Genomic DNA, 130673 nt, shown 5'->3' with positions numbered 1-130673 from the left:
ATATAACCGTTTTGTGGAAAATAAGCAAAACTTCAAAATATTAACTTATTTTACATCCGATTTTGACAAAAGTTTCAACGTTATACTTTTTTATTTTTCTCTTATCGATTCAAATAAACATTTTCTGGGATTGACTGTACCTTTGAGCATAACTCACACTCGATTCTCAACTGTGAAAAAAATAACACTCCCTAGATATGATCGAGTTCCACAGCAATTCTGTCAAAAATTGCTATAAGATTTGAAAATTATTATGTGGTTTCTTGGATAAAGATGATTATCAGTTATCATGTCTTTTGTTTGAGAGTTTATGATTGAAATGAAATGAGATTGAAATGAATACTTAGGCATTTTGGTGGATAGGATGTAAATTTTAAAAAAAAGGAAGCTGGCCAAGAGATAACTTAGGGTAATAGAGTTTGGATAAAAGATATCTGGATAAGCATGTTTATATCAATTAAGAGCACCTTTATACAAAGCTTAGCAGTCAATCACAGAGCAAATTTAGTTTCATTTCTTGGAATTTAAAAAAAAATCGGACATTAGACTGCTTGAGTCTTGAAATAAGTTAATCTGAATTTGCATTTTTTTGTCTTGATTTCATTCATTTTTCGATGTGGGATATCTGAAATTACCCTTCCTGAATACTTTTCTTTCTTTTTTTTCTTCTTGTTTTCAAGACAAAGATGTATATTGATATCATCATCACTTAAATATTTCATCAATAATTGTATGATTTGTCATAAACTTTGACATTTTGTATTGCAAACAGAAAGAGCTTTCAAACTGTTCATCTCTCGATGGATTGACAATAAATCCTATCAGAGAAGTCAATTTAATGTTTAGGCATGTGGCGACTGACAATTTTCCTTGCTCTTTTTATAGGCTAAGAATCCCAGGTTAATGACTGTAACTGGTAATACTCTGGTAAGGTAATGACAACTTTCGTTGTGTACAGCTTTCATAAAATGGTCACCTTCTGACTTTTTTTGTTGTTTTTATGTCACTTTGTAGTTTTCATGATTATTTTACAGGAATGGATATGGTTTATCCTATAAGAGTATAGGATATGAAGTGAAGTGTACACATTCACATAGCCACTCCTAGAAAAAAATAATCAGTGATTTTTCTCCCTTATTTTTTTTTGTCTTCAAACCACATGAAATTTATTGTACTTGTACTAAGACTAGTTCGTAATGTGTATTTCACTTTTCTTTGATCAAGAGTCATCATTTTTTGTGAACCTTTGGTCAGTTGGATAAGTTTGTAATTTAATGTCATTCCGTTCATTTTATTTCTGTAATAAATGCATCATATTTTCTTCCTACATTCAACAGCTTTCTGTATCTGGTCTCTGTTTACCTGCTTCCTGCTAGAAAGTCTTTAGTACTACACTAATTACCAATAAATGAGTTAGTTGAGTGTTATTACCTTCAGTCACCATCATTGATATGTCAAGTCCAGCCCTCCCAACAAAAAGTTAAGTTTAATTAATAGAAAAAAATAATTATAAAAGTGAAATTTACAAATCTTTTTAAGATCGGGGGTGTTTCACAAAGATTTAAGTATGAATTGGGAAGGAAAATGGCGGCGCGTTTCGTGCGGATGTGATTTCCGTAGCGAGCAATTTCAGACAGGAATTATAACCGGTGACGAATCAAAGTGACATTAAAATTGTTGATTTTTAGCGATCTTTTTCTTCTGTGACACTCTGCTATACATCTATTTATTTACTGGAGCTATTTTTACGTACAATCATGGAATCTGCTTTACCTCTTTCGAAGAAGTTTAAGTTAAACGACGAGCATGTGGACGTAGCGAAACCTCTTCGTGACTCCCCCGGGATTGCCGGGGACACTGCAGTCAACATCTCCTCAGCCAAGAGGGGCATTCTGCCATGCAGCTCGCCAACGCCCGCACCGCCCGGTGAGTTATCAACGAGTGAGCAGGCACCACAGTGGTTTATTAAGTTTTTCTCAGACTTTGAGGATAGACAGGATGCACGCAAAGAGTCTATTCTCGATAGAAAGTTAGGAGATCTTACCTCAAAGGTCACCGAACACACACCTTGTGCTCCAGCTGAGGAAGAATAAGGCAGTCTCATTCAAGCGGCTGAAAGACGAAGGCAAAAAGCCATTCTTTGTTTTTCCTGATAAACTCTGCTACAGGGATGCGGACGGGAAGTTGATCAACGTATAACTGAACATTAAACACTACACACACTATAAGATTCCAGTTGTATTATCCAGTTTTTGTCACATTTGTTATGAAGAACTTCAACGCTGATATGAATTATTTACATGTAAACATGTATTGTGGGCAGTTTTGGCCTTACAATTTTTTGGTACTGTAGGCCTAATACTATTTCGCTTAAAAATATTTTTGTTTGTTGGTCATTTTTACAGTAAATTTTTTGGTTAGGTTTATCTGTTTGGATTGGTCTAGAAATTTTTCTTCCTTTTGTGAAGTGAATGTTTGAAATGATTTAGATTCTATCAGATGGTCATCTGTTATACAGTATTGATTCGAAAGCTTCAGAGGTATTTTTTATGCTTGCATATGTATATACTATTGCGGTTCGAATGTCACAGTATGCATTGCTGTTCAAATGTTACAGAATACAGTATACAGTTGGTAAGTCAGGTATTTTTTAAAAGAAAATCTATTTCCTGTTTGGGATTGCTATATCCCCTGTTGTTTGCATTTTTGGTTTTGGCTGTGATGTGATTTGAGGCCATCTCCTTCGATTTAGTGCAACCCATTTTTTTTTTTTTTTTTTTTGGTACTCTAATTATCTTTATTCATGTTAATTTTTCCAATTTATTTTATGTTGTGGCAGAATGTTTTTTTTCATTAGGAGTAGTGTGCTCAATGCAGTTTTCTTGTCAATTTGTTTTCACAGTGGAGTTCAACATACATGTACATGTAGTATTCAAATATCTTGGCTTTTAGTATTTGTGTTTAATCCAGATCCTACACCATGGCTTTAAAGTTGCATACTTTTAATTGTCGTGGATTGCAAGATATTCATAAAAGAAAGAAGATTTTCCACTATTTGAAAAGTTTGGGTTCAGATATTATCTTCCTACAAGAAACACATTCAGATAAAAAAGATGATATGTTATGGAAAACTCAGTGGGGTGAACTGGCTTTTTTTTTCAAGTTTTAATTCTGCCAGTAGAGGAGTAGCAATCCTTATTCGAAAAACTGTCTCTGTTCAGGTTCATTCTGTATTCAGTGACCCTGATGGGAGATTTATTGTATTAAAGGCATGTTTAAATGAATTACAATTGACTTTAGTTAACATATATGCACCAAATAAGGATGACCCAGACTTCTTGTTAAAAGTTTTTGCTGAAATAGATAAATTAAGCAGTCCCTTCCTAATTATAGGTGGAGACTTCAACTTAGTAACTAGTCCACTTGACTACCAGGGTACAAGACCACAGCATTCAAACAAAAATTCTAGTGAAATGCTGTCTATTTTAATGGAAGATATTGGACTAATTGATGTGTGGAGACACTTTCATCCTAACTTACGACAGTATACTCGTCACCAAAAATCCCCGAGGGCTTTATCCAGACTTGATTTTATTTTAGTTTCTAGTAACTTTATAGACAATTGTGTCAGTTCTAAAATAATTCCTGGAATACAATCTGATCATTCTATGGTACAAATTTTATTTAATGACAATCAACCCAAAAGGGGCAGAGGTTTTTGGAAAATGAATTGTCACTACCTTCATCACGATGATGATTTTGTTAAATTAATCAAGGATACAATCAATGATTTCAAAGAAAATAAAAAATTCTGACTGTAATCCAAACATATTGTGGGACTCCCTGAAGTGTGTTATTACAGGTGTTAGTATGGAATATTCATCTAGGAAGAAGAAAGAAAGAAATAATGAAAAAAATAAGTTACTGCTTGACATTGATAAGATTAGACTTCAAATTTCCAATAATGTTCCATCTCCCAATGATGATTTTCTTTTGACAAAGTTAGAAGAACTTGAAGAAAAATTGAATAAAATTTATGATTTTGAGACAAAAGGGTTAATTACACGTTCCAGGGCTAGATGGGTAGAGGAAGGAGAGAAAAGCACAAAATATTTCTGTAATCTAGAGAACAGGGGCTGGCATAAGAAAAATATTTCTAGGCTTAAAGACTCTAATGGTAGCCTAGTAACTGACCCAGTTGGGATTTTAGGAGAAATCCAAAATTTTTATAGTAAGCTATACTCTTTTCAGGATGATGCTAGAGGATTAATTGATGAAAAGGAAATTAATGATTCTCTCTTTGATAAAATCAATATTCCACTATTATCTGAAGACCAGAAATCATTTTTAGACACCCCTCTTACAATACAAGAACTGTATAATGTCATTAAGTCCATGAGTATGAATAAAACCCCTGGTTTTGATGGTATACCTGTTGAGTTTTACATGGTATTTTGGCCTGACATAAGCGATTTACTTCTAAAATCTCTGAATTTCTCTTTACAAAATGGTATTTTGTCCCCTTCACAAAGGAATGGAATAATCACTCTCCTCCCTAAAAAAGATAAGGACCCTCTCCTCATAAATAATTATCGACCTATTACGCTATTGACAACTGACTATAAAATTGTGGCGAAATGCTTTGCAAACCGTCTTAAGCATTGTTTACAAGATCTTATCCACATCGATCAGTCAGGTTTTCTGAAAGGTAGGAATATTGGTGACAACATTCGATTAATTTTAGACATAATTGAGTACCGGGTACACTGAAACAAATACCGGTAGTATTCCTGGATCTATACTGTTACTAGATATTGAGAAAGCTTTTGATAGTGTCTCCCACAATTTTCTATTTCTAACCCTAGAAAAGTTCAATTTTAGCAAAGATTTTATAGACTCAATGACATTATATGCTGGTCGCCAGTCATATGTTTTGAATAATGGCTTCCTTACAGAACGCATCCCTATGGAAAGAGGAATTTTTCAGGGGTGTCCTATCTCTCCATATTTATTTTTACTTGTTATAGAGATCATGTCCCTTTCCGTTCGACAAAATAATTTGATTAAGGGTATCCTGGTAAAAAATCAAGAAGTCAAGATCTCCCTGTTTGCTGATGACTCTGTTTGTTTTTTGGATGGCACAGACAGTTCGTTTTCTCAACTTTTTGAAACCTTATGTAAATTTGGTAAATTTTCAGGGTGTAAAATAAATTTTAGCAAAACTGAAGCTGTTTGGATAGGTTCAAAAAAGGGAAATCAAGTTTTCCCTTATGCAGATCGTGGTATTTCGTGGAAGAACTCTCAATTTAAGTGTCTTGGAATTACTTTTTGTCTGAATGTTTCCTTAATTTATGATCTGAACTACAAGGAGAAATTGAAAAAATTGGAGCAAACTTTAGACTGCTGGAGAATGAGAAACCTTTCATTAATTGGCAGAGTTTGTGTTATCAAAACCCTCGTGTTACCACAATTAATATATCTATTTTCGGTTCTCTCTATTAAATTACCCTGTTCCTTTTTTAAAACATTGAATAAATTGTTTTTTAAGTTTATTTGGAATGGAGGTAAAGATAGAATACAGAGAAAGATAATGTGTAATGATTATATTCAAGGAGGTTTCAAGATGGTTGACCCCCTTCCCTTTGCAACTGCTCAAAAACTTGTTTGGGTGAAATTATTACTAGATGATGATTTTGATGCTCCATGGAAACATATTGAAGTGTCGTGTTTGGAAAAGTTTAACCAAAATGTTCAATTTCTGTGGGAAACTCATGCTCCTGAGAGTGTATTAAATTCCTTGGGTAATATTCAACTAGCTGAATCTTTAAGAAGTTGGTACATTTTTAGAGAAGAAGCTACTATTGAATTTTATGACAAAAAGTTTTCTGAATTAGGCGCTTGTCAAATTCTGTGGTATAATAGATCAATTCGGTCTAAATCTAAATCTCATTTATTCTATCCATGTTGGTATAGTAAAAATGTTTTGACAGTATCTGATTTATTTGATCCACCTCTACCTGGCCATAAATTATTTGAAGAACTTATATTAGATTTTGATATCCCTGCTACAGACAGGAGGAAATTTAATTTTTTAATTAAAAATATACCAGAAGAGTGGATGAAGAATTTTGATCCTGATATGGTTGGTGTCCATGAAACAATTGTCCATAAGCTAGTAAACACTAAAAAAGTCCCCAGAAATACTTACAAATTATTGCTTGGTTCTCACACTCCAAACAAAAGATATGCTTTTTGGAATGAAAATTTACCTGTACCAGTTGGTATTGACTGGGGAAAGGTCCACAATACTAATTTCTTGTGCACTATTGATACCAAATTAAGGTCATTTTACTTCAAGATTTTCCACAAAGCAATTGCATTAAACGATTTTCTTTATAAGATTATTAAACGAAAAGATTCACCTAATTGCTCCCTATGTAATAAAAAGGAGGAAACAATGGTCCACCTTTTTTGTGAATGTGAAATGGTTACCCCAGTTTGGCAGAACCTTCTTGCTATAATTTCTCAGAAAAACAAATCTGTCATTATTGTAACCAACTTTGAAAAACTATTTGGAATCTGTAATGACAAATTCATTTCATATTTATTTTTGTTATTGAAATACCACATTTTCATTTGCAAATTCAAGAACCATCTTCCCAATTCATCAGCTTTCAGGTCCCTTGTTAAAAAACAGAAAGAAGTTGAATTTTACTTGGCAAAGAAGAAAAACAAACTAACTGCTCACTTTAAGAAATGGCGCTTTGAGATTTAATTTTTCCCTTGCAATCCCCTGTGTAAACCTAAAATTAATACGTATTCTGCTTAAAAGTGTCTTTATTTCAGTTTTTGTGTAAAATGCCACATCTAATGTTTGCCTATTCCCATGATACTGATAGTGCTGCATGTATATGTTCATTTACAATGTGATACTTGTATGTACTGCTATTATGTAAACTCTCGTTTACCTCAAGGGCGAACTCCGAGCGTTTGCGCGTGACCTCCTGACCTACAATTCCCACCATTGTTTTCGGTCGGTGAACATTTTTTAGAATGTACACATGTATTTGTAGACTTCGCATATTGAATGGGCTGGACTGAACGGGGTCGAGTGGTGGAGCGATTTTTTGGTTTACTGTATGTTGTTGGTGCGGTGTACTTGGAAGTGATGAAAAATTGTAATGCCTGGGGGGGGGGGGCGGTGAGGGTTGAAAGGAGAAAGTGCGAGAGAGAGAGACAGTTGGGGGGGTGCCTGGGTGTTGGCGGTGGAAGGCAATTTGTATTTTTACATGAATCGCCCTGCCGTTCGACTTTGTTTATTCCGGCCATAGCTGCGCGTTGTTTACCTGTTTTTTGTAGGTCTTCGATGTCAGTGAAATAGTGACTTTCTGGAGGTTTGTAAACTAAGGTCTGTACACTGGCCATCCTTTTCTGTCTCGGAACTTCGCTTTTGATCAATGCACCATTTTGCTATTATTCTGCCTTGATTTTGTTTTCTAATCATGTAAAAATTGTTTGTATATATTGTGATCCTCGATGATTTTCCAATAAAAATATAATTAAAAAAAAAAAAGATTTAAGTATGAATTGAGAGTCGGACTTAAATGCTGATTTGTACATGTGAAACACGCAATCTTATTGATCATTACGCAGAGGTGCGCGTCCGCTTAGTATGATCTGGCAATGCGGTGATGTCTTCTATTAGTCATGCAGCTAGGCATTTAAGTGCTACTCTTAAGTCATACTTTAATCTTTGTGAAACACCCCCAGATGTGAAATAAGAACTTGACACATCAAATTTCCATCCGATTTTGATATTTTCAGTACTCTATGGTTGTCTGATTATTCCTATTCATTAAAATAATCTTTTTTTGTGTGTGGATTTGGCCTTTAACATTTAGCATCATTGTCCATTCTTCATCAACTTATCAGTAGTATCAACATCACTTAGCAGATACAGTACAGTGCATAAATAGACCGTCCAAGTAAAAGAAAATTTTCAGAACAGATCAAGCATGTGTTATTTACTTCTAAGTCATAATTTGCCTAACAAATTTATGTCTTTTTCAAGAGATTCACCTTGGGTAGAATTCATCTTAAGTTTTTGTCTTATTTTGTCCAGTGGTCTGAAATGCGGATTAAATAGTCTAACATGTTTTCACTACGAGAAGCCAAATGTGATGCAAATCTCAATAACTAGATTGATTTATCATTACAAATGCGACAAATTACTTCAGCGTTATCATGGGGGAGTCCCGGTAAATGCAAGAAACAGTGTGCTGTAAACAAACATTTGACACTTCATTTAAGCTTCTCCTAATATCAACCCAGATTTAGATCATAGTTGGTTTGAATTAAACAAGACTTCATGTTACAGGGGACTCTGCCCAAGTTGAATCTCTTGTGACCAAAGACATCTGTTAAGCTTGAGCCAAATTCAACTTCGATGCTACACATGTTTTGCATACTCTAGACTGAAATAATGCTTTGAGGTAGACATGCTCAAGGGTAACAGATTATTTGAGCTAGATGGAGGGCAGATTTAGGCAATCTACACTTGTGTGATTGTCCCTTGGTGAAAAAAAAATCCATGATAATGGTACAACGGATGATTAAAATCTAGGTAGTTGCTGACGGCAAGTTTGCTACTATGGTGACCGTTGTCGGGCAGAGTACTGAGTGAGAAACCTTTTAAATGACTGATCAAAACTGTCAATTCTGCATTGGTGAACCAAAAACAGTCCTGAAATAAAAATATGTTGATAAGAGTAAGACCCGTCTTTAATCATTTTCCATTATGTTTTTACCTGTATAAATGAATTTAGTCACCTCATTGCCTCATTAGTTCCAGTTGATAAAACTTATACAAAGCTAATTATAATAAATACAGATAATAAAGAGAGAGACTGAGAAAGCGGCAAAGAGTGGGGAAAGAATCAAGAGGCATTTGGGATGACTGCTTAAAATTGACTGATACAAGTTTCTAAGGGTCAAGTACATGTATATGACAAGGAAAAAAGATCAGTAGATATCTCAAAAATTTATTTCAGATGCTATAATTTTACAAACATAAAAATATATATATCAACTCATCACAATTGTATCACACAGCTTTGAAATCTGGGCTCCACTTCATTAAAAAAGTTGCTGTGATAGCAAGTCTGGCTGGAATGTCAACTTCATGACAACAGTGAAAATTATGCTTTATGATTGGCTCTTCCAATGAAAGGTGATATTCCAACAAGAGTTGCTATCATAGCAGCTTTTTATGAAATGAGGCCCAGACCTACTATTCTAAAGATTGCTGATTAGTTTTTATTATGCATACAACCACTTAAATGACCATTTTACAGATTTTGAATTTTTGGATTTTGTTCACACTCCACTTGAGACTGACCGCTACCAGAACTGACATTTCTGCTAAAGATGAGTTGTTCTGCAGTTTTTTTGACAATATTCTTCAAAACTGTGAGTTCTTGAAAATACAAATTATGTCTCTTTCATTGGCTAATGCATTGAGTATCCAGATAATCATTAGCCACAGCTCAAGAGTGCTTCACCATCAGCCAATGATAAGTCTGCAATCTCCACGCTTGGGGCTGTTTACTTCGCCATCCTGGTACTCGGTGTCCAAATTGACAAACTAGTAATACCAAGCACCAACAGATGACAACTGTACATATTGCGTCTCATCTGAATTCATCAAGGCCCCGTCTTCCAAAGAGTCGCAATTGATCCGATGTGTTTCTCTTTGTTTTCAAAGGACATTGTGCAAATTTCCTGTAGAAAAAATTATGACCAGGGGCCCGTTTCATAAAGGACTTGCAACTGTTGTAACTTTGCCATTATGGCAACTACCATGGAAACCTTGATTCTGATTGGCTGCTGAGCCCTGTTACCATGGTAGTTGCCATAATGACAAAGTTACAATAGTTGCAAGTCCTTTATGAAACGGGGCCCTGGTGGATTTCCATAGAGTTACGATTAATTGGATCAATCGTAACTCATTGTAAGGCGGGCCCTGATTTCCGCCAAAGTGAACCCCTGACTTTCATCACTGGCAGGAGTTCACTGGTCCTAGGTGAGCCTTCAGGGGCAGATCCAATGAAGAGTTATAGGACCAGACAATGCTAACATTGCCTCTCTTAATTAGTCAATAATCTTTCATTTCCGCCAGAGTAGACCCCTGATTTTCATCACCGGCGGGTGCTTACTAGTCCGTACTGAACCTGTGGGGATAGAGTCCAAGTTAAGGTGTTCCAGGACCAGTTTCACTAGTCTATCTTGCTGGTCCTGTGATGGTTTCTCATGCCATGTCTTGAGAAAGAAGCTCCTAAGGCTATCTGGGAGGTTCTCCAGGACTCGCTGGAAGGACTCAAACGGTCTGTTCTGCTCCACGATGTTGAGGAACCAGTGGGAGAAGGCCTGCCATCTCATGGGCTCCTGAAATCAGAAAAGGTCACATAAACATTCAACACATCTCAATCTGCTGTCTTCCCATTTTTATACGCCAGTCCTATACAGGACATATTATGGTGTCACGATCGTTGTCCGTTGGTCCGTTCTCCTTGTGAACACAATGACTTCAGTTTGACTTAACCTAAGCTCATATAATTTGGTGTATAAGATACTAGCATGGATCCCAGGAACCCTATTGATTTTGAGGTCAATAGGTCAAGGTGACAGAGACATGTTTTTTCTTACCCTTCTGCAGTCCTTGTAAACTTGATAACCTAGTTTACCTTAACCTAGGCTCATATAATTTGGTTTGTATGATACTAGCTAGTAGGATCCAAGGAAGCCTATTGATATTTAGATCAAAAGGTCAAGTCACCACTTTTTGCTTTTCTTACATGACTAATAACTCAATTTTCACCGTTACAGGTGGGCGTATTATGTGCTCGCCCTAGTGATACTCTTGTTATTTCATCAGCTGAAGTTAAAATGTGATCTTTATCATAGATTTAATTCTTGTTAATAGGCATCATCATGAAAAGCTTATTGGTTGTCAAATATGTGATTAAGTTCTTAGGAAATTTATCACCACTTTGTTGAAAAAATTGGGAAAAGCTGGGGAATCTCATAAGCACACAAACACTTACAGGTCATAGGTCATGCATAAATGGCTATGTGATACTCTGGAATGCTTGATATATTTTCTGATGTCAATACAAAGAGGTAACAGAATGGAGATGCAAGATAAAAATATGGGTAAGGAATGACATCTTTAATGACCCTTATCCTGTGTGACCTAGGTTATTTTGAGGGAAGTACAATTATGCAATGGCAGTGTTTTTCTCTCATTGCATCTCAAGGCAATAATGTTTGCCTGAAACACACTGATTCAAATTCAAGTTGCTAAGAAATCATGCTGGGAGCGGGCCTTTGCTCATGCAGGACCTAGCCTGTGGAATTCTCTCCCACACAGTTTGAAAACCCAGACTTCAGTGACCACCTTCAAGGGAAACCTGAAAACATACCTGTATAAAAGTGTTTTTTGATAGACATTGACTTATTGTTCAGACATGTATTACATGTATATGTAAATAGTTTTTGTTGTTCTGCTCTGAAGCGCCTTGAGCATCTAATCAAGGTGGAAAGTGCACTATATAAATCTTATGCATTATTATCATTATTATTATAGCTCAATCGCTGAAAATTATCATGACAGGCAATATACCATCGACCGAATATTGTTTATTCACTAGAGTTAAACATTGACAATAACAATATAATTTTCATATCTTGCAGCCCTAGCTTTCACATTCCCATGGGTAGGGAAAAAATGAAATTGTATTATCTCACCATAATCTTTGTTAGGTAGATATTATCTCCAGCATCCCCATAGAAGAAATTGATAGAGATAGTCATTTCTAGAGAAGTCACTTGATGCCACCAGAAAGCAGGAATAAATAACCTGAGAAAAGGAAAAAAAAAAGATTGTACTTGACAAAATAAGTAAAAAAAAATACACAATTTTCCCAATGTTTTTTCTTTTTATTTCATAGGCGATTTTCTGACTTTTGACAGCTTGATAACTTCGGAAATGTAATTGGACTATAATGAATGTTGATTGTAGCAAGACCTAATATCATTTCACACATGGAGAAAATGTGAAACTGCAAGAATATATGATCGTTGTAAAGCTCAGATTTCATGTATTCACAAAGTTCAGTTAATAGAAATGTATCAGATCTTATCAATGAAGATATAATCACAATTAACCTTGATTTTACAGACTTTCTCATGAAATCAATGTTTCTTGCAACTGCTTTTATTTTTGTACCATCATGCCAAAACATCTATTCTCACAAAGCCATTGTCAATGGTTTGTAAATGTCTGCTTCCATATAATATGCTATTTGTCATATCGTACCATGTCTGTAAAGTGCTTAGAGACGTCGTTCCGATGTATTAAGCGCTATATAAATGCGGAATATCATTTTTATTTACATGAATATATTCATGTAAAATATTCAACTGGGCGTTGCGGCGTGCGCCTGTAATCCAAGCTGTGGGAAAGTTACAATTTGATGCAGAGGTCCGAGGTTCGAACCCTGGTGACGTCTTTCGGATGGTGACGTGAAAGGTCGGTCCCAGACGTAAATAATCATATCTGATTGATACACGTCTGACAAAACTAAAATACACACATTGGTGATGATTCATAATGGTGCTGCTCATACTTCAAAAATTTACTTATCATGGCAATTGAAGTCGTGCATAACTTACAAACAGCTTCATAAAACCCCACCTGATATGGTAAAATTTGAAATGTACAAAATATTTGAAATCACACATATTAAACAATTATTGGAAATGAGGAGACTACTTACATTTCTCCAGCATTCAGAGTACACTGGTGACACTGCACCCCTTTAAACTTGGGAAAAGCTTTTAGGTCCGGTGTATCGCAGTTGACCTGTGCCTGAATAGTACGACCTCTTGACCCCAGCGGGTTAGGGTACAAAGGTTGAATGTCACACCCATATAGCTTGACCCTCTTAGAACCATTCAAGATGACAAGAAGACCATCATCTGGATCAAAGTGACAAAATTCTGTAATGAATAAAAAGGCAAAATCAAACAGTAATGAAATTTCAGTAAATTAACAAGAGTGCATTTGCCTGTAATGTACCAAAGCTGCAGACTGACACCTAGTTTGCAGGCAGAGACTCTGTAACTTTTATCATCAAGTGTGTCTTGACTAAAGACTAGCACATCAAAAAATTTCTGTTTTAATTTTGGGCCTGAAATCCCCAAGTCATTGTAAATGGAGTGAAGGTTTGCACAGCAGAGTAATGGGCACCAGCTTATGGAGCAGCATATTCTATGAAATGTTAAGAAAGTTAAAGAGAATCAACTGTTGTGGGAATGGCGAAAATACTGATTAGTTTTGAAGTTCTTTTTTTTTATTTTCATTTTGGACAAAGATTTTAGTAATAAGGATCCAATGTATTAAAATGAGTGCTCTTCCACTGTAAAAACATTCAAACATGACAAACTTCCGCTTAAAATGTCTGAAACATTTGTGTGTTTTTTCATACACACAGTTCTATGTCCAAGAGCAGAGTTGCCAACCTGAACACAAATATTTCAGTATTTTAAATGCTGAAAATCAGTATTTTGGTGAGGAAATCAGAATTTTCAAAGAAATACCATTGCACAACACGTAAGACTGAAACTTCAGAAATCAGTATTTTGCACGAAACCATCAGTATTCTTCTCATTTCGAAATACTAAATACTGAAAATTAGTACTGGTTGGCAGCTCTGCAGGAGCCTGGTGCAGAATTTTTCAGATCAAGCATTTGATAAAATTCACTGGGTGATAGCCACAGGTGTCTTAAAATCATTCAACCTTCCCAAGCAAGCCTTCAACATTCAATTAGTCACATTGTTTCAAATGGAATGCAAAATTAGAGTGGAGATATAAATGTATATCATGTGAATGATAAACAGGTATGGAGATGTTGTACATTTGATGCAGTATTTGGTACCCTGGGGTACCAAATAATAATCCGCCATTTTGTTGACTTATTTATTTTATTTTTTGCGCTGTACCCTGGGTTACCAAAAAATGTGTACAAGTATATTTTAATGTCTTGTACAGATTTTTTTTCTTTTTAGTGATCTTATGTAACAATTAATGCATGCAAATGCATGTTCTGTTCTAATCTTCACTGTTCAATAATGATACCTTAATGATACCTGTAGTTGTCATTATTGATCTTATGTAAGTTAGCTGTCAAAAAGTATACTTAAATTCTTAAGTATAACATAATTTGTTTACTATTATTGGCATAAGATTGTATCAAAGAAAGGAAATAGGCGTTGTGATCATTGTCCCCATTCATTGTCATGATTGTCGCACCGATCGTACCACCGTGATCACCATGACAACAATGTAACCGTACACTATTACAACACGAGGTGGCGCTGCACAACATCGTACCCCGGTGTACGGCATGGTGCATCATTTTTATAATTACCATAATGTCCTTTCATGGCAATCCAGAGATATGGACCGCCATGTAACTTTTCAACATATCCAGGTATGTCGATATCAGTCTGTGGAGAGATCATTCAATTCAATTCATACAAGTATACAACAACAAAGGAGTAAAAGAATTTAAATCACAGAATAAGCAATGAAATCATTAATAGAGAAAACAAAACTTATTAGTATGAAACCAATAATATAGGCTCCAAGTCAGTTTGTTTAAATCAACTTAGATTTGAATTTTCAAGAAGACCAGGGGGTGTTTCATCAAAAAAAAATTTAATCTGACAAATTGTCTGGGCTCCGTCTTATAAAGAGTTACGATTGATTCGATCAATCGTAACTGTGGAAATCCATCAGTGCCATAATTTTTTCTATAAAAAACTTGCAAAATGTCCTCTGTATGCAAAGAGAAGTGCAGTGAATTTTCAAGAAAGCAATGAATGCATGAATACACATCATAGCTAGAAAATATTTTTAATAAAAATGCATAATAGGTGTTGACATTGATGGCCGTCCATAGTTACGATTGATCGGATCAAGCATAACTCTTCGACAGACGAGGCCCAGATCTGACAACTCTCCTTGTTTTTATTGGGTGAGAAGCTGAGTTCCTATGGCAACTGTCAGAAAAAAACAAGACTTGTCGGATTAAATGTCTAACAAGTCCTTTCATGAAATGCTCCCCAGAGCTCATTTCTAGTGTAGTAACTGTTCATAAGGATGGTGTAAATTATCATTCCTAGGTTTGCTCTTGTTGTTACTATCTTGTTTTACCTAGTCTTTCATGAGCCAGCATATGAAGTTGAGCTGTATCCTGTCACCTTTGTTGAGGTAAAAAAAAAAAGCTAGGATTTCCAACAATTAAAGCAGGTTGCTACATGTATTTACTAAGAATTTTATTAATGGAATTTCAATTTAGTCTGATATATTAATAAGGATCTTAATCAACATTGGTAACTAATTACACAACCTTTCCTTGTAGTCCCTCAATTTGCTCTGGAAATATTTTGTCCAACCCTTTAATACCTTTATTACTAATGAACATGAAATATTCTTGAATGTAATCCCTGCCCAAATCACAAGGAATGTCATTTTCATTGTGAATTAAAATGTTCATCAACAAATATGATACAAGTATCTAAGTAAGTGATTAATTTCCCTATAAACTTTGAAATGGAGTAAATAGCGAATGAATCAAGTATCCTCCAACGATACCACCTTTACATTAGCAAAAACACCAAAAGGCAAAGAAACTACTATATCAGAATATATTCATAGTATACCTCTAACTCAGGAAATGTGCTGCGAATATTCTGCACCGCCAGGTAAGAACTCCTTGCTCTGCTGTTTTCAGCTCTGATGTCATCTATATATTCCCTCAAGGGACTTTCCCTTATGCTGTATGATTTACCAACCTGTGATAGAAAAAATATGTAAGAAAAGAGAAGTAGTGAGTACTACTAAAAATAACTGCAATTTCTGTTATCTGCATTGAATTAACTCAAACCAACTCCAGATTGACTAGTGTCTCTTACATAAAGACTTGTTATAATAACAAAAAAAAATTCTTAAACAAATTTACTATCAGCCAACCAGATTAAATCATTTCAGTAGCTTTTAACTGTTGTTGTTAAACAAGTTTTATGAAACAGACCCCTGAGCTGTAATATTGTTTTCCAATGGAAAGTCATTGATCAAATTGGAGTCGGTTTCTTTGGTATGCCTGAGGCATTGTTTTGTAAGGTGGACCCCTTTTAGATTTGGAGGATCTGACAATGGGGACATCTTCAAGCATCAATCACAATATCTGAGATATCTTCCAAAAATGTGCCTAGACAGGTTACACTTCCAAAGCAAAAAAAGTATTTAGAATTTTACAAATCACTAGCAATAGACCTATGGCAGGTAATAATATATAAATATAAATACATGTAATCATAATTTATTTAATTCTATATGTTGAAAATGTGGAAAATGAATTAGAATGAAATTAATAAACTGAATTTACTGAAATAAATCAAGCCGTAGTTAGCACAAAAAGTACAAATATGAATCCTAGTTAATTTACCACCCAGATATAGGACCCTCTGGGCAGGCCAGCAAGCCATCTTATATCTTATTTCAATTTTCATAGAGTAGTGATCAGAATGAGCTATGCAATTGGCTTGATAGGATCGCAAACTTTATTTCAATTAGGCCTGCATACATCAGTCTGTTGCCTAATAGCATTGCTTTGGGCATGCAAAGTAGAATTTCAATTGTTGACAAATAAGTTTGCCAATCTTCCCCTCAACGCATACCTTATATGATTCCTTGTCAGTTTGTTGCCTAATAAATGCCTTATTATGTCCCGCCTTTCTTGAAAGCTCATCTAGAGTCCATTGTGATGCAGGCCATTTGTCTGCTACATCTGTTATAACAACTGGAACACCTATACAACATTGGATACAAGGGTATAGTGCTTTAGTGGTGCTTATCCAATTCCTTGCAGGTTCTTTTGCAACCAGGTATGTCTGTCTCATTTGACTATAATTGTTATTGTTTCTTACTTTTTGTTTGTGTGTTAATGTTGTAAAGAAAAGTGACATATTTCTTTAAACTGTAATGCTAAATCTTGTATTAGGATGGGGGGTCGGGTGTCCGCACACTTTATATTTTTGAAGCCTTCTTTTTTTGTCTTTGGATCACACTAAAAATATGAATTCAGTAGTTGCAATCATCATCTATTTTGTTCTCTATAATATTTTCTAACATATTGTACCAAAAATTGATGAAACTTTGCTGGTATTTTTTTCAATATGACTTTCTAAAATTGATCGTCCGGACACACAACCTGTCCGGACACACAACAACTGGGTATACTTGTTCTGTAAAATTCTTTACTCTTTGAAAGTACTACACTTAATCATTTTGGACAGAAATTGATTTGACAACATTGGAATGTGAACTGTTTGAAAATAAGACAGAGAATGTGGGCAAAGTGAACATCCATGGCTCCAAGCACTGGGTCAACATCCTAGTGCTGGTGGTAGTGGGAGAAGAATTTTCAATTTTGTGTTTCTGAAAATACCAGCATTTTCATTGGCAAGCAATAATTTTGATCACAAACTGACAGAGCAAAGGTGAAAGATGCAAACATATACACTCTCACCTCGTCCTCACTCTAACTCTCATAAAACATTTGTTTTAGAGACATGCAATGAAGTAAAATAACTCTAGCTTTAGTTGCTCAGTTGTGAGTTGACTAATCATTTTTTTTGGGAAAAATTTTGTATATTTTCAATGAAATGGGTACCGTATATTCACAAAATAGCTTAAATTGCCCCAAAATTCCAGATGTTATGGGTATAGGCCCTATATGCTGAGAAACTAACTGAATTTAAAGTTTGGGTTAAATAGCAAAGCCAAAGAAACTTTGCCTGGAAATTCATTTCATTACACAAAGAAATCAAATTCAAGACAAAACTATACAAAAAAAGTGCAAGTGTTGGATTGGGAAGAAATCAAATAGAGATCAGTTGTGAGATGTAATAAAGCTGAAAGTAAACTATATTAAAGGTAATAAAGTAATATAATTAATAAGAACGGTGTCCTCAGTTCATTGGTACTAGAGTGCCTCAGTTCAGCACAGACTAGCAGTAGCAGTAGCACAGAGTATCAAAGTTCAAGACGTTAGACCCAACGGCCAACAAGACTACGTATAAGTGGGTCTGTACAAAAATATGCACACTGACTCAACAGACAACACGAATATATATATATCACATGGACTGTATCGAAGAATGAAAGTAGTAGTAGTATACTGACTCATTTAGAATAACGAACCTTTTCGCAGGTAGTTTGTTCTAAAGTCCTGGTCAGATGGAGCTGATATTCGTGGAATATCAAAAGTTTCTGCATTCATGATTCAGCCGTTCCGTTCCTCTGATCTATTTACTTTTGTTGACCTGTTAGTACGTGACCTGTGTTTTTGGTGTTGAACTTGACCTTACTGACCTAGCCTATAGCCTTGGCAAGTTGGGCTAGGTATCTATCTGCTCCTGATCCTGAAGATAATTTTGATCTTGACCAAATCGTTATCGAGATAACCAGTTTTGTTGCATGACCCCAATTATGTGACCCCATCTCATAGAATGGTACCCTATATACCGTACCCCGGCCCAGCCGGCCTTTACCAAAATATCTTTGTCTTAACCACCCCCCCCCCCCCAAAAAAAAAAAAAAATAATAATAATAATAATAATAATGATAACAGTAATAACAATAATCATAATAAAAAGAAAAAAAATAAGATATCATCATTGAGTGATCGAGTTACAGTGTAATGAATTGAACATTAAATTCATTAAACGCATTCCTCCCCCCCCCCCTCAAAATAGGAGGAGAAAATATAGGCCTATAGTTACAAAAAAAGATGAAGAAAAATGAATTAACGATCATAGATTTATAAACTAATTTATGTTTATTAAGCATAATCAAATGATTAATGAATAAATAAATAGGGGCCTATGAATGAGCAAAAATAGGAGAATTACAAAGAAGGGGAAAAAACAAACAAGATCAATAAAAGGAGTGAGAAAATAAGGGAAAAGGAACTACATGTATTAGTATATTGGGATTTCCATACTGCCTATTTAAAATGTAAATCCGTACGGAGCTTGCAACTGTAATTGTTAAAAGGGGAAGTTCACCCCTGACAAAACGTTTATTGTAAAATAGCAGGGAAAAAATATTATTATTATTGCCGAAGGTTTGAAAAAAATCCATCAAAGAATTTTTAAAAAGTTATCATAATCTTAATATTGATTATCAGGCTGATGTCTATGCGAGCAGCTATCCTACATACCGCATCGTATAGCAAAACAAAAATCAATGAAATGTCTTTTTTTTAATGGTTTTGCACGGCCTTCAGTATATCAATAAACAAAATATTTCACACGGTTCCTAAAAAAAAAGAATAAGTCATCACGAACCATCGAACAATCAAAATTTATGCATATTATATTAGGGGCCTACAAAACATGATGGTTTAGGGTCATAAATACAAAACTTAGAATTCTAATAACTTTAATCTTTATCTCTCAAAACTTCACCAATATCTTTATTTTTCTTCTATTCTTACAACAAACTTTTCTTCAGAGTGCTGTTATACGCGTGGTTGCTACATTTTTTATCTTTTTTTTGGTGGAATGGAAACATATTGGAGTAGAAGGAGCAAAATCGAGCCCCCACTGCCCCTGCCTCTTCTGTCTCGGCCTCTCCTCGTCCTTCTCTCTCCCTCTCTCTTCTTCTTCAAACCCAAACAAATTAAGATGTCTTTACAACATATGCCATGATAGCTGCGTATACGCCCACGTATACGTCGAGTGCTCTTGCATGGTCATAATAATTAAATCAATATTTTTTATTGCCATTTTCCGCAGCATACACAAGTTTGCAAAAACACTCGTGTTCACTCAGCAAACTGCTCTGAGGCATAGAGAAATTGACTGCTGTTTGAATCTCCAGGAAAGCAGCAAATTACGGACTACAAAGAAATTGAGTTTCATTTTCAGACAGGCTCCCAATTCCCTTTTTCAAATTCTCTATTATATCTCATATTCTTGTTACAGTATATTGTGTATCGAAATTAGAGGCCTCGGGAATGGGTAGCCTCCTTGCTTTATAGTCATGACGCAAACCAGGTCCATGCTCAAACTAATTTGTTTGTCGGCTGGGGGTTATTCATTTTTTTTTTGGGGGGGGGTCTTTTGGTTTACCATTCGCAAGGCTTATACTTTCACATTGCATGACTAAAATATGATTAAATAAACTTCTATAACATATGTATATATATATATATATATATATATATATATATATATAATCATAAATGGTATAGTAAATGCCGTAAAAATAAAATCATAGATTTTAAAAGGAGCATAGCTCTCAAAAATGAAAGGTAAAGTCACACTCTTCGTCAGTGCCCATGATGTGACAAAAAAAGAGAATTCAAAATCCGTTTCTGAAACAGTCGTGAAAAACACGTCTGTTCATGGGCATATATATATATAAATGTGTGAAGCTATACATTTACAACAGCTTTGGCAACTCTTTTATTTAAATATTGTAAAGAAATGGATGAAGAGAACAATGGTAGACGTAGCTTAAAAGGTTCCCCAGAGCTATCTACCCTTTTGAAAAATTGGTTATGCCGAAAAAATGTCTCCGCCGGGAATCGAACCCGGGCCCCCAGCTTTGAACGCCGGTGCATGCCTTAACCACTAGACCACAGAGACGGGCTAGTGGCTAGGCCGACCGAGATCCGATTGACCGTCAGAAAGACAAATTTTCGACACTATACCAATTACCTTTGTCGGGTATATACATATATATATATATATTTATATATAAAATTCGTTCAATATGTATTTTGTCTTATCACTCCCATGCAGTTCTCTTATGAATATATTGTTGTTCTGTTAACCCTTTTATTAGCTTATTTCTTTCCTGTATTCATTTTGCTCCGTTGATTCATTTATCAGTCCATTCAAAATGATAATTTTCCCTCAGTAATAATGATGAAATCAACCAACCCGTCCATCATTCTAGATTAATATTAATTTATGCCTAACTTGTCCAGTCATTTATTTTTATTTTAGCATCTTATTTCACCTGTATAATGTGCATTTCTTCCTTTATTCACTACTTTTTTTATTTTCTTATCCATTAACATATTTGTTCATTAATTCAAGTTCATCGAGGGTTCAGGGCCGGGATAGAATAAATTTGTCATGCCCAAGACTGCTAGCATTTCGTACATTGTATCAATGACTAATCATGTAAGGATAATGATTTCAAACCAAATATGGACTTTAACTTTTTGTTGATAAGAAATACAGGCCTACAACCATTGTTTCATGAACCTTCTCACGTGTATATTTTGCATATTGATGAATATAAATAGGCCAACATATTGTGTCTGTCATACTGAAAAGAATTTCAATATCGTCCTCTCTCTATACTTCAGAAATCAGTTGTGAGGAAGGGAGCATTCTTTTCTCAAACAACTTTCCATATAGGATGATTCACTTTCAAAGAAATACACCCCCGTCCCCATCTTCTTTATCATTTCTTTCCCTGCCCCCCTTCCCTCCCTCTTTCTTTATCTCTTACTTTTTCTTTCATTCTTTCTCTCCCCTCCCTCCCTCCCCCCGCGCCCCCTTCTCCCCTCCCCCTCTCTCTCTCTCTCTCACACACGCTCTAATTCCACTGGCATTCAATGTTTAACAGAAAAAAAAGACAGGATCAGTTTACAACCATTTGGTTTAGCTCACAATTTACTTTGACATTATCATATATATACTGCACATCAAGATGTAAATATAACTGTACATAATCATTTAAGTTGCAGTGTCAGGGCAAAAAACCTAATTGTAAGGGAACAATGCATAAATAATACGCCCATAACACCAACAAAAAGTAGCAATTAAAAACAAAAACATGTCATTCGTGTTCACATGCAGACCATTATGAGATAGTTAATAAATTACAAAATGTGATCGAAGAAAATTGCATTTCTTGAAATCAAAATGTTTTTTTTAAACAATCACAAATTTAAGCAAATAAATTCGCCCATGAAATATCCATTCGGCGAATATGTCCACATTTTTGAGTATTATACAAATATTTATGCAAGTGAAGAGCCTTCCAAATTTATCCAATACACACCTTAATTGTTACTGCTTTTGAAACAAACCATGTTTCTGGCTAGAGATGTATAAAGAGTCTTCGTCAAGTTTTCACACTTGATTTTTATTTGCAATTGTAATCTTTAATAGTATTTTCCTGTATACATTTTACAGATAAAGCAACACCAGTAATTAATGTAAGGAGAGCAGCAACATTTCCTTTTAATGTGATCAGCTCTAATCTTTCTCAACAAAGTGTGTGGAACAGGGATTAAAGAAATGAGGGTCATTATAAACATGGAATTTCTCATGCAGGGGGGGGGGGTTGAAAGGGGCTATTACACAAAGCAACATATCAAATGGTGAGTTATTAGCTACTGTGATAAACTACTGAAATTATTCCCTCTGATTGCCCAAGGAAAAAATCCTAACAGATCATTTGTCACTGATATTCTTAAACTGTATTTTTACATACTGGTAATCGGCCCTGGGTCACATAACACAATTCTTAATAGCAACTGTCCATATTTGATTAATATGATTTCAGGTCATTACACACACAGTTGTAAAAAACAGTCAATGAAGTCTTGTGTCACAGGCCCCTGATCCATCTACAACTTATTATTTCTGCACATGATATTAGGTTGACATATAACCATTTCAGATGATTGCCATCAATAAGTATAAAAGTAAAATCTGGAATTCATGCTCCAATTGACAGAGGATAAATGAGATAGAGTGGCAATGTTTTCCTTCTATGGGGGAATTGCACCTTCATCTTCACAATGATTAACATATAGGCCTAGTCCATGGTTACATATTAGCAATATTCACATTGTGAAAACTCAGTATTCTGATTAAAAATATCTATATTCAGCTCAAGAGCAGTGATTTCTATCATGGGGCAAGAGGAAAATGGGGGAAATAATAGGAAGAATTGGATTACCACACAAGTCCTCACAACAATGCACCATTACCTTCAAAATATCACACAAAACTTTTTAACTTTTACATATTAGTAATATTGAACTGCACTTAAAACCACCTATGAAAAATTGGTATCAAATAAAAATACCACTCTATCATATTTTTTCTGAAATATGATACAATTAGATTAAAATGTGTCATCTGTTTTAAAAAATATCTTATTTACATCCAGGGAAGTGACAAAAAATATTATATCAAAGGGATCAAACATTAAAAGACTATAAATTGACACATGTCCCATTAACATTAGATCTCCCAAATGCAATCATTCCCCATACACAGAAATGATGTTTGAGATCCCTTACAAGAGTGAAGTTCCAAGTAAATGAAATCAAGAAATTATAAGCAACAAGCAGAAAATCATATTTCCTACCTTTAAATGAAATTATGACGAGTATTGGACAAATCTTTAATTAAAAAATGGATGGGGAATCACATACTTACAGTTGCAAATGCATAGTTGCCGACTGAAAATGCCAATCAATATTTAACCAGTTTAAGCATAAATTAATGCATTATATAATTTCTCTTTATTTCAGAGGAGAGGAAAACAAATAAAACTATGCAATCATAGTTTGCATATTTATTTTTGTTTCAGATTGGCAAATATAATGCATGATAAATAAAAGTATGAAAAGTTTATGTCATTTTGCAATAAGAGTTTTGCAATAAGTTCTGACATCAACTATTAATCACTGTCATCGTTGTTTTTTGTGTTTTGAGGAGGGGTGGTCAACTTAAAAATTTATTCAAACCCTTCACTTCTCTGTGTTCTTGAGTTGTTGGCTTGCAATGGACAGATCGAGGGAATAAAATTCTATCAATGGGCTTGAAATGCTCTTACAAAAAAAAAGATATTTTTAGATGAATAATAGTAACACCTTTCAAAATCTAGGAAACAATATGCTTCATAGAGGTACATGTACATCTGGTTTGTCGACATCATCAATGTACAATGTAGTATTCTAGACAATGTAGTATTTGAACTCAGAAGTAAACACATACCATGTTGGTACAGTACATGAATATGTAGCTCTAAAACAGGATAGGCAAGAATTGTACTCCTTTTCTTTTAGTTTTTATTTATATCTTGTAACTTCTGTTCCTTAACAAAAATGGAATTTACACATATCATGTGCCACAGTGCCAGTAATAAAATCAGTATGATCATCAAATGCAATTCAAATTTCAATAAACTATTGAATTTAAAATTAAACATTCTCCACATTATATTTCAGCCTCAGTTTAATGAAACGGGAGCATAACTTTGACCTTCGTTCACAACTTTTATAAGAGCATCATTATAGTAATCTACATGTAAAACAAAAAAAACTGAAAATGCATTCTTGTCCTACTTCAATGCAAGTCCTAAATACCTTTTAACAAATAAAATACTGCAGCAGGAAAAATAAATAATTTGTCAAGAAAGACAATAAAAAGAATAAAGTGAAATGGATCACATCTATAAATATTACATTCAGAGTTTGATGCATGCATTTTTTTTAACAGGTAACAAGCAGCAGGTGAGGTAGAGAAAATAATAGTTTCAAAATAAAACAAATGCAAAGAATTTGTATCACTACTTTGTACATTTAAGCTGAAAATAAAACTGACAGCAGGATGAGAAGCTGTTTATGAACTGCATACAGTGCCTGTGACTCCTGAAAACGGGCACAAGACAAACTTTAATGCAAACATTTTATGTTCAGTTCAGTTTCAATTGACAATGTGCAGTACAGTATAAAAATACTGACTTCTTTTTTAATGGAAATTACAGCCATAGACTTTTCTTTCTTTCTGAGCAATGTAGCCTGTGTGACCATGAGTGTAGGGGTAGGGGGGGCAAGGGAAAAACTCATTTAAGTGGTATAAAGTCAATGAGCAACGTGTACTAATAAATCTTTGCCTTAGTTAGGAAGTGTATCCCCCCCCCCCCCCATTTGATGGCATATGTCAATACCATCTACATGTATGTCAATACACAACTCCTTGAATTTACCATGTAGATTCTAAATCATTGTTGGTATTAATTTGAATTACGTATTAAGCAATTAATATTTATACAAAATTGCTCTAAAACATAAAACATAAACTTTACTAGAAATATTACACAAAAAATGAGTAATCCATCCTCATCTTAATTTCAGGCAGAATGCCAAAACGTGATCACTATGTTTCTTTTAATTAAGACAGTTGCATAAGAGTGTAATCGTACATGAACTGTACATGATATTTTACCTCACATGATTGTCTTCCTACAAGAGCTATATCTCTCCAACATACTGATGTGATTTTTAAAATGAAATTGAAACATTCCATTTATATCAAAAGCTTAAATTATCAAATTACAAATTATCCTTAATATTCCGTATCATAGCAACAGTAAAACTACTCTGTACTTTATTCACATTTACAACTCTAATACACATGGGGTTAAGATAGTTTCACATTTAATACACAGGTAGGCATTCCAATGAAATATACATCAAATTTATGAAAGGTTTAGGAAATTCAAAAAAATTTCAAAAATTTCCAAACAGCCCAATTTCAGAACCAGTTGAAAACAGAATTGCTACAATACTGAGTTTTATCATTTTGCATTTTGGTACTACAAGTGCAATTAACATTCATGAGTATACTGTTTTTTTTTTTATCAATGTGAAAATTCCCATACCTTTTGTACAGAGACCATCTGGTTCCAGCAGGCATAGGCGGCAGAAGCAGGGGGACGTGTCTCCCCCTAAATTTTAGGTGGGGGGGATGGTCCCCCCTAAATTTTTTTTTGATAACTTTTTTTTTTTTTTTTTTGCTTGTCAATTTTTTTCCTGCGTCCCCCCCAAATTCACGTGGCCCCCCCCCCTAAAAATTAGGTCGATGACCTTTTTTTTTTTTTTTTTTGCTTGTCAAAAATTCTTGGGGCGCTTGTCCCATTTTTTACAAGTGTCCATCCCAAAATTTCAGGTGGACACCCCCTAAATTTATTGGCTTCCGCCGCCAATGCCAGCCGGGAATGGGTTAACACAGGCAACCTTGCATTGCTCAGCTACATGCACTCACACAAGTTTGATTCATCAAAAATATCAAGTGGCAGTTACGTCTTTCCTGCTCTGTACATGTACATGACAAATTTTGAATAAATTTTAAAATATGAACCTACCTACATTTTATACAGTTATGCCCACTTATGTTAACCTAAAAGGCAATAAGGTACATGCAAAGAAGGTAGATATCGACGACTAAGGTATAAATACATACTTTTTTAGCACAAATACAGACCAACTATCCTATGGATGGTTCATGTTCAGTTGGAGCAAAAAGTAAAGACCTGGAATATTCCATGAAAATGCTCACTTTAAATAGGAAAATATGTTATATTTTGAGAAATTATTTATGCCACCAGGGCAACATGAATAATGATCAAACAATCATGGATATCTTGCCAATAGGACCACTGATACATGTTTATTCAGGTGAAAAATGTGCCTCATAAAAAAAAACGTTAAATGCTAAAACATTAAAAGGTAAAACATTCAAAATTATTGTATTTTTGCTCATCATTTCTCACCATAAACACTGAATATGAACTTTTCCATATGAGTAAAGCATTCAGTTTTGAATTTAAACCTAACTCCCCAAATAACACCGGTAACGGTTGCACATTTGTTTAAATTCTTCAAAATATTACTGTCAAGAGTTCAAAGTTCTTGGCAAGTGATCATTAACAGGGAATATACCATTTGTACATTACTCTTTGCTCCAATTGTATGTATTGCACAATTTTCATAAATCATTGTATAATACCAATATCATTTATTTCAATTCATATAACAGCAAACATTCCCATGGTTAAATCCAAACTGAACACTTTCATCTTTAATTATAAGCATTACACCACTTTAATAACTGACATTAGAATTGACACTACTTGCACATGTATGTGCAATACAAGATTATGACACAAAATACTAACACACAATATGCATTGTAATAATCATTAATAAGTACACATACATTGCAAAAACCTATGCATCAAAAATTAAATTAATCTTTTCATCTTTTTACAAGGCTTTTAAAAAATAATCATCAGACCTTTTAAAAGACATGTACCAAGAATATGCCAGGCAAAGTGACATGATACACATACATGTACTCCTGGCTTCAATTAAAAAAGGATAAGAATATACATGGAAGAAGCTCAGTCACAGGTATGTGGCATCTGGTCAGGCTAACTCACGATGCATACCAAATATGCACACAGTGTATGAATGACGCACACCAAATGTTAAATATAACTGGAGAATGCCTTTCTATTGAAGTTGATAAAAATGGAAATAATAAGAATGGACATGTACATCAGGAGACAAGCGTGATGCATTTCAAACTGTAAAATCGTCGCACGCACCACGAACCGTCCTCTGCGCAGATTCAGTGCGCTATCGCGCTTCGCGATTTCACTACGAACCGTCCTCTCTGTTAAGATGCGCACGTGGCGTAAATAAATCACTTCAATAAAATGTTAAGATACGAGATGAAACTTTGGAACCTGAACTATCGAAAAAAGACATGGGTAAATAATTTGCTCTCCTTGTAGGTGCATTTATTGCTGGTTTTAAAAAACCTTTTTTTAAATGAGTTCTCTGCAAAACTAACTTTCGCATCGAAGCGCGCAGAGAGGATGGTTTGTGGTGCGTGCGACAAAACGAAAGGGTACATGTACATTAGAATAATTCTGCAAGTTATTTCATGCACTGGATGGATGTACATGTACACACTATACAATACATCTGAAATGTGCCTTGGTATAAATAAGTCAAATTTACTTGACAGAACAAGTAGGCCCGAATTCACAAAGGTGGTTTTGAAAACCCAAGGTTGAGTCTATGGTTTACACTTAATTTAGTGCGTATCAGGCGTGTGTATAAAACATGTCCAATGCTGATGCGCGCATTTGTCACAGTGCGCAAAATTGACGCCTGTTACCATCATGGTTAGATACGCTACTTTATTCATGAGTCCACTCTTCAAACAGTGGACTCATGAATAAAAAAGCGTATCTAACCATGGTAACAGGCGTAAAATTTGCGCACTGTGACAAATGCGCGCATCAGCATTGGACATGTTTTATACACGTGCCCGATACGCACTTAATTAAGCGTAATTTATACAGGAAATCTGATAAACCATGGACTCATCCTTGGGTTTTCAAAACCACCTTTGTGCATTCGGGCCGTATGGTTTCAGAATGCAAATTGATAGCACTTTTGTCATGTACATTCAAACTGTATTATGTTTTCTTCCATCTGTTAAACACCATGAAGCACTACTTTCCTTCAGACCGCTGTACAGACTTAAATGGATGAATCGCTGGTTTTCTTTTTTTTCTAAATACATCACAAATTGGACTACGCTTTTGATTGCTTTTGAATGACAAGTACAGTAAGCTACAAAGTCTGAAATATCCAAAAATCTACACACACATAAATGTATTACATACTTTTCTTTTGAAGAAACGTGTCAGCTCGATGGCAAATTTGCTGAAGAAAATTACGATAGGAGTAACTGAATTAGAAAGCACCTTTAAACCAGAGTATTCATTTCATGGTGTCAGGTGTGTACATCTGGGATTTGGTTCTAGATGGATTTAGAAACCAAAATATGTACCAGTAGGCCTTTATTTTTTTCTTTTTACTTTAAAAAAAAAGAACTTTAGATTATTTGGAACAGTTTTGAATACAAAATTATTAGAACATCTATGGAATGTTTTAGTTGTCCATATATCTATTGAATTTTGGGGGCCAAACACAATTGCAAGTCTATATGTATAACCCCTGGTACCGGTATTCATTTCCTGTGCTTAAACAAAAATCTTCTTTTATAATTATTTTCTTTTTCTTTTTTTTGCATACAAACATCAAAAATATTACAGTATGTAAGTACTCACATTACCTATACAGCAATGAGCAGTGTACCATTTCTCATGTGGTTGTTATTTTCATTAGCAATTATTTATCTAGACGAAGCTATGACTAGGTAGATAGAAGGACTTACAGTTCCTTTAAGCCACTACATTGATAGTAGACCTACATGTACACACCAAAATAAATGTGTAGAAAAAAAAACCTAATACAGGTACAGTATGTACAAAACATAGCAAAATTATACTTTAATAGTATGCAGTGTTAACCATTTGTATAACTTGAATTCATGAACTGCCAAATTTCTAGATTTTGCTCTTCCAATCATATAAAAACATGTCTTCCAATATCAATACATACAGGCCTACATGTCATAGGAGAGATGCATAAATAGGAATTTGCATCTTCATCACACACACTGTCTAAGTTTCTATTACATGTAACTAGCATTTCATTACATAGAAGAATTCATAAAACATCCTTGACAAATTTACTACAGATTTTTCAATTAAGAAAAAAAAATATACTTTTTGTTTGATTTGATTTGCTTTATTTTTTTTTTAGGGGGGAGGGAATATACATGTATTTAATGCCAGCGTATATAGAGCCTTATCAATTCACTCCATTGTTCATTAAATATTATTCTGAATCTACTATTAAACATTACAATAAAGAATGCAATTTGAGAATTTTGCTACAAATGGTTAACACTGATTGCTCATGTTGGTACTACAATGAATGATTGTATGCACACAAGTATAATTTTAAAACAAATTATTGATTTTCTCGTAAATGACATAAAACATAAACATATTCTTAGCAGCATATCCTGGGTTTTTCCGTAGGTTCTTCTAGCCGCAACGTTTCCCGCGGCATTGCGAATCCACCCTTGATGCCGTCCCATCCCTCCCTGATGCACAGGTCACCTGCTTCCAATTTGGAATAGATCTCTTTTGCCATGACCGAGAAAGCTGCTTCGACGTTAGTGCAAGCCTTGGCTGAGGTTTCTATAAATTTCATCCCGTTGGCGAAAGCAAAGCGTTCGCCTTCTTCTCTATGTACCTCTCTCATATCCTCTCCCAAGTCCGTTTTGTGACCCACCACCATGTATGTTGTATTGTGGGGGTAGATAACGTTCTCCTGAGCTTCCAGCAGCCACTCCTGCAGATTCTCAAAACTTTGTCTGTTTGAAATGTCATAGACAAGCATCACACCTACCGAGTTCCTGTAATAGGATGTAGTTATTGATCTGCAGAAATGGAAACAAAGAACAAGAAATTAAAATACTTGAAATGGGACCAGACATTTCAGATTTTACTTTTTTCTCAAGACTTTATTAAGTTTTTAGCACCATTGGCATTAATAAGGCATGGCTTAATTAAACTAAAGTTTACTAAAAAAAAAAAAAAGCTACCCCCCAAAAAATACTTTCAAATTACAATCCATCACACTAATTTGTATTCTGCCTTAATTTACTTAATTGTGATTAGATCTAGGCCTAGCCCTAGATCTATATTCAATTTCTCAAAACTTCTTTGTTTTTCTGCCTTTCTTTCATCAGTCCGCTTAATGCCCATGAATCTTTTCATAATTTCTCATTAGGGCTAGGCCTAGATCTAGATCTATATTCTTGCCATAAAATACAATTACAAATGTAGGGTAGGGATTGTAGGCCTAATTGAATAATTCATGACTGTTAGAATTTTATAGATGTTGGCATTCTTTTTCAAAATGTACTCTCATTTAGTCTCAAGTCCCCAAGTCCCCAACCATCTACTTAATGTTACCTGAATCTTTCTTGTCCAGCTGTATCCCACAGCTGCAGCTTGACTCTGGTCTTCGGGTTTACATTCACCTCAATCAGCCTCGCGTAGAAGTCCACTCCCACCGTGGGGTCGGAGACCTCCACAAACTTCCCATCGCAGAAACGGCGCAGTAACGAACTCTTCCCCACAGTGGAATCCCCGACTAAAATCAACCGAAACTGATATTCCCAAATTACTTCTGGAGGCAATCCTGCTATATCTTCTGACGAGGCTGTCATAGCTGCATTGCTGTTACAATTTCAACGTGAAAACAGCAGAGAATTATGTCAAAAACTGAAATAACAGCGTTTTTCTACCTCACCACACGGCCGGCTTTCGCGTTTAACAAATCGCCCTTTAAAAATGACGACAATGTTCTTCCGGGTCACTTTTTGTTTTCTTCAATGGAAATACTACACTCGAAACGCTTCGTTAAAGTCTAACTTTCAGCAAAACGTGGGAGTGGTGGGGGTAAGAGAAAACAAAAGGGGAGGAAAGTTGGAGGATCAGGAAGATGAAAAAAATGAAAGGAAGGGCACACCGGGAGGGTACAGAAGAATAAGGAATAGAAAAGGATAAACAAAAAGAAAAAAAACTAGCAATGAAGACATGTAAATCATAGCGCAGTAGGGGGGACAAGGGGCTAGAAAATTTGACAAGCCCCCCCCTAAAAAAAGGTATCACCCCCAAATTTAAGGTCAATTCGACGAAAATAAATTTGACAGGCAAAAAAAAAAGAAAAAAAGGTTATCATCCCAAAAGTAAGGTCATCTCTCCTAAAATACATGTTTTATTTCGATTTTGAATGATGTATTTCTTACCATCATAAAAGACCACAAATAGTAGGGGGACATTTGATATTGTGTCACCCCCCCCCCCCCGACTGTTTTGAGTAGGGGGGACACGTCCCCCTGGGATTCCCCCCCCCCCCCCATGTTGGGCTCCCGTGGGGCTGCGGGCCGATCTCTGCACCGTCAGCTCTAGCAAGGGCGCCGGAAGCGGGGGGGGGGCAGGGGGGGCACTTGCCCCCCCCCCAATAAAATTTTGGGGGGGGCAAAACGAGATTTTGCCCCCCCCCCAATGTGCCCCCCTGAAAGTAGAAAAATGATAAATTATTTAAGGACAAAAGTAAACGATGAAGGCACTTTTCTGCCTAAAAATTGTCATTTCCATTGTCAAAAATGAAAAATTTTGCCCCTGACGGGGCAATTACATTATCACAGTAAGCCTCGCGTCTTTTGACGAACAGTTCCTCTGTGAAACATACCTTTGATAAGCCCCTTTTCCATCTTATTACAGTGTGATAACGTTTAACCTTTTAATGAATACATTTCAGACTAAAACCGAATGGCAAGCTAATTTTTTTAAATATCTAAACCTACAAATTATGAAAAAGATGGATATCTTCTTAGATAAATTATTTGATTTTATATATTTCGATCTAAAAAGTGAAAAAAAAATCAAGCACGTTTTGAAATAAAGAGATGGCTGTGTATTTATGCAAAGCGCGAGCGATTTTTTTATTTTTATACTATGACCCGAAAGTTTTCTCTTTTTTTCCCCATTATTCCCCTCCCTTCCATCATTCAACTTTCTTCCCGGTCCTATCTTTCTTCTTATTTTTCGCCTCACCTTCCGCCGCTTCGCCCCCTTGATGGCAGGAATTTTGTGTAAAAATGGAATATAAGTCTCGTTAATAGAGTGTCTAAAAACAAACTTTGGGGAATTAAACATAGTTAAAGTTCACTGTGAAGGATTAATCATAACTCATGAAAACTATTCTTTATACTGAGTACGCGAACAATGAAAATATTCTTATATTCCAAGTAAATTTGGAATAAAGGGAAAGTGAATTGGCTTAACAAAGGTATGATTTTACTGGGTATGGAACATTCTCGTCTAACCGTCTATGCACTAAATTTACTTATAAGTATCCATAGGCGATTTTCCTTTTTCGTCATTTTTATTAGTTATGAAATTGACAATGGCCATCGATGTCATAAATGTCATCACTCTTTGGTTGGCATATAGGGCTAGATGCGAGTTCGAGAATAGTTGGGCCGGTATGCCTTTTCTTTTCCTAACCAAGTTCTTAACAAAAACTATTTGTTTATATATATATTTCGAAATTCGAGGATACATGTGTATAATTTCGATTTTAAATTATGTATTTTTTCCATAATAAAAGAGCACAAATAGTAGGTTGACATTTGATATTATGTACCCCCTTTCCAAAATGGTAGGGGGGACGCGTCCCCCTGGGATTTCCGCCCATGGTGATGGGGGAGCTTTTGCATTTTCTAGAATAAAATTGAAAAATTCGTGCACACTTTTGGTGAATTTTGTGAATTTTGCCCTCTCGATCGGCGGCCCCCGGCTGCGTACGGTCATGTTTGTCATCTTAAAGTCTTTAAAAGGCCTATATTACATTGGTTTGAAACAATTGAGTTTGCAATAAGGCTCGTAATTTGCTGGAACTGCGACCCTGATCATGAAGAAACACCAGTCTGGGTCAGAAGGGAGGAAACAGAAGGAGCAAAAAGAACTCCAAGACTATTAATTCTCAAGAAATTTATTTTTGAATGCTCTTAGAAACGCAACTTTTACACTCAAATAGGGACCTTGTTCTTACCGTGGGGGGGGGGGGGTCCCACACCCTCTCCTGCTCGATCGCTTCCGTATCTCACGCTTTCAAAGATATTGTGCCCCCTTCGGGATTTTGCCCCCTCTAGAGTATGTCACACCCCCCCCCCTTCTCGGGAGTAGCAATCGGATAGCAATAGAGCTAGAGGACAGGAGAATGTAAAATGAAGAAAAAGTGGGACAAAAATATTAGTCTGCTAAAAAGCAACAAAATTGTGGGAATCAACGGTCCTCCCTCCCCCCAAACAAAAAATATTGGCAGTAAAGAAAATAAGTAAAGCGAGAAAGGAGATGCAATAAGATAAGACTTAGAAATAAAAGGAGGGAAGGAGAAAGAAATGAAACAGTGATGAAATTCAAAAGGATATTTAAGCAAACAAAAAGGAAAAAAGTGAAGAAAATAAGGAATTTCAGGTGAAGAAACTAAGGAAGGGGAACAACCAAAAAGCGAAACTTTCAGGCAGTAGCGGATCCAGGGAAGGGCGGGGGGCAAAGCCAGCCCGTGCCCCCCCCCCCCCCCCCCCGAGGCACAATTGAAATTTATAATGTAAAAATTCCGTTAGCAAGTGCCCTATTTTGCCATCTTATAGGTGGTGCCCTTTCTATCAGTGCCCTTTTTACCCAAGAAAAGTGTCCCTCACGAACATGTTCTATGCCCCTTTCACCTGAGAAGGACCCATTTTATTTCTGAGCAAGTGCTCCTTTGGCGCCCTGTCTCGACTCAGTTCCCCTGGGACTTCCATGTGCCCCTTTCACCTGAGAAGGATCCGTCTTATAACATTAGCAAGTGCCTTTTTGCCATGAGGTGCCCTTTCTCGTATCAGTGCCCCTTTTTACCTAAGAAAAGTGCCCACTCACACGAACGTGTTCTGTTCACCTGAGAAGGCCTTGTTTTATGTGTTAACGAATGACCCTCTGCCTTCCCATATGTGCCTGTAATTCTTCATATCAGATAAGATGTCCGAAAAAAAACACTCTTTTTCATGCCGATCATCAGCGCCCGGTTTCTTTCTTTAGCACCGCTCTGCTTCCTTCCTGCAAGTGAAAATTCCTGTACAAATTAAAAAAGTATTCATATAGGCCTATATCACTTCAACTCGTCCATTTATTAGCATACTTCTATTTCACCGAAAGAAAGATTAAGAAATATAATTACAGGACATCCGCCCTCCGCCCTCCCCCCCCCCTCATTTGCATTTTACATTGCTGATTCGCGCCTGCATAATTGTTGTTTTTTTTCATGACAAATAATCCATTAAACAAGCGAACATGCAATAATTAAATGGGGTAATGGCATGCCGGGGTAATTTCCCAGGGGTGCAGGAAAAGAATGGGAGGATATGCCAAAGTTGACTTAATTTATTCCTCAAGGCTCTTGTCCCCGTACCCCCCCCCCCCCCCGGTCGACTTCCCAATGTATAGACTCATCGCCAGTCACTCTTGTCGCGTAAATATGACCTAGGTACATGTACGGTGTATGTACCGGTACGTAGTTTATTAAATTAACTGTGCACAAATTAAATGTGCATGTGGTAATTTCACAGCAGTGTTGTTCTCTAACTATACACCAGCCATGGCTCTCGGAAACGATGTTCCGTACGTTAGTACTACTGAAGAAATTCATTCCAGCTGTTGGACTAAAACAAGAAAAATATTTTCACCTTTATTTACGATGTAAGTAAAACCATGAAAATTTTAATTTTAGATTTACCGGACTATCATTGAACCATCGTCAAGCCGCGGTGCACGAGTTCGCATCCTCACTCTTCAGGGCGCGGGCAGCAAGAGCATGCGCTGTGGCTGTGTGAGTGTCGTGCTACTGCTGTCCATAGTTGCCTGGCCGTGCCATGAGGGGCCTTGCGTACGTGCTGAAGAGAGTGTGCGTTTAAATTCGGGGTACAGGCTATTAATTCACGTGGATGTCGTGTGTGATGTCGGCTGCTTGCAGCACATGCTACAAATGCATTCCTGTATGACGTGACTGTGAAAAAAGTACTTTTCAGTTTTACTGTTTTAAAAGAAATATTCCCTTTGTAATTTGTGCATATTGTTTAATATTTCGGCATTGTCGTGATATTGGGAACCACCGTTCACTTCATACAGCAGCGCTTTATTCAGTCACACGCACGGTTCCCTATTTCCACCTCCATTCACTTTGTACACAAGTGCGCGTACACAAATCTACGAGTGGTTCCCAAAACCACGATTTGGCCAATATTTCCATCAATAAGACCCGCCAATATAGCCAGGCTACATATTTACCCCAGTCTCTGAACTTATGTCCCATCTCTTTTTTCTTTATCGATGTCTTATCATGCTTATCGAGTCAAATCAAGAACAAGATTTTTCTCATCCCAATAATGCAGGAGTTGGATCTATACCCTTGTCTTTTTGTACGAACCTCTTGTAGGTCTACGTCTAATTAGTTTAATAACTACATCTAACTCCCCCTCCTTTTTTTCTTTTGTCTCTGGACACTTTCTTCCTTTTTTATTTTTTTACTAGTATTAATAAGTATTAGGCCTATATATTTAATGTTAGTTCTATGCATCCCCATAGTTTACTGTTATTTTTTGTATGTCATTCATTGTTGAGGCCTGAGGGGGCTTATTTTACCACCTATGCTTTCTTATAGAATATAGTCTCCTCATGTTTCTCATTAATTAAGTTATGTTGTTCTTATAATGTTCATTTACATGCCTTCATTGGTTTTCTTTTCTTACTCTGCTTTTTTAATATGTTATCAATTTCGAAGTTTTGTATATTCTATTGTGCATGTTAAGAGAAAAAGACAAATAAATTTGAACTTGAACTCGGACAACAGAAAGCCAAAAAACTAAAGTAAACTAGTTAGTAGTGTAATTTAATTCACTTTCCCAGGCTTGGAATTGGAAAAGTAGTCTATCCAAAAAGTCCCAATTAACGAAGAATTCATGTCATGTTATTCTCTAACTTTGTGAGTTAAGTCTATCTTGTTTAAAAAGCTTGTGGCTTCTAACATATATTGTAGTAGACTAGGTAATTGAACGATGGACAGAGTGCATCACAGTGAGCAATTTCCCATCTTTTTCTCCTTTTTAGAGACATTTTAATAGTCCTTTCGAAAAACTGCTAAAAAAGACCCAGCAAACTTTGACCATTTAGTTTTGTCCAGTAGCTTTAAATGAAACTGTTTCAGAACCATGAAACACATATTTTGTCCATTATGCACAGCTTTGCTTACTTCACTGAAGTTACTGTGCCAAGGATCTTCTTCCGTTGAGTACAGTCCCGGGGGGGCCACTTACATTGACGAGTGGATACCATGCGCGACCAAAAAAACACGTAAAAAGGATGTCCTTTTCACGATAGGGCACGTTACGTACGTAACGTGAAAAGGGTGTCAAAAACACAAAAATAATGAAAAAAGGTATCTATTTCGCTAGGAAAATTACGTGTTTAGGGTCGAATTTGTGGGGATGAAAAACAAAATTAAAATGTTTTATAAAGGATGTCCTTTTTGCCCCAACACTACGTGTTTAGAGTCCTATTTGCGCGAGGTGTAGAAGGTGGGGTCGTACTAAACCAAATAAGGTAAAGCCGACAACCAAAGGACCAGTAACAATAAAACATTCCTGTACTTGTTTAGGGGTTCATTTCAGGGAATATTTGCCAAGAGTATCGTTTTGTTTCCAATACTTGTTAAGGGTAGGGTTTCACACGCCAATACTTGTTAAGGGGTGCATTTTCAGAATATGGAAATTACGTGTTAAGGGTGCTTTTCGAGACCCCATGGTCGCGCATGGTATCCACTCGTGAATGGAAGTGGCCCCCCCGGGAGTACAGTCCTCTATGCTTTCTTTGCTCCACCAAGATCTCTGATCTTAGTGGAGGAAGAACACAGGAGAGAGAGAGAGAGAGTAGCCATGATGATTCATAATTTTTAAGGCCACCACTAGAATTCACATAGGTAGTGAATAGGTAGTGTAGCACATTTTAGCTGGTTTGCGAAAACAAACTAACTCAGACACAGAAAGTTTATTTTTATCATTTTATTTTTCACCTGCTTATTCTATTCTTCTTTATTTAGCACTAGTTATCTTTATTACCCTGTTACTTACTACTTACGTTTGTGAATTGCAAGTTACTCACATCTCATTTTACTATAAAATCTTTCTGTTTGTTCATGGCAGATCTTTCCTGAAGGTTTTCCTTGGAGGCCAAGCGTTGTCCTTGCTCATCTGTGGCACAGGGGTCACCAGCCAGCTCCTGAACGACAATCATGGAATCAACGCCCCCACTACCCAGAGCTTTGCAAACTATCTTCTCCTGGCGCTGGTGTACTGCACCCTCTTGTGCCTGCGCAAGACCAGGGAGAAGAACTTTTACCACATCTTCACCAAGCGATGGTGGAAGTACATTCTGATAGCACTCGTAGATGTGGAAGCAAACTACTTGGTGGTGAAGGCGTACCAGTATACAACTCTTACGAGTGTACAGGTAGAAATACACCTTTTCATTGTGATGTCATGAAAATAAAAGAAGTAAAATATTTTCTATTATCACCCGTATCAGACATCTGAGCTGGTCATTTACAAAACCGTATTGCCCTACATTTTCTGAATATCGGGAAGGGTAGGTATATTGTTTGTATTTTCCTCGGTCTCAGTGCGCGTATTTACTTTGCATGCAGAGACGAAGCAAAATATACCTTTGTATTTTCCCTGGTCTCACATCCGGGAATTTGTGGATGCGTATAAAGAGATACGCTTCATAAGGATCCGCCCACCAACAATGTACGTCATAATAAAGACAACGCTGAATCCGGGCGCTTGCAAGTACGTCATAATGGTAAAGTGCAGAGCCTAGACCGATATTAACATGACACAACAGAACTCTATTTTTAAAAGAAATATCCCCATTATCATGATTTTTGCTCTAGATATCTGATTTGGATGATAATAAAAATATTGACTGGCTCTTCTTTCGGGGAACATCAAATATATTGCCCTTAAATGACCCATATTGCCCTCGTCTAAAGACTCGGGCCAATATGATTCATTTGCTGGCAATATATTTGATGTTCCCCTCAAGGCCAGTCAATATTATATAATTATTAAGTTTAGAGCAGCAGTGTGCTATTTTTGTCTAGCTCTGAAAATTTTCATATTGATGTAATGGTTGCAAGATTTATCAGGGACTCCATTTTAAGGGGAGCGAGAGCAATCACTCAGTACCGCTTGCCTTAATCCATTTTTGGTAGAGCGAGTTTTAGCTCACCTAAGTGAATTGATATTTTCTTTACATAAAATGATAAATGCAGAAAAACTTGAAATCAAGCAACATCATGCACTTTTGTATTGTTTGTACTTTCATGTATAATGTCTCTTCTGACATAACCTGAATGTAGAACGAGTGTCGGTCAATAATCAAACTGTTAGAGCCAACCTTGAAAACCTCATTCTCAGTTAAGGTTTATTAATAACAAGCAAAAACATTTAAGCAATAACACACATTTAAAATGAGGTGAATATTGCATATATTCAGGTCATCTGTTTTTTGTCTCCTTTGGTTGTGGGTTGTAATTTAGTGTACATTCATCCATCCATTTTGAAATCGGACAAAAAAGCTCTCTAAGTACCGGTATGTCAAAGAAGAGCTTCTTGCAGTGCTTCCCTACCACTCCCTTTTATAAAAGTTTTAGTAGAGCTTTTTATTGCTCCCCTCATAATTATAAAACTGAGCCCTGATTTATTATTGTATTCTTACTATTTTGCAAAAAGCCTTTTCTCCATTTATCTTACCATAATTTAATATTTCATATTGATTATCCAAATTGAAACCAGGCTCAGATTTACGAGGTGCAGGTTTAACTGCTTTAGCATCTCCATTACAAAGATAAGGGAAGGATGATGCTTTACTTGCAGACAATTTATATCAATTATTTTGATTACTCTGATTATACCACTGTATGATGATTATTATTCCTTTTCTAGCTGTTGGATTGTATCACCATACCTGTGGTAATCTTACTGTCGTTCCTCATCCTGCGTACTCGCTATCGCATCATTCACATTGCTGGTGTGGTAACATGCATTGCTGGCCTTGGGGCTCTCATTGGAGCTGATGTACTGTCAGGCAGAGCTGGTGGTAAGCCAATTTTCATTAACACAACGGCTTGGATAGCCAATCGTGTAAAAATTTGACTTCGCATTTGGTGCTCAATTCATTAATACTGTACTTGTTTGGGAGTAATAATGAGTAAAATACTTTACTTTTTGATAAGTGTTTGGATAAAGACCATAGTAAATATAAGAAATATATAATCTTCACAAAATCATGACTGTTTGGCTTCTCATAATTTTGGCATTGACTTACCTCGGTCTAAGTTAAACCGGACTTGGTCATTGTGTTTTTCATTTACAATGTCCACTGATTTCATTACATTTTAAAGTAAATGATTTTTTTGCTTTTCTTTAATGAGTCAATTAAGGGTCACACGGGGTAATAAATTCTAAAAATCAATTTTGTTATTCAACATTCTCTGGCTATGAACCTCTGCTATTGTCTATAGATGGGTTGATACTTGATCAAATTTTCCAGAAAATTATATGTAGAAAATGTATTTTAATGAGAATTCATCTTTATGCTGATAAATCTCTGGAATGGCATCTGGGAGAAATAAAATAGGGTAGAAATAGCAGAGAATATCTAGACGGATTTCATGAAGCAGCTTGTAAGTGACTTTCACTAACAGCTGTTGTAAACTACTGAAATTCTTGCGTCTGATTTGCTGATAGCAAAGTCATGAATGAAAGTACAAGCAAAATGATTTATGAAACTGACTGCATGTTACAGTTATTCCAGGTTCAAGAATATTTTAATATTTCCAGAGGGAGATATTAAAGATGACAGGGCAGACAGGTGGCCGTTCCAAAGAATTCCTGGACAAAGCAATAAAATGGAACACAGTATATGCATTGGTATCCATTTAAATGCTTCAGCTGCACAGGCAACTGTCCTGTTTTTAGGGCCCAAATAAATATATGCAATAAATTTTTACCCCACACATTGTGGATTGGTTTCTGGTCATGCCCTAGTTGAAAAAAGATGTGCTTGCAACAGTGATCTTAACATTTGCAATTACATGTAGGTCACAGATCTTGTATTTGTTGTTTTCATCAAAGAACAGGAGTTCCTAACCATGAGTTGTGATAAGAAGTGTGTGAAGCTGTATTTGCATTTTTTGGCATAAATTTAATCACCATTTATCTTCATACTGTATATAGGGAGGTGGGGAGAGGGGCGGTTTCAGAGGTTAGAATTTGCAAGTGTGTTGACCCCATGTATAAGTCACAGAGCCCTCTCAACTCTGCTACAGACTTTGGGGAGTTTTACTAGTGAACTCACTTGAGATAGTGATGAAGCCAAGTGGTATTGCTTTTGCCATGAAAGAAAAAGCAAGCTCAAAAAATGAAATAGCGAGGTAAATTAGTATGACTTGATTATTGTACATTTTCTTTGCATATACATTGTATTTTTTAAATCGTATCTTTTTAGGTGAATTGTAGGTTTTAAATCCATCTCTTTTTACTTGATTTTTTTTTAATTTGCAGATGGCACAGCTCAGAACAAGCTATTGGGTGACATTTTTTGTTTGCTCGGAGCAAGTCTTTATGGTGTCTCCAATGTAGCACAGGAGTATGTGGTCCGTCAGTACACACGGACAGAATTCTTGGGCATGGTCGGACTCTTTGGGACATTTGTATCTGGAATACAACTGTGAGTAGTAGGATGATTTGTTTATTTATGATTTCAAAATCATTTTTGGCTGCTAGTATTTTTATTTTGGCAGTCCAACATTTTCGGTGGTGTTTTCTGTTATTTTCATTGTTATTGATCACTCTGTTTTTATAATTATATAATTAATGTAGATAATGATGATATTTCCTCTCCTTTCTCCCCCTGCCTGTCTCGTCCCCTCCCTTTTCACTGATATGTCTATCACTCTCCTTTTGCTCTTTTTCTCTAAGTTCCTCATGAGTTAGAGACTATCTGTTGACAAAGACATCTCACTTTCCATATTCTTATCTTAATGTTTCACTATTCTTTATGGCAATATAGAAGGTAAAGTTGGGATTGGCATTTTAAGTTGAAGGATTACTTCAGTTTATTTTGAAGTGTAATGTTCTTTACTGAAATTCCACAGCTTGTGATTTTGCGCAATTTTCCTACAATGTGTACTTTGTGACTTTGTCATTTGTGAACTACATGTACCATTTACCCAAATCATAAAATCCTTTTTATAATCTTTATTGCTGTATCTTATCATTTAGTCAGCTATAAAATGTTTGAGTTAGAGAAGGTTCATTGTACTCGATTCTATTACATGTTTTATAACCTTTATTTTAAAGGTAAAGGTTAGATTAGGGGAGCGTTAGAATTCGTAACATAGATCAGGTTTTGAATGTAAATTTCTGTTATGGTTTCATTGTTGCAGATTGAATAGTCTGTCTCTATAAAAATCTTGTCTTCAATAGTACATGGATTTATAGAAATATGACAGAAATTGAGAAATTCAATCCTATCCCAATGAAATTCCCCTTATATCACTCACACACAAGACTCATGTCCTGTAAATATATGTTGTAAAGCATACTAAAAATTTTAGGTTATGCTAGGACTATATGAAGATGATAGTTATGGAACCACGTTATAATGTCCTTTGCACACCAACTTGCCTCCCCCACCCCTCCTCCTCCTCCATCCCATTCCACAGAACACTCTTAACATGGGCATAATAGAGTTTGATAAATGAATGGGACATTGCAGGGAACTTTACACTGTATGCTTACATGTAGTTCCAACAAATAATTTAATCATTAGTATTTCATTGATATCAGTTCAAGGCAGATTCATTGATGCATTTGAACTCAATTTTCTTGCAACAGCCCATCATACTTGATTATTGAACTTGCGCTTGGTTTGCGATTGAACTTAGTTACTGCAACATCTCATCTGCTCCTGCTAACATGTACATGTATGCTATTGTATATGTTAATGATGTTACAATGTGCATGTATACACTGAATAAGTAGGAGGGAGGGATAGGTGACAATGAGAAAAACAAGGAAATAAGACTTTATAAGAGTTTGCATTGATGACTAGAGTCTTTTGTGTTGTTTGTATAGGAGGCAATTTGGGTTTCATTGTATGCTTGAGTGACTTCTAATGGAGAACCTTGACAGAAATTCAATTCTTTTAGGTGACTCAGACTCCCCACTAATTGGTGCTGAATATCACCCTGTATGGCAGTCTCAATTCACATTGTTATCATGTTGAATGGAATAAAATAGATATTAGTGGCTTAAATGGAGTGTAGTGAGAAAACTTGCATTCTTGAAGGTACATGTAGGAGATTCCCAAGCAATGCGTGTCATTGTGAGGGGATCAGTAAATCAAAGAGAATTGTTCTGCAGTTTATGCTCAGTGATGGTATCATTACCATCCTTTCATGCATGACCCTTCATGGTAATGCCCTCCTACTTGTTTTCTTTTTTTTTCATTCTCATTCCCTGTATACTGTAGTGCCAATGCCAGTAAACAATAGAGGGTATTTGGCTTTGCCTGGAAATGAAGTGGGTTTTTTTAAGAGCAGAGTGTAAATAACAATAATGCCTTAAAGCTTACAGTGCTTTAATCTGTAAGCGCTTGAAATAAGTAGTTACAAAGTTATGATAACATATTAACATAAACATATATGAAGAATTAAAGTAAACAATATGAGCTGTCCAATCAAAGTTCATTTCAGGATGAAGAGATATACTTTTTTAAATGATTCAATAAAACAATGCTCAAGTACATGTTATCATTCATTTTTGATTGAAAATGTGTTCACTTTCCCATTTTGAATTAAAGACAGAGCTACATGTACGTGTTCTTGCAAAAAAAAATGGTGTGTGCACAAGAATGTTAAACATATAGAGAATGTTTGAGAATTCTAATGATATTGCTGGCCAAGATTAATTGGATCAATTACAAGTCTTTGTCAGACTTTCTTGTCAAGGAGAGATGGCAAATCAGGTGGAAATCAATGTAGAAGTGCTTGAGCATCTGCTAAAAAAAAATCCAGATGCAAGCACTGGTATCCACAGTACACGTTTACGAACATCCAGCCATTTCATTCATTTCATTTATTTGACCATCTAAAAACAGAGTACATGAACATCATAAAATAAGTATAATACAAATCAATCATTGACAAACAAGATACAATTTAAAAATGGCCAGGACCCAAAAGAAGCAAAACTGCTTATAAGCTGGGCCCTACATAAAAAATACATGTAAAATATTAAGAGTATAGTTTGCACACATACACACACACACACAGAATAGCCATAAACTTTAAAGCGAGCTCCTTTCTATTCTTGTTCATTTTCTCTGTCATTTCAGGGTGGCCCTTGAGCGTCAAGAACTCGCCACCTTCTCCTGGAACATTGAGGCGATCCTGTTGCTCCTAGCCTTTGCAGCGTGTATGTTCTGTCTCTATTCTCTCTTCCCTGTGGTCATCAAGTGGAGTAGTGCCACAGTGGTCAACCTGTCCATCTTGACAGCTGATATGTACACCTTGTTCATCGGGCTCTTCGTGTTCCATTTTGTGGTAAGATATTTTGAGTAGTCGCCAAGTGGAGGCCCGACCTTGGATGTGATTACGCTCAGTTTGCCAAGGCATTTTAGGCATTTTTAATCATGTATTAAAGCATAGTTGATGCTTTTATCTATTTATCTACAATGCGGATATAGATGAACTGAAAATCCTTCCCAAAATGTGTGTTTCATATAAGCACTTCTTGAATACATGGTTTCTTGAAAGCTTCAATTCTACATCTTTAACAAATGTTCATTTTAGAATTAAGAAAACGCATTATTATCATTATTGTTTTATTCAATTACCCATAGAAATAAAAAAAATACATTCATGCATATACATATCAAAAAGAAATAGATTGATTATTGTGGCATGTGGATCTTTCCTTTTGATTAGAGCTATGTTTACCCTCCTCAACATGTAGTCTTAAAGTCTCTCTTATATTTTCCTCTTCTAGTTTTCTGGGCTGTATCTCTTTGGCTTTGGCCTCATCTTCACTGGAGTGATCATCTACTCTCTCAAACCAACAAAGGATGCTCCTTCGGGACCAAGGTCATACAGTCTATTCCACAACAATCAGTCATCGGAAAACATCACCCGCATCAGCATCCGCGATGATGACGATACCGCCGAAGGGACGACAACGACCTTGACGGATGGTGTCGACATTGAAAGTGCAGCGCCGAGGGATGACGATACCGAGCAGTTACATAAAGAATTTAGCAAGAGTCTCAATGGTGATTCGAACTGAAGGAGAAGGTAACCTCACTCGCTTAGAGGTTGCCTTTTTTTGCTTGTATTCTTTTTGTAAGTTATTATTGAATTTGTAAGAAAATTATTCCGTCTCTGCTTCGGCCGGCGCGGCTGGATTTTGACTATGGAAAGGTGCAAGGTTTCATGGACATGGAATTGGAATGAACTCCTCTGTCAAAGCAAGATCTGCAATGAATCCATAAGCTGTGTATCATCCGCTGAGGGGAAATCTGTGTAAGTGCCGATGTAATAAGAAAGCAGATCTTTGCAGGAGAAACATTCTCTCTATGTATCTACATGTGATCATCTACCTGATACAAAATTTCCATTGGTGGGACAAAGACTTAAAGACAGCAAAGTAATATTGCATTTGGTTGCTTCAGTGATTGGAAATGCCGGACTGTTGGGCCAAAAGGCAGCCATGCTGTATATAAAAGCATCTGGGTCCCTTTTACCACTTGAGTTCAATTTTGTTCACTGTGGTACATACTGTAGTTATAGATTGCTTCATAACATTAATCACATTACCTTATTAATTTGCTTGAATGATACATGTATTTGCTCCATACAACTTCTTTCACATCTTTTCTGCCGAAAGGATTCATTCGAAAAGTCAATAATCGAAGCGTATGATATCACTTACAATGACTGTACAAACCCAGTGCACTATGAAGCAATATGTAGGAAGTTCTATTTTTGACTAACCGCTGGGAGAGCTCGTTGAAATTGACCTTGAAAATGACATTGAGGGCAATTCTATAAAGTATATACATTTGACCTCCATTTATTTATTTTATTTTCTGTATTTTTAAGCATTTTTTTCCTTAGCTACTTGGAGGCACAGAGTGGATCCAGATGTAGTCTTGGCAAACCTAAAAGTGCCACTGATGTACAAACAGAAGCTTTTTATAGTCATCTGATATACTTGTATGTTAAACATAAATCTTGTGCTTTACGTCCACTGTGTTAAAAAGGTGAATAGATATGGTTGCCTGTACACAGATGCTTTTTTTCTACTTTGACATTAAGCTGTCATTAATTGTACATAATTTCATTGTACATGATTGTTCTTAATCATTTGATTTGATATATGATTGTATATAATTATACTGGAACAGTACAAGTATTATTCACAGCGCAAATATTATTAGCAATGTATCATTCATTCATGGTAGTTTGCATATTTCACTTATCTTCTCGTTTACAGCTATTTTTTTCTTATCTCTTTCTTTATATTATCTTTTCTTACGTTTTTTTTATTCATATATGCAGTATTCTAATTCAAGTTCAATTTACAGTGAATTATAAAAAGAATCAAAGATTCTGATTTAAACAAATCATGCAGCCATCTCGCACAAATAACTGTAGGCAATATATAAATTTTGTTAAAAATTGGTATACTTATTTTTTACACTGGAATGTTGCTCTGATTGTACAGAAATAGTTCAAGTATTACATGATTCATGTATTAGCTGTTGGTCATTAATGCAATGTGATTTTGCAAAATATTTCAAAGTGCAAAAACTTGAAACGTGTATTCTCTTTTTTTTCTCAATTTCTGTATTCAAATTCAAGTTTGATCAGTTAATGCTTTATTATAAAACATCATGCCAGAAGATTTCACACATACCAAAATAAAATTGGCACATTCTCATAATTCAAGGCACTGAAATGTTCTGTGAATGTACAAGAGAAGTACAAGTATTTTATGTTGCCACCCTCATATTACCAATTGTTTTAGGTCTTAGTTTTTATTTGAGTAATATTCATGTTCAGCCAATCACTGATACAACCGGGCCCCGTCTTACAAAAAGTTACGATTGATCCAGTCAATCGTAACTCTATGGAAATCCATCAGTGTCATGATTTTTTCTTCAGAAAATTTGAAGAATAGCATAATGAATATTCAAGAAAACAATGCATGTATACTCATCATTATTAGAAAATGTTTTGAACAAACATGCATAATAGATGTTGACCTTGCTGGCCGTCCATAGATGTGATTTATCATATCAATCACAACTCTCTAAGATTGGGCCCTAAAATTACATAATGAATATGTATATACTACATACATGTTAAAGGTGGCATTATTTATGAGAAAAGATTACTATTTTCTTTCTTTATAATATTCAAATGGTAGGATCCTTATTAAACTTGTTGCATTTATCATCAAATTCCAAGATCGCCCTATTTGAAAAAAACACCTGCATTTATGAAATGTTGAAAAAATTATACAGTCCCCATGGCTTCTATGAAGTATTACTCTGCATTTTTTGATACATTTAAAGTACTGAACATATATTACGTCATTGTAATGTCTGCAAGCACTGCCTAATTTATGTGTTGTGAGTTTTAAAAGAGAATGTGCCCTTTTCTTGTCTAACAAGAGGCTATTTTACTACACATATTATTCATGAAGAACCCAGTAGCCAGAAATATGGAATGTACTCTATCCTGAAATAGAGGAAATACAGGAATTATTGAATATTTATTTTTTGGTTAAGTTGAAGTGTACATGGACTAATGGTTTAGTGGTAGGGTCTCCTTTCAGGAGGCAGTAGATGTCGGGTCAAAATCCAACTGACTTCAAGATTGTTTTCAATGCACTCCAGGCACCCAGTGCAAAAAGGAGTTGCAATCAATTGCCAGTCTTAAAATGAAATGCAACTTTATTTTCAACAAACCAGAAGCTTTCTTTCTACAACAGGCTTCTGATCATGTATGCTGTCTTAACTCTGCGCAAGCCATGATTGACATCACATGAATTAAAAAACTTGCGAAAATATGAATTAACCTCAAAAAACAATGTTTTATCCACCATGACAATCAAACCAAAGGTTTTTGTAAATAACTTAAAGAACTATTGCATAGAGTTGGGGTTGAAGAATCAATTTGACAGTTAATATTGCAGAAAATTTGGGAAAAATATCCAATAAAAGGTCTTTATTCTTTTTGGTCCATCCCTAAAGAAAAGTGCTCTTTTTTTACAAGGTTGCCATCCTAGAACTTCTAACATTCGCATTAACAGCACCGAGAAGTAGTTGGTCGTAAAAGTCTTCACATGATTGCCTCGCATTGTTCAGTTAATTTGATCATAATATTTGTCATTATTGTACATGGTCATTCGTATGCACATTGTATGCTAAGGAAATAAATGAAATACCTTTGTTACTTTCATTTTTATCCACCATGTTCTTATCCAGGTGTGCTTTCAGATTCAATTAAGTGATATCAAAGCAATCATTGTTATGGTTTGTACTATTTCATCATTAAATCAAGTTTTCAAGTCGATTTCCTCAAGCAAGTCAAATTTTCAAGTTTTCTTATGTTCCAGGATTTGGTTACTTACACTTTGTTGATTTGCACCTAAACATGTTCTGTTTTGCGGTTTAATTGCATTATCAATCTTACTGTTCTAGATACAGGGGGAGAAGGATAGAAGGAAGAGAGAGAGAGAGGCAAAGATTGAGTTTATATGCATCTGTTTGGAGCAGGGATGGACATTGCCCAGGACAGAGAAAGAGAGATTTGAGTAGAGAAAACTTATTAGGATCAAACACTGTAGGAAAGAGAGAGAAGATAGGAAACAAAGTGTAAAATGAATGTGAAGGAAGAAAATAGACAGGAATTCGATAACTAGTGTCATTTAGTGAAGGGCTGAAAATTGAAAGAGAATAGTGGGAATTGAAAACTTTGACGGAAAAAAATTAAAGAAAAGCAGAGGGAGACAAGAAAATTATACATATATTCATAATGTTCCATGTATCGGCATACTTTGTAGGATGTTAAAGGATGACTGAATGCATTTGGGGCGTCATGGTCTAGCGGCTATGGCTCTCATATTAAGCTGAGGGACATGGGTTCGATTCCAAGCCATGCCATGTTTTCCTTCAGCAAGAAATTTACCCACATTGTGCTGCACTTATGCAACCCAGGTGAGGTGAATGGGTACATGGTAGGAATTAACAGCTGCTAGCCCCACTAAAGCCAGGGTAATTATTCTGCATTACTGTAGAGCGCTTACCGGTAAGTGTTGAGTGCTATATAAGCAAGCATGATATTGTATGCTAATTTCAAATAGTTCTGCTCTAAAATTGATTTTTCGGGGGGGGGGGTACTTTCCGGGAACTCCACATTTTCCCTCATGAAGGGGATGGACCAAATGGACCCCCCCAAAAAAAAAATAATAATAATAATCATAATACTAATAAATGAATAAATAGATAACAATGATAATAATGAATAGATAAATGAAGTAAAATAATAAGTACAAATTATAAAAATGGAGAATAAAGTCGGCAATTTGGAATTGGCATAAATGCATTCGAGTCTTTTTGTAAAAGAAAAAAATTGCATTTTATTTCAGATACGCAAATTTACTTTCATACATGTCGGATCGGAATATACTTCGGATACGATATTTGTTGACCGTTAACGTTAACCAACACTGGAAAAAGTAGCGTCGTGTGGCCATGGTGACAACGGGATTTTCCAGTTTTGTTTGGTCTAATTTAGACCTGAAATATCAATTACCACTTTACGCATGACTTAAATAGTACTTTAACAGAAATATTTAATCTACTGGAGCATTGTAACAATGTCGAACTCTCCAACAAAATCAATTCCGCGTCCGAGGACAAACAACCCGTTAAGCAGGTCGCTGCCGGCTTCGACCGCCGGAGCTTCGGGGACAGCACCTGTGGATAGGGTGCTCCATTACAGGGCGGAACATGCAGGTGATCGTTCATTGAGGAAAACGGCGCAGGTCTCTCCTCTTCAAATGAGTACACCCTCAATGCGCACTGGAACAACTTTCAAGACCAACAAATTGCAGACAAAACACAGTACATGGACACCGATATTGCACAAACCATCAAATGAACAGGTAGGTACTGTATCATGTGTATAATAATTTAGTCAGTTGCTTTAAATTTACAGTCCAGTAGCCTAGCGCCCTAGGCCCGGGCTATGAATAATGACAGTAATGTCGACTCGAACTTCAAAAGAATGATCGGAAGCACTAACTTTTGAGTTTTGTTACAGCCCCCAGGATCACCTACTTCTTCTGTACAACATCAATGATGATGAGGAGAATGATAGATCTTTTAACATGTTTAAGGCCTAGGCCTAATCTTATTTCAATTCAAATTTTAATCCAATTATTTATTTTCCACATTAAAAATAACATCAAAATTGCACAATCATCAGCCAATAATTGAAACAATGAATAGAATAATGCCTACAAAAACAAATTGAAAAGTGTATAGACAAACAAAGGCCCAAGGCCTTAGTTACAATGGCTTGTCCCCAGCATATGAAATTATTATTTAACACTAACTGATCATCAACAGACTACAGACACAAAAAACAAAGTCGTTCATAAATTGAAATAGAGTCAGGGACGGGGTATACGACTCAATCACATGAGTGATGCCTTTTCCAATCTACACAGTGTAGGGCAATTTTCGATATCAGAATCTAAACAATTCCATAGCTTTGGACCAATAAAAATATTACCAGTCAATTGTTAGATAATGTTAGTCTAATTCTTAATCTTGATATTCTCTTAAATTGAATTTAAATTATAAGTGTTAGATTGCAATTGAAGTTAAACTCAGTAAGGATCAAGAACTACACCATGCCAGTATGATCTCCTTTTTTTTAAATGATAAATTCTAGTCTTAATTGGTAACTTCTATAGTAACCTAACTATATGGATTAAGCTGGATTACCGAAATGGTATTATAGTATTATATGGTAGTGGATCGTATTACTGAACACTTTTCATGAATTTGATCATATCAAACACATTATTCCAATAAAATTCACCAAACTTTCACCATAAATACACAAATACCTACAAAATATAAATATGCAGAAATTTTGCCGAAATTGTTTTTCATTTTAACGACATCAGCTTCCAATCGGACCCCTCTTCGCAAGTGAAAAATTTTGGTCACTTGAAAAGGTATCGTATTACCGAACGTGTGTTTACTATGGGAAAAGTTGGGAAAACAACAAAGTCACTCATGAGCTATTTTGTCCATTTTTTATTGTTTTGATGATATAAAGACTTCGAAATTGTGTTTTTGATAATTTTCCATCATTTTTCTATTTAAGTTCCCTTTGGAAGGAAGTTGCAAAGGTTTGAGCGTATTTTATTATTTTCTGACGCATATGATGCGCGCGTTCGGTAATACAAGGCCGGTCGGTAATACAATCACTCACTATACTCACCTTAGGTCCTGGGTCAGTCCTTCGTAACGGGTAGAATACTCAATTCGTCTATAGGCTGGCTGCAATGGAGCTCAAAGTACGTGTCGCAATATCTTAGTATAATCAGGCTGCCGTGTGAACTTAGCTGTGCGGGAGTAGTCGATTGTACAGGTGTTGGAGTGAGAATGGCGTCGTATATCGGGATGGTCTGTGTGCGTCGTGGGTTTCTGGGGGACATGGTCGCACGCACGGTCGCGCGTAGTGAGAGATATAATGACGCGCTTCGCGCGGCGACCAAGTTCCCCATACTTCCTTTTTGAGGGGGGGGTAAATTAGTCAGATTTTTATTGACTAGAGCAAGGAGTAGCCTGGGAGGGACAGGCATGATTTACAATTGCACAAATCCAAATAAAAGATCAATGAAGCATAACTTATTTGCAGATTGTAAGCTCCCCCCCCCCCACATTTCTGCAATATGGACTTCATATTATATTTCCTCCAAACGTTTTCTTACATGCTAAATAAGTAACCCTCAGAATAAATATAGTGTTAGAGTCGTCTTCAAAGTCTTCTTCAAATCTTGCAAAGTGTAGAAAATTGGAGTAGATCAAGATATGCGTACATGTAGTTGATTGCATAAGAAAAAAAAACTTTTTGGATATCAGGAAAGACTGTTATTCAGGTTGAATTTTTTATGATTTGAATGATAATTTCTTTCATGTTTGTTTGGATTTCAGCTATATTTAGAAAGGAGAGATTTAACTGCACACTGGGTAAGTTTTGAAATTGTAAGACAAATTATTGAACAATGTGAACAGTGATGTAGTAGCAGATTCTGGGTCACATTCTTTATTTGTTCTCTGTCTCTAATTAATTCAAAACTCTTTTTTAAAAAAATTGGAATTCAGAGGAAATGAATGTGACTTTCCCTCTTAAGTCTAAGGATTGAATTGAGATTGAAGATTTAATGTAATCTTAAAATTTACATAGGCCTTCTACTGCATGTAAAAAAAATAAACTAAAAATCCTTACCCTGGAAGTAAAATAACCATTGAATACTAGTTATTTGCAATTGTGCAAGATGGCAATGGATTATGGGAATTATTCATATTGCATTGTTTTTGTTGTACTGGTAGTATTCATTGGTTATTTTCATCATGATTTTATGAGTGTGAAGGGGGTTGTTTGTTCTTCTTTTTCTTATTCAGAACTTATGTACATTTGTATCTTGATAAATCTTTCAAAACACTCGGAGACTCCTCAAATCTTACCTCATTAAGCAGTCCTCTTAATTCCATATCCTGTTCTCTCTCACTGTATTTTGCTACTTCTTTTTTCTCTTTCCAGTGTGCTTAGAAACTTGTATTAAGCGCTATATAAATGTTAATTATTGTTATTATTATTTGCGTTAAATTTGCATCATCCATCATCTCCATCTATATTTTCACCATCACCATCAAAAGTATGGTCATCATCATTTCTATAATCACCAGTCATAATTATCACCAGTTACCTCCACCACCAAGACTACCTCCAGTTCATCTTTATTTTCTTCATCACCCAATCCATCAATCTGCATAATATTGTGAACTGATAAAGACCCTATACAAATTTTTCAGTTTGACCTATGGACGGACTCCCAGCGAAAGCGATTCCTGCAGTTCCTTCTGGTGCACTGCAAGCGTAGCCAGCTTGTGTTCCTGCAGCAGTTCTTTGACAGTAAGATTCCCCTCACCCATGTGGACTTCACCAAGATCCTACCTCGCTTCCTCTGCCTCTATATCTTCTCGTTCCTGGATCCCCGCAGCCTTAGCCGTGCCTCCATGGTCTGCTGGCACTGGAAGTTTGTCACAGAACAGGTATTTTACTGTTTGGGGTGGTTAGAAAAGAGAACTTAATTGATTATTGTTATTTTACTTTATTTATAAGAAACAATTGATTCTCTTAGGAAGCAACCAGTTGTAAGTCCTGTTTAATGGACTGTAAATGAAGATTAAACCATTCTGAATGCATGTTTTCAAGAGATACAAACTTCTTGATCATGAGCGTATCAATTCCATAAGACAAAGAAACAGAATTATATAACTGAAAGTTACTGAAATAATTCTTTGTATTGCTTAATCTTTTTGTCAGATTTTTCATATTGGTAGTTCCCCTTTTGTTCTTACATGTTTTGAAAACTTAATTGATCTTATTGATTGCATTCATAATATGAATGCAATTTTTTTTCATAAAGCTTCCATATTCTTCCTACTTACGTTAATTGCAGGATGAGCTGTGGGTTCACAAGTGCCTCCGACATGGCTGGCTGTTGCCTTATGTGCCAAGAGAGAATGAATTCGGAGCTTGGAAGAAACACTACATCAAATGTTTTAAGTCGCTTGATGTTACTCAACCAAATGAGAAGGTAAAGGAATCTCTTCAGCTACCGAGATGCAATATTGGAAATAAGTAATTTGCTAATGAATGATTCATTTTCTACCAAGATTGTATGGCACATAGTAGTTGTTCAGTCGTGTGAATTGGTTGAAAGCACATGTGACTGGTCCTTTAATTCTCCTAAAGTGTAGACTTACAATGTACTATTGACTGGTGGTGAGTACACTATAATTGTACACTATACCGGGACACTATAGTACACTATACTGGGACACTATAGTAACCAGTGAGATGGGGAAAGTTTATAGAATATCAAGGATCCACATCAATATCTTACAAAACATAATGCACATGATGTTGCTCAGGCAGTGGAGTGATAACCCACACTCATTTCCAGATGTGCTATGGGGCCATTCCACTATCATGATCTGAAACCCCGATCCATCCCGACCATTAGATCGGCGGAGAGCAGGACGGGAGCGTTTCATGAAAGGACTTGTCAAACATTTTATCCGACAAGTAGTGTCTTATCCGACAGTTACTACATGGTAACATTGCCTCTCAGCCAATCATTATCAAGGAAATTTGTCAGACCTAACAACTTGTCAGAAGAAATTGTTGATGAAACGCTCCCCTTGAATTGGTTAAATCATGGTCAGCATAATAACAACGTTGTGACGACGGGGTAACAGTGAGCCTTATATTCAGATCGGCTAAAAATTTTGAACATGTTCAAAATTTCATGCCGATCTTCCGGATCAGAAAACACCCATTTTGAATCGTGTGGGAAGTGGGAAAGCATAGACAACATGGCATGCCATCCTGGGATGAGTGTAATCAGGTCTTTCCTGGTGTGCTTAAAGCATCACATGGACACAATTTATCCCCAGTTCCTTTTGGACAATTTGTAGAAGTGAAAATTTTGTTTCGCGTACTCCGTTAAAGTGGTTAATTTTTCCCCGATCTTACCAGATCGGAAGGTTTGTTAAATTGTAGCAACTTTGGTATAGTGGAGTGGGTGCTTTAGAACTGTTTCAAAGGTACCTTGTGCTTATTTTTACTAATGCACCCAATGATATCTTATTTATTTTTATACTATTTCCCTCCAGTCTGATAGGTATGGCAAACTAGGGGATGGATCAACACTAGCAGAGAAGGAGTATCTCAGGAAACTCAAGGCAGGTCGGAACAAGGAACCACCTTTAAATCCACGTGAGTGAATCCTCTTTCTCGATTATCTGTTGATATAAGTAGAATTGTGTGTGACACTCAGACTGGCAGGTTTCAACATCATAGAAAGAAACTTTGGAACAACTAAAGACCTATTGACAGTACAGAAAAGGAAATGAGTAGAAGAGGAAGGGATGTTCTGGTGAGATGACTATATTGCATAAAGAAATTTTAACTCTTGGTATGGGCATACTCTTTTAACTCTTGGTATGGGCATACTGAATCAAAGTATCAATTTGAAAATAAGAAACTAGGTAGTTTTAGATCAGACTTGTATTGGAATTTGATTTGTTTACCTTCAAGAGATATATATATCTTTGATTAACAATTATTCAAGTACCGTAAGGGCACTAGTATTCAACCCAGCATAATTCAAAGATTTTGACATATTTCCGAAAGTATTTAGAAATAGGGAATTTATCTTAATTTCATACCTTTGTTATTTCCAGGGTAATCTGTTGTTGGTATTTTCTTTATCAATCTGTCGACTGTATGCACGGAGGATCGAATTATGCGGCGATGGCCTTTTGCACTGAATGGCACTAGTATTCAACCTAGTGAGGATAGATAGCAAATTTCAAAAGGGTTTAGATTGCTAAATCAGATCTAGATCTATGTAAGTCTCTGGCTTTGATTAATTCCCTGTTTGGTCTCATCTCAAATGGTCTAGTCCATAGTCGGATGGGACAAAGGCAGATTGAGAGACAGGGCCATCTTTCATCGCTAGGTTGAATACTAGTGCCGACGGATTGAATACTAGTGCCAAAAATCATCGCCGTATAATTTGATCGCCCGCGCACACAGTCGACTGGTTGAAGAAAAAAATTACGGAAAAAGAATAACCAGCATTTGCTCTTGGAAATAAGACGGGTCTGAAATTCAGGTAAATTCTATATTTCTATAAATATGAGGAAACTCTCCAAACGGGTTGAATACTAGTGCCCTTATGATATTGTTCTTTGAATTTGCCAGTTTTAAATATCTTTTGCAATTTTGTTTAACAATTCATGATACTTCTAAACATTTGTGATTAATTTGTTTTAGGATCGATGAATTCAATATTTTCCATGCCCATCCTTTGAAATTGATCATTTCTTCTGTAGATCCCTATGCTGAGAGGGGGCCATGGCTTGACCCTGATCCTCGCCCCCAGGACACAGAGAAGGCTTTCAAGAGTATGGCCGACACTGCCAACCCGACCTTTGGCCAGCCCCTTCCCAAGGTACACCAGAGATCGTGGACAGAACCCGCCCGTAACTTTGAATATGGTCTGGAGTCTGGCAATAGAAAACAACAGCACAGAGTGAATCAGGTAGGCAGCTTGGTGTTTTCCATGAGATTAAAAGTATTTATTTTCATCTGTTTGTATCGCTATTTGTTCATTTCTGTCTTTTCATCTATTCATTTATCTACATGTATTTGTATATTGATTTGATTGATTGATTGATTGATTGATTGATTGATTGATTGATTGATTGATTGATTGATTGATTGATTGATTGACTGACTGACTGACTGACTGACTGACTGACTGACTGACTGACACTCACTTGTTTCATTATTTGATTATATATTCATTTATTTATTTATCTATCTATTTATTTATTTAAGATATTTTTACTCTTTGATGAAACTCATTTGGAATGTTATTGAGTATCAATTATCCTGAATCGAAGTAAATTTTAATCATCTGCTTGGTTTAGATTTGAATTAATCTTAAATAATCTTAAGTACAACTGATAAGCGTCCTTTACCAACTGAGCCAAGTCGCTATACCTTTGTTTTATTATTTTCTTTCCTTTCATGATCATATAACTTTGCTGGACTGAAATATCACATATGATGTCCTAGTTAACAATTGTAATATTGATACTTATTCTTGCTTACATTGCTCACACAAAAATTTAATCTCAAATCTTGTAGCATTATTCAATATTGAAATATTAGATTTTTTTCTTATTTGTTTCTTTATTTTCACTGTAGGACGTCGAGGAGACAATAGGCAATGACAGGAGTCTAGCCACCTCCCTATCTGCCTGTATTGCTGTTGAGCTCAGTGAGAATCCAGATAAGATCAACAGGTCCTGGGCTAAACCGCAAATTCAGCCTGTTTCTAGAAGGTACTATGATAATGACACACATACATTCAGAGTTGCATAAAAAGTAAAGATCTCAGCTCTTCATTATTTCTTGTGTTTGGCCCATGCTCTGCATCAATGTTCCTTCCATTTTAATTCAGAGTAAACAAAATATTTAATTCCATTGGTGATTGGAAAGAATACTAAAATGCTAGAAGAAAAATTTATTGACTATTATTATTAAAATATTAATTATTAACATATTAAGTGGCAAACAAAGTAGCAAACAGGAACAGCTTTATTTTTCCATGGAACCTCGGAACCAAGTCTTAGGCCCGCATTCTGAAGTCAGGTTTAACTCAAACCAATTCTATGCTAAAATTATGGGAAGCCAAAAGTGTCAAAATTTTTAATTAAGTTGAATGTCTCTTATGTTTACTGTGCTCATTCCTGATTCATCAATGGTGAAGACAATCATCTATTTGTACTTCCTAGACAATTATGAATGATTTGAGAGCCAAATGAGCTGAAATATGATACCTCGACTGTCAGTGATTTATGTAACAAATGGCTATCCATTCTTAAACCACAACTTTAAACCTGAGTTCAAGTTAAACCTGACTTCAGAATACGGGCCTTAGTGTTTGGTTGGAAGTTCAGTTAAGTTTGGCAGTTCCTTGCATTACATCTTGATGAAATAGATATTGATGCTTTATTATACTACAGAAAAGAATTGAGTGCTTCTTGCTATTTGATACCACCATGACCCTTTATTTCACAGACCAGATCTTTCAAGAGGGGGAGACTACTCGGCTTTCAAGAAAACATCTAAACATGATGTAGGGTCAAAGGTCATCAGAGGGGAGTCCCCTTTCAGGATTCTGCTTATATCTAGTGAAGTACCAGCTTATCAAGTAAGTGTTTAAAAGGTGGAAAAGGCCTACTGTGTAGTCTTCACTGAGAAGAACAAAGTAAAACAATATTGTAGGTAATATTGAAGGAAAAAGTTATGTGGGGGGGACTCTTGTTCCACCATCCATGTTTCAAGAGGTGCATAAAGAGGTCAATGCTCTGAATAGGATTATCCATTTACCCTAGGAAACCATTTGATATTCATGTCTCTTTTTTAAATTAGCCATGAACTATGGGAAGAGTGAGATGATATTTCTTTTGCCAATTTGAGGTTTAAAGCCTGATTAATTTCAATTCAATTAAAACCTTTATTTGTGTGGGGTAAAACATTAGTATGTAGACCAACATTTTGAAAACATGAATTCAATTTTATAGCATATTATCCATGTTGTTAGAAAGCAATTACCAGTTTGCTCGAATAGATAGATATAAGTTGGCCATTCAACTTATAATATTTAAAAAGACAAGGTGAGCAATATAAACAACCAAGTTTTATTACAGTTCGCTGGTGTAAAATTAATCGCAAAATGTCTTTAATTTCAGGTTATTGTTTCGTAAACATCACTTGTTCCCCCTCCCCTTTCTATTTTCTGAGCTAACATTCTTTTGATTATAGCCCCCTTTTCTATTCTATTTTTCATTTAATTTCTCTTAGCTCCTTGTATCAGCAGCCAAACCTGATGTATTGCCCATAGTATATGAGTATAATGGTAGCACAATTGAATCTCTACTTACCTTGCTCCAAGCTACAGTAGGATCATATCAAGCCAGGTAAGATATTCAGGTATTTCATTAACCTTGTTCAGACGCAGGAATGTCACCATTTCCATTATTTAATTTTTTATCATCATCATTATCACTATCATCATCATCATCATCATCACCGCCATCATCATCATCATCATCACCATCATCATCATAATCACCATCATCATCACCATCATCATCATGGAGTGTTGTGGCCTATTGGATTAGTCTTCGAACTTTGATACAGGGGGTCGTGGGTTCGAATCCCAGCCATGACGTAATTTCCTTCAGCAAGAAATTTATCCACATTGTGCTGCACTCCACCCAGGTGAGGTGAATGGGTACCCGGTAGGATTTTTCCTTGAACGCTTTAGCGCCTATTAATATGGCGTCTCAGCTACAGCCTGGGTAATAATATGATACCAAGTATCAAAGCGCAGTTGAGTATATGCACATAGTAACTGCGCTATATAAATGGACATATTATTATTATTATCATCACCATCATCATAATCATCATCACCATCATTATCATCAACATCATCATCATTATCAATACCACTGCAATCATCATAGTCATCACCGTCTTCATCATCAACACCAGTGCAATCATCATTGTAGTCACCACCATCATCCTTTTTATCATCATTATTATCACCATCATTTTTTGCATTATCATCATTGTCATCATCATACCACCTTTATCATCATAGATATCATCATTACCATCATCATTGTCATAAGAACCGCCATCATCCCTATCAACAGAAAAGTTATCACTAAGTTGTATTGTTTATGTAGACTTAGATTGTTATGATATATTTTATTTTGCATTTTTGTGTATATGTTATGTGTTTAAAGCCACTGGAAATAAATTTCTTTGTATGCTTTGCATTCATGGACCAATAAAACAATCTTGAATCTTGAATCATCACTGTCCTCGTTACTAATTTCCTTATCGTTTTTGATTCCCTGTAGGAGTATTGGTCTATTCACCCTTGGTGAGGACTCAGTTCGGATCATCAGAGAAACGGCCATCACATCTCAGATGATAGAACACCCGGACATCAAGAACTTCTGGGAGTCTTTCTCCCAGTGCATAGAGTCGGCCAAAGAGGGAGGATCCCTAGATTTCTTTGCTCCACTCGAGGCAACAGGTAACATCATTTACCACTCCACCTGTATGACAGGATGGTCTTATAATAAATTCTTAAAATTTCTATCTTTACTGGATGACATATGGTTTCATGCTATAATGGACAAGAAATCTAATGTTATAAAAAAAATCTCTGTCTGATTTTATTCAAATGTTGACAGGACTGTCTGTCTACACTTTTTTCTCTACATATTCTTCTCTCATTTAAAATATTCATTTTTCTTAAAGTAGAAGTTCCTTTTGAATATTGTGCTACCCATGTACATGTATATAACACATATGGATTTTCACTTTTGATTCTATTTGAACGCTACTTTCAGCTGGTGGCCATGAGATGATGTCACGTCTATCATCTCTGATTGGTCTTCGACTATCCAGTCCTGCCACCCTCTCACCCACAAGGTTTAATTATGGTAAGTTTTCTTATGTGTCTCTCTGTCTGTCCCATTTCATTCTCACAAACTAAAGAATTGTTTGACAATCCAACTTCAAACATGGCCCAAATATCCATATAGGAGTCATGTATACATATATAATCAGTGATCTGATTGGTTTGAGGGATGTCAAGGTGAAAAGACATAGAGGTCACTGTATACCTGAAAAATATCTTGTTCTTGTGATGATTGAATCGCTTTAGGGATCAACTTCAAACTTGGTTCATGTATGTATACTGGAGGGACAATTATCTTTGATTTGGGGTCATGAGGTCAAAGGACATTATTCGAACACTGTAGAAGTGATATTTGCAATATATTCTTGATCTTACAATGACAGAGGCGTATATTTTGACTGCATGCAGTTGTGAATCTGTCTAGTATAACAAAATCATCAAATTCCTTGTAATTCAAGAAATAAAGTTACCAAAATAGAGATCTATGTATGAAAATTAGAATGGAAACATGTCCAAAAGAACAACTTGTTTCTAAAGCTGTCTGAAATAAAAAGGTAATGACAGTTGTTAGATTGAATTATGTAAGACAAAATAAGACAAATTTGCAAAAGACAAAACTGGTGGCTATCTAATTTCCACTTTTCAGAAGTTAATAGGGTCAATTACAAGAGGAACCTGATTTCTATGACATTTCTTGAAACACATTACAGGAGGTATATTTCAACCTACTATTAGATCATAATAAATATTGCTAACTGAAATTCACATTTATTTCTTTTCCCCAACAGTGACAGGGGAATGGCAGGACACGGCTCATACACGACCCAGCCCTCCGCCCCACTCCCTCTACTTCCAAGCAGCACCCCTGCAGGCGTGGCAGGCCCTAGCTGGTCGGGTGTCCGAGGCAACCACCCGATGCAGCGAAGATCTCAGGGGGTTCTTTGTACAGAGAAGGGAGCAACTTCTGCACAGAGTAACAGGTAATTTTTTCATTTCGGTTCAAGCATTTATTTCTCATGTGTCAAACAAACAGTTAAACGTTACTATACAAAAATGTAACAAAAATTGTGCTTGAACTAAATTGGCAATGAATCTTAGAAACATATACAAAATCAATAGCTTGATTACACAAGATATAGAAAACATGAGAAATGAGGCACTTAAAGCAGCCACTGTGTTGTTTCATAAGGCTGATTGTAAGTTATGCATACAGCATGAACAGGCCACCACACACTTACGACCTGACTGGTCTACGACTGGCTTGCAACTGAGTGAGGGGAGATGTGACGTCACAACTCTTGTCAGCTAGAGAGTTGCAGACAGGTCATAGACAAATTGCAAGGAAAATTGGAAGGATATGACATGTTGAATCCTTACTACTAGTTCGCAAGCTCTATATCACTTCCAGCAGAGTTGCACGATGCATACATGATATACAATGCACATACGCAGCAGTAAGTGCCATGTTCTTAGTTGCTATGGCAAAAAGCGCATGCGTGAGTCGCAGACTGCATGGTAGTCCATTTGCAAGATGTGCGGTGTCGAGGCCTATGACTACCTTGCGATTCATCTCCACTCAGTCGCAGACCAGTCGTAGACCAGTTGGGTCGTAAGGTGTGCGGTGGCCTTAACTATACCAGGCTTTAACCAATTGGAGAGTGAGCCTGCGTACATGTATACGCGGCCTGGAATCTATGGAAAACCTGTATCATAGCGAAATCATTCAAGTCTCCAACGGGTCAAATTTTGATGTTACGGCCACTCTTCCTGAGGGCACATATCTATATCATCAGATTCAGTTAGATAGAAATCTTCATTGTGATCTAATTGGACAAAAATTGTAACTTATGGACAGCTGCTAGCATATCTTATTTGATTTGTTTCATTCTAAATATCTAGAGAAGTTAATAACCTTATTAAGTAATCATAAAATTCCTTAGGTATTGTCATAAGTGGCTCAGTGTTTAAATGATCATATCCCAATTTGAAAATTTTGTAATTTGCATTTATTGTGTCCAGCTTTTCCAAATTTGTGTACCTTGTGCCTTTATAAAATCATGATGCATTTAATGGTGGAGGCCCAGTGGATCAGTCTCTAGAATTTGAAAGCAAAGGGTCATGGGTTCAAATGCATGTCATGATTTCCTTTAGCAATGAATTGGTAGACATTGTGCTGCACTCAACCCAGGTGAGGTGAATGGGTATTCAACAGGATGAATTCCTTGAATGCGCAGCACTGGAAATGGCAGATTGAGATCAAGATAATTAATAGTGCATCTCAGAATAAATCATTTCTAAATAGATGGTGTTATATCCTACATAGATGAAATCCTGTATAGTGATTGGTTCAAATACCTTCATGTGACCAATTACATTTTAACTATAATATTTCGTGACGTCAGACCTCGATATATTTCTCGCCATACCAATATTCTGACGTCATTGTTTCAGAAAACTGGATATTTAGCTAAAGTATCGGGCACACCGGTCAGCGAGCTGTCTTTCTCGGGCTGTGATGCGTCGGCGCAGGCACTAATCAGCGTTCCGCTTGAGGTAGAGTGGGTCATTCTACGCAAGTAACCGGACTCTGCAAGCTCAGTGCATAGGTTTTGGTTCCAAATTCGAAAGTAGCATATAAAACAAATATATCAAGCATTTCCTTCGAAAGCATAGTCAGAATTAATAATCCTCGGTTGGACTGGCAAAACTACTAAGTAATTGCCAGACCAACCTTGGATGAATAATTCCACTGTACTTTCTCAAAGCCTGATGTATTTGTTTACTATGTAAATATAAATAATCATTACAATATCATCTGTAATATGTTCCCCTCTTTCTCAATCTCTCTGTGATCCGTAGGTGATGTGGTTCTAGAGGAGCTAGGAGAAGATGGTCTAGGTGTTTGTGATCAGGTCATGGTAGCATTGAGGGAAGCTTTGGAGGAACTAGCTAGACATCCTGATCAGGTAAGTCGAAAGGGAATTAGGAGAAGTTGTTCCAGGGGCCCGTTGCAGAAAGAGTTGCGTTTAAACGCAAGTCAAAAAATCAATCGCAAGTCCCAAATGCGCGCTATTGGTCGAAAATCAAGTTATGCATGATTTTTAGAGTTGCAATCGATTGCAACTCTTTCTGCAATGGCCCCCAGGTGTATTTGATCAGGTTGTTGTAGCTTTCAGAGAAGCTTTGGAGGAGCTAGCAAGACTCCTTGATCAAGTGAATCACACTAAAATTTTCTTAAACTTTGCGTGTGAAAAGATTTGTTTGGTTTGATTTCTGTGTTCAAGACTTCAAATAATACAGTTATTGCAGCTGACAGTTTATTCAATGCTGACTAGCATAATGAAATGTTGCAAAATAAATTAGGCAGCTTTTATAGAGAAAACCAGCCTGTCCCACCAACCAAGTACATAGTACATCTTGTTCAAGACAAGAATTCAAACTGATTATGAAATGGTTGTAGATTATCTAGACCTGTATTTAGAAAAGTATAATACTTTGGTCTCGTCTTCATTATTTTAATTTTCATTTAAAAATTTTAAGGTGTACTTTTGATTGCGTGAGGTGCACAGATTTTCACTAAGGGACCAGAGCCCAAGTCAAGAGCCAATGGTCATTTCAATTCACATGTGATGACTAAAATAAGATATAATAATTTCCTGATTACTGGTCCAGATGGGTGTTTCAGAAAGCTATTTGTAAGTTAAGAACAACCTAAAGAATAAGTTGTGATCCTTTCTTGTGGTAAATGATATACACCAAAAATGCTCATTGGTGATGGTTTAGCGCGCAAGAAAGGATCACCAGTCGTTCTTTACGGAAAGCCTTATGAAACGGCCCCCTGGACTTCAAAAAGCTCTTATTGAACAATCTAGATACTCGATACGAAACTCAACCTTATATCAGGGGGATGATTCATAAAGCCATTTGTTTGTTAAAGTGACTTTACGAACGACTGTCGACCCTTTCTTGTGGTAAACGACATACACCAAATTGTCAATGATGTTGATTAAGCGCCCAAGAAGGGATAACCAGTCGTTCATATAGTTGCTTGTAATCTAGAAGAGCTTTATAAAACACCCACCTTGGCTCCGTAATGCAAAGATTAGCAATCGATTGCTAAATAAAGTAACCAATCAATATCAATGCTACATGCGCATGAATTTAAAATACTGACCAGAGACCAATTAGTGCGGTTCTTATTTGTAATTCATTGCAAACCTTTGTGTTACGGACCCCTGGACATATTTATTTGTAATGATAATTTTTCTCCTCTCTCTTAGGAAAATCCAGCAGCATTCCTTGGGGAGACTCTTTTGAAGATTTCTGGACAAGGTGCACCTAATCAAGGGATGAACAATGGCATATCAGGGGCACCAAGGCAATCTAATAAGATGTCTGGCTTGAAACTTGTAAGTGAATTCCTGATTATGCCTCCTCCCCCAATGTGAGCATGCCACAAGCATTGTACTTTCAAGTTATCGTTCAATTTGTACTATCTTCCAAATACAATCTATGAATAACTCGAAATGTATTGTCATGAAACTTCTTTCCCAGGTCTAACATGGGCAGCCCATGATCGATCTGTGTAAGGTCAGAGATTCAAGGTCAAAGGTCTTTTAAATAGATTTCGAACCAGTTTCTATGGAATTAAATGTTAATGAGATGTCATACCTTGGTCTATTGTGGAAGGTCTATGTTTTGTTCAAACTAAGGGTCATGAGGTCAAATGTCACAGGTCAAGATATACATTAAAATAACTTTCATATTTAAAATCATTATAGTTATATCTTTTTTTAATTCAAATTTGTGAAAAGGGTCTTTTCCTTTTGATGTTATATATATTCCATATATGTGTTGATATTTATTACATTTATAAGAAAGTTCATCTTACTATATGGGTTTATCCTTCCATTGCAATATAAATTGAATATTGATTATTGACCTTTCCTGGACCATGATTCACAAAACTGTCATAAATCAACATCCAAATGGGTGTTGAAAGTAAACATGTTTCTGTGGGATTTCAAAGAAGTTCTACTTGTGTGACCGTTTCATGAGGCCCACCCCTGTATTATTTCCTGCCAGGCCAGTGAAAGCCAAGATGATATGTCGATTGGTGAAGAGATCGAGGAGGAGATTGAAGAGGAGTACGAAGAGGAGAGCGAGCAGGAGCTGATCAGACCGGCCAAGTCCCGTCCTGAACCCATCAACTCAAAGACATTCTTACGCACACATTCCAAACCCAGCACTGTGCAACAGACATTCCAATCTATGCAGGTGAGTTGAGTTTCAATGATCGTTTTAATGTAGTTAAATTAGTAATGATGTATGAATAGGATATTAGTAGTGTTATATTAGTAGATATTGGTACAAAACTGTTAAAATTAGCAATAAAGACAGACTTCATGATTTGGGCCAAATTTTGCCCATAATGCAGGCGAGATTGCCAGAGGCGCTCCACTTGTTTATTCAAATTTGACCCCCCCCCCAGCGAATGGCATGGTAGAACATCATCCATGACATGGCAAAGGAAAAAAAACGACAGACCCATTAATTTTACTACAGTTACAGCAAACAACATTTTTTTGTTAGGCCTCAGCCCAAAATAGCAATGAAGACAGACTTCACAAAATGCATTTGATAAGATGTCAAGGTGATAAGAAGCATTGTACTCTAGTATTACACACATCTAAGTGTAAATGTTAGAGTATTCTGTGCAACTATAAGAATAGTACCATTATGCATCTCATGCTCATACAAATTAAAATTGATGCCAATATTGTTTTGATTTTAGTTAATATTATTGTGATTAATGTTTCTGTATTGATGAATTCGATTATTTACTTCAATAACTCCATACATCTACTTGATTTGCTAGTTCAGCCCTCTGGACTGCCATACCCGAAAAGAACTCCCAAGAATTTAAAAAGCGCGAGCGCGCCCTCTCCCGTTCAGGCTTACTACCCATGATCACCGCGCAATTAGCGTCCATCTTCCTCTTTTGCTTTCGGCAAGCCACCTGTCAAGACGTGCTCAGATAAGTCTCCTAAGAGCTCAAATCTTTTTTGAGCTTTGGTATATTATTTTCGCTTATCTGTGGTGCATTCTCCCTTTTAATTTCAATCTTTCCATTTGTGTGTAAGATTGTGTTCAGAATTTACACCTGGCGTGACTTTTTAGACGTGTTTTTGGTGACACTTAAATTGTTTTTCTAACGTTTGAGTTCTCGTCGCGCCGCATCGCTAGCGCGTTCGCGAGGCACCGGGCTTGGCCTGCCTACGTGGCAGCAAGCCTTCACCACCTGTCATGGTTATTGTTCTTCACGTTCAAAGCGTGGTGGCTTTTGGTGCCGTTTTTTAATTAAATTCTAGACAGCCTCTACACTTTGTTGTCGAGGGTGTTATTGTTATTTCTTTTTGCAGGTTGGGATCTTCAACTCTGTTCCTTCCTTGCTTTCTGGAATTGATTTATTAAGATTTTCGATTGATTATTGATTGATTAATTCTTCAATTCTCCTTCCTTTCTGTTCTGAATAAATTTCTTGATTGATATTTTATTCACAGGCGGATCTTAAAGCTCAATTCCTTTTCCTTCTGTTCTGAATAATTTTCTTGATTGATATTTTATTCACAGGCGGATCTTAAAGCTCAATTCCTTTTCCTTCTGTTCTGAATAAATTTCTTGATTGATATTTTATTCACAGGCGGATCTTAAAGCTCAATTCCTTTTCCTTTCTGTTCTGAATAAAATTCTTGATTAATATTTTATTCACAGACGCTTCGGGGATTGTTTAATTATACCTTGATTGATTGGTTATTCAATCCCCCCCCAAAAAAAAAAAAAAAAAAAAATTTTGTTCTTTACAGGTGGGGTCTCCTTCCTGTTAGAAATTTTTTTGACCTTTCCCGGAATTGTTTTCTTCGTTCAATTCCCTCTTCCCTCCTAGTCTTATATTTTTTTTACTTCGACAGGCGGGCTCTACGATTTCCCTTTGAGGATTTACTGTGTCGTTCTTCCTCTTGGAATCGTTACTAGAGACGTTCCTCCTTCCTCCTGTTCTGAATTTCTTTACCTTTCCACAGGAGGTTACTTTTTTCCTCTTGGAAATTATCGTAAAATTTCTTTTATCTGGAATTATTTGTCTCTCAATCCCTTTTCTTCCTGCTCTGAAATGCTTGTTCTCGTGTTTCTTCGCAGGTGGAAACTTCGTTCTCTTCTGAACTTGCATTCATTTTTGAATTTTTGTTTCGAATTTTTCCTTCGGGCACAAAAAAAAAAAAAAGAGAATATAGTAGGGGAACCTTGTAGGAGTTTCTTTTTTCAAAGTCTCCGACCTCCTTTTTATTTTCTTACAGGCAGATACCTAAACTATTCTTAGGTTCTTCTTCCTCCCTACCCCTCCCCTCTTGTTTTGTTCTGTTTGCTCAAACAAACTCCTTTTAGGAGGAGGGAAAGACCACTCCGGTCTCCACTTTTAATCTAAGCGAGATCTTTGTAAAAAAAAAAAAAAAAAAAAAATTCTTGTTTTTCCTTTTTCAGGGTAGAGAGAGGTACCTTTGAATGGGACTAACACAGCCCCAGAGGACCTGGTGCCCTCCACGGGGACCGTCCCGATTGCAAGTTACAGAAGTCGGCCGCCTCCAGGCGAGTAGGAGGGACGCCGCGGTGAGCACCCGGCGGCGGTGAGTATGAGGGTGCGTCGATCAGCATTCCGAATTTGCGGTCGGATGCTAAGAGAAGGAAGGCCGAGACTGTGGTGCCACGGTCTCGGACAAAGGAAAAAGTGGTAGCCAAGGCTTCCAAGCCTAAACTAGGTCCTGCCGCCGCAGCACCCATAGGGCTATGCGACCCACCGGCTACCGGGTCACCAGAAGTCCGGAGGGAGAGTGCGGTTCTCTCCCCCCGGCACAGGTCAGGATCTCTGCCGTATAAGTCGTCCTCCGTTGACAGCATCGGGAGAGATCGCCCAGCCCCTGACCGCGAGAGGCGTCACACAGACTGTAACCACAATCTGATCGTGACCACAATCTGACCCCGTCAGATTCGGGTGAAGTCTCGTTGGCGGCCGCCCTGCCAGGGGCGGCAAATCGTAAGAGATCACCCGTGCCTCTTGTGCCTTCTTCTGCTCCGGCCACGCCGGCGGAGCCCGCAAAATAAGAAGAAGAAGAGGTCGAAGGAGAGGTCGGCCAGCCCTGTTGCCATGGGCGTTCCTCCTTCAGACCCTTGTATCGGTGGTCAGATGTTACAGTCATACATGTTATGCTGCTATATTCTGCTACCGCGAGAGGCGTCACACATCAGGCTGTGACCACAATCTGACCCCGTCAGATTCGGGTGAAGTTTCGTTGCCGGCGGCCGCCCTGCCAGGGGCGGCAAATCGTAAGAAATCACCCGTGCCTCTCATGCCTTCTTCTGCCCCGGCCACGCCGGCGGAGCCCGCAGAAAGAGAAGAAGAAGAAGAGGTCGAAGGAGAGGTTGGCCAGCCCTGCTGCCATGGGCGTTCCTCCTTCAGACCCTTGTGTCGGTGGTCAGATGTTACAGCTATTCATGCTGCTACATTCCGCTACCGCGAGAGGCGTCACACATCAGACTGTGACCACAATCTGACCCCGTCAGATTCGGGTGAAGTTTCGTTGTTGGCGGCCGCCCTGCCAGGGGCGGCAAATCGTAAGAAATCACCCGTGCCTCTTGTGCCTTCTTCTGCCCCGGCCACGCCGGCGGAGGCCGCGAAGAAGAAGAGGTCGAAGGTGAGGTCGGCCAGCCCTGTTGCCATGGGCGTCCCTCCTTCAGACCCTTGTGTCGGTGGTCAGATGTCACAGCTATTCATGCTGCTACATTCTGCTTTCGAGCAGTGCGGGTTCACCCCACCCTCGACGTCTACTCACCCCGCTGATGCCCCTGAGCATCAAGCAAGACAAGTGGGCAATAACCACCAGACACCCGGGAAATCCTCGAGCGATTCTGTTAAATCGCCAGCCAGTGCACCGACTAACCGGGTGCCCCAAGATCGCGTGTGCTTTCCAGCATTTTCGTCGATCTCAGAGCACGTGTCCCAGCCGACACGCGGGGCCACCCCGGCGCTTACTGGACAACCCCCGGTTCAGTCCATAGAGCGAGACTCCCTTTACGAGGAGTCTGTCGAAGGCGGACAGTGCGAGGACAACCCCTATCCCGCGGTCGACTTTTCAGTAAGCGCTCAGGCGCTGCTTGACAAGTATCTACCTCACATCTACCCTCCGAGCGGGGGTATTGATGAAGCAAGGGAGTCCATATTTTCTCGCCCCGCCTCTTCAGGCGCCCCGAGCTCAATCGGCCGAATTGGGGGTCTCGGAGAGTGACGGGGTCGCTCTAGACGAGGCGGCTCCTACGACGAGGAAGCCGCCAGCTCCGAGGGTGTAAATCCACCCCCGCTCTGCTGCTGCCCGGAAGCGCCAGGCTCCGGCGCCGCCGTCTCGAAATTTTCAAGCCTCTCGAAGGCAGAGGCAGGGGGGGGGCGATTATTATGCAGGTACTCCCGAATTCGCCCTCTACGTCAAGCTCACATACGGCGATGACTCCTTCAGCGGTAACTCTCTCCATTCTTCCCCCTAAGCGGGCCCGTAGATTGGAGGTATGAATCTCTTACATACCGCATGCCGCACTTCTCTCGTGAGAATGTTTGACTGCTTTGAGAGGGCAACCTATCACGTCCGCGGACCGTCCGCCCAGGCGACGAGACCGTCGCTTTTCTGGCCTGAACCTCACTTTCTATTCGAAAGTAAGGGTGCCCTGTCTTACTTAGCTCCTACCCTTGCAACGCCAGAGTCAGGGCTAGTACAGATACCCGTTCTCCAGCGATCGCCGCTGAAGAGAGGGCGACTCTGATATGAGCACCATCACCGCCCAGCGGTATGTCTCACTATCTCATAGCTCTCCGAGCTTATGAGTATGTATATCGGATCTGAATGTCACGGCGATTAAAAGTTCTCCTGTGCTTAATAATCGCTATGCCTTCACCACCCGGTGCATTATGGTTATGTTAACCTATTTGTCTCGTATTCGGGCGGCTCGTACGAACCCTGCCCGAGCTGCCATCACCGGTCGTCCCCCCGGACACCGCCGGCAGCACCCGCACCGAATACGTGGAAGGAATCAGCTTTTCATATGCTAGATATCCCTCCTGTTGACATTCACAGCTGTTCCCCGAGTCTTTCCCGGTTGGGTAAACATCATCTCGGAGGAAAGTAACCGCCGTACATCTCATGAGATTGTTGGCTATGTACGTGCGTTCAAACTTGTTTAAAGCCCCAGGATTCTCTGTCGGCATTCTATGCCTACTTTCTGGGCACACCCACCGTACCGGGTCGGCGAGTTCACACCAAACTGTACACCGCCAGACCATCGGTCGAGCTCTAACTGTCTATCTTATAGACTGCCCTCTATGTGGGTCAATCTTGCGGGCGTCTCCGCCGTTCCCTCCTTGTGCGGAGTGGTCTACGGTGGATGTCTTTACCGTGCCCGTTTGTCGAATCGGCTTCTTTCTTAGAAATTTTTTCACGGCACACTCGAGTCGCCCCGCATGCTGCCTTCATCCTCCTTCCATGCAATGCATGTGGCCAGGGTCACCGCACGACCGAGGATGATGTAACCGTGGATGGATGTATGCTTATGCCTTCCTAACCACGATCACTACGACCCGCCTTCTCTCGGGCCGACTGTGGATGAGTCTCTCCATGTAAGTGATTTACTTCACTGGAGTTCTTCTTTTAGAAATTTAGATTCTCATCCCCCGCTGCTTAGGGCGTCATTTTTGCCGCCCCCCGCAGCTTTTTGGAGCTCCTTATCTTACCGATATCGGACTGTTCCACGCTGCCGCAACCGGCGCCGGCGGTGCTTGCTCTTACGATCACCTGAGAAACAGGCCTTGTGACTGTTTTCATAAACAACTGGTTCTCACCGCAGACTGATGGAAATTTTGTGATTACTTCCTCAAGTCTCCTTCGCTTGTTTCTTCAAGCGAGGACTTCGACACTCTTAGCCAGTTTCCGTCCCTAACTTGATAGGACAGGGCCGTTGCTACCTCATTCGATTCCGTTGGGAATGTAACGGTTGAGGTATCATATCTGGCGATGTCTGTTCGTTTAGAGCATCTCTTGATGGTCGTTTACACGTAATATCGTGACAGATTTTTTTTCGCCAGCTCCCTCTGGCGTACGCTTGCTGCTGCTAGGGATTCCCCCGCCCAGCGGACAGCCATCGCAGCCTAGCCTCACGGGCTCTCTCGGCGATGGTGGCTTGAGCCAAGCCACCTCTTCCACCGCGGGCACTGCACCCTCAGATGGGTGCTTCAATCAGTATGGGAGAAAGGGGATCCTGAGTTCTCTCTCGATCACTCGGTCTAACACACTTTTGTCGTGATGTGTACCGCGCTGTATCCCTGACACGCCCGGTTGAGCTGTTTTGACCAGACTGCTCTATTCTACATAGGCAACATGTCCGCGGCATTCCTTATTAACAGGATGGCACTCAGTCGCTTTCTCGACCCTTGTCTGCCTTACGAGTGGTTTTCTTCCTAAATCCCTACTCTCCGTCGTTCCTGGTCCCCTTCGGACCGCTAGTAACTTTTTACCACAGCTCTCTATCAGAATTCTGCAGATTTTCTGCCCTCACGCATTTGAGACAGATATCGAATTCTGGGCGCTTTCTCCCACGCGGAGGCTTCCCCTACAGAAATTTCCAAGCTTGCGGGAAGCGTGCGACTAGCTTGCGCAAGCTTGCGGCATGCTAGTAACTAGCATGCGGCTAGCTTAATAAGCGTGTGATATGCGTGCAGAGTAATAGTTAAGCGATCTTTTAGCGAGCAGGGACTGTTCGCTAGCAGGCACTCGCTTATTAAGCGAGCGCCCTGCTAGTCGCATGCTAGTTACTAGCAAGCGGCACGCTTAAATTTCTGCAGGGGTTCTGAGATATCTCGCCTTCTCAGATTGGTCGATTGATCACTTACTGAGCCTTAAAAGCTTCAGTTTTCCGATCACGATTCTTGTTGAAACTTTCAACAAATTCCGATTCTTACGCTCTAGTCAGCAGGTGATGTTGTTCTCCTGACACTAGGCCGAGGGCCCATGATACTTAGTATTCCTGAGTATACAGGGCTTTCCTCTCGAGGACATTTTTGAGGGCCGCCTTTTGGCGCTCAACTAACTCCTTCACTTCTTTCTACTTGAAGGACATTCCGTCCAGCGAGGCGAGATTTGCTGCTTCGGCGCTTAAAGCAGCTGCGGCTTTTTCCCCCTCTCCCTAAATTTCGTTGTTTTTGTTTTTTCAAATTTTCTTAGGCTTACAATTGAAAACATGCCTCCCTACGGTTTGAGTCCGTGCTGGTCTAGCAAATCAAGTAGATGTATGGAGTTATTGAAGTAAATTATGAAAATACTTACCTGATTTTCTTATTTACGAGATAACTCATACATCTACTTGATACCCTCCCACCGACCCTCCGCCTTGCGCAGCAACATGTTTCAACGTATGGGCTTGCGAAAGGTGAGGAAGATGGACGCTAATTGCGCGGTGATCATGGGTAGTAAGCCTGAACGGGAGAGGGCGCGCTCGCGCTTTTTAAATTCTTGGGAGTTCTTTTCGGGTATGGCAGTCCAGAGGGCTGAACTAGCAAATCAAGTAGATGTATGAGTTATCTCGTAAATAAGAAAATCAGGTAAGTATTTTCATAGCTGTATTGATTATGCTGAAATTTGCCTAAGTATTATTCATAAATGACTTTATCTTGATTTTCAGTTGACCACACCCCCTGGCAAGACCCACTCTGAGCGGAGGAGAGCCGTAGCCAATGAGATTCTTGATGCGGAGAAGGTGTATCTCCGAAGACTCAACATCATTCACAATGTTTACTTTGAGAGGCTGGCGGCAGCGCTGCGATCGAATCATGCCATCATTGGGCAGACAAACATCAGCCTCATCTTCACGGATACTAATAATATTCTCAACGTCACTAGGTACGTTATTTCTTGTGGTATAGATCCCCCTCTTCCTCCTTGGTTAAAGGGAACCACTTCTGGCCAAACATCACACAGTGACAATGAATGATACAATCCACTTCAGTATCGTTGAATTTATGAGCTATTTCCATTAGTTGTTGGTGTGTGTCTTATCTAGTTTTCATGAATGGATAAAGAAATCACACTTTGAGCTATGATTATCCTAAAATGGTAAACAGAGTTGTCATTTATATGTATATTTCTTGAAAATCATACCGTAGCCCGTTTCAGACTGCTGGTGACTGCAGAGTTCAGTGCTGCTATTGGCCCATATTCTGAAGTCAGGTCTAACTTAGACCATGGTCTAACTCTGTGCTGAAATTATAGGGAGCCAAAAAAAAATTATATTGTATATTTCTTATGTTTACTATTTTGTTTCCTTTTGCTTTTATATTGAAGAAAAATACTCAAAATACTTCAGTTATCATTCACAGACAATTTGGGTGTCGTATGAGTTAATAAATTGGATGTGTACTGTTAGGGATTTGTGCCCCAATCGGCTCTCCATACTTAAACCACAACTTTAGACCAGGGTTTAATTTAAACCCGAGTTCAGAATACGGGCCATTGACTCAAATGTTGCAACTTGAGCTGGGAAACTGATATCTTTTAGTTTTAAAGTGCATGCTTGTCCTCTTAGTAGGAAATTTTTGAAAAATTAATGGACCACAAAAATGTCTACTTGAAGTGTTATGACTATGCTTTCTTGAAGATTAAAAATGACAGATAATATGTTTCATATCTTTTACTAGGGGCCATCATTATCTATTGTAAAGTTTAGTCTCATAATTTCTGCCATTTATTCCTCTTGAAAAATATTCATATAAAGTGTGAGAGAAGTATTCCCACTCCCATGCATTTGAATAATTGTGATTGGATTTCTTTTGTACATTATCTTTGTGTAGGGGTCTGTATGAAGAATTGAAAGGTCGATTAGAGAGTTGGAGTGCCCAGCAATGCTTGGGAGACTGCTTTGTTAAGTTCCAGTCCAAGCTCAAGGCCTATACCAACTTCCATAACAACTATGCAATCATACTCTCAACGATTGATAAGGTAATTTTGATTTTGATACCATATAAATTAAATCAATAATCTGAAATTGATATTTATTTTCATCAACTATTACTCTGTGAAAGACATTGCCACATTTAGAACTCCTTTTTTGCACTCTTAGTGTGAATGATGTCATGACACAGTGTAGATGTTATAGATGGAAATAATGCATACACATTGCACTGTCTTTATGGAAACTTGGCACCAACGACAACAGAGAAATGTACGTAATAGATACAAATAGCTTTGCTAAAGGGGGATCTGGCAGAATTGCGATTTCTCATTTTTTATTACATGTACTAACTTGTAACCAGCAATATAACCATCAATAAGAGATATAGCTTCACCTGATCTTAGCCATTGATGGCACGATTGGTACCGTAAGTAACGGTGTATTAACCGCACCCGTGTATTAACCGCACCCCCAACTTTGGACTAAAAAAAAAAAAAATACTTCTCACATTTACATGCATATTTGAGGTACGAAGAAACAAAAACTAAGTTTAAGATTTCAAAGTTAAGTATCCAAAGAGATTACCATTATGCGGAAATCTGCTGTTCTTGATCAATTCATCTACAAATGTTAGAAAGAAAGAACGGTCCCGCCAATATTGGCCACTTACACACTCACTCACAGTCACAGTGTACACACACACAGAACTGCCATTTCATTGCAAACTACATACAGTAGCAGTCATGCCAATACATCTTATCAAATTATGATCTGTGTCTTTCCCAGCGTAGGAGGAAGAAACATTCACATTTCTTGCATCACAACCTCACAATCACTTTCAGAAATTTGATGTTTTAGCATGAATTTTGGATACGGGATTACAGGAAAGTTCAAGAAACAAAGAAATTGACATTTTTTTCCAGTTGTTTTTTACGGCTTTGTGCCGTCTCTCTCGTGCGTGGTTTACATGGTATCTTATGAAGAGCAAACAGGAAGGAAAAAACGAGCTGGCGTGCGAAACAGAACTTTTAATAGCGCCAGCTTAAGTCGCACTAACCATATTACAACGCAATCTCTAAGCTCACTCAACTCCCGCTCAGCGGTGACAAAATTTTACCGAGTATGCTTGGCGTCCCTTTTAACTTAGCCAGGGATCTTCACTACTTTGAATTGAGAATAAAGTCAAAATTAGTGTCATGAAGGTGGGTGCGTTTGTTTTTGACAATATCTAATTAAGATCGTAATAATTGCTTCCCATTACCCGCGGCTCATACCCCTGTAAACGACATTGCCTGGGCGGCTACGCCCGGCCACTCGATGTGTTGTGAACTGGCAGACATCGTACATGTACGGGAGGGGTTACGGCGGGCCGGCTCAAACCCGTCACCGTGTATAAACCGCACCCCCGACTTTTGCTTCTATCCCGCCGAGAAAAAGGTGCGGTTAATACACCGTTACTTACGGTAATTTTTTTTTAAATCCAGCTTGATATTGAAACTCACTTTAGCCATCTTTTTTGTGCTCTCAACACCAACACTGTAATTGAATTTTACTTGATGATTTCCTTTCTTGTCTCTAATTTCAAAAGCAAGAGCTTGCATTCTGTGCCTTATTCTAACAGTTTGATATACCCAATGACTATCTTTCTCATCTCCAGTGTCGAGAGCAAGAGCCATCATTCCGCGCCTTCCTCAAGCAGCACGACAGCTCCGCTTCGTCTGAGATGATGACCTTGGATGAGCTGATGCTAGGCGTGGCCCACCACATCCACCACTACAATCGCCTCCTCTTAGCCTTTCATCATGCCACACCCGACGATCACCCGGACAAAGAGGACCTGATGACTGCAATTCATACATTTAGGCAGCTCCAAGATCTCATTGACCAGGTAATGATTAGTTGCTTTAAATTGTCCTGTATCCACTCGCGCTGTATGTCAAATTAGTGACACACAAAGAATGTATACAGTATTTGAAATATGAAATAGCCACTCTTAGACGGGTCTGGCAGATAGGTATGCATTGCAGAAACAATAGTGGATGGGTTTGCAGTTCTTTGATGATTAACATGTACTAAAGATGAATCTTAAGTATCAATATGTTACTACTCTAAATTCTTTTAATCCCTCATTTTATAATTTAATTTAGGTGTGAGTGTATAAACCACCCCCCCCCCCTTTTGGTGACATATTCACTCCTGCGACAATTTCTCAGGAACCTCTCAAAGGGTATAGGGTTAGAGCTAGGATTGTAATAGAATTTGTGGTTTAAAATAATGTAAAGAGGATTGGGGTTTATTTAGTTTTGGAGGTTAGGTTTTAGGTTTAACTTTAACGTGTAGATTGTCCAATTGTCGCTGGAGCAAACGTCATGGAACCCACAGTTAAGCCCCTTTTACAAAATAGATAATTAGACAATAGCATCAGTGCTAATTTCCCATAGTAACATTGCTCAACAGTGATTCAAATTTTCATATTATCATATTAATATGATTCTGTCTTCTGTATTTTCACTTTCTTATCATAATCCTGTTGTGTAGAACAAGCAGCGAGGTGAAAGAGAGCGTGTCTTGAAAGGTCTTCAGAAGCGCATCGTAGGTTGTCCCAGTCTCCTAGAGGCTAACAGGTTCCTCGTCCGTCAAGAGACGGTCGCTCTGATGGAGTCAGTCACCAACTCAAGCAAGACCAACAATATGAAAGGGTGAGTTGGAAATGATTTTAATACCCGTAATTATAATATGCAACATCGATATACTGCTTAATACAATGTTTCGAAGCACAGCATGTTATTACGCTATCTTTAGCATGGCCGCCCTGATGTGCTAGAGCATTCAAGGAATTATTTTCAACCTGGTACCCATGTGCTTTGCCTGGGGGAAGATTGGCAAATATATACAGAGTGACTGGTGTCACCCACCCAATATAGAAGAATTGAAGTACATCTCCAGAAATGAGTTTCATTGGCCCGAATTCACATAGGTCGTTTTTAAAACCATCGGTTGAACCCATGGTTTATGCAGATTTCCTGTATAAATTACGCTTATTTATAGCAAAAAGAAGCTGCTGAAAACTGCTTATCTAAAAAAAAGAGCCAATGGAGTAAATAAGAGAGTCAAAAGGGGCCTAAGCTTTCGATCCTTGCAGAATCTTCTTTAAAGAAGATCCTAGCAGAATCTTCTGCTTATTTATAGCATATATTAAAAAATGTCTAATGCTGATGCGCGCTTTTGTCACAGTTACGCAAAATTACACCAATGGCTAAATGCACTATTTTTTTCTTAAGTCCACTGTTTGACCAGTGGGTTTATTAATTCAAAACAGTGGACTCATGAATGAAATAGCATGGATAACCATGGTAACATGCGTCAATTTGGCGCACTGTGACAAAAGCACGCATCAGCATTGGACAATTTTTAATATAAGTGGTAAATAAGCGTAATATATTAAGGAAAGTCTGCATAAACCATGGGTTCAACCGATGGTTTTAAAAACCCACCTTTGTGAATTCGGGCCATTATGTCTTGATGTTCATTCAATACCTTTGTTTACAGGCCCATGAAGCATGTGAATGACCTTTGCTTGTTTCTATTCAACGATGCTCTTGTCGTCACCCACGAGGGCTCCCGTCACGTGCCTTACACCTGCCGGTCAGAGACTTTCTACAAGTTCATTGTGGCTCTGAGTCTGACTAGACTACAGGTTCAGGATGTACCAGATTCTAAATGTGAGTATATTCTTTAACAGCCTCATATTCCTCTTATGAATTTCTTACATGATTTCGGCATTGAATAAAGCGATTATTAATATCTATAAAGGTGGACATGATCCTAAATGTAAGTATAATTAGAACCCTCGCATTCCTCTCTTAGCTCTTACATTATTTTAGAATTGGATACATGTTTGTATAGTTTGTGCATGTTCATATTTTGGGTGCCGGGTTTGAGTGGTTTTACAGATATGTATTAATTAGATTGGATTATCTTCATCTGGAACTGACCTTTAACCTCACGGGAGAAACGTTTAAGAGCAATGTATAGCAGTGCCTTGACTTTCATGTCTAGCCAGGATTCTAGGATGAAAATAATCTGCTCTTGATGGAAGAGTTGGTCTCAGATGCTGTAATGTGATTACACTAACTGAACCCCCACCCTTTTCTGTCTTATTGAGTAATTCCTTGATAATCTTAAGATAGAAAATGAAGCGGAAAGGCACTTACCTAGTGAAAATTATTTTTGTACTGTAATGAATTCTTTCCCTTGTATATATATATGTTACGTACACTACTGATTCATAAGAGCATTCAAATAATTAGCCTGGTTATGGATACAATCAAGGAAAGCTGGGGGAGAAAGATAAAACCAGAAATGATAAAGACCGAAGAAAACTGATTTTTGATTACAGATTTGATTCAACATTTATTAAATAACAAATTTAGAATTACAAATCACACAACACTGCCCACGCAGAATCTACCTGTTCCTTAAACAGATTTCTTCATAAAAGATAAATGAAATAATAAATATTTTGTACAAGAATATGATTCGTAAAATTGTGTGTTTACATAAGCATCATAAACAAAATAGTTTTCTAATTAATTACCTGACGCTATCTGTTAAATTGAAGCTGAACTCCTCCTCGTCTGACTCAAATTAAGAATCAATTAAAGGTGGACATCTTGAATACAAAATGAGAAATGACATCAAAGTAATTCTTTCAATGAGTGTCAAAATAGATATATGATTACGCAACAATAATACTCTGACGTCATAATAAACATACGATAATGTAACCATATAAGGTAATTCTTTAAATAAGTGTCAAAATAGATATATGATTACGCAACAATAATACTCTGACGTCATAATAGATATATGATAATGTAACCATTGTGGGCTTTGAACAGAAAACAATGGCTGCGCGAATTGTATCAACCTGCAATGTTTATGTTAACAAGCCAGTCGTAACGGTAATAAATCAAATGAAAAGAGATAATTAACTGACACATATTCAATAATTTCGATACAGAGTATTTACAAGATAAGAATATGAAATAGATCATCTTAAAGCAAAATTGATGTACATTCATAATATGAATTTCCACTAAACGACAATAGATATGAATAGATACAAGAGTAAAATATTGAACATACTCATAATATTTCAAGGTGCTCAGAATGACATTTCGTCACTGAATACCACCGTGACGTAGTATTAGAACAGAGAAAATATTCACTAAAACTTGCTCCTCGAAATTCACAAAATTGGTCAGACATGTCATTCAATTTACAATCATTAAACAATTACCACACAATGTAATCACCAATAATAATACTCGATCTTCACAAATATATCGACTTACCAATTAATAGAACAATCGCCAAAAATCGACAAAATTGCAAGAGAAACAAATGTCGTCTGTCACTGACTTTTCATGGAATTCGAGCTGACGTCATACAGGTTGTGCGCAGGCGCAGTTGATTTGATAAAAAAAAAGGAATATTCCAGTCGTGCGGGGGGAGGGGGGGTGAGGGTGTAAACAAAGTATCGTGGCAACAGAAAAGTAATACATATTCAAATACGAGATAAATGCATATGGTAATAAACCAAAACTAGTAATAAAAGACGAAATCATTATGATAAACTTCAAGATGAACTTTCTCATTATTAAGTTAATAATAATGATGGTAATAATAATAGATAAATTCTTTATCATAACATATATATATATATATATATATATATATATATATATATATATGCAGTATCTCATAAAAAAAATGAAAATTTATATTTACCATATGTTACTTCTTAATTAAGTTGTTATGATCAAAGATATTTGATAATTGAATTATTATTCCTGGGCCCCGTTGCATAAAAGTTACTTTTATGGTAGCTGCACCATGGCAACATGGCTCAACAGCCAATCAGAATCGAGGATTTCATTAAAGATACCATTGGATGGCAAAGTTACCATTATGTTAACTTTTATGCAACGGGTCCCTGAAAAGTCGTTTCTATTCAGGAAATAATGTGGTAATCAATGTGTTGGCTGGTGTTTTTTTTTTCTTCAGATGTTCAGCATGGTATTCTGTTGGTGTCACCCAAGAAGAGACTGCTATGTTCAGCTGAAGACTATTCCTCTAAGGTGGCACTACTCAGCATTCTGGAGGAAACAATCAGAGCTGCTTTAGATGTGGACTGAAACAACAACAAGGGACAACCCCAGCAACCGCCAAAGCAACAAGAAAATGTGGAAGCCTCCTGGTGTAGTGGTTCTGACTCTCACCTTGTAATCAGAGGGTCGTGTGTTTGAATTACACTATGGCCTAGCGCCCTTTGGCAAGATATCATTCCACACTTTGCCACTCTCCACCCAGGTGTTAAATGGATACCATGTAGGATTCAAAAGCCTATGTAGCATTCCTGGCAGTGGAGTCTTGGAAGTCATTGGAATGCTCCCCAGGAAATGGAGAAAGTGCATGTTGCGTACGGGCATGTCAGGATCCGATGACCGGGGTAGTAATATATCTGTAAAGCGCTTAGAGACACTGTTCCAATGTATTAAGTGCTATATAAAAACTGTTTATCATTTAGAAAAGCAAGATCTAACATGTACAAAGTAGCAGTGGTAGCAGCAACATCACTACCAATGGCGACGCCAACATCAGCAACACTGTTCTGCCTATCACAAATGGAGAGAAGCGCTGTGGATCTGTGGTACTGTACATGCTCATTATGAAGAAGTCTAGTGTGCCTTTTTTAACTCGCGGGTGGTGGAGAGAAGCGATGTTACATCACAGAGCTGCCAAGTAGTACAGATTTTCAGTATTTAGTACTGAAAAATGAGAAGAATGCTGATGGTTTCATGCAAAATACTGATTTCTCATGTTTCAGTTTCATGTGTTGTCCTATGGTATTTCTTTGAAAATACTGATTTCCTCGACAAAATACTTATTTTCAGCTTTAAAAATACTGAAATGTTCTTGTTCAGGTTGGCAGCTCTGGATGTAGATCAAATGCCTGTGTGTTACCCGAGAATATGAATTTGCATCGTGTAAATTCATATTGATTCTAGCAGTACTGAACAAATGTTTTTTTCCATGCAATACCTCTATTTCATTACTGTTGCAAGTGGAAGAACAGCAGACTGTCATGTTACACATTTATTTATAGTATTACTCTGTTGCCTGTGTTTCCGAAGTCCAGATTAATTTTAGGCCATGGTCTAATACTGAACTTATCGGAAACTGAAAATGTAAAAATTTAGTTTAAATTGTGTATTATGTATACGCAGCTCATTTCTCATGCTCTAATGATGAAGAAAACTAAGATAGGTTTTATTCCCAGGTAGTTATGAGTGATGTTGAATGTTGCTGAACGATCTGGTACGTTGAAGTTCACCCTGACAAAAATTTTATGGTAAAAATAGCAGAAAATAATTCAAAATATTGCCGAAGGTTTGAGGAAAATCGATCAAATGATTAAAAAGTTATTAGAATTTCAATTATTTGATTTTTATTTGTGACGTCATATACGAGCAGTATTCCTACATAGCGAATGGTAAAAAAATCAATGAAATGTCATTTTCCAAGAAAATTGAAAATGGTTTTCACTGTACCTTTTGTATATCAATAGACAAATCATTTCACTCCTGATCATGAATAGAAAACAAAATTAAGTCATCAGGAACCATACAAAATTTGAAATTCATGCATTTTATGTTACATAACACATGAGGCAGCTGCTCGTTTATGACGTCACAAATCCAAAACTTTGAACTCTAATAACTTTCTTACTCTTTAACAGATTTTCCTCAAACCTTCACCAATATTTTTTACTATTTTTTCTGCTATTTTTACAACAAAGTTTTCTTCAGGGTGAACTTCCCCTTTAAAGATTTGTGTCACTATTGGCTATACTTCGACCACAACTTAAGACCAGTGTTTTCCCTTAAACCAGAGTTCAGAGTATGGGCCGATGAACAAGTTATTCAACTCTATCTTTATGCAGGGAATACAGAATGAGAACATTCATTTACATATACATCCGTCCTGCTGAATATTGTCAGCATCTATGCAAGTACAGTGCCTTTTCTACACATTGAGGATGTGACATGTTTAAATTAGATATCAGGCTGTTTTGACTGTATGCAAACTTTTGCCACTTAGATATGCAATGTAATGTGTAAGAAATTGTAGCGGATACTGGTGAAATACAGTATGGTGATTTCAAGCCCATTGTTGGAAAACTATGTGGCGTATTATCACCCCCTTATAGTAATTGTACAACACCCTACTAAGCTTGTATGGAAGCAAATGAGAGGCTGAAAGTGCAAAATTCTTACCTTCACCCATGTACCGTTATGTTTTTAGGTGGTATCATAGTGCGATTCAATTCGTTGCGCTAGGTAAGTAAATGCAAATGCCAATATGTCTAGGCCTTCTGGCTAAATGTCCAATGCAGATATTATATACATCATATGCATATAGCTTTACAATCACCTTCATGCAACAGCGTACTTTAGTTCAGTATACAAGGTAAGAGATTAAAACTTTTTAAAAGATGTCATCAAGTGTGAATCATGTCACTATTACAAACAATATTGAATCGTGTCGCCATTACCAGACAGTACAAGGGGAAGACCGAACACTTTTGCAATTTTTTTTTTCAAACTCTTGATTTCACTCGCAGGAAAGGGCGCCCAACAGCGTTGAGTAACCTTCGCACATCGGCACGCAGCTCTGTGTAAAACATATGGAGAAAATGAGAGAGGGGATTTGGGAGAGGGCACAAGGGTGGCACATGTGGATGATTCTAGATTTCTTTCCCAGAAACCTCTAAGATATATTCATCTCTGATTTTAGAAAGAAAAAAAATTTGAAAAAAAAATTGCTGTGCCTTCATTTCTCTTATGTTTTGTACACAACCCAAAATGCCGATACACGACTGTCTAATTACTCAATGCTGTGGGGCGCTCTTCCCGAGCGTTTCGATTCATGCTTTATTGAGTGTCCAGCCTTCCCCTTGTAGTGTCTCTATAACAAACAATATCTTCTCCATGTTAATAGTAATATGTATTCTATTTTTCTTGTATTTTGAAGATATAATCAGTTTGCTGTGAGTGCATAATATTAATCTATATACCAAGAGTGCTATTATATTTATGCAGAAACATTCCATTTTTATCTTTTTATAGTATTCAGAAATTATTTATGAACAAAATGAAAATGTGAATCCTGCCTTTCTATTACCAATTGCCATTCAAATCAAATGAAATATTGTGATTTGTGCTGCCATTTTGCGAATAATGTATGTTATAATTCAAAGCATGATGATCAAAATAAATAAATGTAACTTTTATCTTTCCATTAACTTTGTTCTTATTCTCTTCTTTTCTTGCGTATGAGATTGTGGTCTGTGCTAAGTTTACATTGCCAACATGAGTGTGATGACATTCATCTTTTATTTGAATTTGAAGCTTTTGAAATCCATGCTCATTTCATTTCCAGATTGATCAAGTCGGGGACTGTTTCATAATGATTTGTTTTAATAACAAATGCACAATTTCTATGACAATTTTACCATCAGCCAATCAAATTGATGGATTTCAGTAGCTTTAGACTGTTATTGCAGCAAGTTTTATGAAATCGGACCCTCTTGTTCCCAGAGACTTTTGCAAGACTTCATAATCGAATGAAAGTTCAACTGCATTGGTAACTTGCGGCAAGCCGACTCGGTGTGACAGAAAAATCCAACTTCTAAAAGTTTATGACCAAATTCCCTCACCGCTACGTCACTTCTGGCGAAGATCTGACAGGTCATCTCCCTGAAGAAGGCTGAAGTGTGCAGTCGAAAATTTGGAGGAAAATCATTTTTGCCGAATTTCATTTGCATTATGATCAAAAGTTAAAAAGTTTTGGAAGACTTTTCTTATATTACTTTGTGATTCAATCATGGAAGAACAGTAATGTCTATGAGAAGAGCAAGGCCCCATATTACAAAGAGTTACGATTGATCCAACCATTCACAACTATGGAAAGCCAGCAACATCAACATTTAAAATTCATTTTTATTCAAATAATTTTCTAGATATGATGTGTATTCATACAATAATCATTTTGACAATTCAGTGTGCTTCTTTGTTTTCAAAGTACATTTTGCAATTTTTTCTGAAGAAAAAATTATGACATTGATGGATTTCCATATAATTGACATTGATTGGATCAATCCCAACTCTTTGTAAGACAGGGGCTCTGAACTGGGTGTCCTTCCAATTTCATTATCTTTAAGCCCAGCAAACGGTCATTCAGTCAGGGTGTGACCATGGTGTTAACCAGTCTGCTAGTAGAGTAAGAACAAAAGAATCAACTCATCAAAGGATTAGACATGATGAACAAGAGTACAGAATGATCTATGTAAAATGAAAACAAACATCAGAATTGCATCTTAAATAGTTCATAATTTTATTGTCAATAGACAGAGTTGAGAAAAATCATCACAATACAATTTGAAAAACATGTATAGATAAAACTCAGAATAAGATAAAGATTAAACATATGGCAAAACATGGAACATTACAATTGATTTTAAGATTGTGTCTCCTTGTGTTGCAGGGTATTAATGCGATAAAAGACACGATAGCTCAATCGATAGAGCGAGAGGGATTCTGGTGACCCGGGATAGATGCCCACTTGGTGCACTCGTGCCCTTTGGTAAGGCATTAATCCACATTACCTCAGAGAGGACCTTTAGCCGTTGGTCCTCTGGTTGCTTGCTAACAAGCATTCATGCTTTAATAGCAATCGGGTAATCACCACCACCGCCATCAAATAACAGGTATCTTGTTCTAACCATTGATATAAAAAGCTGGATAGATCCCATTGTATGCTGCTGTGCACATGACCTTTGAAGCTATAGTAGTACTCCGTGACACAATGGGCCAGACCAACACGCAAGAAACGGCAAACACACACAAGAGAAAGAAGTTTGGAACTTTGTACCTGCTTGACCTTTAGAAGTACTTTTAATGGCCTCAAAAGAATACATTGTGGACTTTGCGGTTCTATCCAACTTTTTCATAACGATGGCTATAATGGTAGATTGAGGATGCTGAAAGCTTCCAAAAACCTGTTTATTCATAGGCCTTGTATAGATGTACAGAAACATGTACAGCAATACGCGCTTACCAGTAAACCATTTTCAAATACAGGTGAGACATGTGCCCTTTAACTATCAATTACAAATATTAAGTATAATTCTTATGATTTTCATTACAGATCGAGCATTCTGATCTTAAACAAATAGGAGTAATGCCGAAAATTGGTTAACAAATTTCCTCCTATAAAATGCCTCTGAATTTACTATCTATTGTCCCAGCAGACGGCATTTGAATATTAATGAGTCGGAAAGAAGAGGATCGAGGGTATTTGAATTCCAGTTCATCGTGGCTTAGCCGTGAACCAGAATAGCCTGGTGGTTGAGTCGCTGCCCGGAAAGCAGTAGATGACAGGTTCGAATCCCACTGGTTCCAATTTTCTGACTTATGATCTTATGATTTTCATTACAGATCGAGCATACTGATCTTATGATTTTCATTACAGATCGAGCATTCCAATCTTAAACAAATAGGAGTAATGCCGAAAATTTCTTAACAAAAAACTTATTCATGTTACACCCGCACGCCCCATTTCATTGAAACTTGTTATCAATATTATTCAAACCATTTAATCTATGAAAATAAAAATTTTGACAAAACAAATCGCACCAATGCTGTGATTTTCACCAGTAGTTAAGTACTGGTAAGTAATTAGATTACAGATTTTCAATCACAATATTGAACACATGAACATTGCACCAGTAAAACAAGAACATTTAAAATCTTAGAGGGATTCACATGATTGTAGCAAGATGAGGTCAACATTATATTCTAGTTTACAAAAGAAAAGTAAAAAAAAAGAGGTAATAACATACTGCATTCAATAATTTAGCACATACCATCTGCAAGTCACTTTTTACATTTTTTAAAGACAAAACCTTACACCGGTACAAAGAACGAAAGCAATGACATCAAAAATAATCTTTTGGGGCTTTTCAGCATTGTGGATACGTCGTGGTGCAGCACGATCAAAAATATGCACAGCCCAAATTTGGTAGAAATTGTTAGGAGGAGGCTAAGCCTAGATGTGGCCTTTTGAATACCGACTACATTTGGCCCCACTGATATTGGTATAATAGAGTAAAGAAGTAATGACTTCAGTTGCCATGGTGTCATGGCGGACTGATTCTAAACAAATGAACCCGGAGCATGTTTCTCAATGGAGAAAATGGCTGATATCGGAATTTCATCGCTTGCAACCTCAGAATGATGGTAATTTTTGCAAACTACGCAAATGTGAATAGACGATCATCATCGCTGTGACTCTGTTTACAACCAGCTGGTTCATTGTCATGACAGTGACGTCACCTTATTGAGTTCCAAATAGTTATAGTCAAATCTGGCATGTAGAGGATTTACATCATTCACTACTGAAATGTTGTCACAAAATGCTGAAATGCAACAAAAATTATGTCACACTTAATCACTCTGAGAATTTACTGAAGCAGACTACACTCAAAGTAATATGTTTAAGGCATTCTTGCATCAAAAATAATATGCACAACACATACATTTCTTTGGTCTTGCAATTAAAATTCTTTCAAATCACACAGAGATGGAATTTCTAATACTGCACTCTAAATCACACATCATTAAGCAAGAAATTACCCTTTACACAAGGCCCTATGTCTATTCTATCAGATGCAAATCTGGATGAAAGCAACTCATAATCAGATGGGCGTTTTAAACTGGTTTGCATTTCTTATGCGAAACTTTTTTCTTGTTACCCATATTTCCCTCTTTCTTTCCTCTCAACAGCTTAAAAAGCAATTTGCAATTTAATTTTAACGATATATAAATTATCATTATCATAATGGGAGGAAGGTATATCGTTCACATCGCTGAAACCCGCAACTACTGAGAAGTACAGAGCCTGCATTGTCTGTGACCGTAGATCTAGCTAATTCTCAGAAAAATATTCTAAACATGTAGAAACTATTATTGTTGCACAGCCGGGGGCTATTTTTTTATTTTATCATCACTGTTGATATCAGAATGGCCTAATAAATTTAATGCATGAATAATATTTGAGTTATAGGCCTACAAATGTCCCTTTATCTTAAATCTAGATTGTACATAATTTTCCTTGGTACTTGTAATGAAAGTATAAAATGGCCAATTTTCCCAAGTGTTATCACTGCACTCACTTTGATATTTGCTCTCATTTCTTACAAATCTACTTACATCAAAAAATGCACTTCAATAACAAATTGATTACATTCTTTATAATCTGATATAAAAATATCAAATATCGATGGCAAAGCAATTCTTTTTTTAAATCCTTTGATTTTCGGATTCTATTATGTTGTGACACAACGCTGCTCTGCAAACTCCAAATATGGAATGTAAGAGAGACATACATCAATTCAAAAGAAGCCAGAGTATCGACCACACACCCCTGGCTGAGAAATTCATTAACTTTTAATCCTCGAACCCTCCCCCTCCCTCCCTACACCCATTAGGACAGATAATCCAAATCTTACACAAAATCTTCGGTTATCACTGTAACTGCAGTTCTGAACGAAACTCATAATGTATTGTAATTGTATGGTTGTGTCAAATAATCCAATATGTTTGGGGTTTTCAAAAGCTTTTTTATATATACTTAAAAAAATTGTCATAGAATATCATTAATCTTAGTACTTTTCAAACTTACGGATCCAAAATACTGTAGATAAATACTATTAGATGGGGAAGAAAGATTTTCCTTAGCAGCAATACAATAGTGGTAGATCGCAACAAATTCTCTTTCAAACTTTGTCTTTTGCCATCATAGCTTCACCACAAATGTGACTACATGGAGGTAATACTGTTATTGAATGTTCACCCTGACTTTATAACATATGCTTGTGTACTATTGAATTTCCATGGGAATTAACAATGATATTTAAAAAAATAAAAAATATTAATGATGAATACCATTTTGACTTTGCAGTCGATGATAAATATTGTTATGATAATTCATTATTCAAATAAACAATCTAATGTTATCCATGAATAATTTCATTATACAAGTTATTATTCTTGTAACTAAGCGAATAATTCAGGGATGTATTTTATCCTAATCTTCAAGCACATAACCATAAGACAAACAATCATACAAAGATTATAATATAAATATGAAAATACAATAATATAATTTAACTAAAAATATATCATCATCTTACAATGACTTCACCATGTGATTGAGCAACACAAGAGATACAATTAGTGTGGTAATTTTTACCATGTGAATAACTGACAAATACCATCATTCCAATGTCTTACCATGTAAGTGAGAAACACCAATAGGAGAGGTCCATCCACCCAGCCCTCTCTCTAGTTCCCTGGCAACGGCAAGGGTCAGGTGATCACAATACTTATTGCCGACCACCTGGACACCAAGCGGTAGCCCATTGGTACTGAGTCCTAGTGGGACCTGCGTCACCGGAAAGCCAAGGGCGTTGAAGATTGCCGTGTAGGCTACATTGAACGGGTAGAGGATGGGGGCGTTGTGGTAGAGCGCCATCTTGGGGTGGGTAGGGTAGAGGAGGACGCCGTCATCGCCCAGCATGGTGGAGATCTCGTTGCGTAGTTTCTGGCAAGCCTTGAGAAGTTTCTCCATGTTACCTGATTAAATGAAATTAGATTTGTGTTCAGTTCATTATGTCTCATCATCATAATTTATTCAAGTTTTTATTTCTTTGCTTCACAACACACCACCAAAGTTCAATGCAATGAATTGATTTAATGGATTTTTAATTCTACTCTATAATAGTTCCTCTAATATCATATGTTCATACATTGACATTCTGCACTTCAATCAAGAAACAAATTCCGTATGGATGCTATTACAATCAATATCATCATTATCACCGTCATCACTATCATCACTGTAATCATCAGTTTTATCCTTGTTACAATAATCATCAGCAATATCACCATTATCATCATCATCACCACAATCATCACAAACACTATCACAATCACCATTATCATTATCATCGCCATCATCACCACCACCACCATCAGCATTGCCGACTCCACTACAAGCATCATCATAGGCATTTTCTAATCATTTTCACAAGTCAAATATTACTGTTTGTCTATGTGCTAGAGGATTGCATGTATCTGTGGAGCGTTGTGGCCTAGTGGATTAGTCTCCGGACTCTGAAACAGAGGGTCGTGGATTCGAATCCCAACCATGGCGTAATTTCCTTCAGCAAGAAATTGATCCACAATGTGCTGCACTCAACCCAGGTGAGGTAAATGGGTACCTGGCAGGAATTTATTCCTTGAAACGCAGCGCGCGTAACAGCTGTATATAAGCTATATAAGCAAGTATAATTATCTGTACTATGAAGTACAAACAAGATTCCTTTTGCATTTAAAATCCCCACTTCCTTCTCCTGTCCCATCAACCAAAATAAAACAAATAATCAACTCACCTGGCATGAGACGGTCAATATTCTCAATCAGACCGAGAAGGATTGCTGGAACAGTGTGGGTCGACTGACCAAAGCAGCGTTTGACCAGCTCAATAACGGGGGTGACCGGAGCTCCATGGTCACCCATCTGACTGGTGAAACTCTCCTCATCCGAAGCGGTCATCATCGCCGTCCACATACCCATGGAGTAGAAGAATCGACGGTTGGTTCTTTGGGTAACTTGAATGTCCAGTTTCTCTTCAAGGTACTTGGCTGCCTAAAATTAAGATGAAATGGAAATTCTATACAATTAAATTCAAAATGGTATAGTAGAATACAAAAGGAAACAAATAAGATGTGATGAAGGGTTCACTTTGTTGAACTGAGGTACATTTTGAATAGGTGAGCTCTAAAAAGTAATTAAATTTCTTTATTGCTGCTTAAAGTGAAAAGGAAATTTAATTCAAAACAAATAAAAATGGTATGATGGAATAATTGGGGGAAAAAGAATAAGATTTGTTACAGAGTTATTTTGTTAAATTGAGGTACATTTTGAATAATTAAACTTTAAAAACAATTCTAAATTTATTTTTTCCATTCAAAAGATTTAAATTTGTCTAGTTCATTAATTGTTTGAAGTGAATCTGGATGATTATTCCACAAAACCAAAGCAACAGGAACAAAGGAATGTCCACCATATGTTTATGTGAAGATAGAAGAAAAATGAGTAATTTCTAAAATGGAAAGGGTGTTAACCCTAGGAAGACTGGGGAGCTGATTCAGCCCCCCCTCAACATTTTTCGCGATAAATCTGCCATGTGAAATTTTTTGACTGCGTCACTCGCTGACTTTTCACTTTCAAGTCTCGCGCAACTTTTGAGACCAAAATTGTGACCCCCGGTCTGAACAATTTTCCATTCAATCTTTCCAGCAGACCTGAATTAACTCACCCTGAGCTGGGCAGCTCTGAGCTCTGGATCTAAACCAGAGGCAAGCATCTTCCGATCGTCCGTTCCCATGCTGAAATAACGCAGCCTTCGCAGGTCAACGTGCTCGTCCAATCGCAGTTTGGCGCAGCCATGTGGCCCAGCCATGACCTTGAGAAGAGGGACGAGGTCCACAGAGAATCGGCACAAAGGTCCGGTTACCATTAGTTCGTTGCCCTTGGCTGTCTGGACAGTCGGGTACTGACCATCGTTGGTGACCACACCTGCAGTCAGACAGAGACAATAAGTGCAATATAACATCTGCATGACGCATTTCAAAAGGAGCGACTTATCTATGAGAGCTTTCACAAAGTGCATGTCCTTATCAGAGGTAGTGCGAACAATTCTAGATAGAAAGCCTGCTGATGATTCTGAACACAAGAATCAATAGCCCAAGCATTACAAGAACATCATGAAAAATCTGTGTGCCGCAAGCCAAGCCAGAAAAACATTTAGATTTGTTTCCACGGTTCATAATGTCACACCAACTTTAAGAGAGTTCACAATTCAAGGTGTTTTGAATGCTATTTCAGTTTCGCTTTGATTCAAAAACACAAAGGTTCAAGATATAAATCAATGGACTTCACACTGGTGATGCAACCAGACAGACTTGCTCCATATAACTTACTATTAATTGAATATTACAAGCATGTGTTATAGGCTTCTGATATGATACAATTTGATTGCATATGAGCTTGTATTTAGTCAATAACAAAATATTCTGATATGTGGAATCTTTATCTCAGTCTGTAAATCATTTATCCACGTCACATATTACTTGGTTGTGGTTAAGCATATTCTTAATGTAATTTTGCCATTCCTTGTTTATTGAATATTAATGAATTCATACAATTTTCACCATATTTGACTTAAAATCTGAAACTGTTAAATTCACAATGCTTAAGAACTACTGGATTATTCTACCAGAATGATATAGTCAAAAGAGTAAACATTACCACAGCTGGGCTTGTGACCGAAAATGCCATTGAAGAATGCTGGCATGCGAATACTGCCCCCTATGTCAGCTCCGATACCCATGACTGAGCCTCCAGCACCAATGATCGAGCCTTCTCCTCCTGTAAAGATGTGAAATCATGCAATTTATATCAATACATTCTATTATGACTTGGTGTAGGACGCTTGTAAATGGGTTTTTGGAAAGATTCTCTGCCTTGGATTTCTTCTGATAACACTGATATGAGAATCAGTGCTCTAATTTATCTTAAATCAATTCATCAACATAAACACATTTGTCATACTGAACATTATATAGTTTAAGATCTTGCCATTCATTTTTAAAGAAGCCCAATGAAGTTGCATATTGAAAGCCATTGGAGAGCTAGCCCAGGTTTTAGAGCCATACAATATAAATGACTCTATGGATGTTCAAAAGATGCTAACTTTTAACCAGTGGAGATCTGGGGAGCGTTTCATCAACATTTTCTTCCGACAAGTTGTCAGATCTGACATCTTTCCTTGATTCTGATTGGCTGAGAGGTACTGTTACTATGGTAATTGTCGGATAAAACAGAACTTGTCGGACAAACTCCATTCATGAAACGCTCCATAGATTCTAACTATTTCTCTATTTATCCATCTCTATCTAAAGATCAATTAAAAGTGAGTGATGTAGATTTCTTAATACTTTCAAACAATATTGAATAATTCTTTGCCATTTTGTTTCTTCATAATTTGTAATTGATACATCAAATTTTTTAAATCAAACTATAAAAGCATGGGAAATATAAGTAACTGCTGCCAATCAGAAGAGCAAATTCTTGCTAATTTTTAGATTTTGAATAACATGCAAACGTCTACTCTAATGAATTCATTTGACATACCAGAACTGCCCCCGACCATCCGCCTGATATCATAAGGATTGCTTGTCCTCCCGTAGACGTAGTTAGCAGACTCATACCACATACACAGCTCACTGCAATTGGTCAGTCCCAGTACAATGCACCCCGCCCGCTTCATGTTGGCGACGGGCGGGGCATCACGTGGGGCCGTCACCCCTTTTCTGTTAACGAGGCCACTGGTGTTTGGCATACCTGTGAGTAATATGATTTTATTGATATCACTTATTTACAATTTCATATGAATTTACGAATAATTCATAAATATCTACTTGTTATTGAAACACATTATATCCCAAATATATTTTTCTATTAAATTTTATGTTGTATCATTAGATTCTACCCTGTAGTTCTTGCAAATGCTATGTTTATAATTCAATAAATATGCATTTTCATGACGATGTAAATCACATTTACAGAGAGATGTTTATCTAGTATGCGTTTATCTATTATTCTTTACTAATATTTTAAAATATTTAATGAAATTATTACAAAACCAATGTATAGTGTCACAGACAGTTACACCAACGAAACTGACTCAAGCATGATTGAGGATGATATATCATTTTGAAAGATACACTATTACACTATTGGTTAGTCTGGAGTCAGTTTTGCTGTGCGACTGTGGCATCAAGCATGTTAAACAAATATTATATGTGGACAACAAAGAGAAGAGGTCTATAAAGCAACATAATAAGAGGCATGTCCATGAGATTATGCTTTTTGTGAATGAACTATTGTCTATTCAATGTTGAACTGAGGAAAATGACAAGAAAAGAGACAGACATAGTAAGATTTTTACTGAAAGACATCCATGCCCCCTGGTGGCACCTACTTGATATAAACTGCAAAGTAATGTGGTAACAAATCCTGCACATGCAGGAAATCTTGGAGATGATGAATTTTCCCCCGACGTCCGCATGCCGCCCAGCGATCGCACCGTCCGCGGCTCCTGATTGGTCGGTTGCTTTTGACCAATCATAGCACGGCCGTTCCGGCACCGACAGCATGCAAGCTTATGGTATAAAAAAAGGCGCACGCAGCGATTGTCCACCTCATTGCCTGACGAAGACTAGCAGGTGCAGTCGAAACCTTGCAATTTCAGTTTGCCACATCGTGAGACAACAGATTATTTCCTTTACTGATTCTATACTACCACGATGATCAAGATCTTCCGTACTATTGATGATGAATTCGTTGATGAAAAACTATCATTGTGGAATAGCGTTCTATTTCTTCAAGAGCATATTTCAAAAGTCTGGTGACTTAATTTCAGGAGTGAGGGGAATATTGAACTATAATTATGACAAGTATATTTCTGTATTTTACTACAGTTAACAGATTGAAACACTCCACTAGCATAAGATCTATTTTTTCAACATTACTGGAATTCATGAACTCCCAAGTTTGATATATAGGTGAAAGAAAGCTACACTCAGGACGATCTAATTCTTGCTCGATAGTAAGGGATATAGTGCATGGCAGCCCATCATGCACAATAAACTCTTACCTGTCACTTCAAATGCTTCCTTCACGGACACAGGAACACCAAGGAATGGGGCATTCTTCTCAGAGTATCTCTCAGGAACATCCCCAGATTGCAACATCCTATCGACCTTCTCCGCTTCTGAGAGGGAGTCATTGAATCGCTCCACGACCATCGCATTGAGGAGGTCATTGACCTCCTTGATCCGTGCAATGTAGGCCTCCACGACCTCCGTACAAGTTACCTAGGGTAAATAAAGGTCAGGAATGCAAATTTCTCTATCCAGCATACATGATCCCGCCCTCATGATAGCCAACATTGCAGCTAAAATTCAGAAAATTGAATGCTTGGGAATGACCTCCTTTTCTAAAGTCTGCCACAACACTAAAAAAAAGTGTAGAAAATAAATTTCTGCTTGTTGCATTAAAAAGTAGCCCTTGAACTAAAGGAAACAGCCCTGAAATTGCCATTGACTGCCCTAAAAACTGAAAAATTATTTCCTACCATTATTCTACTTAATGGCTTGAGGATCAACATAATCCCATTTAGTGAAAATTTTCTATAAGTTTTTAATAACCATTCTCCAGTCATTATGGTAAACTACAAAGAAAAACAGGGCTCAGAAGTCAATCAAATTCATGGTTTCAAATAATCATAAACATAATGGCACATGCATAAAAGTGAGATTTTATTCAAACGGACGGAAATAAAGCTTTTAATGATAATTCTAGTAGGGACTAGGAACATGTGATGCTCCTCTTTTTATATCAAACAGCTAAGTATCAACAAACTACAGAATAAATTAGTATTCATTTCTATGGAGGCCATTTTTTCAAAACAGACTTGCCAACTCTAAAAGCCAAGAAAGGCATAGGAACAAATTACTACGCAACTTCCAGGAAAATGAACTAATTGAACTAATTCAATAAATATAGTATATCATAATGGCATATGGGTTTGTTACAATCAGTTTTGTTTTGTTGTTTCATTAAAGGCCGACATACTTTTTTGGGTTGAAGTCAAATGGTACACGTACTTTGTCAAAATATCTTTTACTTGAAAAGTTATGAATGTAAGTCAATATTCATTTTTAGAACTAATGATATTCACCTCTCTGGTCCTAATCTTACGGGCAAGGCTTGTGGCACTCTCGAGGAGAAGAGGGTTCCTGATGGCCGGGATCCTGGCTTTGGCTCGGTCCCCATTGATGATGAGAGAGAATATAGAGACCAGAAGACCTAGAAGATAGTCCAAGATGCTCCTTAGTTTCTTGTAAAGGGACATCTTGTTATCACCCCTGTAAAGCTGAATCGTAAATAGTTGAAATAGATCTATTGGGCACTTATTTTGTGAACAAGGTTATGATATAACTTTGTTCTCTGTTACTCCTCCCTGTGTGGTGAAATAAGGTTGGCAATGTTTGGCTTATTTTCTCTTTTTCCTTGGGACAAATGCTTGATTTTTTTACACTGTCAGGTTCCATTACGGCTATTCATCATATAACTTGGCTCTTTAGTAAATTTTATTTTTTTAATAATTTTTTCTTAATTAAAAATAGAGATTGAAAAAGTTCAATTGTCTTGCCATATTATTTTCCACCAATAAAGGGGCGTACACAAAAATATGCCCAAAATTCAAGTTTTCGAGCACTCTGGTGAATACAAAAGTTACTCCCAAGTTACTAATGAAAAATAAATTGTAACTGTATGGAAACCAGTATTTTTGGTCACAAAAGTGATATTTTAATGATTTTTTAAAGTGTGTGCTGTGTACAGCATTGGCATACCATGGCATAGTCCTACCTGTAGATTCCCCACAGGCAGAATAGAAATGAACCCTTGAGAGCTATTGGGTGAAATGTTGTGACATACAGAGGAAATCAACAACAAACATTTAATCTCACTTTGTCTTTTTTTACAATTAATGGCACATACTGATTGGGATCCTCCATCATCATCATTGATCATCATCAATCGACAATATTATTATCCTTTTATTTCCTTCTTCTTACCAATGTTGCTGTTCTCCAGCTTCTCCAACGACCCCATCATCCATTATATACAAAACCAAATTATATGTTAGACCTGGCATGCCTGGCCTGAACATATCATTTTATTTTTATCAATAATACCATCCTTTTTTGATGGTGTATTTATTATCTTTGTTGTTGTGATCTCCTTGAAATGTTATAATCATCATTTTCTTTATGACTGGCGGTTTACGAGTGGAGACTGTTCAGAGTCAAGTCAAGCCAGCTAAGCTAACTCAACTGTTACTATTAACCAGGGTGACCAGACGTCCCGTATTTCCCGGGATCGTCCTGTATTTTGCTTCTTTGTTCCGGCGTCCCGACAACCCCTTCCCGGGACGCCTATTTGTCCCGTATTTCAGAATAATGAACAAAATATGTAAAGAAAGGTGAGAATTTTCATCAAATAACCAACAGATGATGAAGCAGAGGCAACAAAATTTATAACTGTAAACTTTTGCAAGTTCTGCGGTGATTTTCTTGCTACCATTATTAATTGCAACGCCTTTATTTTCTTCGATCTACACACAAACACGCAGGCATGTAGGATCGGAGCAGATTGTCAATGGTGCAAACAATCTCACATGATAAGCAGTTTTCCACCAAAATAATCACACAATAGGCGGGAATTTTTTTTACATGTTATGAATTCTCAGATTACTTGTTTGGTGAATGTAGTCGGAGGAGCAATTTATTGAGTATTCAGCTTTCGTTTTGAGTCTTGTTGCGATCGGTGCAAACTGTAATAGGATGAGAGATGCTTGTGAGTGATGCCGCGATGTTTCATCTGAATTTTAAAGTTTTACAATGCTTCACTTTTGAAATTTTATCATTTCTAAAACATTTTAGTTTTCTCGCAATTTTTTAAATATGTTAAAATAAACCCTAAATATCATTAAGATTTTTGTTAGATGGTTGGGTTTTTTTCTGTTTGCTTGAAGTTTAAACTTTTTTCCTCTTTCTTTCTTTCTATCTATCGTTCTTTCTTTCTTCCTTTCATTTTTCTTCCTTTTCTATCCTTCTTTTTTCATCCTTAATTCTATCATTCCCGCTTGCCTTTGTTTGAACCATCTTTATTTCCATTCTTTTCAAGCTTTCTTTCCTGATCCTTTCTCTGTTCATTTTTCTTTCTTTTCTCTTCTATTTCTCTTTTTATTTCCTTCATTCTTTCTTTCCTTAAACTTTTCTTTGCTTCGTTCTCCATTCCTCTCCTTTTTTCTTTTCGTTCTTTCTCTCTTTCCTTTATTTTATTTTTGTTCGTTCTCTCATCCCTTCATTCTTTCCTCCCTCTCTTTCATTCTTTATTTTCCTTTTTCCCCTTCTAATTATTTTCCCTTAATCTTTCCCCCTCCTACTAGTTCATTCTTCTTTTGTTTCTTTCTTTCAAAGAATGAAGGAAACATTTTTCCTTCATTCTTTCTCCTTTTTTCTTACGCTCTTTTTTCCCCTTTCTATCCTTTATTTTCTTCTTTCACAGGTACGTTCATTTATCTTACCTTGCTTTTTTTTTTAAATTAATTTCAAAGATTGACAGAAAGCTTTATTTTCTTGTACTCGTCCTTTATGATCCTTTTCTTTTACTTTTCCTTCATTTTCTTTACTTTACCCCCTTCATTTTTGCTTTCTTTCCTTTTTCACCTTTATTTCGTTCTCCCTTCCTTTTCTTTAATATAGGCCCTAGGCCCTAAAAGCCCATACATCTATATTTTTACCAGTCTTACATTTTGTAGCCATTTTTGTTGATACTTTTTAAGACCTGGCACGGTCGACCCGGCTGTCGATTGTCCCGTATTTCATTTTCTGAAATCTGGTCACCCTGCTATTAACAGTATTGTGGTTAATAATTAGGCCTAATGTTTACTGAGTGACGAACATTAGACTTGTACCGTACATCAATGCCTACAAATGGGACCGAGGCCAGACACTCATTCAATGAACAAGGTTATGATGCCGTATATTGATGATTCGAGATCGATAACGTGAACATTCAGACAATATCACCTCACCACAATATTACAATCGTGCATTATATTATACCTAAGCTTTCGTTAAAGGTAAACTTTTAGTTTTGTTTAACTAAGGAGAATATTAACAGGACATTACCTCCAATTACCAGTACAGAAGCAGGACCTTTTCTTTCTGAACTTTCCTTCTATAATGGCATCGCTGAGGGAGACATTGATCATGCATGAATTTGTGAGTGAGTCTCAGAAAAAAAAGCATCGAGAATAAGGCCTATCAACGCTATTCATTCATTCATTCAAAAACGTTAAAACATTATTGTCTCTTCTTTCATCTGGTGCAAGTCTCATGATATTGAAATACCTGTATGTACCCATTACACGAATCTAAGCAATTGAAAAATCCGCCCGTTTCCTGACTTCTTTTCCAAGCTTGATACTTTTGGATCGCCCGTTCAAAAAAAAAAAAAACTCTTTATGCGTTTTTGTGTCAGACTCCTATTTTTTTTTTATTTAAATGGGCAGAGAAAAAATTGTCTCAAAAAAGAAGAGAAAGAGAAAGCAGGGGAGGTACACATGCGAGCGTGACCAAATATTCCAAACACCCCCTATTTTCCTCTGTGTGCAAAATAACCCCTTATATTTTCACGGGCTTAATTTATTTACACACTTTGGCCCCTAAACAAGCTGTCGCCAGGATATGACCCTGGGGAAAAAAACATACCCTAAACACGTTTGTCTATAGTCTTTAAAAACAAGCTTTGAAAAAGAAATACCTTAAATTCGTTTGACCCAGCGATTGACCATTGACCAGGGGTGGTATTCTGAAAACTAGCTGTCTTAAATTTTCTTGTAACTTTATAATATAAGTCAGCAATATAACAGCTCGCTAAAATTCTCTTAAATTGGTATTCTGAAAATAGTCTTATCTATTTGATCAAAATGGGGCGTAAAGTGAAAAAGTTATGACTTTTAGAAACTTCGCTTACTTTCCAGAAAATAGTAATAATAGGGCCTATGTACACAAATAATCAATTAGAGATTTGATTTGATCATCATGCGCACCCAATATCCAATTTGTTTTTATTGTATGTTAATTACACAATATTTCAATATTTACACGGTATTTACAGATTTGATAGTAAGTACCCTGATTGAGTTACAAAATATTTTAAGTCAGTGGCAATCCCAAATGTTCATGGGGGAATAATTTTGTTTTAAAACTTCAATGAGGAGGAATTCCAAATATTTCATATTCCATGTCATGAAATATAAAAGAATGATGACTAAGATGTTAATGTAACTCTTATATAAAATTTAGCGGAATTTTTAAAATGTAATAATTTCCTTATTTTGGCCCTACATGCAATTTTGATGAAATTTAAGCGTATAGCTTGGTTGATTTTTTTTTATCATTTCGTTTAAGTAACCCTCTTGTTTGGGTGGACTTTTCCTTTTGATAAGATTTATGCTAACGTGAACAGCATATTAGAGAGTTTAGCACTGCGGTATAGAACGAATCAATATTATTAACACAGTTAAATGTATTGAAAATGCCCGTCAAATGACAATGCAGCTGGGCCCCGTCTTACAAAGAGTTACGATTTATCTGATCAACCTCAATTATATGGAAATCCATCAGTGTCATAGTTATTTTCTTTAAGAAATTTGCACAAAAATGAATGTCCTTTGAAAACAGAGAGAAGCATAGGCCTACTGAATTGTCAAGAAAACAGTGAATGTATGAATATACATCATATAAGAGCGATCCTGCTGAAATAGTTTATGGTGTATCGCAGGGATCAGTCGGAGGCCCGACCCTTTTCTCATTGAACTTGGGTGATCTTAAACAGATTTGAAGATGCCATTGTTTTAAATATCATTGTTATGCAGACGATATCCAACTGTACACATCATTCCTACCTAACCAGACCAATGCCATTGATACTGAAAAATATCTTGAGGCTTGTGTTCATGTTATCAATAGGTGGGTGAGTGGCAATTCTTTAAAATTAAATGAAGATAAGTCTGAGCTGCTGTTTATTGGCTCTAAATCTGCACTAGATAAGACTTCCCTCTTAGAGAATAGGTAATGCTATTAATGTTATGCCATCCAAATCATGCAGGAATCTTGGGGTTTTGTTTGACTCAACAATGTCTATGTCTGCTTAGATCCCTGCCGTGTGTAAATCAGTCAGGTATCAATAATTAATTCAGGCATCATTCGCAAGTATTTAACCCGCTCCGCGACAGAAAAGATAGTACATGCTCTGATATCATCTCGACTTGATTTTGGCAATTCTCTTTTGTTTCAGCTTCAACAATCCCAACTTTCACGCTTACAACAATTACAGAAATCTGCCACCCGTATTGTTACCCTTATCTGAAGCTCTACTCACAAAACTCCAGTTCTGTCCTCACTGCATTGGTTACCCATCGAGTACCGTATTGTATTTAAAAAATAATTTTTAAAAAAGAACGAGAAAGAGAGAGGGGGCAGAGCAGAGATAAAAAGCGATAAAAAAGGAGAGAAAGAAAGATTGCGCATTAGACAAAAGAACCGACCTCCATCACTGCTGAAAAGCCGAACTTCTGAATCCGCTCACCCCATACATGCAAACAAAACATGGTTCGATCATTCGTGAAAAGCGCTTTTGAGGATAATGACAATTTGCATGATTTGAAAACCAAGTTCCATTCATTGATTCCAAACAACAAATATTATACTCGTTTGGGCAAACAACGATCACGGTACTTATTGACCATGCACGCTTCATATTCAATATACGTCGTACACCAGCTAATACAGTCTGCAAGTCATTTCGATACCAGGGGGTGCCATATCATCATCTGATTTTCAAATTCATGTTCATATAAATTAAGCCTGGAATTTTGTGTAAACACATACTGTATTATAGCAATTGGATATTCCTGCATTCTGTTAATTTGAAACTATAACTGAGTGATGATAATGTCAGTCGACACAATGGTGCTGAGGAATTTATATTTCAATGGAGGATCATCGTTCGATACCCATTACCATGGGCAATGGCTTCGACAGCATTGGTGGGTTTCAATCTTCATCTCCTTGACGTACATATTCATCATTTTCGGGGAAAGCGGTTGATGTCCGGCCGGACACCTTTCGATCTCCGCAGTCCCCTCGTTGCTTGGTCGGGCAGCTTTGCTCTCTTTAGTTTCGCTGGTGCGGTGGTGATGGTCAGAGACTTTGCGCGCTGCGTCGTCGAAGACGGGTGGCGCGCAACCATGTGCGACGCCAATTTCTTCAACGGGAACGTGGGCCTGTGGGTTTGGCTATTCGCACTCAGCAAGGTTCTCGAACTCGGTGACACGATCTTTATCATCCTTCGCAAGCAAAAACTCATATTCATCCATTGGTATCACCACGTTACAACTCTAATCTACACATTCTATTTATACGCCGACTGTATGTCTGTTGGACGCTATTTCGGCACTTTGAACTTCGTTGTACATTTTGTGATGTACTCCTATTACGCCCTGAGCGCTGCCAAAATCATCAACAAGCCTCGTCAAATCAAGATCTCAGTTACAGTCTTTCAGCTTGTCCAGTTTGTCATCTCAATCGGCGTGTCTCTCTACGCGGCATTTGAACTTTCGGCGGGAAGGCACTGTGACATAAACTGGCTAAATATTTTCTGGACTATGGTCCTGTATGTAAGCTTTTTGTATTACTTCCTTAAATTCTTTTACGATGCGTATGTCAAACGGCCTGAGAAGCAAAAGATATAGCGAAAATCTATCCCTATGTATCAGTTTACCTTGGTGTTTTGTTTGTGATGTAAATAAGCACTAAAAAATAATTTGAAATTATATTGCTTTCTACCTCTTGGACAAACATCAACCGAACAAAGTTAAGTTTATACTAACGAAAGTCATGTTTTTTCTCATTTTCATATAAGCTATAATTTCTTTAGATTAACCGAACTTAACGTTTTGACCCCTATTATAAATCATATTATATATTATTGTATTGTCATTAAATGTAATTGTTCTCTATGAGAAAATATCGCGTAGGGCTATTAATCATTTCACCAAAGGTCATATTTTAGGACGACCCGTCGTCACAAATCACACTTTGGAGGGTTTTAATATAAGCGAATGCACGCGTGTCTTTGTAAGTCTTTGAACACTGCAAAAACGCCGGTGTTAAAGGGGTGTTAATTCAACACCAGCCTGGTATCTACATCGATCCGATTTCGGAGAGGTGTTGAAACAACACCGATTTGCGTTAGGCTAACACCAATTTGACATTCAAGCAACTCCAATATCGATTTGATTCTTAACTCTTGTTGTTTCAAGATTTTATTGATTCCAGGCTAGTATACCCGCGTTTTTTTGCCGTGTAGAAACTTTGTTAATGGTAGGGTCCTTGAAATCCTTGATTCTGAATGACTGTTGAGCATTGTTACCATGGTAGTTACCATTTGATTGCAAAGTTCCTATAATATGGTAATAACTTTTTAGAGCCACATGACATTGTAGCTCTGTGGTAAAGCGCCCACTTCATGAACGGTAGGTCGTGGGTTCGATCCCCGGCCGAGCCATACCAAAGACTTTAAAAATTTGACCTTCTTAATTCTTGTCTGGCGCTCGACGTACGACAATGAAGAAGGGTAATAATAACATAATTATTGTTATCCAAGGCCCGCTATACAGCTTACATCTGAGAGTGGCTAACCAGGGTAAATAAGAGTTATTATTTTATTGTTATTATTTTATGCAACGGGGCCCAACAATAACGAATAAGCCTACCAGCATCATGTACACGCAAAAAAGGTCCTAGTTTACATACACTATTTCATGCAACAGGCAGAGCGCTCCTTGAGGGGTCCAAAGTCAACAGTCTAAATGTCAAGTCCACCCATAGCCCCATTAAAGTAATTTGAATCAATAGCGAAAAATAAAACAACCATAATGCTGAAAATTGGGTAAGAATTATAAGAAAAATATGAAAGTAATGATAGTAATAATAAAAGCTATTTTTATATAGCGCTTTTCCCAATGGCCTAAAGCGCTTTACAGCATATTATTACCCCGTCATCGGATCCTTGCATGCCCGCATACAATATATGCAACTTCTCCACTCCCTGGGGAGCATTCCAACAAAAGTTCCGAGATTTTCGCATCCTACCGGTGCCGGGTACCCATTTAGCACCTGGGTCGAGAGTGACAATGTGAGGCGAGAGTCAGAGCCACTACACAACGGCTCTTCCACACAAATTGACATGCTGAATTTTCAAATAACAATGAACAGCTGGAAAGTCTTTGATGTACCGATATGTAAAGCAGTTTCTGTCCGGAGTCCAGGGTGAAACTCCTTTGATTCACCAATGTCCAACAAAGAAGTCATGGTTGCTCTTTGCCACGAAGAGCAATTGGCAAAACATCGTTCTATGTACAGCAAAAACTGTGATGTTAACCAGTGTACATAGAGGACCACGCCAGTCATTTTACACCGGTGTTAAATTGGTGGTGTTAGTTTTACACCTAAAGGTGTTATTACAACACCTTTGTTACATTTACACTCTTTAGTGTTATGTTCAATCTCGGGTGTTATTTTAACACCTCATGGTGTGGTCCTCTGTTAACACCAATTGTTGTCAGTTTTAATACCACAGTTTTTACAGTGTATTCTTGAAAGCGTTTTGCATCGGGGTGTGAAAACACTCTAGTGTCACGGTTACACAGGCGAAATCAACTCCTGGGGAGCGTTTCATGAAAGTACTTGTCGGACGTTTTATCCGACAAGTCCTGTTTTATCCGACAGTTACCATAAGAACAGTGACTCTCGGCCAATCAAATTTAAGGAAAGATGTCAGATCTCACAACTTGTCGGATGAAAATGTTGATGAAACGCTCCCCTGGGCCCGTTGCATAAAAGTTACATTTGCCACCCAGTGGTAACTACCGACCGTGGTAACGATGATCAACAGCCAATTAGAATCAAGGATTCCATGATAGTTAGCATTGGATAGCGAAGTAATCATAATGGTATCTTTTATGCAACGGGCAACTGACCTTTAAGTCATTTTCTATGGCATCATCGGAGGCATCGAGTCTGTTTCACCCGTGTGGCTGTATGAATGAATGTATAAAGGTGAGAGAGAAAAATTGCCTTTATTACTGACGCACACCATTCTATAAATATATTTTATGATGTTTACCCGTCTGCATCAATAAAATTAATTCGCAAGTACGCGAACGAACTTTGAACGAGTAATAGTATTTCTTTTCTTGAAAAAAGTCACATGCAGTAGGGTAAGGTAAAGCGCATAAACTTAATGAATAATTGAGCAGAAACACGAGCTTATAGCGGGAGGAAAATATAACTCTTGAATTATTTATGTCGGTTGTCATTTTTATTTGACCAATTCTGTCGGGTCATCTAAAGAGAAAATGGGAAGGAGAGAAAGAAAGAAAGAAAGAAAGAAAGAAAGAAGGAAGGAAAGAGGGAAGGAAGAAAGAAAGAAAGAAAGAAAGAAAGAAAGGAAGGAAGAAAGGAAGGATGGGCAAAAACATGTCAAAAGGAGAGGGGAAAAGATGGAGAGATTGAGAGAGGCAGATCGAGGGGAGGAGGGCAGAGCGGAGATAATTCATTCTTAAATTTTAAATACGTCAAAGTGAGGGTCGGGTCATCTAAAGAGAAAATGGGAAGGAGAGAAAGAAAGAGAGAAAGAAAGAGGGAAGAAAGAAAGAAAGAAAGGAAGGATGGGCAAAAAACAGATGTCAAAAGGAGAGAGGAAAAGATGGGAAATTGAGAGAGGCAGATCGAGGGGAGGAGGGCAGAGCAGAGATAATTCATTCTTAAATTTTAAATACGTCAAAGTGAGGGTCGGGTCATCTATAGAGAAAATGGGAAGGAGAGAAAGAAAGAAAGAAAGAAAGAAAGGAAGGATGGGCAAAAAACAGATGTCAAAAGGAGAGGGGAAAAGATGGAGAGATTGAGAGAGGCAGATCGAGGGGAGAGGGGCAGAGCAGAGACATTTCATTCTTAAATACGTCAAAGTGAGGAAATGGAGAGAAAGAAAGATTGCGTAATCGAAAATTGAATCGGCCTTCTGCTGAAAAGCCGCACTCCTGAATCCGCTCACCCCATATACGCCTGTACATGCAGACAAAACATGGTTCGATCATTCGAGTAAAACGCTTTTGAGGACAATGACATGATTCGAAAACCGAGTTCCATTCAATGAATCCAAACAACAAATATTTTACTCGTTTTGGGCAAACAATAACCACGTTCCTTGTTTACCCCCATGCACGCTCCATGTTCAGACCAAGGAGATATCACTGATATCTCCTTGTTCAGACCTATACGTCATACATCAGCTCATAGTCTTCCAGTCATTTCGATGCCAGAGGCATAGCTGATCATCCGACTGGCATATAACCCCCAGGAATTAGTACTGGTCATTGGATGTTACCAAATAATATACCGCATATAGCAATCGGATATTTCCGCATTTTTTTTAATTATACCTGGATGATACTGTGATAACTTGAATTTAAACAATGGTGCTGAGGAATTTATATCTCAATGGAGGATCATCGTTCGACACTCATTACCATGGGCAATGGCTTCGACAGCATTGGTGGGTTTCAATCTTCATCTCCTTGACGTACATATTCATCATTTTCGGAGGAAAGCGGTTGATGTCCGACCGGAAACCTTTCGATCTCCGCCGCCCCCTCGTTGCTTGGTCGGGCAGCTTTGCACTCTTCAGTTTCGCTGGTGCGGTGGTGCTAGTCAGAGACTTTGCGCGCTGCGTCGTCGAAGACGGATGGCGCGCAACCATGTGCGACGCCAATTTCTTCAACGGGAACGTGGGCCTGTGGTTTTGGCTGTTCACTCTCAGTAAGGTTCTCGAACTCGGTGACACGATCTTTATCGTCCTTCGCAAGCAGAAACTCATATTCATCCATTGGTATCACCACGTTACAACTCTCGTCTACACGTGTTATTTACACGCCGACTTTATGTCTGTTGGACGCTATTTTGCCACTTTGAACTTCGTTGTCCATTTTGTGATGTACTCCTATTACGCCCTGAGCGCTGCCAAAATCATCAACAAGCCTCGTCAAATCAAAATCTCAATTACAGTCATCCAGCTCGTCCAATTTGTCATCTCAATCGGCGTGTCTCTTTACGCGGCACTTGAACTTTCGGCGGGAAGGCACTGTGACATAAACTGGCTAAATATTTTCTGGACTATGGTCCTGTATGTAAGCTTTTTGTATTACTTCCTTAAATTCTTTTACGATGCATACGTCAAACGGCCTGAGAAGCAAAAGATATAACGAAAATATATGCCACTATTGTATCAGTAAAGTGCTTTCTTTGTGATGTAAATAAGCACTGAAATCATTTGAAATATATTGTTTTCTACCGCTTTGACATGCATCAACCAAACAAAATCTAAGTTTATATTAACGAAAGCCATGATGATTTTCATTTTAATATAAGCTATTATCTCTTCATTCTAACCGATAAATTTTTGAAGCCCAATAGAAGCGACGGGCATTTCCCTGCCATTCATAATAAGCATTTTACCAAAGGTAGCTGTTCTTTTATGAGTAGCGGGTAGCATCTCACCAAAGAACATAATCTAGGATGACCTGTCGTAGTCACTTATCAGTCACACATTGAAACTGCCATTACTAAAAATGCACCCGACCTAGCTGCATTCCAGAAACAGCTGAGCAAAAACCTACTACAGTAATTAAAGAAGTATATAGCGGCAGCGATTGCATGAATGGCCTGCACGTCTATAGCCTATTTGAGGCGTTCAAGTGCAGTACTACAAGAAAGTGTTTCAATATACGACTACGTGTACCTTTGAGCGTCTTAGGAATATATTATAGTTATATCTACTATATTAATAATGATAAAGCAGCTGACAAATATATTGCAATATTTCGACATAACTACATTGGTCATCTAATTATTTATCATAAAGTTTTGCGGAAGGTCGTCTATAAAAGACGCGACCGTGTATTAATTTTTTCCCCAAAACTCACCAAAAATCACTTTACATCCTACAAGGGCTTGTCTCCCAAAGTAGGTAGGATTTAAAGGCGTCTTGTCTCCGGGAAAGATCGAGACTTCACTGGCGTTGATGTTCACATCAACGGAACAGACCAAGGAGATATATCTCATTAGACAGACGTATCCCCATACTCCGGTACGGGTGTAGGATTGTAGCTGTGATTTTCCTCATTTCTTTTCTCTGTAATCTCCATCCTAGGTTCACTTGCATACTAGTAGGCCTATATGTCTAACATATTTTGAGCAAAAGCCCTGGTTTTAATCTTTGAGACACACCTACTCGACTTTAAATATCATACCTTAAGAATAAAACATAATAATAAAAATAAATAGAAAAAAAAGAAGAGAAAAAGAATGAGAAAGAAATATTTGAATTTTACTTTATAGATTTTTTTCAAAGAAAACAACGTGAATAATACAATATTTATGATAGCGAAAATAGTCAAATTGACTGGTTGCCAAATAAAAAAAAGAACCCCACCCCGACCTTTCAGTGTTGCATTCTAACTAACGAATCTTAAACAGATTCAGAAGTTCATAAATCGTAGTGCTGTTACTTTAAAGTATATGCTAAGGAAAAGGATAGATGTTTAGTTGCCTATGAAGACTGTCAATTAAATCTTTTAAGATTTTTATTGTTATTAATTGTTGGCATTATTGGAATTTACAGTGTATGCCTACCAGATTTTCAATAATTTAATTATCCTCATGCATCGTGTATTTAATTACCCTCATGACAATAATCGTGTATATTTTTATATATATATTTATTGAATATATAAATTTCTGAATTTTATAGGAATGCCTACATCAGTTTACATTTCTGAACAATATGCAGAAAGTCAATATTATATTCTCGAGTAGGAAGATAAGTTAACATCGAGATAATAAAAACCGCTTTTATTTCATGGAGGATTTGTTGAGTTAATTATATACTAACACTGTATGAGCTCATTTTACCGCAATTTAAACATAAAGAGGAACCACCCTCTTAAGTACTTGTTTGGATCTCATCATATATATATAACCGACGTGTGTTAATTATTGATTATAGCATGAGTGGTAGGTCCATGATTATAGAGACTCGATGTAATCAAATTTGGTTTCAATTTGGGTCCGGTAACATAAAAGATAGTACTACTGGCTACAAAATTAATGATTTCGGCTTGTGTGCAGCCGTAGACTTGCAGGTATGCTTATTAGTTGTCAGTTAATCTGTTACAATATAATATTGATATGAGGCTATCACAATGCACTGATTTCATTATGTTCAAGTTGAAATAGAAAACAGGAACCTAAAGTATAAAGGCTTTGACGTCCCAATGAATCCAATGATTCATTTACAACTAATTGTAGCCTTCATATAGTTTACCACATTGTAACACTTGGTTGCATAATTGATTGTATATTTCATTTTTTATACAGGGCCATGATTTGATTATGTTCAGATGGGCCTCAATAAAATCAGAAGGAAATACAGTTTTTATATTCTATTCCAAGGGACATGATTACGACGACGACTCCATATGGTGTTTAAATTAATGATCGTAAATTCAAGAGAAGGAAGGAAATTTTTTAAGATATATAAAACTTAGTTGTGGACACTTTGCAACAATTATTAATAGATAAGAATAATTCCTTTGTGATTTTGCTGACACCCCCCCCCCCCTTCCCGCAACTCTCATGTCCAAAGTCCACGTTTTAAAGGTATTGTTTAACTTTGTGAGCAGCCGATTTAAAAAATTCTCAAACGAAGATGAAACATGTGTACAAGTGCATGTATTAGAACTAATAAACCCTGAAAACAACCATTATTGAGAATGAAAAGCTAAAACTACAAGGCAAACCCCGATTTTGTAAATAGGCGTCTTATAGACGCCTAAATAGTACACATAAGTGTATGGGATGAAATTAAGATGGTGTTTCCGGTCACTTTATATTTCAATTTTTGAAGCACTGAATAATTATTTTTGAACGCAATTTTTTCTGGGCTTCATTTTTGTAACATATCACAGACACAAGTGACAAGTGTGACCTTCTAGCTCAGATTTTTTAAAAGTCAAACCAATGTTGACCAATCACTTTAAAACTACCATCAGGGGCCCATATAGCACAAAGGTAAGATCGCTACATGAAATGGCCTATCAAGTTCATCGTTGCATGTGAATTTTGCTCGGTAGACTGACTGGGAACCAATCAGAATCATTCTTTAAAATTAGCAATTATGATTTTTTTTACCCCCCCCCACAAACACACTTTCATACCAATTCCGCACCCCTATCCGTCTACACACTGTTATGTTGAGATTTACGCTTTGTTGGGGGCTGTTCTACATTATTCAATTTCGTGGTGTTTAATTATGAAGTACATAAATTTATAATTTAATTTCGTGGTATTTAATTATGAAGTGTGTTTAATTATGATGTATATTATCGGCATTATAATGGCAATGTCAACAATTAAGGACTAACATTTTTCTTTTCAAAGCTACACTGTGATTCTTTCTGTTTTGTTTTCAATTTATTTTCGATTTATTTTAATTCGGCTATTTTGTGATCCGCCCATGGTAATTATATGTCTTTGAATAATAGAACAAAAATAAAGGAAGCGAAAAAAAAACTGAAATTCATTTTTTTTTATTTGGAGTATCACATTCTTTCGATAGATCATGGTGCATTGTAGAACTCAAGATATTGTTCCAGTTGTACACAGCAAAAACTGTGGTGTTAACCGGTGTACATAGAGGACCACACCAGACACAGTTATTTTACACCGGTGTTAAATTGGTGGTGTTAGTTTTACACCTATAGGTGTTATTACAACACATATGGTTGTTACATTTACACTCTTTGGTGTTATGTTCAATCTCTATGGTTTGATTTTAACACCTCAGGATGTGGTCCTCTATTAACACCAATTGGTGTCAATTTTAACACCACAGTTTTTACAGTGTATGTATGCAATGTTGTCTCTTGTGCTTTTATCGTTCTGTATAGTATACATTATACACCTGATATACATGATTATCCCCAACATAATCCAAGGAATTTGCGTATATTCATAACCCCATTGTGATATTTCATTTACACCCAGAATAAAAACATACATGGACATGGTAAAGCAATATCTAAAAATAGCATTATAAAGGGCAAAAGACAATACAATAAAAAAGATAGCAATTAAAGACAAGTAATAGCACAATAAATAAAAGCAACTATTGAATGCAGTTACCAGAAAAGGCCTATGTATCAGGGCTAATCCCCTATATGAAATTCAAATATATTTATATTATATACACAAAAAAGGTATACACAAATTTAAAACAAAAAAATCCCAATAATTTTCATTACTAGTTTAAATATACCGAATATAAAAACAATACAATTTTGAAAAAAAAATATGCACAGATAATCCAGTGATGACTGAAATTACGTGCCTGAGTATCACTCTACGCCCCCCCCCCCAAACTTTGTGATTTTTGTGCAGCAAATGCTTCATAAGGTATTTGTTATTTATATTTTAGTATATGAGAATTATATTAAAATTGGGATTAAAGTATATGACATTTTGAAGTAATATAAACAGGATCTGACATATCATACCTCGTCAACATTTTCTCCTCATGCCTGTTGTAAACACCCAGATTTTCTTCTTCTTTTTTTCATTCAATGGCAATATGTCAGTAAATGAGTCAAGAGCCGGGTGTGATACCTTTTAAAGGACAAGTTCACCCCAACAAAAACTTGATTTTAATAAAAAGAGAAAAATTCAACGAGCATAACACTGAAAAATTAATCAAAATCGGATGTAAAATAAGAAAGTTATGACATTTTAAAGTTTCACTTCATTTCACAAAATAGTTATATGCACATCTCGGTCGGTATACAAATGAGGGAACTGATGACATCACTCACTCACTATTTCTTTTGTATTTTATTATATGAAATATGAAATATTTTGATTTTCTCGTCATTGTCATGTGAAATGAAGTTTCATTCCTCCCTGAACATGTGGAATTCCATCATTTTAACATTTTGTGCTTCAGGCAAATAGGTCCTAATCATCAAATTCGTAAAAATTGAAATATTGTATAATTCGAACAATAAAAAACAAAAGAAATAGTGAGTGAGTGACATCATCAACTCTCTCATTTGGATGTAACTGGCTCGTTCATATAACTATTTTGTTAAAAATAAGCGAAACTTTGAAAGGTCATGCATGCATAACTTTAATATTTCGCATTCGATCTTGATGAAATTTTCAGCATTGTGCTTGTCTGATTTTTCTCTATTGATTCAAATCAACATTTTTCTGAGGTGGACTTGACCTTTAAAGCTCGGTTTAAAGAGGAAGTTCACCAAAAAGAAAAGTTTGTTGTAAAAATAGCTGACGAAAAAAGATGAAAAATGTTGGTGAAGGTTTGAGGAAAATCCATTGAAGGGGAATTAAACCTTTGACATAAGTAGGCTTGTGTCGAAACAGAAAATTCAAAGAGTAAGAACAAGAATGTTTGAGAAAAATCGGAAAAAATTATAAGCATTTGAATATTGCAATCACTAATGCTGCTCGCATTATGACGTCACAATTCAAATAATTAAGATTCTAATAACATTTTTATTCTTTGATGGAATTTTCTCAAACCTTCGGCAATATTGTTTTTTTTTATTTTCTTTGCTACTTTTACAATAAACGTTTTGTCAGGGTGAATTTCCCCCTTTAACTATTCGCGTAGTCTGCGCACAAAAGTTATTAGAGGAAGTAAAACATGCAAAACCAGAGACGTGAGAATTGTAACTCGACATCTGATTTTTTCCTACCTCGTTTCCTTGATTTACCAACAAATTTCCTCGATTTGCTACTAATACGCTCCATTCGTTTTTAATCCACCGTTAGTAAGCCCAGGGAACTATAGTTTGTAAAACGGGGTAAAGAGCTAAAAGTCTAGAAAAAAAGAGTTGTGAAAAAATATACACCATGTCAAATTAGGGGCACCGGACAATTCTGTTAAACAGGGGTGATTATTTCGTTCACCACTGTCGATAATGAAAAAAAGTACAGCGTACCATTGTGGAGTATGCTGGTTATCATTGACAGATGGCGCAATTCTAGAGTCGCAGATTGCTGTGATTGGAGTAACTCTAACCAGCCTGGGGTCCATGCTCTAACCATGCTCCCAACATAGAGGTAACCTTTTTGAGATCAGGGGATCGTTTTAAAAAGACTTGATGGTGACTTAATTCAGTTTAAGCTAATTTGTAGCTTAATCAAAAGTTTACTGGCAGTACTTTACCTGGGGATTTAAGCTCGTAATAAAAAAAAATCACAGGCAGTGTTTTATACCTGGGGGATTTAAGTTCGTAGTAAAAAAAATCACAGGCAGTGTTTCATACCCAGGGATTTAAGTTCGTAGATGACTGTATCCAAGGGGCGGCCAAACAGGGGGGGGGCAGGGGGTCACTCCCCCCCCCCCCCCCCCAAAAAAAAAAATAAAATGAAAATAATAAATTAATGATAATAATAGTAATAAAATAGATTAAAATCCCAGTAGGAAAAAATGACCTTTTTTAAAATCAAATACTTTTTTGTAGTAGAACAATACATTTAGGCTAGAAGATCATAAAATATTTGGCTCACATCAATTATTGTTAAGTAAGGTACTCATTCTGTTCTAGGTTACAAAAATGCTTAGAATGTCCATTTTTCAGGTTGGAATATCACAAATTTTCAGCTCGCGCTTCGCGCTCGCATTATTTGATCGGTAAGATAAGTATCCTATTCATCAATCACTAAATACAGTCCTTATCATGTTCCTTTCCTGGTCAGTACATAAAAAAATTCAGCTCGCGTCATTTCTTGAGTTATATTCACGTCTTTTTCATGATAAAAAATGCTCCGAATGTTAAATTGTCATGTCTAATTACATGAAATGTCCAAAAGTTTGAGCTAGCGATCAGCTCTCGCAACAACTCGCTAGGGTGCCCTTTAAACAGTAATTAGCGCCATAATTGACCTATTAAGCTTTGATTTTTTCCCCAAACCGCTCGCTCTCGGAAAAAACCCTAAATGTATAGGCCTATCATATCAATCAGAAATCGCTTAGGCTTTACTCAACTTGATTAATACAAAACACACAACTACTTCACGCAGATGATTATCTCATGGTGAAAAAATGCGTTTGCACCAAGATTCCATTTTGACATATAAGTGCCGCTTTTTTTGCCCCCCTAACCGAAAATAGGCCTACACTGTAAAAACTGTAGTGTTTAAACTGACACCAATTGGTGTTAATAGAGGACCACACCCTGAGGTGTTAAAATTACACCCTAGAGATTGAACATAACACCAAAGAGTGTAAATGTAACAACCAAAGGTGTTGTAATAACACCTATGGGTGTAAAACTAACACCACCAATTTAACACCGGTGTAAAATAACTGGTGTGGTCCTTTATGTACACCGGTTAACACCACAGTTTTTGCTGTGTACGTTCCGCTGCCCTTGATCGATCCTAAGTTTGAGATGTCGTTGCGCCACATTGTTCATTAGTTTCCATCTGTTCAGAACATAAAATACGCTTTGAACAGTCATTACGCTGCATAATTGTAATCTCTGAAAATTAAAAAGTAGTACTGTAAAAGTGGAAATATTCGCGGTGTGGAAATTTTCGCGCATTTCGCGGCAAGATCGGCGAGCGCGAATTTAAAAACACGCGAATTTATGAGCGTCAAGTTTCGAAACGCGGTTCAATTGCGTGTATCGTTATGGCAAAGAGATTGCATAATCTGGTCTAAAGAGGGCGGCATTTACGCAAGCAAGCTTGAGCTCCAATATCGTGTGCATCGCGAGAATTTCTAAAAAGCAATGCGATCATTTTTTTAACAGTCGCAGATCGGTATTTAATTATGATTTTGGTTGCAATATAAATTGCTTTTGCTGTTTGATTGGTGAGTGTTTAGATCTGTTTAGTTTTTAAGAAGACGTTGGGTCGATCGCCTGTGTTTGTTGATTGATCCCATGCACTTTGAATAGCCGTAATCCCCCGATCCTTACCCGGTGCTCGGCCGTCCGTACAAGGCCAGCAGCTAGCATCGCCTCCTTTTGCCTTTCCCAATGTCCGCCCCTCGAAGAAAAGTTGCGCTAAATGTCACAAAAGCTCATAATTAGATCAAAACAATGCTGAATTATGCCGCCCTAGAGCTAAAATTATGATCAGAAAATACAATTTCGTTGCTGATATTTTAATTAAAACCATTCAAAGATGGCAAGAAGGAAGTTACTTTGTGACTATGGAGTGTGCAGCGCGAATTTAAAAACCCGCGAATATGTTGTGAAGCCGCCAAGCGCGAAAAATTAATCCCGCGAAAATAACAGCGTTTACAGTATACAAATTACACTATACGCCACCGGGCATGGTGGCTCAGTGGTAGAGCGCGCCGCCTCATGAACGGTTTCGTTCCCTGGTCGAGTCATACCAAATACTTTTAAAATTGGAACCTTCTGCATAAAGTCTTGCTAGGCGTTCATCATTTATATTGGAGAAAGGTTATAATAACATAATAGCGAGTGTTCGCACTGCGACGCAGGACGAATTCAAGAACAAGGCAAATTATTAGAATGCCCGTCAAATGACAATGAACATCCAAGTTGTCTATGTCGTGAATTGTGAACCGAAACAGCAGTTTAGTCCTACGTTTCGGATCTGATGAAAACTGCAAACATGTCGTCTGTCCATGCAGAATCCAGGGTGAAACTGCTGTTTGAATCACCAATTTTCGACAAAGACTTCTTGGTTGCTCATTGTCATGAAGGGTAATTGACAATACATTTTCTATGTTCTTGAAAGCGTCCTGCGCCAGGGTGCGAAAACGCCCTATTATGTTATGCAGGGACGCTAGTTTATGAAGAGCATGATGAAGTTAAAGTCCACCCCAGAAGCATATTAATTCGATAGAGAAAAACAAAACAAGAATAATACTGATTTTTTTATCAAAATCGAATGTAAAATAAAAAAGTTACGACATTTAAAAGTTTCGCTTTTTTCACAAAATAGTTATATGCACAACTCACTTACATGCAATTGAGAGAGTCGCGATTGTGTCAATCCCTCACTATTCCTTTCGTATTTTGTTTGAATTACACAGTATTTCATTTTTTTTGAGATTTGACAATAAGGACCAACTTGAACGAACCATAATGTTAAAACAATGGTAATTCAACATGTTTAGAGAGGAATAAAACTTTGTTTCACAGGACAACGGGGGTAGAATGTTTCATATTTCATGGAATAAAATACAAAAGAAATAGTGAGTGGATGACAATCAGTTCCCTCATTTCGCATATCGACCAGGATGTGCATATAACTGTTTTGTGAAATTAAGCGAAACTTTAAAATGTCATAACTTTCTTATTCTACATCCGATTTTGATCAAATTTCCAGTGTTAAGCTTGTTAGAATTTTTTCTCTATATTCAGAATAACTTTTTCTTGGGGTGGACTTGTCCCGAAACTGTGGCTATATACCCTGAGTAAATAAAATAATAGTTAGTAGTAGTAGTAGTAGTAGTAGTAGTAGTAGTAGTAGTATAAGTAGTAGTAGTAGTATTCGGTGAGATAAACTTCGAGGTAACAAAATGTATTATCCCTATCAGGGATGATGTAAAGGCTACGTGTCTTGTTCTTCTTCATACGGACTTATTAAAGAGAGATTTCACTGCATTTGTAATCTTTTTAAAGATTGGTTTACATCTAATAATTTTACCATATTGGTCAACAGGTGAAATGACTATTCATAGTTATGATACTGATCATCATGATGGTGATGATCATGACGCTGGTGATGAAGAGAAGGAGGACGATAATGATGATGATGACGACGACGACTTGGATATTGATGATTATGGAGAAGATGATGATGATGATGACGATGATGCAAAACAAAATTTACAAAACACATAGTTTGCTCTGAAACATTTCCTCATAGAATGGCATCGAATGATCAACACATTTGATGACATCATCAGGCAACCTATCACGTGGTACAGATCCAAGTCCATCTGGCACGAAACGCGTGCTTGTAAAAGCTCTCTCATAATACATAAACATCTCCTTGAAGACGTTTTTACCCGCTGTGACAAAATTGTTTGGGATTTCACTCGTCGGTTTTAACTGAAGAAGTTTATCGCAGTAGGGGAATCCGACGGCGGTGCAGAATGCCCGGATTGTCGGTCCTGGTCGGGTTAGGATATCGGATGCATCGAGAACAATCGGGTTCGGATCGATGTTCTCTTTTACGTACTTCCAAAGCCGATGCTGGTTTTCGTACCATTTCATTGGTTGATTATCGATCGGGTCATCTCGGATCAAATCGAAGTCGGCTTCGGAGGATATCATGCCGACCTCGGCATACTTCGACCCGGCTATCTTCCTAGCCGAAGTGTAAACCCGAGTCGGATCCCGGATGAGGAATGTGTATTTGTATCCTCCGGGAAGGCATTGGGGATCGATTGGATTTGATGCCATCTCCTTGAGTAGAATGTAGTCACCGTTGGCATTTTCCAGATCTTCCTTGATGGTATGATATCTAGAGAGAGTTAAAAAAAAAAGATTGCGAATTAATCAAGAACCCGTAGCGTATAACAATCCATTCTTAAATGTCCACAGATAGTCCCAGTAACGATAAACTTAAAGGGAAAAAAGGAGAGCAGTGACATCCTCGTGACCAAATGAGCCTTGCTATTAAAGGCCTATATGTTCGGACAGAGTGTTGACTGTTTAGACAAGGATTGTTCAAGAACTTTCTTCACGTATGTAGATTTCAAATTTCTGGGGTGCATATTTTTTTTATTCTACGTATCAAATTTTTCTTTCCTACACGGAGGCATAGTAACATAAAGTTTATAAACTCAACATTTTTATTCCATGATGTCTAACATATTCCCATGTCTGCATCCATCTGCTTGGCTCTCAATTTGGCGATCTTCAAACCCAAGGGCCTCTACAAACTAGGGGTGGCGCTTTTTTTTTTCTCGTATCCAAGCGAGTCCAGAAATCTGTTTTGGAAGTTTTGAATCAGAGTACAAATCTTGGACTTATATTCTTGCCTCAAGTTTTAATAAAAAAATACCTTTAAAGCATTCCATTAAATTGTTTAAGGCGAGACCCAAACCTGCGTCAATAGTCTTGACTGCATGTGAACTTACATAAGCGCATCATCTAACCGATCACACCACACCAGTCAAGCTGAACGATGCGTCAAAAATTATGCTATATACTGTAGCCATATTCATGAGGCTTAGTCTGACTAAATAAACCCTATTTACGTCACCATTCGCAGAGACTTAATTTGGTCTCGCTTGGCTATATCATTTAAAAAGGGTACCACTGGGGCACGCGAAGCGGGTGAGACAAGGCAACTTAGTCGTAACCTCATATTTATTTGTCGTTGAATAAAAACTATACAGTTACACGACCAATTTTTTTTCTTCCCATTTCCCCCATGCTCTACTAAATCATGGGGGCGTTCGTCCCTTTCATCTCCATGGTGCCGCCCGTTCTTCACGAGGGATAAACTCAAAGGTATTTTTATTTTTTCATCGAGTTTCAAGTTTATCTATTTCATTCGCCATAAAAGCATGAGTACATAAAAACGAAAATTAATCAAACACAATTAAAAGTAACAGGACAAGAAAATACAACACTGCATTATGTAAACGGTTTTATATTACGGGAATTGAGACGGCAAACCGCCTTTGTACTTAATACATCAGTTAAAGCAAATACACTATATACATTACAGAACTTAAAAGAGACGGTATACCCATGCAGTGTTTTTTTTTTTTGTGTGTGTGTGTGTGTGTGCTTTGCTTTCTTTGTATTGAATCCGAGTCGCATTAAATATCCTCCGGTCACGATATTTTTGTTGTAAGATTTTACAAACAAAAATGAAATGTTCGCTAAAATGAATGTTAAGCCATTTGTACATCTCTACCAAATCCATTATGGCATGCTGCAACGTAAGTGAATGTAGTTCCTCTTCGTTCATCAATATGATATTGATCTCGGTCCCTTAAATGGGGGATTCCCCTCACCCCCCTTTGAGCTACATATATATGTGTGTGTTTGTTGCAGGGGGGGGGGTTGGGGGGCAAGATTAAGTAAAGGTGTGATTGTTTTTCCCCAGGTTGATAATTTGAGTCGTTTAAATAGTTGCACGACCAGACCTCCGAGTAGATTTGATTGTCTTCATTCACATATCTTTCTTGTTCACCCCCCTTACCAGGCGGTTACCCCCGGCCTGCCTCCCTTATCACTGTCCGTGAATATACTCCTCGTGTAGGCCTATACATTTCAATCAGTTTTTTGAGTGGTATTCAGAAAGAGATTCCACCGTTGATTTGTTGTAGCAGGCGAAGAGATTTTTTTTAAATGAGGGGGTTGTAGTACTTGATAATTATGGTAAACGATTTTGACTTCAAAAAGAAATTCCATCGAGTAAAGCGTGAGAGAAAATAATAATCCTAAAATAGACAATGAATAATTCTTGTACATTTAGCAATTGATTTTGATGCATTCTCTTCTAAGAAAAAAAAGAGGGAAGAGAAAACTAAAAACTATCATTCGAGGAAATTCGATACAGATTATGTTTTATGTACATGTGTGAGCCTAACCAAACAATTTTTTTCGTCAAAACCTTCGACGGTCTCCGTTCCACCTAACAAAAAGACAGTGTCGTCCGTCAATTCTGGAGAAAATTGTACTCACGACATCCATCTCGACGACATTCGGTAGCCGACATTTTTCTCCCATATGTCGTTAGCCTCTTCGTAGACGGCCTCGTTGCCGACGATGTCGAGGGGAAGCTGACGACCCGTCGACGTGGAATAGTAACCTCTCAGTAGCGCAGCATAGGAATAGATCTCCAGATAGACGTCCATTCCGTCAATAGCGCTCAGACATTTGGTCAATACAGTTGAGGTTGATCGAGGGACGCACCATAGTCCAACACGAATTGGTCGATGAATCGGTGGTCGATCTTGGGCCATATCGGTTGGTCAAGTCGACCGATGTTATGAGAACTATATGTTGTGATGTCGGCTAAAATTATTAACGCGTTCAGTTCAACCCAATGCTTTTATGAAAATAGATTGCGTTGCAAGCAGAAAGAATGTTTACATGCCTAAATGTTTGGTAAGTATTTGTGGAGGGAATGACAGAGAGGTGTGATTCACAAGCAAGCAGTTTTGTCAGCAAGACTTCAATGGCAAAATATTACTCTCAGCCAATCAAAAGTTAGGTTTTCAGTCGCAAATATAACCACTACAAGAGAAAATTTAAAAATTGTTGTATGAAATGCTCTCCGGGGTGTGTGTATCCTGTATTTGTATCCTCAACCTTGACTTTATTATCCTTGTCCCTTAATGATAATAATAATCATCATCTGGTTTTCACCAAAAAAGGTCAACCTGACTAAGCAGAAATAGTATTTGGTTTGACTCTATACAATGCGTCTAAAATTTGTAGCGTATTATAAGAGTATTGTTTTTAGCTGTGTGAGAAAAGAGGATATAATACTAAGAGGGATTCGTTTGACAAATGAAAATGGGGCTGTACAACTCTGTGGTTCGGTAATTTCTGTTCTGTCGCTTCTGTGAATCGGGGGTTTGGGCATTAACCTAACTCCCAAGTCGCAGGACCCCCAAAATAACGAATTTAAGGAAATGAAAGGGAACAGGGTAATGACATTATTTACTGGACACAATATAAAAAAAACAGTCACAGTGTAAATTTGCCTATATTTTTGCTCACTCACGAGCAATGTTAAAAGAATAGCACTCTATTCTTTTAACAATATATACAGTACATTCCACACACACAATAATACGGATGTATATAGGCCTACATTGAAAGTATTATAAATGTTACCCTGCATAATGACAAATGATCCACTATATGGTGTTGGTGATGGTGATGCATGACCTTGTTAATACTGCTTAAACTTAATTTGAGTTCTGAAAACACATGGGGGCAAAACATATCCCTGGGGAACTCCCCATTATACTACTAAATGGCGTATGCCATTTAAGATATCCAACTACCAATTATTTTCTATTTTCCCCATGGAAGATTATAAAAGTATCTATTTCAATTTCGTGTGAAAGCGACATAGTGGAGCGGTTTTGACTCTCGCCTTGTAATCAGAGGGTCGTGTGTTCGAAACCCACCATGGCCTATCATCCTTTGGCAATGCGTCAATCCACAATTTGCCACTCTCCACCCAGGCGTTAAATGGGTACCCGCGGTAGGATGTGAAGGCCTATGTAGTATGCCTAGCAATTGAGTCTTGTAACTCCTGTTGGAATGCTCCCCAGGGAGACAAGAAAAGGGTTAGAGAGGCGAGCAAATAGAACGGGAATGAATTACTTATTATAATGCAACCTCCATCTAAGAATTTTCGTCAGATTGTGACAGTCAGTCGAAGAACTACATTTCTTGCAAGGAATGGTTGACCCATTGACAACGTTCATCTAGGTATAGAACTAACTTTTAAAAATCAAATAAACGTAATAAACATAAATCATGTTTTCCCTTGGATGGTATCGCCTACTTAGAAGTGGCTTATCTGAAAAACCTCTCCAATGGGGCAAAAATGTTCGGATAAATTAAATAAAATTAAAACTAAGAAGAAGTAATCGCCAATTAAACATACACTTTCCTGTCAAAATTCTGACAGGCAAAGATATCCGAACAATCATACTTTGAAAGCACATTTCCGCAAAAAATCTGACGATCCCCCCCCCCCCACAAAAAAAATTCATCATCATTTTCGTAAGCACGTTCCACGTGCAAAAAATTCTGACAGCAAAAAGAAAAAGTTAATCAATATATTATTGATCAATGCTGCTGTTCACGTGAGTTGAACCAGCGTCCCCCAAAACATCCGGATTAAGAAGCTTATTTCCGACACTCCTATCACCTTCACAGTTACACCATCAGTGAACTTTTTGAACAGAATGTTTGTTATTTTACGTTGTCTATAACCCAATTTACCAGGGCCCTGCATGGGAACGATTTTTTAAGAGAGGGCGCTGGTTTGAAAAAAAAGGAAATTGACAAGCAAAAAAAAAAGCTTTCGCTCCAAAATGAAGGTTTATTTAACCAGATTTCTACACTTGGCATACCAATCTAATTTCGAGGGGGTGTTGCCTATGGTGTAATAACAGACGCCCCCCCCCCCCGCTTCCAAGGGCCATCAAAATTGACACAAGATTTGTAGAACGGGTATTTATCGAGACGCTGGCACTTATTATAGGCAGGTGTTGCTTTTCGATTTATTTTTCATGGTAAGAACCATATACCGGCGACTTACACCAACTGACCAACATGGTTATGCCGAGGCAGGGAGGCGGATATCCTCGGACGCCAGTAGGCCGATATATATATATATATATATATATATATATATATGTATATATATATATATATATATATATATATGTATATATATATATATATATATAACCCAATTTACCAGGGCCCTGCATGCGAACGATATATATATATATATATATATATATATATATATATATATATATATATATATATATATATATATATATATATATATATATATATATATATATATATATACATATATATATAAATAGGCCTAAGACTTCTGACCCTATATCAAAAAGTATAAATGATATACTTTTTTGCCCGTCTTTTGTTTCCATGTTTAGATACAATTGAAAACAACCAACCCAATTCCTGTTTCACTATCTGATGAATAAAACATGAGTCAATTGTCATTATAATAGTACTCCCTACTGTTATTCTCTATTCGAACTTTTTTTCGAAGCCGGGGCGGCACAGGGGAAATTAAAAGGGGAAAAATGGCTCAAAGATGCTTTTGTTATGTAATAAATATAAAAAGTAAATATCATCGTAGGAGGGGCCGATCCAGGATTTTGTAAATGATGGGCCAATATGGGGACCTAAAAACTTCCTTTTTTGTCTTGCCATTCTCTCTTTTTAGTGTATGACATGTAATGGCGTCATTGTTTCCAAAAATATATGTATATATATTTGGAAATAATGACGCCATTATCCGTGTCATACACAAAAAGAGAGAATGGCAAGACAAAAAAGGAAGTGGTATACCACGCAAAAAGGGGTAAAAGAAATAAACACCGATCAAGTGGGCAACTATACACCACCAGGTTCATCCAGCGCAGTACAACGGGGTTCCCTGCCCCTGGATCTTCTGGTATTGACAAATCATCTTCTTCTTCTTCTGGTTATTTAGGGCCTATTATTCTACCTCCCGGTGGCCTACGAACCTCCAGCCGCGGCGCGCCGCTCGGGCGCGCCCCTTGGTCCTTTATCGTCACCCTTATAGTCTAGAAAATATCATACAATGATTTTGATTTCTCAAAAAAAAAATCAGGCGAAAGCTCAAATATATGAATATAGTGAACAAAATGGAAGTTTTGGGGACCACATTACACGAAATCCAATTGAAGGGGCATTGCAAGACATTTGTGTTTCAAACGATTGGATGGTTCTTGCACAACGCAAAAAAACGATGTTGATTTAACACCAGCCCGGTATCTGTATATATCGGTCAACACCAGAAAAGTATTGAAAGAACACCAGTTAAGAATGAAACCGATATTGGTTTAACACTAATTGGTGTTGCTTAAATACCAAATTGGCGTTAGCCTAATGCCAAATTGGCGTTAGTCTAACGCCAAACCGGTGTTGTTTCAACACCTTTCTGGTGTGGACCGCATAGATACCAGACTGCTGTTAAATTAACACCGGTGTTTTAACATTATGATATAGCCCACAGTCACAGCATCGACATTGACTCCAAACCGATCTATGTCACTATCTGCTTCAGCATGACCAGAACTTTTAGCATTTTGAAAGGTTAAACATTAAAATTGTGAAAAATTAAAACAATGAAGTTGGCAATTTTGAGGGGGTGTAAGACGCAATACACTGCAAAAACTCCGGTGTTGATATAACACCAGCCTGGAATCTATATGTTTCCATGCACACCAGAGAAGTGTTAAACAACAGCGGTTTTGGTATTAGTCTAACACCAGAGAGGTGTTAAACTAATACCAATTAGTATTAAAACATCAGTTAGTATTAAAACAGCATCGGTTTGATTCCAAACTGGTGTTGTTTCAATACTTCTCTGGTGTGGATAAATTCCGGGCTGGTGTTAAATCAACACCGGAGTTTTTTGCAGTGTAGAGAGAAAGAAGATAGGGAAAGAAGAATATCTGAATTTATTTAAGGTAAACAGGTAAATGCACTCAAAAAAACAAATTTTAAAATACAGTTATTTTGTAGATCTCGGTCGATCCTCTTCTAGCTCACGTTAATAGTTTTTTTTTCTATAAACTGATGTAAACCTCATTTATCTAGTCGTGATCAATATAAGAAATTGAATAAAAACAGATCTGGGAATTGTCTCACTTTTGCGACGTTTCGCCAATTATCAATTAGCTTCTTCTTTTAGATAATTATGAATGAAATAAATCGTCATTTCATATTTTCAAATCCATGCAGTATCCACGAGAAGATATTTTTCAGCTGCATATTTGCTAGTGTACCCTTTTCACTAGAGTAATGAGAAAATAAAATAAATGAATATGGATACAAAACTTAACTCTGAATCAGCCCAATTGGTTTGATTGTTATCTTTTCCACAATCTTCTAACTAAACTCTGCATCTGCCCAGTTGGTTTAAATGATATCTTTTCTGATATTGACCTACAATATTTAGATCTATTTCTGTCGACATGGCAAATCGATGACACTTTCAAGCAAATTCGAAATGAGGTCATGTACAGCACCACTTCGAGGCCGCACTACTCAAGTTTGGCCAGGTTCGTAACAGGGCACTGGGAACTATTTTTTTCAACAGGGGGGGGTACTGAGTTTGAAGAAAAATTTGACAAGCCCCCTAAAAAAATCCACTCCAAAATGAACGCGATATGGCTCAGGTAAAATTTGAAGGGAAAAAAAGGTTTTCAATACAAAATAAAAGTGATTTCGGTTCTATTTTTAGCACACTGCAAAAACTCCGGTGTTGATTTAACACCATCACCTACTTGATTTCCAGGGAGTCCTTCTGTGGTGACTAACACACGCAGAACCCTTATCCCCCCCCCTCCCCCAGGCAATTGGGTTCCTGAGCACAGCACCAAACCCCCTTTTCCTAACAAGACCATCGTTTGTAAGCCATGCATAATGCAACATACTGACTGCAGTTTCGTCTTTTAGTAAATGCCCATTTTGAATGATAACCATGCAGTAATTCACAGTCTATTCATTATTATGTTACCAAGTAGCAAGTCAAGTGCTTATTTCAAATGTATGGTTTGATTATTCCGAACCAGCATGGGTTTACACAAAAACGTTCATGCGTTACTCAACTCATTAACGTTATCCATGACTGGTCTATGGCATTGGACAGAAATCGTCCTCCTCATATAGATGCAGCCTTCCTTGACATGTCTCAAGCATTTGATCGAATGGCCCATAACATATTACTGTCAAAACTGTCATCCAATTTCGATATCACGGGGCTAGTTTGGAAATGGCTCAAATCCTTTTTTACAGATCGGAGACAACGAGTGATTTTTCAGGGTTTCTCTTCCACTTGGGTGAATGTATCTTCAGGCGTGCCTCAAGGGAGCTGCCTAGGCCCACTACTCTTTAACCTCTTTATTAACGACATTTCCTCACAACTCTCTTCTTCATGTGTTCTTTTCGCAGATGATATCCTCCTGGATTGTACGATCACTTCTTCCGAAGATGAAAACATTTTTCAGAAGGACTTGAATTTGTTACATGTTTGGTCCCTCCACAACTCTATGTCTTTCAATTCGTCGAAATGCAAAATCATGCATGTGACTAGAAGTAGGAAAACTCAATTCCCTTTATACACTTTGAATAACTCCTGTTTGACAACTGTATCCTCGTTTAGGTACCTTGGCATCACAATAAGCAATAATCTACAATGGAAGCTATACACGTTGATAATGTTGTAAGCAGGGCAAATCGCCTTCTCGGCTTCATTAGACTAATTGCAGGCAAGTCTTCTACTGCTTCAATATTTTCACTTTATAAGTCTCTTATCCTCCCTATATTGGAATATGCCTACCCAGCGTGGCACCCTAACACCATTCAACAAGAAAAGCAACTGGAAAGAGTGAGGCGAACAGCTACACGTCTGGCCTTCAAGCAGCGGAAGGGAGACATAATGTATCTTATGAAGATAGACTCTCGCGCCCATAGAGATATAATTAGTATACATCTCTATGGTCTAGTCTTGCCTCAAGAAGGGATTATTTGCTCTGTTCCTTTATTTTCAAATGTTTGCATGGTCACATTCAATGTGAATCTCTCTCACGAAATGTCCTCAGTCATTCCCGTCATCAAGAGCTCCTTACATTTTGTCAACTGTCTTCACGAACCCAAACTCTCTTTCTCTCACCCTCTCGCCGTTTCCCAAGAATATGAAATGCTCTCTCACTGAAGTAAGGGATGCTGCTGTTCTCAATTCATTACCTTCCATGCTCCATTCTGTAATTTTTCTTTTTACCATGTATAATGTCATCTATGCTTGTATCATGATTTGGTCAAATAAATAATAATAATAATATTTTTCTTCTCAAAACAATTTATTATAGGCCTACACTCTGAAGAAAGCTTTACCCAATATTGGGTAAAGTTGGAACATGCATGTTATCACTGTAAAAAAACGAAGTGCTAATTAAGCACTCACAGTGCTTGTGTTGTGACTACACTACGAGTGCTGATTTTATAGTTTAAATTTGAACTAGAAAATCAGCACTCATAGTACTGTCACTATACAAGCACTTTAAGTGCTAAATTAGCACTTTATTTTTTTTACAGTGTATAGCTGGGTAAATTTTTTGCGTTGAAATAGACCGATATGGTGTTAATACCCAGTCATGCAGCAAATGAGCTTATTCTATCTAACTATCAGATCCACAAATCTTTGTCGTTTTCAAACCATTTATCACTTATCACTTTCAGTTCAGTGTTGCACGAAGGAAAAAAAAACATATTCAGGATTATCCAAATATTTAATAAAATGAGCAGTAGTCCGGGTTATAATTGAGCAAGGTGCCACACGAAAAAGGAGAAATTTTCATATAGTGCTTCTAGACCAGTTTTTTTCGCTGAATATGAATATATGAGGTAACCAGGCTGTATCCTGAAAATTAACCCGTGAGGGCGCTTTTTTTCAAAATGGCCGCCAAATTTTCAGAACATTTGAATTTTTGTACATAGATTTTGACATGAACATTCCATTGCCACAGAATTAGTGTCATATGAAAGACAGATATATTTCCTACACTTTGGTACCATTTAGAGGGGATAAGTAGGTCATTTGGCTGAGATTTTAAGTAGAAAACTGCATTTTTTGTCATTTTTTCCCCAAAATTGAAAATTTTGCAAATACATGATTTTACATAATTCTAGGAAAAATGAATCAATTACCTTGAAATGTTCTAGAAAACTTTATTGATATACTATTATCATGTGGATGAAATTCCAACTCTGTATCATCCTTCTTAGCAAATCTATAAGGTATCAAACTTGAATACTTCAATTTCAGAAATGTCGCTTTTTGTATGCATTTCCATAGACTAATACGTATAACGTATCATGTTGTTGTATATTGCCTATTTGTTGAAAAAATCACTGTTTTGGGGGGCACCCATTGAAGCAATTTAAAAACAGTCATTTCTACTCTACAGTACGCCTACAGCCACTTTGATTGCTTTGAAACCACTTGGAGAGGAAAGAGTAGGCTTTGTTCTACCAGCTACATCCAAAGAATCACATCACAGCCTACCCCTCTCGGGGGGGGGGCTTTTGCTCAATATTGCATATTTATTTGAAAATTCAAAATTTTGGACCCAACATTGAGGCCAAAGAGCGTTTGTGCTTTGTTGTACACCCCATTTTATTGATTGGAAACCACTTAGGAAAGATTAGTTTGTTCTACCAGCTACATTATTAAGCACTGGCACATCGAACCCTAGCCCTCTCTGGGGCTGTCTAAGTCACCCCCCCCACCTCTTTATCATGTATATTGCCGATTTATTGGATATTTCACTATTTTGGATCACCCATTGAGGCAAAAGCGCTTTCCTACTATATAGTACAGCCAATTTTATTTTCTTGCTATGACTTCGAGAAGAAAGAGTAGGCTTTGCTCTTTCAGCTACATAATGAAGTGTTGGTAAATCGAATCTCCTTCAGGCCGCTGTATATGTTACCCCACAAAATTTGGCTATTTGTTGAAAAGTCATCATTTGGAGCCCCCATTGAAGCAAAAAAGGTGTCTCTGATATATAGTTCTGCCACTTTTATTGCCTTGAAACCACTTTGAGAGGAAACAATAGGCTTTGCTCAATCAGCTACATAATTTTGTTCTGGCAAATAAAAGCCTACCCCTTCTGGGGGCTGTCGAAATCAGCCCCCTCACCCCTTTGTGTTATTGCCTATTTATTGGAAATTCACCATTTTTGAGCCCCCATAGTTCTGCCACTTTTACTGCCTTGAAACCAATTAAGGAGGAAGGAATATGCTTTGCTCTATAAAGAAGTGCTGGCACATTGAAGCTTACCCATCTGGGCAGCTGTCAAATCACCCCACCCCTCTTGCATTATTGCCTAATTATTTGAAAATTCATAATTTTTGAGCCCCTATTGAGGCGATATGTACTTCTGCTGTATAAAACACCCGATTTCTCTTTCTTGAAACCACTTGGAGAGGAAAGAGTAGATACCCCTTTTTCAGCTATATATAATGAATTGCTGCCATATCGAAGCCTGACCCACTTCAGGGGACTATAGATGTTACCCCACCTTTTTTACGATTTTTGCCAATTCATTGGAAAACTCGCCATTTTGGAGCCCCCATTGAGGCAAAAACATGTTTCTAGTATTTTTTTTTTTTTTTGCAGGTGTTTCTGCATTTATTGAAAATTCAGTATATCAAAGACAGTAATCATAATGAATGTAAAGAAATACAAAAATAAATGAAATAATTACAAATTGTGACGATTACATAATAGAATAATTTACATAGATATACATGTACATGTAAGTAATAATAATTATATAAAATAAAATGCAGTGGCCAGCTATCATAAGCAAAATGCTTGAGAGAATAGCAGCCGAAGGAAGGCAGCTACATGAAAACCATTGTAGAAAAAAAAAATCACGGGTCTATAATTATAATGATGTCACATAATTATTTGAAATGTTAAGAAAAAAAAGGGGGAGAGGGTAAAGGGGTCATGTGAGGTGGTGCAGATGTGGGTGCACGTGCAGGTGAGATTTTTACACGTACTTTGATACAAGAAACTTCTTTAATAAAGCTTTAAAGGAAAAAAGAGAGGTAGCTTGTTTAATGTCATTCGGCAAAGTGTTCCAAACTTCAGGACCGTGATGACGTATTGTTTTGTGAGCAATTATTATTTTTGGATTTGTTAGGTGGAAGTCAGATGAATGTCGTGTAGGGTATGAATGTATGTCTCTGTTGTAAACAAAAATATTACGGAAGGATGCTGGAATAGTGTTGTTGGAAAATTTATACATAAAAATGGCAGTTTGAAAAGTGTGAATATCGTAAATTTTCAATGTCTTAAAATAATGAAATATTGGATCAGTATGGGCGAGATAATGAGAGTGATAACAAATACGAAGAGCTTTCTTTTGAAGACGTAATATTGAGTCTATTTTTATTTTGTTGCTATTTCCCCATGCTATGTTACAGTAAGAAATGTGTGACAAAATAAAGGAGTTGTAAAGCATTAGTAATGATCTTTGAGATATATAATATTTCAATTTGTACAAGATGCCTATGGCCCTTGCAATCATTATGCTTATATTACGAATATGACTACTCCATGTTACGTTAGAATCGATCAATACACCTAAAAATTTTGTTTCCTGTTTTTCGTTAATGGGCATATCATTGATATAAATGATATCGCGAAATACTTGTTTCGAATTAATATGTTTAAAGTACATGTAGTTTGTTTTATTTATGTTAAGGGAGAGTCTATTTGATTTAAACCATAATGATAATTTTTTTAATTCTTGATTTAGAGTTGCGACTAGAATGTTTAAGTTCTGATGAGAATAAAATATGTTAGTGTCGTCTGCAAATAAAACGTATGTAAGTAAAGGTGATGCATTAACAATATCATTCATATAGATTAAAAATAATAGGGGGCCTAGAATTGAACCCTGAGGTACTCCACATTTAACGGGGCATGTATGGGATGATTTGAATTTAAAATTAACAAATTGACGTCTATTATTTAAATAATCTTTAAACCAAGAATGTACACTACCTCTAATTCCATATTTCTTTAATTTACACAACAAAATATGATGATTCATGGTATCGAATGCTTTCGATAGATCCATGAAAACCCCAATGGTGTGCTCTTTTTTGGAAAGTGAATCTGTTATTTTATCATATAATTGTAAGATTGCATAGTCAGTTGAGTGATTTTTCCTAAAGCCGTATTGGTTGGGAATTAATAAATGATTTGTGTCCAGAAAAGAATATAGTCGTTTATAAACAATTTTTTCAAGTATTTTGGATATGCTTGGTAGTAATGAAATAGGGCGGTAGTTAGCAATTTGGCAAGGGTCTTCTTTTTTGTATATGGGGATTATTTTTGCAAGTTTAAGTTGATCCGGGAAAATTCCCTTTAAGAGAGATAAATTGAAAATGTGTACAAGGGGAGAAGCCACAAAATGAATTATTTGTTTTAGTAAATATACACTGATACCATCATGGCCACACGATTTAGTAGATTTCAAGGATCGGACGATTTCTAAAATTTCATGAAGATTAGTAGGATTAAAAAATAAAGAATGCTCGGCATTGTTATTTAAATATGTAGAAAAGTTGTTGGTATTAGTCACAATGCTAGATGCAAGGTTAGGACCAACACTGGCGAAAAAAGAATTAAATGCTTCAGCAATTTCGGAAGGGTTTTTCGTTGTGTGTCCGTTTAGAAGGAAATCAACATTAAGATCATGCGTTTTCTTACCTAACATTTCGTTTACTGTGTGCCATAATGTTTGATTATTATCTTTATTGTTTTCTATTTTGTTCGAAAAGTACGATTTGCGTGCCAAACGAATTATTGACGTTAATTTATTACGATATTTTTTGTATTTGTTTTTATGTTCTTGAGTAGGTGATTTTAGTGATATTTTATATAATCTATTACGAGTCAGTATTGATTTAACTATGCCTTGAGTGATCCATGGTTTTTTATTCTTCTTTTTACTTAGTTTAATTTTTATCAGAGGTATATTTTTTTTATAGTAATGAATAAGTTTATTTAAAAATATATCATATGATTTATTAACATTGTCTTCTCTATAGACATCTTCCCAACTCTCTGCGCTCAAATCAGTTTTTAAAGTTTCTATGTTACGTTTAGTCTCTTTTCGTCGGGTAATATTTTCTATATTTTGTTGTTTTTGTAAATGTCTATTATCTTTACAAATTGTGAATATGGGTAAATGGTCTGAAATGTCGTAGTAAATTATTCCATTGTTATTATCA

The 130673-nt window shown here is 37.1% G+C and overlaps 7 protein-coding genes and 1 long non-coding RNA gene across 8 annotated transcripts; 4 read left to right on the top strand and 4 right to left on the bottom strand.

Annotated features, from left to right (window-relative positions):
* Positions 1-10106: 10106 nt before the first annotated feature.
* On the bottom strand, positions 10107-18513 carry LOC121414027 (bifunctional peptidase and arginyl-hydroxylase JMJD5-like). The gene is made up of 7 exons (XM_041607066.1): positions 18331-18513; positions 16806-16936; positions 15789-15920; positions 14492-14570; positions 12837-13059; positions 11806-11917; positions 10107-10443 (listed from the first exon to the last, which is right to left on the bottom strand). Exons 1-7 carry the CDS (start codon positions 18407-18409, stop codon positions 10165-10167), a joined length of 1035 nt encoding a protein of 344 aa, XP_041463000.1. The 5' UTR covers positions 18410-18513; the 3' UTR covers positions 10107-10164.
* An 11130-nt stretch (positions 18514-29643) lies between these two features.
* On the bottom strand, positions 29644-31265 carry LOC121414026 (ras-related protein Rab-39B-like). The gene is made up of 2 exons (XM_041607064.1): positions 30865-31265; positions 29644-30326 (listed from the first exon to the last, which is right to left on the bottom strand). The coding sequence occupies exons 1-2, from the start codon at positions 31119-31121 to the stop codon at positions 29894-29896; spliced, it is 690 nt and encodes a 229-aa protein (XP_041462998.1). The 5' UTR covers positions 31122-31265; the 3' UTR covers positions 29644-29893.
* Positions 31266-35095: 3830 nt separating this feature from the next.
* On the top strand, positions 35096-45571 carry LOC121414025 (solute carrier family 35 member F2-like). The gene is made up of 6 exons (XM_041607063.1): positions 35096-35199; positions 37698-38004; positions 39501-39654; positions 41121-41286; positions 43957-44164; positions 44610-45571. Exons 1-6 carry the CDS (start codon positions 35099-35101, stop codon positions 44901-44903), a joined length of 1230 nt encoding a protein of 409 aa, XP_041462997.1. The 5' UTR covers positions 35096-35098; the 3' UTR covers positions 44904-45571.
* Positions 45572-49480: 3909 nt separating this feature from the next.
* Positions 49481-80356, top strand: LOC121414024 (epithelial cell-transforming sequence 2 oncogene-like). The gene is made up of 21 exons (XM_041607062.1): positions 49481-49793; positions 51862-51897; positions 52744-52983; positions 53394-53531; positions 54613-54715; positions 55837-56045; positions 56717-56853; positions 57593-57725; positions 58379-58494; positions 59449-59627; positions 59947-60039; positions 60806-60997; positions 62877-62983; positions 64298-64426; positions 65103-65294; positions 72789-73006; positions 73954-74101; positions 75712-75942; positions 76593-76753; positions 77604-77776; positions 80124-80356. The coding sequence occupies exons 1-21, from the start codon at positions 49506-49508 to the stop codon at positions 80252-80254; spliced, it is 3354 nt and encodes a 1117-aa protein (XP_041462996.1). The 5' UTR covers positions 49481-49505; the 3' UTR covers positions 80255-80356.
* Positions 80357-80379: 23 nt separating this feature from the next.
* Positions 80380-83422, top strand: LOC121414023. The gene is made up of 2 exons (XR_005969794.1): positions 80380-81441; positions 81929-83422. It is a non-coding gene; the product is annotated as an uncharacterized LOC121414023 (long non-coding RNA).
* A 4301-nt stretch (positions 83423-87723) lies between these two features.
* Positions 87724-95253, bottom strand: LOC121414021 (fatty-acid amide hydrolase 2-like). The gene is made up of 7 exons (XM_041607061.1): positions 95052-95253; positions 93966-94185; positions 92441-92650; positions 91556-91675; positions 90564-90823; positions 89635-89890; positions 87724-88816 (listed from the first exon to the last, which is right to left on the bottom strand). The coding sequence occupies exons 1-7, from the start codon at positions 95223-95225 to the stop codon at positions 88458-88460; spliced, it is 1599 nt and encodes a 532-aa protein (XP_041462995.1). The 5' UTR covers positions 95226-95253; the 3' UTR covers positions 87724-88457.
* Positions 95254-100619: 5366 nt separating this feature from the next.
* Positions 100620-102892, top strand: LOC121412690 (elongation of very long chain fatty acids protein 6-like). The gene has a single exon (XM_041605466.1). The coding sequence runs from the start codon at positions 100980-100982 to the stop codon at positions 101700-101702; it is 723 nt and encodes a 240-aa protein (XP_041461400.1). The 5' UTR covers positions 100620-100979; the 3' UTR covers positions 101703-102892.
* A 13020-nt stretch (positions 102893-115912) lies between these two features.
* LOC121412689 lies at positions 115913-119186 on the bottom strand. The gene is made up of 2 exons (XM_041605465.1): positions 118779-119186; positions 115913-116598 (listed from the first exon to the last, which is right to left on the bottom strand). The coding sequence occupies exons 1-2, from the start codon at positions 119057-119059 to the stop codon at positions 115959-115961; spliced, it is 921 nt and encodes a 306-aa protein (XP_041461399.1). The 5' UTR covers positions 119060-119186; the 3' UTR covers positions 115913-115958.
* Positions 119187-130673: the final 11487 nt, after the last annotated feature.

This window comes from Lytechinus variegatus, chromosome 4 (genome assembly GCF_018143015.1).
Source record: "Lytechinus variegatus isolate NC3 chromosome 4, Lvar_3.0, whole genome shotgun sequence".
Lineage (NCBI taxonomy): Eukaryota > Metazoa > Echinodermata > Echinoidea > Temnopleuroida > Toxopneustidae > Lytechinus > Lytechinus variegatus.
Note: the sequence above shows the minus strand (reverse complement) of the source record. Positions and strands in the feature narration are given on the sequence as shown.

Coding starts and splice junctions, on each gene's coding strand:
- LOC121414025 (XM_041607063.1), top strand. CDS start 35,099: ATGGCTCTCGGAAACGATGTTCCGTACGTTAGTACTACTGAAGAAATT. Junction 38,005..39,500: donor CAACTCTTACGAGTGTACAG/GTAGAAATACAC, acceptor TTCCTTTTCTAG/CTGTTGGATTGTATCACCAT. Junction 39,655..41,120: donor ACTGTCAGGCAGAGCTGGTG/GTAAGCCAATTT, acceptor TTTAATTTGCAG/ATGGCACAGCTCAGAACAAG.
- LOC121414026 (XM_041607064.1), bottom strand. CDS start 31,121: ATGACAGCCTCGTCAGAAGATATAGCAGGATTGCCTCCAGAAGTAATT. Junction 30,327..30,864: donor GCTGGACAAGAAAGATTCAG/GTAACATTAAGT, acceptor CCATTTCTGCAG/ATCAATAACTACATCCTATT.
- LOC121412689 (XM_041605465.1), bottom strand. CDS start 119,059: ATGGCCCAAGATCGACCACCGATTCATCGACCAATTCGTGTTGGACTA. Junction 116,599..118,778: donor ATGTCGTCGAGATGGATGTC/GTGAGTACAATT, acceptor AACTCTCTCTAG/ATATCATACCATCAAGGAAG.
- LOC121414024 (XM_041607062.1), top strand. CDS start 49,506: ATGTCGAACTCTCCAACAAAATCAATTCCGCGTCCGAGGACAAACAAC. Junction 53,532..54,612: donor TTACTCAACCAAATGAGAAG/GTAAAGGAATCT, acceptor ATTTCCCTCCAG/TCTGATAGGTATGGCAAACT. Junction 73,007..73,953: donor AATATTCTCAACGTCACTAG/GTACGTTATTTC, acceptor ATCTTTGTGTAG/GGGTCTGTATGAAGAATTGA.
- LOC121414021 (XM_041607061.1), bottom strand. CDS start 95,225: ATGTCCCTTTACAAGAAACTAAGGAGCATCTTGGACTATCTTCTAGGT. Junction 92,651..93,965: donor GGAAGCATTTGAAGTGACAG/GTAAGAGTTTAT, acceptor TATTACTCACAG/GTATGCCAAACACCAGTGGC. Junction 90,824..91,555: donor CGGTCACAAGCCCAGCTGTG/GTAATGTTTACT, acceptor GTCTGACTGCAG/GTGTGGTCACCAACGATGGT.
- LOC121412690 (XM_041605466.1), top strand. CDS start 100,980: ATGGCTTCGACAGCATTGGTGGGTTTCAATCTTCATCTCCTTGACGTA.
- LOC121414027 (XM_041607066.1), bottom strand. CDS start 18,409: ATGAATGCAGAAACTTTTGATATTCCACGAATATCAGCTCCATCTGAC. Junction 15,921..16,805: donor CTGACAAGGAATCATATAAG/GTATGCGTTGAG, acceptor TTTCTATCACAG/GTTGGTAAATCATACAGCAT. Junction 14,571..15,788: donor GCACATTTCCTGAGTTAGAG/GTATACTATGAA, acceptor ATCTCTCCACAG/ACTGATATCGACATACCTGG.